This window comes from Cherax quadricarinatus, chromosome 12 (genome assembly GCF_038502225.1).
Source record: "Cherax quadricarinatus isolate ZL_2023a chromosome 12, ASM3850222v1, whole genome shotgun sequence".
Taxonomy (NCBI): domain Eukaryota; kingdom Metazoa; phylum Arthropoda; class Malacostraca; order Decapoda; family Parastacidae; genus Cherax; species Cherax quadricarinatus.
The window spans coordinates 54,667,691-54,811,869 of NC_091303.1; the positions used below are offsets into that span (position 1 = coordinate 54,667,691).

At 44.4% G+C, this 144,179-nt stretch overlaps 2 protein-coding genes across 8 annotated transcripts in view; both read right to left on the bottom strand.

Annotated features, from left to right (window-relative positions):
- Nucleotides 1-29,488: 29,488 nt before the first annotated feature.
- LOC128686547 (sodium/mannose cotransporter SLC5A10) lies at nt 29,489-88,388 on the bottom strand. Of its 6 annotated transcripts, XM_070084349.1 has the most exons (10): nt 88,258-88,388; nt 79,843-79,914; nt 75,737-75,841; nt 67,667-67,726; nt 47,629-47,733; nt 36,438-36,624; nt 35,961-36,166; nt 34,785-35,561; nt 33,418-33,532; nt 29,489-31,580 (listed from the first exon to the last, which is right to left on the bottom strand). In XM_070084349.1, exons 1-10 carry the CDS (start codon nt 88,345-88,347, stop codon nt 30,925-30,927), a joined length of 2,373 nt encoding a protein of 790 aa, XP_069940450.1. In that variant the 5' UTR covers nt 88,348-88,388; the 3' UTR covers nt 29,489-30,924. The 6 variants fall into 6 exon arrangements, with proteins under 6 accessions (XP_069940450.1, XP_069940451.1, XP_069940453.1 ...); XM_070084350.1 differs by lacking the exon at nt 75,737-75,841; XM_070084352.1 differs by lacking the exons at nt 75,737-75,841; nt 79,843-79,914.
- A 10,911-nt stretch (nt 88,389-99,299) lies between these two features.
- The window catches only part of LOC128686688 (potassium channel subfamily K member 18), a 239,535-nt gene continuing 194,655 nt past the window's right edge, over nt 99,300-144,179 (bottom strand). Inside the window, exons 4-7 of one of the 2 annotated variants that reach the window (XM_070084356.1) lie at nt 110,740-110,890; nt 106,717-106,864; nt 102,999-103,325; nt 99,300-99,768 (exon numbers count right to left, since the gene is read on the bottom strand). In XM_070084356.1, the coding sequence (XP_069940457.1) occupies nt 99,538-99,768; nt 102,999-103,325; nt 106,717-106,864; nt 110,740-110,890 (857 nt within the window). In that variant the 3' untranslated portion in view covers nt 99,300-99,537. Of the gene's footprint in view, nt 99,769-102,998; nt 103,329-106,716; nt 106,865-110,739; nt 110,891-144,179 lie in introns of both variants that reach the window. The other variant, XM_053773719.2, reaches the window with a different exon arrangement.

Below are 144,179 nucleotides of genomic sequence, written 5' to 3' on the forward strand. Positions count from 1 at the left end.
TAGGGAGGCAAAAACTAGGTGTACTAGAGAATGGAAAAGGTATAGAAGACAGAGAACTCAGGAAAATAAAGAGATTAGCCGAAGAGCCAGAAACGAATATGCACAGATAAGAAGGGAGGCTCAGCGACAATTCGAAAATGACATAGCATCGAAAGTCAAGACTGACCCGAAGCTGTTGTACAGCCACATCAGGAGGAAAACAACAGTCAAGGACTAGGTAATCAGACTGAGGAAGGGTGATGGGGAATTCACAAGAAACGACCGGGAGGTATGTCAGGAGCTCAACACAAGATTTAAAGAAGTATTTACAGTGGAAACCAGTAGGACTCCAGGAAATCAGAGCAGGGGGGTGCACCAGCAAGTGCTGGATGAGGTACATATAACCAAGGAGGAGGTGAAGAAGCTGCTATGCGAACTTGACACCTCAAAGGCGGTGGGACCAGACAACATCTCTCCGTGGGTCCTTAAAGAGGGAGCAGAGACATTGTGTGTGCCATTAAAAAAGATCTTCAACACATCATTTGAAACTGGGCAACTCCCTGAGGTATGGAAGATGGCAAATGTAGTCCCAATTTTTAAAAAGGGAGACAGACACGAGGCACTAAACTACAGACCTGTATCACTAATGTGTATAGTATGCAAGGTCATGGAGAAGATCATCAGGAGGAGAGTGGTGGAGCACCTGGAAAGAAACAAGTGTATAATTGACAACCTGCATGGTTTCAGGGAGGGAAAATCCTGTGTCACAAACCTACTAGAGTTTTATGACAAGGTGACAGAAGTAAGACAAGAGAGAGAGGGGTGGATCGACTGCATTTTTTTGGATTGCAAGAAGGCCTTCGACACAGTTCCTCACAAGAGGTTACTGCAAAAGCTAGAGGATCAGGCACACATAACAGGAAAGGCACTGCAATGGATCAGAGAATACCTGACAGGGAGGCAACAACGAATCATGGTACGTGACGAGGTGTCAGAGTGGGCGCCTGTGACAAGCGGGGTTCCACAGGGGTCAGTCCAAGGACCTGTGCTGTTCTTGGTATAAATGAATGACATAACGGAAGGGATAGACTCAGAAGTGCCCTTGTTTGCGGATGATGTGAAGTTAATGAGAAGAATCAAATCGGATGAGGATCAGGCAGGACTACAAAGAGACCTGGACAGGCTACAAGCCTGGTCCAGCAACTGGCTCCTTGAGTTTAACCTTGCTAAATGCAAAGTCATGAAGATTGGGGAAGGGCAAAGAAAACCGCAGACACAATATAGTTTAGATGGCCAAAGTCTGCTAACCTCACTTAAGGAAAAAGATCTGGGGTGAGTATAACACCGAGCATATCTCCTGAGGCGCATGTCAATCAGATAACTGCTGCAGCATACTGGCGCCTGGCAAACCTACGGATAGCGTTCCGATACCTCAGTAAGGATTCGTTCAAGACTCTGTATACCATTTACGTCAGGCCCATACTGGAGTATGCAGCACCAGTTTGGAATCCACACCTAGTCAAGCACGTCAAGAAATTAGAGAAAGTGCAAAGGTTTGCAACAAGACTAGTCCCAGAGCTACGGGGATTGTCCTACGAAGAAAGGTTGAGGGAAATCGGCCTGACGACACTGGAGGCCAGGAGGGTCAGGGGAGACATGATAACGACATATAAAATACTGCGCGGAATAGACGAGGTGGACAAAGAAGGGATGTTCCAGAGATGGGACACAGACACAAGAGGTCACAATTGGAAGTTGAAGACTCAGATGAATCAAAGGGATGTTAGGAAGTTTTTCTTCAGTCATAGAGTAGTCAAGTCGTGGAATAGCCTAGAAAGTGAAGTAGTGGAGGCGGGAACCATACATAGTTTTAAGGCGAGGTATGATAAAGCTCATGGAGCAGGGAGAGAGAGGACCTAGTAGCAATCAGTGAAGAGGCGGGACCAGGAGCTATGACTCGACCCCTGCAACCACAAATAGGTGAGTACAAATAGGTGAGTACACACAACAGGCCTCCAAGAAATGTCGAGGAACTAAAGTAGCATGCTGTTGCAGCGAGGAACAGCAGTAAGTGAAGGGGCTGTAGTTAAAGAATGTGACAGGCCTCCTGTAGAGGTGTGACCAGGCCACCGGGAGATCCAGGAAATGTTGAGGGAAGAAGCAATACCTAGGTTTAAATGGTACCCAGAGATCCTGAGGAAAAAACAATGGGATGAGGAGAGGAAGAGGTTAGATTTTATTCATGGGCTTCAGGAGACCGAAGGGAGCACATATGAAGAAAGACGACAAGAAGAGAAAAACGATATAGAAAATATCATCAAACAAACAGGAGAGAAGAACATGACCAAGTTTTGATTTTGAAGACAGAATCGGTGCAAAACAGGATTCTGCAGCAGACATCATGGCTATACAAAACAACAAAATACCAGCACATGTACCTAAACTGTGAGAGAACGATGACATAACGACAGAAACTTGGAGGATACAAAGATGAAAGGAGCAAGAGAGACAAGGCTAGAGTCAGGAGGGGACAACCAGAGTCGCGAGGAGCAGCAAACACAACCACCCACAGAGCCACCCACAGAACCCTGCCACTAAACATATTAACTGAAAACAAATGACACTCCATATTCACAGCCCCACCAGCACAGGATCAACTTTGTCATCCTCCTTTGTACATTTTCCAGAGAATTTATATCCATTCTGTAATAAGGTGACCAAAACTGTGCAGCATAATCTAAATGAGGCCTAACCAAGGATGTATAGAGTTGAAGAACAACCTGAGGACTCCTATTATTTATGCTTCTTGATATGAAGCCAAGGATTCTATTAGCTTTATTGCGAACACTTATGCACTGTTGTCTTGGTTTCAGATTACTGCTAACCAGAACTCCTAAATCTTTTTCGCAATCCGTAATATTAAGATCTACATTATTTAGTTTATATGTGGCATGGTTATTGTCCTGTCCAACATTTAGAACTTTGCATTTGTCTATATTAAACTGCATCTGCCACTTCTCCGACCACTGCATCAGTCTATTCAAATCTTCCTGGAGTGCTCGAATGTCCTCGTCAGAATGAATTCGACGGCCTATTTTGGTGTCATCGGCAAACTTGCCGATGTCGCTCTTTATGCCCTCATCTATGTCGTTTATGTAGATTGTGAACAGCAGGGGGCCCAACACTGACCCCTGTGGAACACCGCTCGTGACACTTCCCCACTCTGATTTCTCCCCATTTATGCAAACTCTCTGCTGCCTATTTGTCAACCATGCCTCTATCCAGGAAAAAATTTCTCCTCCTATTCCATGTGCTTTAATTTTCCTCAATAGTCTCTGATGTGGGACCCTGTCAAAAGCCTTACTGAAGTCCATATACACAATATCATATTCATTACCATGATCTACCTCCTCAAATACCTTAGTGAAAAAAGTTAATAAATTCGTAAGGCAGGAACGCCCCTTTGTAAAACCATGCTGAGATTCGTTGATTAATTTATGCTTTTCAAGGTGGCTACGAACTGCCTCGGCAATTATTGATTCCATAAATTTTCCCACTATGGAGGTTAGGCTTATTGGTCTATAGTTCGAAGCTAAGGACCTGTCACCTGTTTTGAAAATAGGTATCACATTTGCCATTTTCCACTTATCTGGCACCATGCCAGTTTGTAGTGATATGTTGAAAAGATTAGCCAAAGGTGTGCTAAGCTCCTCTTTACATTCCTTTAGAACCCTTGCATACAGTTCATCAGGGCCTGGGGATTTGTTAGGTTTTAATTTATCTATTTGCCTAAGGACCATGTCACTTGTGACCCTAATAGTACACAGTTTATTATCGTCCTGTTCTACATAATTTATCATTACTGGAATATCGCTGGTATCCTCCTGTGTAAAAACTGAGAGGAAGTATGTGTTAAAAATTCTACACATTTCCTTATCACTGTCAGTGAGCTGACCCGAGGAACTTTTGAGTGGGCCTATCTTGTCCCTGATCTTACTTCTGTATACCTGAAAGAATCCTTTTGGGTTAGTCTTCGATTCTCTTGCAACTTTAACCTCATAATCTCTTTTTGCTTTTCTAATTCCCTTTTTTATTTCTCTCTTTAACTGAATATATCGATTTCTCAATTGCCCCTCTCCTCTTTTGATTTGCCTATATATGCCTCTCTTTTGACCAATCAGATATTTTAATCTATTGTTCATCCATTTAGGATCATTTTTGTTTGATCTGATTTCCCTATTTGGAACATAATTTGACTGAGCAGCTAGAACTATGCCCTGGAAAGCATCATATCGGCAACCATCACCACCTACCTGACCCTTAGTCAGGTCATTCCAGTTCAGCCCACCTAAGTAATTTTTCAGTCCTATGAAATCAGCCAAGCGAAAGTCAGGGACGGAGACTTGATTGCCATTATTAGGGGAATTCCATGATATATTAAAACTGAGTGATTTGTGATCACTTTCCCCAAGCTCATCATTAACCTCAAGATTATTAATTAGTGTTTCCCTACTGGCAAGAACCAAGTCAAGGAGGTTATTTCCCCTAGTTGGCTCTGTCACAAACTGTTTTAAAAAACAATCCTGGATCGTATCAAGAAAGTCACCTGACTCTAAATTTCCTGTCAAATTGCTCCAGTCAATCTGTCTATAGTTGAAATCTCCCATTAGCACAACATTTTCGTATGTAGATGCCTTACGAATTTCGTCCCATAGAAGTTTACTGCACTCCCTATCAAGATTTGGGGCCCTGTAAATCACACCCAAAATTAGTTTTTCTCGGCCCTCGAGAAGCTGTAACCAAACAGATTCAGTGGCTGACGCTTCTAATTTAATATCTTGTCTAACACAACAATTTAAATTGTCTCTGACATACATCGCTACTCCACCACCTTTCCTGTTGACCCTGTCAGTGTGGAATAATTTATAGCCTTGTATGTGACATTCAGAGGGCATCTCTCTATCTTTCAGATTGAGCCAGGTCTCTGTTATAGCAATAATATCTATGTCTCCTGCACTTGCAATTAATCTTAGCTCATCTATCTTATTTCTTACACTCCTGCTATTAGTATAGTAAACCTTAAGGGAGCTAGTCCCTTGCTGCCCTCTGCTGTCCCCCTTTGTTTGCTGACCTGATCTATTGTCTTTATTTATAACTTCATGCTGAATGCCTTTTATACATTTACTGTTTCCAACCCAAGTGTTGCAACCTGCTTGTTTCCCACACACACCCATACCTCTATCTTCCATCAGTTTAAAATCATAGGCATTTCACCAATGGCCTTCTCAATCGAGTCTGCAAGTGCTACCACCCCAGCCCCAGAGAGATGTACCCCATCCCTTGCATACATATCATGTTTGCCATAAAAGTTGTTCCAGTTGTCAATGAATGGGATTGCAAGTTCCTTGCAGTATCTGTCTAGCCAGCAATTTACACCAATTGCCCTAGACAACCATTCATTTCCTACTCCCCTTCTAGGCAAGATGCTACATATGATTGGGATCCCTCCCTTAGACTTAATGAAATCTATAGCTGACCTGTACTTATCTAGCAGCTCTTCTCTCCTACCCTTCCCAATATCATTTCCACCAGCACTGAGACAGATAATGGGCTTGCTCCCATTACCTGACATGATATTATCCAGCCTGTTGACAATGTCCCCAACACCAGCTCCAGGGAAGCACACTCTATCTCTCATCTTCTTATTCCTATTACAAAAAGCACGGTCAATGTATCTTACCTGAGAGTCACCAACCACAAGAATGCGCTTACCTCCATTAGCAGGGGCAGTAGTACCCTTACCTTCACTGGCCACTGAAGTACATTCATCCTGAAGAACAGAGAAGCGATTTCCTACCTTCAGATCTTCACTCTTAACTTTCCTTACTCTGATGCGCCTTCCATTACTGTGAACTACTCGCCACTTGTAGCAGGTGCTGGGCTGCACCTCACTGCTGGTAGCCGTTGCTGCCTCCCCAACTACAGCCTCCTCACAGCGAGAGACAGACTGCACCTCGCTGCTAGAAGCCTCATTCCCCACAACTCCAGCCACCTCACACTCTCTCCCAGACCCATTGAGGTGGACCTTCAGCCTCCTAATCTCCTCCTGGAGAAGCAAGACCTCCTCCTTCAACTCTCCAACCTCAATTTTTAAAACACTGCAGAAGCAAGCCATGCTTTGTAACCGTCCACACTAATCCCCAAGGCAGCTCAGGGTCTGTGACCTCACGTGACGACTGACCACTGAGTACTATTATACACAACCGAGGAGAAGGTGAAGAGGCTGCTAAGTGTGCTAGATAGCTCAAAGGTGGAGGGACCGGACATCTCTCCGTGGGTCCTGAGAGAGGGAGCAGAGGCACTCTCTGTGTAATTAACAACAATCTTCGACACATCCATTGAAACTGGGCAACTACCTGAGGTGTGGAAGATAGGTAATGTTGTCCCAGTGTTAAAGAAAGGGGGCCAGATAGACAGCATTAAACTACAGACCAGTATCACTGATCTGTAGTTTAATGCTGAGTCAGGGAGATCATCAGGAGATGAATGGTGGAGCACCTAGAAAGGAATGAGATGATACACGACAGCCAGCACAGTATCAGAGAAGGGAAATTCTGTATCACAAACCTACTGGAGCTTTTCGACAAGGTGGCAGAAGACAAGAGAGAGAGAGGACTTCAAAGAGACCTGGACAGGCTGGACACGTGGTCCAGCAACTGGCTTCTCGAATTCAACCCTGCCAAGTGCAAAGTCATGAAGATTGGAGAAGGGCAAATAAGACCGCAGACAAAGTATAAGCTAGGTGGCCAAAGACTATAAACCTCGCTCAAGGAGAAAGATCTTGGCGTGAGTATAACACCGAGCACGTCTTCGGAAGCACACATCAACCAGACAACTGCTGCAGCATATGGGCGCCTGGCAAACCTGAGATTAGCATTCCGATACTTAAATATTTCAAGACACTGTACACCGGGTACGTCAGGCCCATGCTGGAGTATGCAGCACCAGTTTGGAACCCGCACCGGGTCAAGCACGTTAAGAAATTAGAGAAAGTGCAAAGGCTTGCTACAAGCTTAGTTCCAGAGCTAAGGGGAATGTCCTACGAAGACAGCTTAAGGGAAATCGGCCTGACGACACTGGAGGACAGGAGGATTAGGGGAGAAATGATAAAGATATACAAAATACTGCGTGAATTAGACAAGGTGGACATAGACAAAACGTTCCAGATAGGGACACAGATACGAAGGGTCACCCTTGGAAGTTGAAGACTCAGATGAGTCACAGGGATATTAGGAAGTATTTCTTCAGTCATAGAGTGGTCAGGAAGTGGAACAGTCTGGCGAATGTTGAAGTGGAGGCAGGAACCATACATAGCTTTAAACCGAGGTATGATAAAGCTCAGGGAGCAGGGAGAGAGAGGACCTAGTAGCCTTTTGTGAAGAGGCGGGGCCAGGAGCTGAGTCTCGACCCCTGCAGCCAAAATTAGGTAAGTACAATTAGGTGAGTACACACACACACACACACACACACACACACACACACACACACACACACACACACACACACACATGCACACACACACATACACACACACACACATACATACACGCACACACACACGTACACACACACATGCACATACTAGCGAATTAGATATATTTCAGCAAGATATATTGTAAGTTAGAAAACGTGATGGGTTATTGTGAATAGCAACATGCAGGATATGTTTGTTTAGGGACAAGAGAAGCGAGATGTTGCCTGGTACACTCGCTGCATTCATCAATACCCACGTGGGCTGTTGTACACGTGCAGTCTGATCTAAACACACTTCTGTTGTTTGTTTAGCAAGGCATTCAGGAGACTAGTTGACGAATAGGAGACAGTCAATAATAAGATGAGGGTTGTGATAGTGATACCAGAAGTGGAGGTAACCTGAAGTAAAACCACTGGCACACACGCAGCTCTGTGAGTGGTAGCAGAGTAACACAGGTGGCCAAGATAGCACTAATTTAGTAGAGGAAGTTGTAACCCACGTCTTTCATCTACATCCATTAGAAGAAGTAGGTAGTTCTCAGCATATAGGCACGGTACGGACGTCCAAATACTGTGCTGTCTGTCTTTCCCATGTAAAAGCATGTTCTCTCTCTCTCTCTCTCTCTCTCTCTCTGTCTCTCTGTCTGTCTCTCTCTCTCTCTCTCTCTCTCTCTCTCTCTCTCTCTCTCTCTCTCTCTCTCTCTCTCTCTCTCTCTCTCTCTCTCTCTCTCTCTCTCTCTCTCTCTCTCTCTCTCTCTCTCTCTCTCTCTCTCTCTCTCTCTCTCTCTCTCTCTCTCTCTCTGTCTCTCTCTCTCTGTCTCTCTCTCTGTCTGTCTCTCTCTCTCTCTCTCTCTCTCTCTCTCTCTCTCTCTCTCTCTCTCTCTCTCTCTCTCTCTCTCTCTCTCTCTCTCTCTGTCTCTCTCTCTCTCTCTCTCTCTCTCTCTCTCTCTCTCTCTCTCTCTCTCTCTCTCTCTCTCTCTCTCTCTCTCTCTCTCTCTCTCACTCTCTCTCTCTCTCTCTCTCTCTCTCTCTCTCTCTCTCTCTCTCTCTCTCTCTCTCTCTCTCTCTCTCTCTCTCTCTCTCTCTCTCTCTCTCTCTCTCTCTCTCTCTCTCTCTCTCTCTCTCTCTCTCTCTCTCTCTCTCTCTCTCTCTCTCTCTCTCTCTCTCTCTCTCTCTCTTCCTCTGTCTCTCTCTGTCTGTCTCTCTCTCTCTCTCTCTCTCTCTCTCTCTCTCTCTCTCTCTCTCTCTCTCTGTCTCTCTCTCTGTCTCTCTCTCTCTCTCTCTCTCTCTCTCTCTGTCTGTCTGTCTGTCTGTCTCTCTCTCTCTCTCTCTCTCTCTCTCTCTCTCTCTCTCTCTCTGTCTGTCTGTCTGTCTGTCTCTCTCTCTCTCTCTCTCTCTCTCTCTCTCTCTCTCTCTCGACCTGCTTTCCATAAGCTTCGTGGAGAATCGTAACCAGGAATTAATTTCTATGTAGACGTGAAGGAATGTTGATCTCCTGCCCACCACATTCTCGCCTCGCGTATGAGCACCGTGTCTGTCGTCTTAATAAACAAAATTTCATTCCTTGTTTTTTTTTCTCTCTCTTCTCCCTCCTTTTCTTCTTCGCCACTGGTCCACTCTGTTATATTTATTCTTAGTCAGGTTTCAGCTTACCTTTGAAGGGGCATTATCCAAATCCAAATCCGAATTCTTTTCCACTTTCTTCTTCCTATTTTCTCCTCATCATCCATCTACCTCTCCCTCCCTTCTCTTCTTCCACAGGTAAAAGCTGCTGGATACTACGCCTCACCTAGGCTGTTCACCTCCTTTGAAATGCTAAGCAGGAGCTTCCAGTTATGTGGCCAGGTAGGTTACTTAATGCGTAGTAGACTGAGATATATATATATATATATATATATATATATATATATATATATATATATATATATATATATATATATAGATATTTGGGAGTGGACGTGTCAGCGGATGGGTCTATGAAAGATGAGGTGAATCATAGAATTGATAAGGGGAAAAGGGTGAGTGGTGCACTTAGGAGTCTGTGGAGACAAAGAACTTTGTCCTTGGAGGCAAGGAGGGGAATGTATGAGAGTATAGTTTTACCAACGCTATTATATGGGTGTGAGGCATGGGTGATGAATGTTGCAGTGAGGAGAAGGCTGGAGGCAGTGGAGATGTCATGTCTGAGGGCAATGTGTGGTGTGAATATAATGCAGAGAATTCGTAGTTTGGAAGTTAGGAGGAGGTGTGGGATTACCAAAACTGTTGTCCAGAGGGCTGAGGAAGGGTTGTTGAGGTGGTTCGGACATGTAGAGAGAATGCGAAACAGAATGACTTCAAGAGTGTATCAGTCTGTAGTCGAAGGAAGGCGGGGTAGGGGTCGGCCTAGGAAAGGTTGGAGGAGGGAGGGGGTAAAGGAGGTTTTGTGGCGAGGGGCTTGGACTTCCAGCAGGCATGCGTGAGCGTGTTTGATAGGATGAATGGAGACAAATGGTTTTTAATACTTGACGTGCTGTTGGAGTGTGAGCAAAGTAACATTTATGAAGGGATTCAGGGGAAACCGGCAGGCCGGACTTGAGTCCTGGAGATGGGAAGTACAGTGCCTGCACTCTGAAGGAGGGGTGTTAATGTTGCAGTTTAAAAACTGTAGTGTAAAGCACCCTTCTGACAAGACAGTGATGGAGTGAATGATGGTGAAAGTTTTTCTTTTGGGCCACCCTCTTGGTGAGCCACCCTGCCTTGGTGGGCCACCCTGCCTTGGTGGGCCACCCTGCCTTGGTGGGACACCCTGCCTTGGTGGGCCACCCTGCCTTGGTGGGAATCGGCCAGTGTGATAATAAAAATAATAATACTAATATATTTTATATATATACATATATATATATATATATATGTATATATATATATATATATATATATATACATATATATATATATATATATATATATATATATATATATATATATATATATATATATATATATATATATATATATATATATATATATATATATATATATATATATATGTATATATATATATATATATATATATATATATATATATATATATATATATATATATATATATATATATATATATGTATATATATATATGTATATATATATATATATATATATATATATATATATATATATATATATATATATATATATATATATATATATATATATATATATATATATATATATGTCGTGCCGAATAGGTAAAACAGGTCAGTTAGCAAGAACTCATTTCAAATTAAGTGCTTTTTAAAATTTTCTTTTATGTATTTATAGATTTTTTTAATTTATGTTAATATAAAAATTAATGATTTTTTGTACCAAAAGAGTCTTAGGAAACTTACCTAACTTTATTATAACATAACTTAATAATATAATTTAATAATAAACAAACGCAATGAAATATATTTTTTCGTTAGATTCAGAATGATTTTTGTGAAATTATTGCATATTAAAATTTTCGCTTGCCTTATTTGGCAAGAAGTGCGTTGCTATTTAAACCAAAATCGGCACGACATTGTGTGTGTGTGTGTGTGTGTGTGTGTGTGTGTGTGTGTGTGTGTGTGTGTGTGTGTGTGTGTGTGTGTGTGTGTGTGTGTGTGTGTGTACTCACCTACTTGTGGTTGAAGCGGTCGATTCACAGCTCCTGGCCCCGCCTCTTCACTAGTCTCTACTAGGTCACCCTTCCTGCTCCATGAGCTTTATCATACCTCTGCTTAAAGCTATGTATGGATCCTGCCTCCTCTACATCACTTCCCAATCTATTCCACTTCCTGACTACTCTGTGACTATGACTGAAGAAATACTTCCTAACATCCCTGTGATACATCTGAGTCTTCAACTTCCAACTGTGTCCCCTTGTTACTGTGTCCCATCTCTGCAACATCCTGTCCCTGTCCACCTTGTCGATTTCTCTCAGTATTTTATATGTCGTTATCATAACCCCCCTATCTCTCCTGTCCTCAAGTGCCGTCAAGTCGATTTCCCTTAACATCTCCTCATAGCTCCGGGACTAGTCATGCTGGAAACCTTTGCACTTTCTCTATTTTCCCTACGTGCTTGGCTAGGTATTTGTTTCCAAACTGGTGCTGCATACTCCAATATAGGCCTAACGTATAAGGTGTACAGGGTCCTTATTAAGATGTCGGAATGTTGTTTTTAAGTTTGCTAGGCGCCCATATGCTGCAGTAGTTACTTGGTTGATGTGCGCCTCAGGAGATGTGCCTGGTGTTATACTCACCCCAAGATCCTTTTCCGTGAGTGAAGTTTGCAGTCTCTGGCCCCCTTAGACTGTACTCCTTCTGCAGTCTTCTTTGCCCTTCCCCAATCTTCATAACTTTGCATTTGGTGGGGTTTAACTCAAGGAGCCAGTTGCTGGATCAGGTCTGCAGCCTGTCCAGATCCCTTTGTAGTCCTGCCTGGTCCTTGTCCGATTGAATTCTTCTAATCAACTTCACATCATCTGCAAACAGGGACACTTCTGAGTCTATTCCTTCCGTCATGTCATTCACAAATACCAGAAACAGCACAGGTCCTAGGACTGACCCCTGTGGAACCCTGCTGGTCACAGGTGCCCACTTTGACACCTCTCCACGTACCATGACTCGCTACTGTCTTCCCGACAGGTATTCCCTGATCCATTGTAGTGCCTTCCCTGTTATTCCTGCTTGGTCCTCCAGCATTTACACTAATCTCTTGTGTGAAACTGTGTCAAACGCCTTCTTACAATCCAAGAAAATGCAATCCACCCATCCCTCTCTCACTTATCTTACTGCTGTCACCCTGTCATAGAACTCCAGTAGGTTTATGATGCAGGATTTCCCGTCCCTGAAACCATGTTGACTGCTGTTGATGATAAGCTCATGTGTGTGTGTGTGTGTGTGTGTGTGTGTGTGTGTGTGTGTGTGTGTGTGTGTACTCACCTAGTTGTACTCACCTAGTTGAGGTTGCAGGGGTCGAGCCCGAGCTCCTGGCCCCGCCTCTTCACTGATCGCTACTAGGTCACTCTCCCTGAACAGTGAGCTTTATCATACCTCTGCTTAAAGCTATGTATGATTCCTACCTCAACTACATCGCTTCCTAAACTATTCCACTTGCTGACTACTCTGTGGCTGAAGAAATACTTCCTAACATCCCTGTGATTCATCTGTTTACCTGGAGTTTACCTGGAGAGAGTTTCGGGGGTCAACGCCCCCGCGGCCCGGTCTGTGACCAGGCCTCCTGGTGGATCAGCGCCTGATCAACCAAGCTGTTGCTGCTGGCTGCACGCAAACCAACGTACGAGCCACAGCCCGGCTGATCAGGAACTGACTTTAGGTGCTTGTCCAGTGCCAGCTTGAAGACTGCCAGGGGTCTGTTGGTAATCCCCCTTATGTGTGCTGGGAGGCAGTTGAACAGTCTCGGGCCCCTGACACTTATTGTATGGTCTCTTAACGTGCTAGTGACACCCCTGCTTTTCATTGGGGGCATGGTGCATCGTCTGCCAAGTCTTTTGCTTTCGTAGTGAGTGATTTTCGTGTGCAAGTTCGGTACTAGTCCCTCTAGGATTTTCCAGGTGTATATAATCATGTATCTCTCCCTCCTGCGTTCCAGGGAATACAGGTTTAGAAACCTCAAGCGCTCCCAGTAATTGAGGTGTTTTATCTCCGTTATGCGCGCCGTGAAAGTTCTCTGTACATTTTCTAGGTCGGCAATTTCACCTGCCTTGAAAGGTGCTGTTAGAGTGCAGCAATATTCCAGCCTAGATAGAACAAGTGACCTGAAGAGTGTCATCATGGGCTTGGCCTCCCTAGTTTTGAAGGTTCTCATTATCCATCCTGTCATTTTTCTAGCAGATGCGATTGATACAATGTTATGGTCCTTGAAGGTGAGATCCTCCGACATAATCACTCCCAGGTCTTTGACGTTGGTGTTTCGCTCTATTTTGTGGCCAGAATTTGTTTTGTACTCTGATGAAGATTTAATTTCCTCGTGTTTACCATATCTGAGTAATTGAAATTTCTCATCGTTGAACTTCATATTGTTTTCTGCAGCCCACTGAAAGATTTGGTTGATGTCCGCTGTGTCTTCAACTTCCACCTGTGTCCCCTTGTTGCTGTGTCCCATCTCTGGAACATCCTGTCTTTGTCCACCTTGTCAATTCCTCTCAGTATTTTGTAAGTAGTTATCATGTCCCCCTATCTCTCCTGTCCTCCAGTGTCGTCAGGTTGATTTCCCTTAACCTCTCCTCGTAGGACATACCTCTTAGATCTGGGACTAGTCTTGTTGCAAACCTGTGCACTTTCTATAGTTTCTTTACGTGCTTGGCTAGGTGTGGGTTCCAAACTGGTGCCGCATACTCCAATATGGGCCTAACGTACACGGTGTACAGGGTCCTGAACGATTCCTTATTAAGATGTCGGAATGCTGTTCTGAGGTTTGCCAGGCGCCCATATGCTGCAGCAGTTATTTGGTTGATGTGCGCTTCAGGAGATGTGCCTGGTGTTATACTCACCCCAAGATCTTATGTGTGTGTGTGTGTGTGTGTGTGTGTGTGTGTGTGTGTGTGTGTGTGTGTGTGTGTGTGTGTGTGTGTGTGTGTGTGTGTGTGTGTGTCTGTGTGTGTGTATGTGTGTGTGTGTGTGTGTGTGTGTGTGTGTGTGTGTGTGTGTGTGTGTGTGTGTGTGTCTGTGTGTGTCTGTCTGTGTCTGTGTGTTGTGGGTGCAGGGTCGAGTCACAGCTCCTGGTCCTTCCTCTTAACTGGTCGCTACCAGGCCTTCTTGCTTGGATCACATCTGAATGCCTCTCATTCCACAGGCGCTACAGGCCATACGAGTTTAGCGCTTTTTCTGATTAGAGTATGACAACTGCGAACAGCATCAGTCATTAATGGTTGATACATTTCATGAAATGGTCGAAACGGTTCGATTACTGTTTCCCGTAGCTCCATTGCTAGGTGCAGTCAACTAATATACGAGGGTTCGACCACCGGTACGTATGTAAACATTAGGACGTGTTTTCTTACGATACCTGCTGTCCATGTTCACCTGTAAGTAAAATAGGTACCTGGATGTTAGTCGATTGGTGTGGGTCGCATCCTGGGAACAAAGTTAAACTAATTTGCGGGAAATGCTCAGCATAACAAGCGGCTTTCTATACAGTAGTATGTTATTAATGTCAGCTAGGCCTGTATACCTTGTACATGTACGTGTAGAAATAAATATTATTATTATATTTTATTATTATTATTATTATTAGTATTACATAGGTATTACATAGTAATACATAGTATTACATAGGTGGCTCGTGGCCTGGTAGGCAAAGCTCTCACTTCACACGGTAAGGGTCCGGATTCGATTCCCGGCAAGGGTAGAAACATTGGACGTGTTTCCTTACACCGGTTGGGTATGTTCTCCCATCAGTAAAATAGGTACCTGAGTGTTAGTCGACTGGTGTGGGTCGCATCCTGGGACGAAATTGATATAATTTGCGGGAAATGCTCAGCATAACAATGGATTTTCTATATAGACTTGTTGAAAATGACCTTGATGATAATGTTAATTGTGGTTCGCATATTATGAAATAATTACAAAGACCACTAGCAGGTCTAGGCATTTCTGGAGACACACTTGAGTAGCTTTACTAGGTAAGTTTATTTAGATACATGTACACATAAGTACAGGTATCATACATGGTAACATATGTGTAAATTACCTAGGATAACCTAAACTAAAACTGTCAGACTGTCTTATTGCCACTGTGTCTTTAATCTTCCTTTCTCCACTTCCTTAATATTTAGTATTTATAAAAACCATTGAGAGCAAGACGTGATGGAGGTTCGATCCTCCGTCTGCTGAAGCTACACAAACGCACTTCCTAACTCTACTCACCTATCTTCCCTCTAACTAACTAAATAACTTACCTAAATAGTTGCGTTAGTGTATCATCAGTTAATAAACAGAAGACGTAAACAGGTAAAATATATCAAAGAAAACGTAAACTGAGGTACAACTTGAGTAATAATCACTGAACTAAGAAAACAATTATAACGTATTGCATTTTTAAAGACTAATTTTTTACAGGCAGATGAATGGTAATTCAGGGGCAGATTATTACTGTGTTTCATTGTGCATGCAAATTAGTATAGGTAATTAAGAAACAGAAACAGAGTCAACATTACCACAGTGTCTATCAGTGAGTCAGTTTATTCAAGTAAAAGGACACATAAATTATTATACATAGCAACATATGTGTAAATTACCCAAGATAACCCAAAAAAGTCAGACAAAGTGACTTATTTCCATTGAGGGCCTTGTTGTTATCTTATTATTTAAACCTTAAAACTTAAAACAGATAAGTAACTCAAAAAATATGAAAATTATTTACAATAAAAAGAGATACACTAGGAAGAAGGTAAACTGAGTTATCTACATTAACATTAAACAGAGGATCAGATCACAGTAATAGGTACATGAATGTTAACTGTACCAGAGATCACTCTCCTCCCTTTCTGTAGGCACATTATTTATGTACCTTTTGGCTCTCTTCCTGAAGTGGGTCATGCCATGAGAGGCTTTGACATGTGCAGACAGTCCGTTCCACTCCTTTATTGCTGTACATTATAGGTGTTGGAAGCCTGATCACCTACTGTGGGTGATTTATAGTCTATCTTTCATTTTTTTGTTTGTGTTAGGGAAAAGTACCATGAATAGCACAAGTAATCTATATGGCATTGTATAAGAGCTAGACGTAGGGTCCTGCCAGCCTCAGTAGGTAGACACCTGAACACATGTGTTCAGATGTCATTTGTGATCACGGGATGTCATTTGTGTTCACAAGATGTCATCTTGGGGACTCTGGTACTGAGCCGCGGTATTCTATGAACCGAATGAAAGGCGAGTGTGGAAGTACAGAGTGTTTCATAATTATTGATATGTGTTGTGAGACTGTAGATCAGTTGGGGTTATACAGTAATACGAGGCTTCCCTGTAGAGTACAATGAGTTGTAGTGAATATGATCTGTGTGCAATTGTTGATGCTACTGATCCCAGTTTTGATGGATTTCATTGGGATCTTAATCATGTGTCTCAGATGGACAGTACATATTTCTTTGTTCCTCAGTAGACAGTGAATGGCGCCATTCCAAGACATTTCAGTACAAATTATTAAAAAATATATTTAACGCCAGTATATTATGGAAATATAAACACAAAAGCTGTATGTTGGTTTTATGTTTAAAGCCAATATATTTTTTAATTGTTTTAAGCTGCTTGGCTCCTTAATATCAAAACAACTTTATTCCTGTATATAAGGATTCAGGTAACTTCTCACTGTATATACTCTGAGGATACCCAGGGATGTACTGCAAACAGAAATTACTAATATAGTTTACGGGGGTCTTTGAACCTACCTTCAAACTCCACCTTCCTTCCCTCGTCCACTTACAGGCATCACACTCAAATAAGCACGGAAGACAAGACCCAGTCACAGTTGTGACTGGATATTGTAATTGTGACTGTGTATTGTGATTGTCTTTAAGAGACTTCATGCTCTTAGTCACCCAAAATAACGCCGGATGTCCGTGAGATGCACATGTTTGTTGTGAAGGGAGAACTGCGAACCAATGACTCCTCCTCTGTTATATTCAATTAACATTATTTTTTATTAAGATCGATTCTAATATATCCACTTAAATTTTATCCCAGAGTTCATAGATGAGGAAATATTGAAAGTTTATGATATAACACATCATGTAAAATATCCAAAAAGTTTCTATGACAAATCTTGTAAAATTACGAGAAATACTTTTTACAATCCTATAAAAGACTGAGAACCAAACTCCAGCAAGACTATGTTGGTTCTGCCTTATTAAGAAAACTTTCTCAACGTGTCTTTTCTGCTTAAGAACTTCAAAATCAAGTGGAATTTAAATATCTTGATACTTTCTAACACACTGGCAGTATCCCACCGAGGTAGGGTGGCCCAGAAAAGAAGATACACTTTCAGCATCACTCACTCCATCAATGTCTTGTCAGTGGGGTGCTGATTCTACACCTCAAAATTAAACTTCAATGTTTCATATATATCTCACTTGATGTATCAGATTTGTTCATCTACAGTTTTTATACAGAAGTACATTTAAAATTACTAACAATGTGTATTTCAAACAAATATATACTCCTCAAAGTATTTTTTATAAAAACCTTATAACTGTGTATTTCAGCATTACTGGTAAAGTCCGCCAGGTGTTGTATACCCGCTGGTTGTATACAGTTTACTAATGTTAACCCTGGCTGACCCCTAACACACCTCAACACTCCAGAACACTAACATTGTACACTTGTCCTCGGTCACTAATGTTAACCCTGGCTGACCCCTAACACACCTCAACACTCCAGAACACTAACATTGTACACTTGTCCTCGGTCACTAATGTTAACCCTGGCTGACCCCTAACACACCTCAACACTCCAGGACACTAACATTGTGCACTTGTCCTCGGTCAACACATTGTTGCTGTCCGCACATGTCCAGTGTCACATGTTAAGTTCCAGGAAATGTTTGTTGGTCTGGTTTTTTTAATTATACAGACTTACAGGAAGAGGATGACAGAGTTTCTCTAACGTGAAGATTAATCAATACAACATTAAAAGTTGAGAGGTTGTTGGTACCTCGGGTAACACTTACATGTATATGATTGTTCAGCGTCTTTATTTAATTTGTTCAAGAGCTTAACTGCAGTAAATGATTATAAAATAACTTGTTTAGACGTCACAGCTCTCCGGTTCTTCTTTTATACTGGATCAGTGTCTTGTGAAATATGCTAAAATCATTTATTTGAAAGTCATTCAACAGATCACTACTATTGAAAACAACGATCAACAACTTGCAGTGACTAATGCTAACATTCTGACAGAGACTGAACAAGGATATACAAAGTTCTACATGACGAAGCTTTAACAAAGTGGTTTGTCCTTGTACTGCGAGATGAGTGATACACTTCAGTACCTGTTCATTCTAACTCACGTAGCGTGCCTAATGCTGTTATTTGGGTAATCTTCACTCATTTAGTACACTCATCTCATGATCTTTTCTTTCTGACGGCTTCCCAAATTTTCCAGCAATTGAAATCAAAACAACGAATAATTTTCAAAGTCAGTGCGCAGCGTAGTTAGTCATGAGAGTGATTTTCCGTCTCCTAATATCGCGTTTATTTTTCCCCTATAATCTACCTTGTACATAATTACTATCACATTTGCTTTGTCTGCTTCGTAAGGTGAAGTCCAGGATCTTTCCTTAATTCCTGGCGAAGCTCACACCTCTGTAACACAATTGTCATCAAAGATTTGTTAAGTTATACCATGAATTAACGAAGATCCTGGACTTCACCTTACGAAGCAGACAAAGCAAATGTGATAGTAATTATGTACAAGGTAGATTATAGTGGAAAAATATATTATTAGAAGACAAGGGAACTGACGTGCTCCTTAATTAATGAAACTTATAAGAGGTCAGATCTCTCTCTTCTGTGACATCATTATATACGTCAACATTTCATGCAAATAACGTCGTATCATTATAATAATGATTCATAATAACTGCATGTGCATCAGTTTTCTTCGTGACTGAGGGACTGACCACCTCGGATTTACTTTCCCACTGCTCCTGCTCTCTCACATATCTAGATCGTCTCTGTATTCAACTGAAGAAGTCAGCTGAGTATGTAAAATATTTCGATAGTGAAAATATCTACGTGATAAACATGGGTTTTACTAATCTCAAATAACTATTCCTTACGTCTTCTAGACCAAAAAAATTAGATTACACTCTATTGAATGCTTTTATATCAAATGGTAATTCTTCCATAAGTAATGTTGATGGTGTGCCTCACAAAAATATCCTCGTCCGAAAAATAAAGATTTACTGTTTTTTTTTATTGACATATAGTTTTATCTGCGAAAACTTTATCTGAATTTTTAACATTCAAAATCTTACTAAGACACCATTATAGCAGGAGCTGTATGTACATAAATTGATTCCTTCGTTATGAGATGTGGAGCAAGTCTAAAATATATTGCAAGAAGGATTGATATATATGTATCGTTACTAGTTTGGTGCTGGTGTAGCTTGTTAAGCTTGTGATTCTGAGTTATAACACCACAACACCGGTTGGTACCAGTGGTGTGACCTGTAAGCCTCACCAGAGTAATGAACCAGTGGTGTGACCTTTATGCCTCACCAGAGTAATGCACCAGTGGTGTGACCTTGTAAGCTGTGGCATGCAAAGAGTACGTAACCTTTATTCGGCGCATGTACACACCCTCATTTACAGGCTATCTCCCCCAACCAGCGAACCACGGAACTGAGGGTTGACGATGGGGCCCCGTCGTTTAACCAGTACCCAGGTTCTAGCCAATAAGAAGATGGTTTTGGCAATCGCAGAGGTGATGTGGGTACCACTCTCCTGTCTGCCCTTGTCATTCCCATTCTAGAGCTGGTTGAAGCACGGTCTGCTCTCTAGTGGCTTCTATTCTGCCTTGCTTACCGTGGAGTGCACTAATACCTATTGCTGTACATAGTGTATATAGTGTACATACTTCTGTTCTAAATTGGTGAAGGATAATATAAGGCAAAAGTTTTTCTGCTGTGTTTATTTTGCTCTCTTTACACCCAGGATAACAGGTCTTTGGGACTCCTGGGTTGTAATATAAGCCTTACCATAGTAATGCACCAGTGGTGTGACCTGTAAGCCTCACCATAGTAATGCACCAGTGGTGTGACCTTGTAAGCCTCACCAGAGTAATGCACAAGTGGTGTGACCTGTAAGCCTCACCAGAGTAATGCACCAGTGGTGTGACCTGTAAGCCTCACCAGAGTAATGCACAAGTGGTGTGACCTGTAAGCCTCACCAGAGTAATGCACCAGTGGTGTGACCTGTAAGCCTCACCAGAGTAATGCACAAGTGGTGTGACCTGTAAGCCTCACCAGAGTAATGCACCAGTGGTGTGACCTGTAAGCCTCACCAGAGAAATGCACCAGTGGTGTGACCTTGTAAGCCTCACCAGAGTAATGCACCAGTGGTGTGACCTGTAAGCCTCACCAGAGTAATGCACAAGTGGTGTGACCTGTAAGCCTCACCAGAGAAATGCACCAGTGGTGTGACCTTGTAAGCCTCACCAGAGTAATGCACCAGTGGTGTGACCTTGTAAGCCATACCAGAGTAATGCACCAGTGGTGACCTGTAAGCCTCACCAGAGTAATGCACCAGTGGTGTGACCTTGTAAGCCTCAACAGAATAATGCACCAGTGGTGTGACCTGTAAGCCTCACCATAGTAATGCACCAGTGGTGTGACCTTGTAAGCCTTACCAGAGTAATGCACCAGTGGTGACCTGTAAGCCTCACCAGAGTAATGCACCAGTGGTGTGACCTGTAAGCCTCACCAGAGTAAAGCACCAGTGGTGTGACCTGTAAGCCTCACCAGAGTAACGTGTCACCAAGATATGCAACAGCAATGTGACCTGTGTCAACAAAATTTGAATCAGCAGTGTGACCTGTGTCACCAAGGTATGCACCGGCTGTGACCTGTGTCGCCAAATTATGCACCAACAATGTAGCCTGTGTCACCAAGGTATGCACCAGCAGTGTGACCTGTGTCACCAAGATATGCACCAGCAGTGTGACCTGTGTCACCAAGATATGCACCAGCAGTGTGACCTGTGTCACCAAGATATGCACCAGCAGTGTGACCTGTGTCACCAAGATGTGTACCAGCAGTGTGACACAGGTCACACTGCTGGTACATAGTTACGTGCATGGAAAATAAGGAATAAAAATTATATTTGAAAACAGTATGCTGAATAATGTAACATGGAGGATGTTAGTAGCAACATGGAGGATGTTAGTAGCAACATGGAGGATGTTAGTAGCAACATGGAGGATGTTAGTAGCAACATGGAGGATGTTAGTAGCAACATGGAGGATGTTAGTAGCAACATGGAGGATGTTAGTAGCAACATGGAGGATGTTAGTAGCAACATGGAGGATGTTAGTAGTAACATGGAGGATGTTAGTAGTAGTAGTAGGATATTCAGGCCTAATAAAAATACTAATGATGCTATTATACACATGCTATAACATATATACACTGCAATAGAGAAAAAAGAAGTCCCACTGGGGAACTTCATTGACTTACGTAAAGCTTTTGATACAGTTGACCATGACTTGCTCCACGTAAAATTGTCACACTATGGTGTAAGAGGGCACTCCCTCAACTACCTTAAGTCTTACCTCAGCAACAGAAGCCAATATGTGTACGCAAATGGGGCAAACTCTTCCGCACAACCAATTACAGTTGGTGTCCCACAGGGAAGTGTCCTTGGCCCTCTTCTCTTTCTCCTATACATAAATGACCTACCAAATGCTTCGCAATTACTCAAACCCACACTTTTTGCAGATGACACTACATACGTCTTCTCTCACCCGAGCCCAGTCACGCTAGCCAATACTGTAAATACCGAATTACAGAAAATATCTACCTGGATGAGGACTAACAAACTTACACTAAACATTGACAAAACCTACTTCATTCAGTTTGGTAACAGAGCTGCAGATGTGTCTCTTAACATAATGATTAACGGATCACCTATCACAAAGCTAACAGAGGGAAAATTCTTAGGAATCCACCTCGATAATAGACTCAAATTTCATACACATATACAACAAATTTCTAAGAAAATCTCCAAGACTGTAGGCATACTATCGAAGATACGGTACTATGTTCCACAGTCAGCCCTCCTGGCCCTATATCACTCTCTTATTTACCCCTATCTCACCTATGGAATTTGTGCATGGGGCTCAACAACAATTAACCATCTCAGACCACTAATTACCCAACAAAAGGCTGCAGTTAGAATGATAACAAATTCTCACTACAGGCAGCACACTCCACCAATATTCAAAACACTAAACCTACTCACCATACAAAACATCCATACTTATTACTGCACCTATTACATACATAGAACACTTAACTCTGATATAAACCCTCCCCTCAAACATCTCCTTGCCAACCTCAACAGAACACATGACCATAATACAAGGCACAGATCACTCTTTGATGTTCCTCGTGTCCATCTCACACTATGCAAAAACTCAATGCACATAAAAGGCCCTAAAATCTGGAATTCATTACCTGTAAATATAAAAGAAACACTACCTGTTTATAAATTCAAGTCTCTTCTCAAAGATCACTTACTCACTCAAAACCAAATAAATACTGAATAACTGAGCCTAATAAATTGTATATCCTAAATGTTACTCACAATTATATCACACAAATGTTAAACCTAGGACCCAATCTAACTTTGTTATTTTTTTAAATACACTACCTAACAGAATACTCCATTCTACTGAATGTACAACAATGCAAGCAACCATATGACCTGTCTTTGTAATACTCATTTGTATTTTATAGTTATCTGTTTACAATAATGTTTTATCACTGATTTCATCATTGCTTAGTTAATCTTAAGTTAATTTTAAGCCAGCCCGTAATGCTATGCACAGTATAAGTGGCTTTGGCATGCTGCTCTTATCTGTATTTTTTGTACCTCTGTTTGTATGCTAAAATTTCTAAATAAATAAATAAATAAATAAATAAACATGGAGGATGTTAGTAGTAACATGGAGGATGTTAGTAGTAACATGGAGGATGTTAGTAGTAACATGGAGGATGTTAGTAGTAACATGGAGGATGTTAGTAGTAACATGGAGGATGTTAGTAGTAACATGGAGGATGTTAGTAGTAACATGGAGGATGTTAGTAGTAACATGGAGGATGTTAGTGGGTTACAATACATGGAGAAGACTGAAATTAATGAACGTAACTCGAAGCTGACCTCAAGTAGGATGGTAGACAGCAACCTCCCAGGGAGGTACTACCATCCTGTGGTAGTAGGTTGGTAGACAGCAACCACCCAGGGAGGTACTACCATCCTGTTGTAGTAGGATGGTAGACAGCAACCACCCAGGGAGGTACTACCATCCTGTGGTAGTAGGTTGGTAGACAGCAACCACCCAGGGAGGTACTACCATCCTGTTGTAGTAGGTTGGTAGACAGCAACCACCCAGGGAGGTACTACCATCCTGTGGTAGTAGGTTGGTAGACAGCAATCTCCCAGGGAGGTACTACCGTCCTGTGGTAGTAGGTTGGTAGACAGCAATCTCCCAGGGAGGTACTACCGTCCTGTGGTAGTAGGTTGGTAGACAGCAACCACCCAGGGAGGTACTACCATCCTGTGGTAGTAGGTTGGTAGACAGAAACCACCCAGGGAGGTATTACCGTCCTGTGGTAGTAGGTTGGTAGACAGCAACCACCCAGGGAGGTATTACCATCCTGTGGTAGTAGGTTGGTAGACAGCAACCTCCCAGGGAGGTACTACCGTCCTGTGGTAGTAGGTTGGTAGACAGCAATCTCCCAGGGAGGTACTACCGTCCTGTGGTAGTAGGTTGGTAGACAGCAACCACCCAGGGAGGTACTACCATCCTGTGGTAGTAGGTTGGTAGACAGAAACCACCCAGGGAGGTACTACCGTCCTGTGGTAGTAGGTTGGTAGACAGCAACCACCCAGGGAGGTATTACCATCCTGTGGTAGTAGGTTGGTAGACAGCAACCTCCCAGGGAGGTACTACCGTCCTGTGGTAGTAGGTTGGTAGACAGCAACCTCCCAGGGAGGTACTACCGTCCTGTGGTAGTAGGTTGGTAGACAGCAACCACCCAGGGAGGTACTACCATCCTGCCAAGTGAGTATACAACGAAAGCCTGTAATTGTTTTACATGATGGTAGGATTGCTGGTGTTTTTTTGTCTCATAAGCATGCAAGATTTCAGGTACATCTTGCTACTTCTACTTACACTTAGGTCACACTACACTTGAGTGTACAAGCATGTATACACACACCCCTCTGGATTTTCTTCTAGTTTTCTTACTAGTTCTTGTTCTTGTTTATTTCCTCTTATCTCCATGGGGAGTGGAACAAAATTCTTCCTCCATAAGCCATTCGTGTCATTAAGAGACGACTGAATTGCCAGGAGCGAGGGATTAGTAACCCCTTCTCCTGTATACATTACTTAAGCTATAAAGAGAAACTTTTCTTTTTTTTTGGGGGGGGGGCACCCTTCTTCGGTGGGACACGGCCGATTTGTTGAAAGAAAGAAAGAACTTGAAGCTGACTTCAAGGTGAGAAATCGCTTCTCTGAACTCCAGAGAGAAAGTCCAACAGTGATCAACGAGGATCAAGGCGTCCTCGACCCCTCTGGAGTATACCTGGAGAGGATTTCGGGGGTCAACGCCCCCGCGGCCCGGTGTGTGAGCAGGCCTCATGGTGGATCAGGGCTTCATACAAGTAAGATTGTTCTAAATGTTGGAGACTAAAAGTAGACATTTGGACAGAGCCTTCTGTAGCAAGATCAGGAAGGTGAGACAGAGGCTGTGTTTTTCTGAAGCTGATGTTGGTGACATTATTAGGTGGTTATATAATTTAATGTTAAGTAGTGGAAACAATCCTCTTATTTGCCTCAGTGGTGGGGAAAACATTATTGGGAAATGTAGAAGGCAGGAGTAATTAGATTAAAGTAGATCAAATAAAGGAGCCCGATCTCATTTAGCATTTTTGCCTAGAAGAGGAGTGGGCAATTGGAGTAAAGTTTTGGCTGTACAAGGAAGGAACCTCCATTTCAATTCATTTACAACTGGAATAAATTCTATGGCAAACATGATACATATGCAATGATTATGTGCATCTCTCTGGTGCAAGATTAACAACATTGGCCAATTTTGCTGAGTGAATTGTTGCTGAGTTGTATGATACTTTAAACTGATAAAAGATAAGGGAACTGAGAGAGTGTAGGACACAGAAAAGTGGCAGCACTAGGATAGAAGGAGCAAAAATTACTAAGATATCTTAGGAAAGCGTCCAAAAATATCAGTTAACGATAAAAACAAAGAAATTTGTGTACAAATAAAGAGTGACAGTGGAGAGAGACGAGGAAAACTCAACATCTATTATACAAATTGTAGGAGCACAAGAAATAAAATAGATGAGCTAAAGCTAATTGCATCTACAGAAAATATAGATGTTATTGCAGTAACACCTACCAGCTCGATGCCACATACTGGGATATAAATTATTCCTCACTGAAGACAGTCAACAGGAAAGTGGACGAGTTGATATATATGTTAGGGGAAATTTTAATTATAGGATCATAAATTATACACTGAGATAAGGACAGAAACAAATTCTACGTGACTTCAGTTTCTTGAAGGGCGTGAAAAAACTAATTTTATGCTTGAGCTACAGGTCACAAAACCCAGACAGCGACCTATGTAAATTTCTGTGGGACGAAATTACTAAACCGTCTAGGTACGACAATATCGTGTCAAAGGTAGATTGTAACTAGTCAAATTGACTGCAATCATCTGACGGGAAATTTTAGAGTCTAACGACTTTATAGACAAAGTCCAGGATTGTTTTTCACAGCTATGGGTGCTGTATGACCCTTGTGGGTTTAGCGCTTAGTTCTGATAATAATAATTTTCATAACTATTTCTGACAGGGTTAACTAGAAGAAATAATCTCTTAGAAATGAACTTAAATGAGAAAACATCAGATTGGCGACCTGTTACCAGTAATGTCCCTCAGACTGGCGACCTGTTACCAGTAATGTCCCTCAGACTGGCGACCTGTTACCAGTAATGTCCCTCAGACTGGCGACCTGTTACCAGTAATGTCCCTTAGGAGACCCGTTACCAGTAATTTTCCACAGGAGGTCAATATTGGCCCTAAAGCTGTTCATAATATACATAAACAACATACATGAAGGAACACGTCAGAGACAGAAGGAAGTTTGACGATGACACTAACATGGGTCGTCAAATAAATTTTGATGAGGATAATAGAGCGCTCTAGGAAGCAAGGCCGGATTAAGGTATGGGATTTAGGGGTTGCAGACCAGGGGCCTACACCAGCTGGAGGGCCTCCAGCGGTTGCAGACCAGGGGCCTCCACCAGCTGGAGGGCCTCCAGGGGTTACATCCCAGGGGCCTCCGCCTGCTGGAGGGCCTCCAGCGGTTGCACCCCCTGGAGGCCTTGCAATTAATTTTTTTTTCTTTCGAAATTATCACTGAGGGCCTCACAGTACCTGTAGCTCAGGGGCCTCACAGTACCTGTAGCTCAGGGGCCTCACAGTACCTGTAGCTCAGGGGCCTCACAGTACCTGTAGCTCAACGGCCACAGAGTACCTGTAGCTCAGAGGCCTCACAGTACCTGTAGCTCAAGAGCCTCACAGTACCTGTAGCTCAGGGGCCTCACAGTACCTGTAGCTCAGGGGATTCACAGTACCTGTAGCTCAGAGGCCTCACAGTACCTGTAGCTCAGGGGCCTCACAGTACCTGTAGCTCAGAGGCCCTATAGTACCTGTAGCTCAGGGGCCTCACAGCACCTGTAGCTCACGGGCTTCACGGTATTTGTAGCTCAGGGGCCTCACAGTACCTGTAGCTCAGGGGCCTCACAGTACCTGTAGCTCAGGGACCTCACAGTGCCTGTAGCTCAGGGGGCCTCACAGTACCTGTAGCTCAGGGGCCTCAGAGTACTTGTAGCTCAGGGGCCTCACGGTACCTGTAGCTCAGGGGCCTCGCGGTACCTGTAGCTCAGGGGCCTCACAGTACCTGTTGCTCAGAGGCCTCACAGTACCTGTAGCTCAGGGGCCTCACAGTACCTGTAGCTCAGAGGCCTCACAGTACCTGTAGCTCAGAGGCGTCTCAATACCTGTAGCTCAGAGGCCTTACAGTAACTGTAGCTCAGGGGCCTCACAGTACCTGTAGCTCAGGGGCCTCACAGTACCTGTAGCTCAGAGGCCTCTCAATACCTGTAGCTCAGAGGCCTTACAGTAACTGTAGCTCAGGGGCCTCACAGTACCTGTAGCTCAGAGGCCTCACAGTACCTGTAGCTCAGAGGCCTCTCAATACCTGTAGCTCAGAGGCCTCACAGTAACTGTAGCTCAGGCGCCTCACAGTACCTGTAGCTCAGAGGCCTCACAGTACCTGTAGCTCAGGGGCCTCACAGTACCTGTAGCTCAGAGGCCTCACAGTACCTGTAGCTCAGGGGCCTCACAGTACCTGGAGCTCAGGGGCCTCTCAGTACCTATAGCTCAGGGGCCTCACAGTACCTGTAGCTCAGCGGCCTCACAGTACCTGTAGCTCAGGGGCTTCTCAGTACCTTTAGCTTGTGGGCCCCAGAGTAAGCAACTTGTGGGCCCCAGAGTAAGCAGCTTGTGGGCCCCAGAGTAAGCAACTTGTGGGCCCCAGAGTAAGCAGCTTGTGGGTCCCAGAGTAAGCAGCTTGTGGGCCCCAGAGTAAGCAACTTGTGGGCCCCAGAGTAAGCAACTTGTGGGCCCCAGAGTAAGCAGCTTGTGGGCCCCAGAGTAAGCAACTTGTGGGCCCCAGAGTAAGCAGCTTGTGAGTCCCAGAGTAAGCAACTTGTGGGTCCTTGGAGTAAGCAGCTTGTGGGTCCCAGGGTAAGCAGATTGTGGGCCCCAGAGTAAGCATTTTGTGGGCCCCAGAGTAAGCATCTTGTGGGCCCCAGAGTAAGCATCTTGTGGGCCCCAGAGTAAGCATCTTGTGGGCCCCAGAGTAAGCAACTTGTGGGCCCCAGAGTAAGTAGCTTGTGGGCCCCAGAGTAAGCAAATTGTGGGCCTTAGAGTAAGCAGCTTGTGGGTCCCAGAGTAAGCAACTTGTGGATCCTTGGAATAAGCAGCTTGTGGGCCCCAAAGTAAGCAGATTGTGGGCCCCAGAGTAAGCATCTTTTGGGCCCCAGAGTAAGCATCTTGTGGGCCCCAGAGTAAACATCTTGTGGGCCCCAGAGTAAGCATCTTATGGGCCCCAGAGTAAGCATCTTGTGGGCCCCAGAGTAAGCAGATTGTGGGCCCCAGAGTAAGCAGATTGTGGGCCCCAGAGTAAGCAGATTGTGGGCCCCAGAGTAAGCATCTTGTGGGCCCCAGAGTAAGCATCTTGTAGGCCCCAGAGTAAGCATCTTGTAGGCCCCAGAGTAAGCATCTTGTAGGCCTCAGAGTAAGCATCTTGTAGGCCCCAGAGTAAGCATCTTGTAGGCCCCAGAGTAAGCATCTTGTAGGCCCCAGAGTAAGCATCTTGTAGGCCCCAGAGTAAGCATCTTGTAGGCCCCAGAGTAAGCATCTTGTAGGCCCCAGAGTAAGCATCTTGTAGGCCCCAGAGTAAGCAGGTTGTGGAACCCAAAGTAAACAATTTTGTAGAGGCCCAAAGTTATTTGTTGGGTCCTAACATGAGTAACTTACTGAGACCTTTGTCAGTGAAAGTTTATGGTCATATTACATACTAGAAACCACACCACGGGTGGGAATTGAACTCGTGGCGAGTGAGTCTCAAATTCCAGGCCAGTGCGTAAGCCACTGGGTCTGGAGTTTTACGACTCACACGCCACGAGTTCAACCCCCACCCGTGGTGTGGTTAGCAATTGTGTCATTACGATTGCTCGAGTCATTATTTACTAACGTTATTATGTAACATATCAACCAATTGTACCTTTGTTGACATAAACTTACCAGAGAAGCTTCGTGTTTGTGCCCAGATTGAATATCGTTATTCTGCTAATAAATAAAAGTCTGTAAGCATAAAATTTTCTTAATAAACTGATAGATTATTGGATAGATGAAGGAGCACTTGTGTGGTATTGACCACTGTCTGTACATGTCTGTGCTTGTCTTGATCATACAATGTATCCAGTATACACTGTACATTGACCTTCTCACTGTAATAAATCACATAATATGTGAAAAGCTCCAGGAACCTTCAATCCAGTGTACGTGAAGATTACGTAAGTAAGGACGTTAAACCCGCACGTACGTTCATCTTCATAATTGGGTATTTGAGTTATAAGCAAATTACTACTGCGGATTTTATTTTTTAATTAAGATTCCTTTATTATTCAAACATATTTTAACATATTTAAGTGAAAAATCATTAAAAACATATTACTGAGGCATGACTTATTATGTCTGGCGTAGTTTATCCCAGTGACACAGACGTAACATTATGTCTGGCGTAGTTTATCCCAGTGACACAGACGTAACATTATGTCTGACGTAGTTTATCCCGGTGAGACAGACGTAACAATATGTCTGGCGTAGTTTATCCCGGTGAGACAGACGTAACATTATCTCTGGCGTAGTTTATCCCGGTGAGACAGACGTAACGTTATGTCTGGCGTAGTTTATCCCGGTGAGACAGACGTAACATTATCTCTGGCGTAGTTTATCCCGGTGAGACAGACGTAGCATTATCTCTGGCGTAGTTTATCCCGGTGAGACAGACGTAACGTTATGTCTGGCATAGTTTATCCCGGTGAGACAGACGTAACATTATCTCTGGCATAGTTTATCCCGGTGAGACAGACGTAACATTATCTCTGGCATAGTTTATCCCGGTGAGACAGACGTAACTTTATCTCTGGCATAGTTTATCCCGGTGAGACAGACGTAACATTATCTCTGGCATAGTTTATCCCGGTGAGACAGACGTAACATTACCTCTGGCATAGTTTATCACGGTGAGACAGACGTAACATTTTCTCTGGCATAGTTTATCCCGGTGAGACAGACGTAACTTTATCTCTGGCATAGTTTATCCCGGTGAGACAGACGTAACATTATCTCTGGCATAGTTTATCCAAGTGAGACAGACGTAACATTATGTGTGGCGTAGTTTATCCCGGTGAGACAGACGTAACATTATCTCTGGCATAGTTTATCCAAGTGAGACAGACGTAACATTATCTCTGGCGTAGTTTATCCCGGTGAGACAGACGTAACATTATGTGTGGCGTAGTTTATCCCAGTGAAACAGACGTAACATTGTGTCTGGCATAGTTTATCCCGGTGAGACAGACGTAACATTATGTGTGGCGTAGTTTATCCCGGTGAGACAGACGTAACATTATGTCTGGCGTAGTTTATCCCGGTGAGACAGACGTAACATTATCTCTGGCGTAGTTTATCCCGGTGAGACAGACGTAACATTAAGTCTGGCGTAGTTTATCCCAGTGAGACAGACGTAACATTATCTCTGGCGTAGTTTATCCCTGTGAGACAGACGTAACATTATGTCTGGCGTAGTTTATCCCAGTGAGACAGACGTAACATTATCTCTGGCGTAGTTTATCCCGGTGAGACAGACGTAACATTATGTCTGGCGTAGTTTATCCCAGTGAGACAGACGTAACATTATCTCTGGCGTAGTTTATCCCGGTGAGACAGACGTAACATTATCTCTGGCGTAGTTTATCCCGGTAAGACAGACGTAACATTATCTCTGGCGTAGTTTATCCCAGTGAGACAGACGTATAATTGCCAGTTTCAAAACCGTTAGGGAATGGATCTACTGTGAAATAGGCAAAGATGCCTATACCAACTGCCAGCACCAGCACAAGATTAATATTAAGTAGCAAATTAGTACGAGGGTTTTGTTCAAGGGGGTTATAATCTGTGTGTTCCTTCTGAGGGCTGTTGTGTGACACAGAAGACTGCACTGGAGTCTGGAGGCTGTTGTGTGACACAGAAGACTGCACTGGAGTCTGGAGGCTGTTGTGTGACACAGAAGACTGCACTGGAGTCTGGAGGCTGTTGTGTGACACAGAAGACTGCACTGGGGTCTGGAGGCTGTTGTGTGACACAGAAGACTCCACTGGGGTCTGGAGGCTGTTGTGTGACACAGAAGACTGCACTGGGGTCTGGAGGCTGTTGTGTGACACAGAAGACTGCACTGGGGTCTGGAGGCTGTTGTGTGACACAGAAGACTGCTCTGGGGTCTGGAGGCTGTTGTGTGACACAGAAGACTGCACTGGGGTCTGGAGGCTGTTGTGTGACACAGAAGACTGCACTGGGGTCTGGAGGCCACACATCCACCACAATGATTTCTTCATCCAGGTGAGGAATTTAATTTCACCTGATGCGGTCGTCACCTCCTCTTGTCCACTTTCTGTAAAAATAAGTGTAAGAATTTTAAAGATCTTCCAAGATAATGTTATATTCTTACACAGGAACAACAATTTGCCAACAAGTGTAAATGTATGTACGTGGAGTAGCAAATGGAGGTCAGTGGGATGTATCTGAAAGAAATTAAGTAGAGGTAATGTTACATGATAAACTATGGAGTCAAAAGGGAGAGTATAAAAGTTTGTGAACCTGAGGAAGAAAAGGTTGGAGGGAGAGAGAGAGAGTCTGGGAAGTGTTAACTGAATGGTAAGAGAAATTTGAACTGAGAAAATATTTGGTGAAGGTAGTCTAAAAGTGGGAGAAAGTGTCGTAGATGGCGCAGCAGGTCAACTTGGAGTGTCAGAGGTAAATTATAATTGGGTCTCTGATTGAATTATATATAGAAAAAGGTTTGATAATAGTCAATTCATATTCTAAGAAATGGAAGATAGACAAATTCACGATACATAATATATGGCGGAATAACAACAGTTTACTAGACTATGTAAATAAAATTGAAGGGAAGAGTCATGAATGTGTAAGTTATTAGAATGAGCGGCAGAAATATCACGTCATTATTTGGACTGGATATCAGACTGGAGGGAGCGAGTATGGAGGAAATAAATGTGTTCAGAAATTTGGGAGTAGACTCGTCGGCGGATGAGTCTGTGAAAGACGAGGAGAACCATAGAAAACACGAGGCAAAAAAATACCAGGCAAAACAGTGTGGGGGGCGGGGGGTCGTTGAGGAATTTAGAAAGAAAAAAAACTTTATCCATGAAGGTTAAAAAGAGAAAAGTGCATAAGTATATTGGTAGCAACGCTTTTATATATGGGAGTAAACCAGTAAACCAGTAAACCAGTAAACCAGTAAACCAGTAAACCAGTAAACCAGTAAACCAGTAAACCTGCAGCGAGGAGGAGGCTGGTGACAGTAGCAATGTTATGTTTGTAGTGTAAATATAACGCAGATAATTAACAGTTTTCAGAGAAGAAGACGATGTGGAGTTACAAAAAGAATAATTCGAAGGGATGAGAATGGGTTACTAAGAAGTGTTGAACATTTACAGGGAATTTAAGAGTGTATTTAAATCTTGAGTGGATGGAAGGACAGAGGTCGTCTCAGAAAGTGTTAGAGGGAGAAGGTATTAAAGGTTTTCAATGTTCGGTGTCTGAACATCCGATATGTTTGTGTGAGAGTGTTACATCGGATTGAGTAGAGGTAAGTAATATTTATAACTTGACTTGCTGTTGGAGTGCGAGCAAGGAAACATTTAGGAAGGAATTTAGGGAAAGCAGAGAGTCGAACTTAAGTCCTGGAAATGGGAAGAGCAATTATTGCACTCTGGACGCGGGGGAAGTAGTGTAGAGGGTTGGCTGAGCTGTATTGTTAGCACTCTTCTGGAAAGATAGCGATGGAGTGAATAACAGTTACTGTTTCCTCATTTTCAGGGGTTTTCCTTCCTTAGAAACGACCGAAGTGTAATTAAGTTGTCAGGCGGCTCCGCTGCATGTCTCATTCTGCTAATGTTCTTAATGTGCGCATCTTGTGACATCTTTACTGGTCCCATTATTGACGACATCCTTTCGAAAAATAATATTTAAATATTTTAATAAACCCACATTTTTTAAACTGCCTTTATTTCCTAACTGCTTAATCTGTTTCTTAACTCGACTCTCAGTGAGTACTGCCCATACAGTTTCTCTGAGATTCCAGGAATCTCCCAACAACTGGAATCCGCACCAAGTGTTTTCTTAACCGTTCTAAGTTAATAGTATTTACACTTCCAGAATACAGTACTAATAAATTTATGAGTGTAAGAGAGTGTAAGTTCACCCACCTTGCTGAACAATGTTCATTTCGATATTTGTGTCACCAGGAAGGTCTACGGTCGAGTGTCTCTCATTCTCTCTCTCAGCTTTGTCAAATCGAGTCATGAAAGTAGTTCCAATTAGCTGAAAGAAGGAAGTCTTAATAGCTTATTTCCAGTATTTAAGGAAAGGTTGAGGGCTTTGCTATTTTTTATTTATTTATAACGCCCCCTGATTATATTTCCTAACGTGATTTGCCAATTTTCGTAAGAAAATAAGACCATAAGAACAGAAAAACACTGCAGGAGGCCTACTGGTCTATACATGACATATTCAGATATCTAATGGCAAAATTAGTCTTTATGATCAGAAAAAATATGATAATAATATTGTGCTCAAGAATATTATCTACGATAAAAATATATCAATTACAGACAGTCTCCAAACTTTAATCATATTTGAATTTATTAACTAAATAATACTAACAATGTTACTTACCCTGTGACTCTCCTGTGGTTGTGTCATGAGGGACACTACCATGGAAACAATGTTACTTACCCTGTGACTCTCCTGTGGTTGTGTCAGAAGAACATAAGAAGGAACACTGCAACAGGCCTACTGACCCATGCGGAGCAGGTCCATGTCCCCCCCCGGATTAGCCCAATGACCCACCCAGTCTGGTCACCTCCACTCAAGGATGGAGTACGGCACCAGACCCAGCAGCACAAGCTAGTCAGGTCCAACTCACACCCACACACACCCACTCATGTATTTATCTTAACTATTTTTAAAACTACACAACGTTTTAGCCTCAATAACTGTACTCGGGAGTTTGTTCCACTCATCCACAACTCTATTACTAAACCAGTACTTTTCTATATCCTTCCTGAATCTGATTGTTTCCAAATTGAAACCATTGCTGCGAGTCCTGTCTTGGCTGGAAATTTTCAGCATGCTATTTACATCCCCTTTATGACAAGTCATCAATTACCCTCTCAATCGAATTGGCTAATGCAACTACTCAATCCCCAGAGAGATGAACCCCGTCCCTTGTATACATATCACGTTTGCCAAAGAATAGGTCCCAGATATCAATAAATGGGATTGCAAGTTCCTTGGAGTACCTTGCACTACCATGGAAACAACGTTACTTACCCTGTGACTCTCCTGTGGTTGTGTCATGAAGGATACTACCAAGGAAACAACGTTACTTACCCTGTGACTCTCCTGTGGTTGTGTCATGAAGGATACTACCAAGGAAACAACGTTACTTACCCTGTGACTCTTCTGTGTCTGTGTTATTGAGGGACACTACCATGGAAACAATGTTACTTACCCTGTGGCTCTCCTGTGGTTGTGTCATGAGGGACACTACCATGGAAGCAACGTTACTTACCCTGTGGCTCTCCTGTGGTTGTGTCATGAGGGACACTACCATGGAAACAATGGCAGTCGTCCAGAAAAGCAACGCAGCGAAGTACATAAAGTTCAGCTGTACAATGAGCGGACGGTACTCGTGTTGCCAACACGCTGGAGGTGGGAACAAGAAATCCAAAGCCATACGTGTGACACCGATCACCAGCCCCGCCATCAGACCCCAGAAGGCTCCCTGCTCGTTCATACGTTTCCACAGGATTGCCATGGTATACACACAGGCGATGGGTGGCGACAGATAGGCTCCAATCTTCTGGATGTAGATGAAAAGCTCGCCGCTCTGTACCTCCTCGATGATGGGCACCCAGGCCACCGATACAACTACCAGAAACACAATAAATAGTTTTCCCACTATTAGAAGCTCGCGTGTTTCCGCTTTGGGACGTATACGAGGCCAAAGGTCTAAAGAAAACATGGTAGACGCTGAATTGAAAATGGACGTTAGGTCACTCATCAGTGCAGCCAGCATTACAGAAAGCATGAGTCCTCTGAGTCCAGCAGGCATGATGCCTACAATCAACCGTGGGTAGGCAGAGTTGAAGCAAGAAGAACTGGAGCCACAGGAACGCATGCATTCTTCAGGCAACACACAAGCAACGTCCTCAGGAAAGAGCACACGGGATATCATACCCGGCAGGATTATCATAAAGAATGGTAAGATCTTTGCATATGCAGTAAACAGTGTTGCACCTTTAGCATGTGAGAGATTCTTCGACGCCAGTGCTCGTTGAATCATCATCTGGAAGTCATTAGTGGAAGTAAGTTATTGTTTATCGGAGTAAAGGCAACGTGCCAGGGACATCCAGTCATGAAAACAAGGCTTGTATTTTATCTTTTTTGGTTTTCTCCTCATTAAGTTGTAACGTCATGACAATACAAAATGTTCCCAATTAACAACAGATATTTTTTTCAACTCTATGAAAGTCTTAAAAATTAAAATTAACATAGTATCAAAACAGTCAGATGAAATGCATTAGAAATTACGCATAAAAGTGAGTACCGAGGCAAGATGAATGATTTCTTAATAATATAAATTAATATAACAACACATTTGAATGAGGTATCCTGTGTTTGTTGTCTTGGGATTTCCAGTTCTAGCAGTAATATTTTTTGTTAAAGAAATACGAATGGTTCATACCTGGTCAGCACACCAATACCATATAGAAGCAGGAGTTTGGCCCAACAAGAAGGCTGGCCAGGGTAGGTCAGAAGTGACGGGGTCCCGGAGCATCACCCACGAGTCTGCTCTTGGGATCCCACATGTTGAGTTCTCCGGCCTCAGCTTGGGCACCGCTCGCATGTACTTGTATTGGAGGGCCTCGTACCCACCTACTTCGTGGAAGGCTGCATAAGACAATATAGAAAACATTATTTTAGTTGCTCTTAATTTTAACCTCACATTACTTTTCAGCATCAAAGTATTTATCAATATCATATGATGCAATCAAACCTCCACAGGAAGAAAATTTAGGCACTGTTCATGAGCTCCATTAGGAGGATAAGTTTAAGTAAATTCAGCCAGGAAGATCTTACTGTCAATGTTTTTTAGGCAATTTGTCTAAAAAGTAATGAATAGCATCTCTGTTGCCTACTTATCCGAAATAAGGCATTTCACCTTTGCTCATGACGACAAGTGCACCGATGATCATGATGAAAAACTGGAGTGTGTCTGTGTAGATGACAGCAGCCAGACCTCCCGTCATGGTGAAGATGGCAGTCATCACAAGAAGTGCTAATATAGATCCAAAAATGTCCCATTTAAAAGCCTGGTTGATGAAAAGCGCTCCTGAGTATAGATCTACCTGCAAGGAAGGTTGTAATTAGTAGGAACTGCTCCCAAAATTGAATTAGATGTTCACAGAAGGGGGGATACCTACAGTGGTTACCTAAGTATTTTATACTCTTGCGTTTCGTTTTCTTGTGACAACACAAAAATGCCTCTTTGAATTATCTTCAGTATTTCAGGGATGATATACCTTTGTGAAAGGAAGGTAGGTATTGGTTTTAGGTTGCAAAACATTCTTCCGGAACGATGCTTGAAGAATGTTTTGGGACTGGGCCGCCCCACTGACGCGGTCCCAAGCTTATTTAAAAATATTTTGCACTCTTTGTTTTCATGCTTAAAAATTCATTTGAATAATGTCTTGGTATTGGTTGAGCAGGACTTTCCACGCAGATAATCACTGCATAGAGAAAAAAACACTTGCAGAGGACATTCCGGAGTGGCCAACTATTACACAGAAGCATACATTCAAGCAGTCTGTTTTTAAAGCTTTTTTTGAGGGGTAACATTTTGAATATTCTTGAACATTAGTAAATAAATGGTGCTACACTAAATTCATTACACCTTTCAATGACCACACAAAATTTATCCTACTAAAATTAAAAATGCTTCGTTTGGATTTGAAGATTGCTAGGTTTATCTGTCTCGATGGCACAGCGACCCAGCTACATCTAGCTTCTGTTGCAGCCGCTGCTACTACCAAGGAAAGTTATAAATTTTTGATTCATTGATCGAGTCTCAAGCACTGTGAGGTCGTGTCCTCTGTGAAAATAATCTTAATTTTTTCTTCAATTTATACCAACTTTTAGCATTGTTTTGGAATTTGAGGTTTGTGGTTGTCAGTCTCCTGTAAATATCTTCTAAATGTTTCTCCCGATTGATCCATAATTTTGTGTTTGACAGGTACAGTGTCACCTCTTGCCTCTCCTAAAAGTTGAGATGCAGCTCCTGGCACCGTTATTGGACAAATATATGAGTGGGAGGGGCTGGGTTTGATTGGTGTCGTGGGTGCGGGAGTAAATTCTTGGGTAGCTTTCGGAAGGGCTGGTTTTGATAAGGGCCTGCCTTGTATGGGCCAGTAGGACTTATCCATTCTTACGTTCTTATGTTCTTATATAAGATATATTCCCAACATGCTTCGATAAGAACACGATTTATTTGATTCCAGGTAATGTTCTTGTTATTAAGATTAAAATTTGGTAAAAATACTCATAACTTTGTTGGTCAGGATCCATGTGCCTGCGGGTCTTAACTTCGATTAATTTGTGATCTCGAATAATTGTCTTCGATTCTGTTCATATTTCGTACTAGATCACCATTATTTGTGAAAACCAGGTCAAGTATATTTCCTAGTCTTATTGACTCCTTTATCTCCTGACTTTGGGAAAATAGATTACCGAGATTAAACAGTTCATATGTGTGAGAATATTTGTCTGAGCTGCCTCCTGGAATTATCTCTACTACACTACTAGCCACGTTCTTCCATTTAAAGTGTTTAAACTAAAATCACCAAGTAACAAGATAGTTGGGGCTCGTGCTTAAAGAGTTTCCAGACGGTATGCAGTTTTCAACAGCTGTTTTTTGAACTATTGGGAAGTTGCACCTGGTTTTCAATCTTCAGTGGCAACTCTTCTATATAATTTATGGTGTTTAGTAACTCTGTAAATAAACAACTCTTTGATATACAAGCCAACTCCCTCCCCTTTGTTGACTGTACTTTCTGACATCACTTCTTGGTGTTTCGTCATAAAATTCTTGTAGGAGTTGAAGTATAGCTCCTGTATCTTTTGAAATATTTCTTTAAAACACTTTAATGATTTGTCTCAAATATCAAGAGTGCTTGATCCGGGTGTCCTGGCGATGTTGAGCTACATTTCATGGTCCTGAGCTTAGTATATTATTTACAGTCCTTAAGATTTGGAAGGTGTTGCAGTACAGCTGTTGGGCTTATGGTTTTGATGACAGTGAGCTACAGCTCCTGGGAATCATACAGTTGTTTAGGTATTCTTCTTGATAATTTTGAGCTATAGCTCCTGGGCTACGTGATGAGGTGAGGCTTCAGTTCCCTGGCTCTTGATGTTGTCAGGTTACAGCTCTTGGACCTCTTTAAGCTATTGAGCTACCGCTCCTTGTCCTCTAGAGTGTCTTTAGCCACAACTCTGCTGCAGTAGAGTGTCGAGTTATGTTCACGAACTGACTCGGTTTGGAAGACACTCGGGTATTATAGAAAATTAAGAAACAGACAACATGAACAAGACGTAAAGAAACTTGAGAACAAAAAACACACAGCACAACACACAATACAAATAAATAACCTTACACTAAGTTAGAACAACTTAGTTAAAACTCTCATTAACTGAGTATGTTTAATGTTTTCCTTAATAGTTCTCCGAGGTCCCTTCAGACACCACAGCAATTATAAAAAATGCAACTTAGCGAGAAAACCGAAGTCGTGAGCATATAAATAAAATGTTTTATACTTAACTGAACACCGAAAGTTACAGAAAAGTTGCAAACAGGAGACTTTATGTGAAGTGTTTGTGTGTTTGTGTGTGTGTGTGTGTTTGTGTGTGTGTGTGTGTTTGTGTGTGTCTGTGTGTTTGTGTGTGTTTGTGTGTGTTTGAGTGTGTGTGTGTTTGTGTGTGTGTTTGTGTGTGTGTTTGAGTGTGTGTGTGTTTGTGTGTGTGCGTGTGTGTGTGTGTGTTTGTGTGTGTGTGTTTGTGTGTGTGTGTGTGTGTGTGTTTGTGTGTGTGTGTGTGTGTGTATGTGTATGTGTGTGTGTACTCACCTATTTGTACTCACCTATTTGTGGTTGCAGGGGTCGAGTCCTAGCTCCTGGCCCCGCCTCTTCACCGGTTGCTACTAGGCCCTCTCTCTCCCCGCTCCATGAGCTTTATCAAACCTCGTCTTAAAACTGTGTATGGTTCCTGCCTCCACTACGTCATTTTCTAGGCTATTCCACTGCCTTACAACTCTATGACTGAAGAAATACTTCCTACTATCTCTCTGACTCATTTGTGTCTTCAACTTCCAATTGTGGCCTCTTGTTTCTGTGTCCCCTCCCTGGAACATCCTGTCTTTGTCCACCTTGTCTATTCCACGCAGTATTTTATATGTCGTTATCATGTCTCCCCTGACCCTCCTGTCCTCCAGTGTGGTCAGGCCGATTTCCCTTAATCTTTCCTCATAGGACATTCCCCTTAGCTCTGGAACTAACCTTGTCTCAAACCTTTGTACTTTCTCTAGTTTCTTGACGTGCTTTATCAAGTGCGGGTTCCAAACAGGTGCTGCATACTCCAGTATGGGCCTGACATACACGGTGTACAGTGTCTTGAATGATTCCTTACTAAGGTATCGGAATGCTGTTCTCAGGTTTGCCAGGCGCCCATATGCTGCAGCAGTTATCTGATTGATGTGTGCTTCCGGAGACATGCTCGGTGTTATACTCACCCCAAGATCTTTCTCCTTGAGTGAGGTTTGCAGTCTTTGGCCACCTAGCCTATACTCTGTCTGTGGTCTTCTGTGCCCCTCCCCCATCTTCATGACTTTGCATTTGGCAGGATTAAATTCGAGAAGCCATTTGCTGGACCAGGTGTCCAGTCTGTCCAGGTCTCTTTGAAGTCCTGCTTGGTCCTCATCAGATTTAATTCTCCTCATTAACTTCACATCATCTGCAAACAGGGACACTTCTGAGTCTAACCCTTCCGTCATGTCGTTCACATATACCAAAAATAGCACTGGTCCTAGGACCGACCCCTGTGGGACCCCGCTCGTCACAGGTGCCCACTGTGATACATCATTACGTACCATGACTCGTTGTTGCCTCCCTGTCAGGTATTCTCTGATCCATTGCAGTGCCCTTCCTGTTATATGCGCCTGATGCTCTAGCTTCTGCACTAATCTCTTGTGAGGAACTGTGTCAAAGGCCTTCTTGCAGTCCAAGAAGATGCAATCAACCCACCCCTCTCTCTCTTGTCTTACTTCTGTTATTTTATCATAAAACTCCAGAAGGTTTGTGACACAGGATTTGCCTTCCGTGAATCCGTGCTGGTTGGCATTTATACTCCTGTTCCGTTCCAGGTGCTCCACCACTCTCCTCCTGATAATCTTCTCCATAATTTTGCATACTATACACGTCAATGACACAGGTCTATAGTTTAGTGCCTCTTTTCTGTCTCCTTTTTTAAAAATGGGAACTACATTTGCCGTCTTCCATACCTCAGGTAGTTGCCCAGTTTCCAGGGATGTGTTGAAGATTGTGGTAAGTGGCACACACAACATATCTGCTCCCTCTCTAAGGACCCACGGGGAGATGTTGTCTGGTCCCATTGCCTTTGAGGTATCGATGTCCCTTAGCAGTTTCTTCACCTCCTCCTCATCTGTATGTATGTCGTCCAACACTTGTTGGTGTATTCCTTGCTGGTGTCCCCATCTGGTCTGTCCCCCCAGAGTCCTTCCTGTCTCTACTGTAAATACTTCCTTAAATCTCGTGTTGAGCTCCTCACATACCTCTTGATCGTTTCTTGTGAGTTCTCCACCTTCTTTCCTCAGCCTTATCACCTGGTCCTTGACTGTTGTCTTCCTCCTAATGTGGCTATACAGCAGTTTCGGGTCAGATTTGACTTTCGATGCTATGTCGTTTTCATACTGTCGCTGGGCCTCCCTCCTTATCTGTGCATACTCGTTTCTGGCTCTTCTCCTAATCTCCTTGTTTTCCTGGGTCCTATGCCTCCTGTACCTTTTCCATTCTCTGTTGCACTTAGTTTTTGCCTCCCTACACCTTCGGGTAAACCAAGGACTCGTTTTGGTCTTCCTATTATTTCCGTTTCCCTTGGGAACAAAACTTTCCTCTGCCTCCTTGCACTTTGTTGCCACATATTCCATCATCTCGTTTACTGATTTTCCTACCATTTCTCTGTCCCACTGAACCTCCTGCAGGAAGTTTCTCATACCTGTGTAGTCCCCCCTTTTATAGTTTGGCCTGTCCCCTTCAGTTCCTGTTACCTTCTCCACTTGTAACTCTACTATATAGTCAAAACTCAGAACCACATGATCGCGTGTATGTGTGTGTGTGTTTGTGTGTTTGTGTGTGTGTGTGTGTGTATGTGTGTGTGTGTGTGTTTGTGTGTGTGTGTTTGTGTGTGTGTGTGTGTGTTTGTGTGTGTGTGTTTGTGTGTGTGTGTGTTTGTGTGTGTGTGTTTGTGTGTGTGTGTGTGTGTATGTGTGTGTGTGTGTGTGTATGTGTGTGTGTGTTTGTGTGTTTGTGTGTGTGTGTGTGTGTATGTGTGTGTGTGTGTGTTTGTGTGTGTGTGTTTGTGTGTGTGTGTGTGTGTTTGTGTGTGTGTGTTTGTGTGTGTGTGTGTTTGTGTGTATGTTTGTGTGTGTGTGTGTTTGTGTGAGTGTGTTTGTGTGTGTGTTTGTGTGTGTGTGTGTTTGTGTGTGTGTGTTTGTGTGTGTGTTTGTGTGTGTGTGTGTGTTTGTGTGTGTGTGTGTGTGTGTGTGTGTTTGTGTGTGTGTTTGTGTGTGTGTGTTTGTGTGTGTGTGTGTTTGTGCGTGTGTGTTTGTGTGTGTGTGTGTGTTTGTGTGTGTTTGTGTGTGTTTGAGTGTGTGTGTGTTTGTGTGTGTGCGTGTGTGTGTTTGTGTGTGTGTTTGTGTGTGTGTGTGTGTGTTTGTGTGTGTGTTTGTGTGTGTGTGTTTGTGTGTGTGTATGTTTGTGTGTGTGCGTGTGTGCGTGTGTGTACGTGTGTGTGTGTGTTTGTGTGTGTTTGTGTGTGTGTGTGTGTTTTTTTTTGTGTGTGTGTGTTTGTGTGTGTGTGTGTGTGTGTGTGTGTGTGTGTGTGTGTGTGTGTGTGTGTGTACTCACCTATTTGTACTCACCTATTTGTGGTTTCAGGGGTCGAGTCATAGCTCCTGGCCCCGCCTCTTCGCTGATTGCTACTAGGTCCACTCTCTCCCTGCCCCATGAGCTTTATCATCCCTCGCCTTAAAACTATGTATGGTTCCTGCCTCCACTACATCCCTTTCTAGGCTATTCCATGGCCTGACTACTCTATGACTGAAGAAATACTTCCTAACATCCCTTTGATTCATCTGAGTCTTCAACTTCCAATTGTGACCTCTTGTGTCTGTGTCCCTTCTCTGGAACATCCTGTCTTTGTCCACCTTGTCTATTCCGCGCAGTATTTTATATGTCGTTATCATGTCTCCCCTGACCCTCCTGTCCTCCAGTGTCGTCAGGCCGATTTCCCTCAACCTTTCTTCGTAGGATAATCCCCGTAGCTCTGAGACTAGTCTTGTTGCAAACCTTTGCACTTTCTCTAATTTCTTGACATGCTTGACTAAGTGTGGATTCCAAGCTGGTGCTGCATACTCCAGTATGGGCCTGACGTAAATGGTATACAGAGTCTTGAACGACTCCTTACTGAGGTATCGGAACGCTATCCGTAGGTTTGCCAGGCGCCCGTATGCTGCAGCAGTTATCTGATTGATGTGCGCCTCGGGAGATACGCTCGGTGTTATACTCACCCCCAGATCTTTTTCCTTGAGTGAGGTTTGCAGTCTTTGGCCATCTAAACTATATTGTGTCTGCGGTCTTTTTTGCCCTTCCCCAATCATCATGACTTTGCACTTGGCAGGGTTAAACTCAAGGAGCCAGTCGCTGGACCAGGCTTGTAGCCTGTCCAGGTCTCTTTGTAGTCCTGCCTGATCCTCATCCGATTTGATTCTTCTCATTAACTTCACATCATCTGCAAACAAGGACACTTCTGAGTCTATCCCTTCCGTTATGTCGTTTACATGTACCAGGAACAGCACAGGTTCTAGGACTGACCCCTGTGCAACCCCGCTTGTCACAGGCACCCACTCTGACACCTCGTCACGTACCATGACTCGTTGTTGCCTCCCTGTCAGGTATTCTCTGATCCATTGCAGTGCCTTTCCTGTTATGTGTGCCTGATCCTCTAGCTTTTGCAGTAACCTCTTGTGAGGAACTGTGTCGAAGGCCTTCTTGCAGTCCCAAAAAAATGTAGTCGATCCACCCCTCTCTCTCTTGTCTTACTTCTGCCACCTAGTAGGTTTGTGACACAGGATTTTCCTTCCCTGAAACCGTGCTGGTTGTCAATTATACACTTGTTTCTTTCCAGGTGCTCCACCACTCTCCTCCTGATGATCTTCTCCATGACCTTGCATACTATACACGTTAGTGATACAGGTCTGTAGTTTAGTGCCTCGTGTCTGTCTCCCTTTTTAAAAATTGGGACTACATATGCCATCTTCCATACCTCAGGGAGTTGCCCAGTTTCAAATGATGTGTTGAAGATCTTTGTTAATGGCACACACAATATCTCTGCTCCCTCTTTAAGGACCCACAGAGAGATGTTGTCTGGTCCCACAGCCTTTGAGGTGTCAAGTTCGCAAGTTCTTCACCTCCTCCTTGGTTATATGTACCTCATCCAGCACTTGCTGGTGTACCCCCCTGTTCTGATTTCCTGGAGTCCTACTGGTTTCCACTGTAAATACTTCTTTAAATCTCGTGTTGAGCTCCTGACATACCTCTCGGTAGTTTCTTGTGAATTCCCCATCACCCTTCCTCAGTCTGATTACCTGGTCCTTGACTGTCGTTTTCCTCCTGATGTGGCTGTACAACAGCTTCGGGTCAGTCTTGACTTTCGATGCTATGTCATTTTCGTATTGTCGCTGAGCCTCCCTTCTTATCTGTGCATATTCGTTTCTGGCTCTTCGGCTAATCTCTTTATTTTAATGAGTTCTCTGTCTTCTGTACCTTTTCCATTCTCTAGTACACCTAGTTTTTGCCTCCCTACACCTTTGGGTGAACCAAGGACTCGTTCTGTTCTTCCCATTATTTCTGTTTCCCTTGGGAACAAACCTCTCCTCTGCCTCCTAGCATTTTGTTGCCACATAGTTCATCATTTCCTGTACTGGTTTTCCTGTCAGTTCTCTCTTCCACTGAATGTTTTGAAGGAAGTTCCTCATGCCTGAGTAGTTCCCCCTTGTGGAGAAATTTTCTCCAGGAGGGGGGTATCAGCCCCATTCAGCCCCTTTCACCCCTGAGGGGCCCAGCCCTCTCAGAAGGGGCAAGCATCTTGTTTACTGCTACAGCGAGTAATTATCCCAGATTCAGTACCAGTATGCGACGTGGTCAAGCGACCGCCTCTCCGTGCAAGACTCCAGTGTTGCAAAGTGTATTTTAATAAGAGACAGTCCATTTCTTACCTTAGCATGACAATTAAGGAAAATCCTGCTCCCACTTTATTACTATGGTAAAGATAGTGGACATTGTTGTCTATGCTTAAGACAGCAAAGAATCAAACATTCTGCTTTGCTTCATCGAGGAAGTGGCAAGGAAGCAAAAGGTACTAGGTCAACTTTTCTTTTATGTGTGAAGGGCAGTGACGGCGTGGGGCGCTGTGGCGTCTTCAGATTACTTTTGACTCTACTGAGAGTGACACTGACGCCAGGATAACCAACAAAGAACAATCTGTGCGTTAGTGTGAACAAAGTGTCTCACAAAACATGATAAACACTTAAAGAGAAGTGTGATCAACTTCTTAGTGATATTGTGTGAACAATTATTGATGAACAGTGTAACAACGAGTGTTGCGAGCCAACAGAGTGTAGTGCGACATTCTTCAAAGAACACTATTCTTCAATCAACTCAACGGATATCCGGGCGTAATTACGGGTCAGATACATATACCCAGGTAAGTGTTCTAACTCCTGAAGTACTACTATTGACTGCGCAGTTGAGTATAAAGTCGTGAGTTAGTCACTTATCATAAACCCCGGTGATATGCGGACCTTTGTGTTCACACACGTAAGTTTGTCAGCCATCAGTGAATGAAATATGCTGACATAACACCCCCTAAGGGTAATTTATTGTTTACATAATATGATGTATTCCAGCCCGTTGAGAGATGATCATGACAACAATTCAAGACCTCGTCTGCAGGGGCGGCTGTGTAGACGATTTGCTGTCTTTTATCAGCTAAGTGTTCCCTATATTTAAAATTATAAATTATATCTTAGTTGGTAATCCCATTTCTCAACACCCCTTTTGTAGTTTGTTTTTTCCCACCCTATTCCTGCTACTCTCTCCACTTGGACCTCAACTACGTAGTCGAAGCACAGAACCACATGGTCACTAGCTCCCAGGGGCCTTTCATACATAATATCCTCGATGTCCGAACTACTCAAGGTGAATACAAGGTCCAGTCTTGCTGGTTCATCCTCTCCTCTCTCTCTGGTAGTGTCTCTAACATGTTGATGCATGAGGTTTTCCAGTACCACATCCATCATCTTGGCTCTCCATGTTTCGGGACCCCCATGGGGCTCCAGGTTTTCCCAGTCAATCTCCTTGTGATTGAAATCATCCATAACTAGTAACTTTGCTCCCCCCATGTGTGCTCTCCTGGCCACCTCGGCTAGTGTGTCGACCATTGCTCTGTTGCTCTCATCGTATTCTTCTCTTGGCCTCGTGCAGTTCTGTGGTGGGTTGTATATTACTGCAATTATCATCTTATGTCCCTCAGACTGGATTGTTCCTACTAAGTAGTCCCTTTCGCCCGTGCCATCCATTCCTTCCATTTTCTCAAAACCCCACTGGTTTTTAATGAGCAGTGCAACTCCTCCTCCCCCTCTCTTCTCTCTGTCTTTCCTGAGGATTTGATATCTGGATGGAAAGATTGAATCTGTTATTATTCTGGTGAGTTTTGTTTCTGTGAGTGCTATTATGTCTGGGGATGTCTCCTTGATTCTTTCGTGCCACTCCTCATACTTATTTGTTATTCCATCTACATTTGTATACCACACCTTCAACTTCTTCTCTAAGACTGTGGTCTGGGAGGTGTATTGGGGTTGGGGAAGTTGGAGACCTGATAAGGAACTATGGGTGATTGCTGTGGGGGTGGAGTTTGTAATGCAGTGGATGGTGGCATTGGATATGGCATGGGTGTTTTGGTTTAGAGTGCTTGGTTGCACTGGGGTTGACCTGGTTGGGAGGCTTCTATAGGAAGTTGTGTGTGTGTGTGTGTGTGTGTGTGTGTGTGTGTGTGTGTGTGTGTGTGTGTGTGTGTGTGTGTGTGTGTGTGTGTGTGTGTGTGTGTGTGTGTGTGTGTGTGTGTGTGTGTGTGTGTGTGTGTGTGTGTGTGTGTGTGTGTGTGTGTGTGTGTGTGTGTGTGTGTGTGTGTGTTTGATCTTCATTCGACAAATAATCGTCTCAAAAGGGCGATTTCGGTTGAAGGAGGAGGGTGCGACACCCATGTGTAACGTATTGCCTGTCTGTAGGTTCCGGTGGGCCCTACAGACAGTCTACATCCCTGGAACTTTACTCTGCATATCCCCTATAATGTCACTGTGAGACAAAAATCTGCTAGAACAAGCTTGAGATAGCAGCATTTGCTTCACCATTTGTCCGTTTCTTTCCCGGAACACAAACAGGGCGCAAAGCACCAACAGAAGTGCGCATCCATGTACTTGGCATGTAGACTGGTTAACTACTGCTAGATGTTTTGGACTATATGATATGCAGAAGCATACTGGGACAGTGAACCAGGCTGCATCTCTCTCGGTGGCACAGTGACCTAAATGTATCTAGTGTTGAAGATTGGAACACTTATGCAACATATGGGAATCTTTATTAAGGAAACGTATCGCCACTCAGTGGCTTCATCAGTCCAATACAAAGCAGAAAGGGGTAAGGAGAGGAGGAGTTTGAGGAAATAGATGTGTTCAGTCCATTACTCTTGTCCATTACTTTCTACAAGAGTGATGGAATGAACACATCTATTCCAGGCTGAGGGACTGATTACCTCAAACTCCTCCTCTCCTTACCCTTTTCTACTTTGCATCGAACTGATGAAACCACTGTGTGGCGGAACGTTTCCTTAATAAAGATTCCCATATCTTGCATAAGTGTTCCAATCTTCAACTTGTCGGTTGTCAAAACATTTATCACATCTAGTGTGGCACAGCTTACCAAGCTGGGTCCAGGAAGCTGGATACTTACAGAGATCTTGGTGAAGATGTAGAGGACGAGGGAGAGTACGGCCAGGTACATCTGTATGCGCTGTCCTCCAAATCTCTTGGTCATGTACTCTGGCACCGTGCGGACCTGTCCATCAATTTAATTCTGGTAATACAGATACAGATATAATAATTTGTTATGTGGACTGGTTTATGAGAAGCCTAACAGGATATTGCTTCAACCTGACTCCTTATATCAGTAACTCGGATTTCAAATGATTTATTATGAGTTTTTCTTAAAATTGCTTTTATATATAAAAAAGTCTTACTGTCTTTATAAAATCCATTCATAACTAATAAATAGAAAATATTTTTTTTTGTTCTGTCAGTTACTGATTATCCTTAAAGCCGTTGTTGCTTAAACTTTCCATATTAATAAATAAATAAGCAATAAAATATTAGTCTATTATTACTGAAATAATATACTAATTAGCATGCATTTAAGATTTGCAGATTTTCTGCCATAATTCTAGCAAATATAATAATAAATTCCCCTTTGCATCTTCATTTGAAATTCATGTTGGTGTTGTCAGAGTGGTCAGTCCTCTAGTGCTTGTCCAGTTGCTGGTGTTGTCAGAGTGGTCAGTCTGCTAGTGCTTGTTCAATTGTTGGTGTTGTCAGAGTGATTAGTCCTCAAGTGCTTGTCCAGCTGTTGGTGTTGTCAGAGTGGTCAGTCCTCTAGTGCTTGTCCAGTTGTTGGTGTTGTCAAAGTCGTCAGTCTTCTAGTGCTTGTCCAGTTGTTGGTGTTGCCAGGGTGGGCAGTCCTCTAGTGCTTGTCCAGTTGTTGGTGTTGTCAGAGTGGTCAGTCCTCTAGTGCTTGTCCAGTTGTTGGTGTTGCCAGGGTGGGCAGTCCTCTAGTGCTTGTCCAGTTGTTGGTGTTTTCAGAGTGGTCAGTCCTCTAGTGCTTGTCCAGTTGTTGTTGTTGTCAGAGTGGTCAGTCCTCTAGTGCTTGTCCAGTTGTTGGTGTTGTCAGAGTGGTCAGTCCTCTAGTACTTGTCCAGTTGTTGGTGTTGTCAGAGGGGTCAGTCCCCTAGTGCTTGTCCAGCTGTTGGTATTGTCAGAGTGGTCAGTTTTCTAGTGCTTGTCCAGTTGTTGGTGTTGACAGAGTGGTCAGTCCTCTAGTGCTTGTCCAGCTGTTGGTGTTGTCAGAGTGGTCAGTTCTCTAGTGATTGTCCAGTTGTTGTTGTTGTCAGAGTGGTCAGTCCTCTAGTGCTTGTCCAGTTGTTGGAGTTGTCAGAGTGGTCAGTTCTCTAGTGCTTGTCCAGTCGTTGGTGTTGTCAGAGTGGTCAGTCCTCTAGGGCTTGTCCAGCTGTTGGTGTTGTCAGAGTGGGCAGTACTCTAGTGCTTGTCCAGTTGTTGGTGTTGTCAGATTGGGCAGTACTCTAGTGCTTGTCCAGTTGTTGGTATTGTCAGAGTGGGCAGTACTCTAGTGCTTGTCCAGTTGTTGGTGTTGTCAGAGTGGGCAGTACTCTAGTGCTTGTCCAGTTGTTGTTGTTGTCAGAGTGGGCAGTACTCTAGTGCTTGTCCAGTTGTTGTTGTTGTCAGAGTGGTCAGTACTCTAGTGCTTGTCCAGTTGTTGTTGTTGTCAGAGTGGTCAGTACTCTAGTGCTTGTCCAGTTGTTGTTGTTGTCAGAGTGGTCAGTACTCTAGTGCTTGTCCAGTTGTTGTTGTTGTCAGAGTGGTCAGTACTCTAGTGCTTGTCCAGTTGTTGGTGTTGTCAGAGTGGTCAGTACTCTAGTGCTTGTACAGTTGTTGTTGTTGTCAGAGTGGTCAGTACTCTAGTGCTTGTCCAGTTGTTGTTGTTGTCAGAGTGGTCAGTACTCTAGTGCTTGTACAGTTGTTGTTGTTGTCAGAGTGGTCAGTACTCTAGTGCTTGTCCAGTTGTTGTTGTTGTCAGAGTGGTCAGTACTCTAGTGCTTGTCCAGTTGTTGGTGTTGTCAGAGTGGGCAGTACTCTATTGCTTGTCCAGTTGTTGGTGTTGTCAGAGTGGTCAGTCCTCTAGTGCTTGTCCAGTTGTTGGTGTTGTCTGAGTGGTCAGTCCTCTAGTGCTTGTCCAGTTGTTGGTGTTGTCTGGGTGGTCAGTCCTCTAGTGCTTGTCCAGTTGTTGGTGTTGTCAGAGTGGTCAGTCCTCTAGTGCTTGTCCAGTTGTTGGTGTTGTCAGAGTGGTCAGTCCTCTAGTGCTTGTCCAGTTGTTGGTGTTGTCTGAGTGGTCAGTCCTCTAGTGCTTGTCCAGTTGTTGGTGTTGTCTGAGTGGTCAGTCCTCTAGTGCTTGTCCAGTTGTTGGTGTTGTCAGAGTGGTCAGTCCTCTAGTGCTTGTCCAGTTGTTGGTGTTGTCTGAGTGGTCAGTCCTCTAGTGCTTGTCCAGTTGTTGGTGTTGTCAGAGTGGTCAGTACTCTAGTGCTTGTCCAGTTGTTGGTGTTGTCAGAGTGGGCAGTACTCTATTGCTTGTCCAGTTGTTGGTGTTGTCAGAGTGGTCAGTCCTCTAGTGCTTGTCCAGTTGTTGGTGTTGTCTGAGTGGTCAGTCCTCTAGTGCTTGTCCAGTTGTTGGTGTTGTCTGAGTGGTCAGTCCTCTAGTGCTTGTCCAGTTGTTGGTGTTGTCAGAGTGGTCAGTCCTCTAGTGCTTGTCCAGTTGTTGGTGTTGTCAGAGTGGTCAGTCCTCTAGTGCTTGTCCAGTTGTTGGTGTTGTCTGAGTGGTCAGTCCTCTAGTGCTTGTCTAGTTGTTGGTGTTGTCAGAGTGGTCAGTCCTCTAGTGCTTGTCCAGTTGTTGGTGTTGTCTGAGTGGTCAGTCCTCTAGTGCTTGTCCAGTTGTTGGTGTTGTCAGAGTGGTCAGTCCTCTAGTGCTTGTCTAGTTGTTGGTGTTGTCAGAGTGGTCAGTCCTCTAGTGCTTGTCCAGTTGTTGGTGTTGTCTGAGTGGTCAGTCCTCTAGTGCTTGTCCAGTTGTTGGTATTGTCTGAGTGGTCAGTCCTCTAGTGCTTGTCCAGTTGTTGGTGTTGTCAGAGTGGTCAGTACTCTAGTGCTTGTCTAGTTGTTGGTGTTGTCAGAGTGGTCAGTACTCTAGTGCTTGTCCAGTTGTTGGTGTTGTCAGAGTGGTCAGTACTCTAGTGCTTGTCCAGTTGTTGGTGTTGTCAGAGTGGTCAGTCCTCTAGTGCTTGTCCAGTTGTTGGTGTTGTCAGAGTGGTCAGTACTCTAGTGCTTGTCCAGTTGTTGGTGTTGTCAGAGTGGTCAGTCCTCTAGTGCTTGTCCAGTTGTTGGTGTTGTCAGAGTGGTCAGTCCTCTAGTGCTTGTCCAGTTGTTGGTGTTGTCAGAGTGGTCAGTCCTCTAGTGCTTGTCCAGTTGTTGGTGTTGTCTGAGTGGTCAGTCCTCTAGTGCTTGTCTAGTTGTTGGTGTTGTCAGAGTGGTCAGTCCTCTAGTGCTTGTCCAGTTGTTGGTGTTGTCTGAGTGGTCAGTCCTCTAGTGCTTGTCCAGTTGTTGGTGTTGTCTGAGTGGTCAGTCCTCTAGTGCTTGTCCAGTTGTTGGTGTTGTCAGAGTGGTCAGTCCTCTAGTGCTTGTCCAGCTGTTGGTGTTTTCAGAGTGGTCAGTCCTCTAGGGCTTGTCCAGCTGTTGGTGTTTTCAGAGTGGTCAGTCCTCTAGTGCTTGTCCAGCTGTTGGTGTTTTCAGAGTGGTCAGTCCTCTAGTGCTTGTCCAGCTGTTGGTGTTGTCAGAGAGGTCAGTCCTCTAGTGCTTGTCCAGTTGTTGTTGTTGTCAGAGTGGTTAGTCCTCTACTGCTTGTCCAACTGTTGGTGTTATCAGAGTGGGCAGTCCTCTAGTGCTTGTCCAGTTGTTGGTGTTGTCAGAGTGGTCAGTCCTCAAGTGCTTGTCCAGTTGTTGGTGTTGTCAGAGTGATTAGTCCTCTATTGCTTGTCCAGTTGTTGGTGTTGTCAGAGGGGTCAGTCCTCTAGTGCTTGTCCAGTTGTTGGTGTTGTCAAAGTCGTCAGTCTTCTAGTGCTTGTCCAGTTGTTGGTGTTGTCAGAGTGGGCAGTCCTCTAGTGCTTGTCCAGTTGCTGGTGTTGTCAGAGTGGTCAGTCTGCTAGTGCTTGTTCAATTGTTGGTGTTGTCAGAGTGATTAGTCCTCAAGTGCTTGTCCAGCTGTTGGTGTTGTCAGAGTGGTCAGTCCTCTAGTGCTTGTCCAGTTGTTGGTGTTGTCAAAGTCGTCAGTCTCCTAGTGCTTGTCCAGTTGTTGGTGTTGCCAGGGTGGGCAGTCCTCTAGTGCTTGTCCAGTTGTTGGTGTTGTCAGAGTGGTCAGTCCTCTAGTGCTTGTCCAGTTGTTGGTGTTGCCAGGGTGGGCAGTCCTCTAGTGCTTGTCCAGTTGTTGGTGTTTTCAGAGTTGTCAGTCCTCTAGTGCTTGTCCAGTTGTTGTTGTTGTCAGAGTGGTCAGTCCTCTAGTGCTTGTCCAGTTGTTGGTGTTGTCAGAGTGGTCAGTCCTCTAGTACTTGTCCAGTTGTTGGTGTTGTCAGAGTGGTCAGTCCCCTAGTGCTTGTCCAGCTGTTGGTATTGTCAGAGTGGTCAGTTTTCTAGTGCTTGTCCAGTTGTTGGTGTTGACAGAGTGGTCAGTCCTCTAGTGCTTGTCCAGCTGTTGGTGTTGTCAGAGTGGTCAGTTCTCTAGTGATTGTCCAGTTGTTGTTGTTGTCAGAGTGGTCAGTCCTCTAGTGCTTGTCCAGTTGTTGGAGTTGTCAGAGTGGTCAGTTCTCTAGTGCTTGTCCAGTCGTTGGTGTTGTCAGAGTGGTCAGTCCTCTAGGGCTTGTCCAGCTGTTGGTGTTGTCAGAGTGGGCAGTACTCTAGTGCTTGTCCAGTTGTTGGTGTTGTCAGAGTGGGCAGTACTCTAGTGCTTGTCCAGTTGTTGGTGTTGTCAGAGTGGGCAGTACTCTAGTGCTTGTCCAGTTGTTGGTGTTGTCAGAGTGGGCAGTACTCTAGTGCTTGTCCAGTTGTTGTTGTTGTCAGAGTGGGCAGTACTCTAGTGCTTGTCCAGTTGTTGTTGTTGTCAGAGTGGTCAGTACTCTAGTGCTTGTCCAGTTGTTGTTGTTGTCAGAGTGGTCAGTACTCTAGTGCTTGTCCAGTTGTTGTTGTTGTCAGAGTGGTCAGTACTCTAGTGCTTGTCCAGTTGTTGTTGTTGTCAGAGTGGTCAGTACTCTAGTGCTTGTCCAGTTGTTGGTGTTGTCAGAGTGGTCAGTACTCTAGTGCTTGTACAGTTGTTGTTGTTGTCAGAGTGGTCAGTACTCTAGTGCTTGTCCAGTTGTTGTTGTTGTCAGAGTGGTCAGTACTCTAGCGCTTGTACAGTTGTTGTTGTTGTCAGAGTGGTCAGTACTCTAGTGCTTGTCCAGTTGTTGTTGTTGTCAGAGTGGTCAGTACTCTAGTGCTTGTCCAGTTGTTGGAGTTGTCAGAGTGGTCAGTTCTCTAGTGCTTGTCCAGTCGTTGGTGTTGTCAGAGTGGTCAGTCCTCTAGGGCTTGTCCAGCTGTTGGTGTTGTCAGAGTGGGCAGTACTCTAGTGCTTGTCCAGTTGTTGGTGTTGTCAGAGTGGGCAGTACTCTAGTGCTTGTCCAGTTGTTGGTATTGTCAGAGTGGGCAGTACTCTAGTGCTTGTCCAGTTGTTGGTGTTGTCAGAGTGGGCAGTACTCTAGTGCTTGTCCAGTTGTTGTTGTTGTCAGAGTGGGCAGTACTCTAGTGCTTGTCCAGTTGTTGTTGTTGTCAGAGTGGTCAGTACTCTAGTGCTTGTCCAGTTGTTGTTGTTGTCAGAGTGGTCAGTACTCTAGTGCTTGTCCAGTTGTTGTTGTTGTCAGAGTGGTCAGTACTCTAGTGCTTGTCCAGTTGTTGGTGTTGTCAGAGTGGTCAGTACTCTAGTGCTTGTACAGTTGTTGTTGTTGTCAGAGTGGTCAGTACTCTAGTGCTTGTCCAGTTGTTGTTGTTGTCAGAGTGGTCAGTACTCTAGTGCTTGTACAGTTGTTGTTGTTGTCAGAGTGGTCAGTCCTCTAGTGCTTGTCCAGTTGTTGGAGTTGTCAGAGTGGTCAGTTCTCTAGTGCTTGTCCAGTCGTTGGTGTTGTCAGAGTGGTCAGTCCTCTAGGGCTTGTCCAGCTGTTGGTGTTGTCAGAGTGGGCAGTACTCTAGTGCTTGTCCAGTTGTTGGTGTTGTCAGAGTGGGCAGTACTCTAGTGCTTGTCCAGTTGTTGGTGTTGTCAGAGTGGGCAGTACTCTAGTGCTTGTCCAGTTGTTGGTGTTGTCAGAGTGGTCAGTCCTCTAGTGCTTGTCCAGTTGTTGGAGTTGTCAGAGTGGTCAGTCCTCTAGTGCTTGTCCAGTTGTTGGAGTTGTCAGAGTGGTCAGTTCTCTAGTGCTTGTCCAGTCGTTGGTGTTGTCAGAGTGGTCAGTCCTCTAGGGCTTGTCCAGCTGTTGGTGTTGTCAGAGTGGGCAGTACTCTAGTGCTTGTCCAGTTGTTGGTGTTGTCAGAGTGGGCAGTACTCTAGTGCTTGTCCAGTTGTTGGTGTTGTCAGAGTGGGCAGTACTCTAGTGCTTGTCCAGTTGTTGGTGTTGTCAGAGTGGGCAGTACTCTAGTGCTTGTCCAGTTGTTGTTGTTGTCAGAGTGGGCAGTACTCTAGTGCTTGTCCAGTTGTTGTTGTTGTCAGAGTGGTCAGTACTCTAGTGCTTGTCCAGTTGTTGTTGTTGTCAGAGTGGTCAGTACTCTAGTGCTTGTCCAGTTGTTGTTGTTGTCAGAGTGGTCAGTACTCTAGTGCTTGTCCAGTTGTTGTTGTTGTCAGAGTGGTCAGTACTCTAGTGCTTGTCCAGTTGTTGGTGTTGTCAGAGTGGTCAGTACTCTAGTGCTTGTAGAGTTGTTGTTGTTGTCAGAGTGGTCAGTACTCTAGTGCTTGTCCAGTTGTTGTTGTTGTCAGAGTGGTCAGTACTCTAGTGCTTGTACAGTTGTTGTTGTTGTCAGAGTGGTCAGTACTCTAGTGCTTGTCCAGTTGTTGGTGTTGTCAGAGTGGTCAGTCCTCTAGTGCTTGTCCAGTTGTTGGTGTTGTCAGAGTGGTCAGTCCTCTAGTGCTTGTCCAGTTGTTGGTGTTGTCAGAGTGGTCAGTCCTCTAGTGCTTGTCCAGTTGTTGGTGTTGTCTGAGTGGTCAGTCCTCTAGTGCTTGTCTAGTTGTTGGTGTTGTCAGAGTGGTCAGTCCTCTAGTGCTTGTCCAGTTGTTGGTGTTGTCTGAGTGGTCAGTCCTCTAGTGCTTGTCCAGTTGTTGGTGTTGTCTGAGTGGTCAGTCCTCTAGTGCTTGTCCAGTTGTTGGTGTTGTCAGAGTGGTCAGTCCTCTAGTGCTTGTCCAGCTGTTGGTGTTTTCAGAGTGGTCAGTCCTCTAGGGCTTGTCCAGCTGTTGGTGTTGTCAGAGTGGTCAGTCCTCTAGTGCTTGTCCAGCTGTTGGTGTTTTCAGAGTGGTCAGTCCTCTAGTGCTTGTCCAGCTGTTGGTGTTGTCAGAGAGGTCAGTCCTCTAGTGCTTGTCCAGTTGTTGTTGTTGTCAGAGTGGTTAGTCCTCTACTGCTTGTCCAACTGTTGGTGTTATCAGAGTGGGCAGTCCTCTAGTGCTTGTCCAGTTGTTGGTGTTGTCAGAGTGGTCAGTCCTCAAGTGCTTGTCCAGTTGTTGGTGTTGTCAGAGTGATTAGTCCTCTATTGCTTGTCCAGTTGTTGGTGTTGTCAGAGGGGTCAGTCCTCTAGTGCTTGTCCAGTTGTTGGTGTTGTCAAAGTCGTCAGTCTTCTAGTGCTTGTCCAGTTGTTGGTGTTGTCAGAGTGGGCAGTCCTCTAGTGCTTGTCCAGTTGCTGGTGTTGTCAGAGTGGTCAGTCTGCTAGTGCTTGTTCAATTGTTGGTGTTGTCAGAGTGATTAGTCCTCAAGTGCTTGTCCAGCTGTTGGTGTTGTCAGAGTGGTCAGTCCTCTAGTGCTTGTCCAGTTGTTGGTGTTGTCAAAGTCGTCAGTCTTCTAGTGCTTGTCCAGTTGTTGGTGTTGCCAGGGTGGGCAGTCCTCTAGTGCTTGTCCAGTTGTTGGTGTTGTCAGAGTGGTCAGTCCTCTAGTGCTTGTCCAGTTGTTGGTGTTGCCAGGGTGGGCAGTCCTCTAGTGCTTGTCCAGTTGTTGGTGTTTTCAGAGTGGTCAGTCCTCTAGTGCTTGTCCAGTTGTTGTTGTTGTCAGAGTGGTCAGTCCTCTAGTGCTTGTCCAGTTGTTGGTGTTGTCAGAGTGGTCAGTCCTCTAGTACTTGTCCAGTTGCTGGTGTTGTCAGAGTGGTCAGTCCCCTAGTGCTTGTCCAGCTGTTGGTATTGTCAGAGTGGTCAGTTTTCTAGTGCTTGTCCAGTTGTTGGTGTTGACAGAGTGGTCAGTCCTCTAGTGCTTGTCCAGCTGTTGGTGTTGTCAGAGTGGTCAGTTCTCTAGTGATTGTCCAGTTGTTGTTGTTGTCAGAGTGGTCAGTCCTCTAGTGCTTGTCCAGTTGTTGGAGTTGTCAGAGTGGTCAGTTCTCTAGTGCTTGTCCAGTCTTTGGTGTTGTCAGAGTGGTCAGTCCTCTAGGGCTTGTCCAGCTGTTGGTGTTGTCAGAGTGGGCAGTACTCTAGTGCTTGTCCAGTTGTTGGTGTTGTCAGAGTGGGCAGTACTCTAGTGCTTGTCCAGTTGTTGGTGTTGTCAGAGTGGGCAGTACTCTAGTGCTTGTCCAGTTGTTGGTGTTGTCAGAGTGGGCAGTACTCTAGTGCTTGTCCAGTTGTTGTTGTTGTCAGAGTGGGCAGTACTCTAGTGCTTGTCCAGTTGTTGTTGTTGTCAGAGTGGTCAGTACTCTAGTGCTTGTCCAGTTGTTGTTGTTGTCAGAGTGGTCAGTACTCTAGTGCTTGTCCAGTTGTTGTTGTTGTCAGAGTGGTCAGTACTCTAGTGCTTGTCCAGTTGTTGTTGTTGTCAGAGTGGTCAGTACTCTAGTGCTTGTCCAGTTGTTGGTGTTGTCAGAGTGGTCAGTACTCTAGTGCTTGTACAGTTGTTGTTGTTGTCAGAGTGGTCAGTACTCTAGTGCTTGTCCAGTTGTTGTTGTTGTCAGAGTGGTCAGTACTCTAGTGCTTGTACAGTTGTTGTTGTTGTCAGAGTGGTCAGTACTCTAGTGCTTGTCCAGTTGTTGTTGTCAGAGTGGTCAGTACTCTAGTGCTTGTCCAGTTGTTGGAGTTGTCAGAGTGGTCAGTTCTCTAGTGCTTGTCCAGTCGTTGGTGTTGTCAGAGTGGTCAGTCCTCTAGGGCTTGTCCAGCTGTTGGTGTTGTCAGAGTGGGCAGTACTCTAGTGCTTGTCCAGTTGTTGGTGTTGTCAGAGTGGGCAGTACTCTAGTGCTTGTCCAGTTGTTGGTGTTGTCAGAGTGGGCAGTACTCTAGTGCTTGTCCAGTTGTTGGTGTTGTCAGAGTGGGCAGTACTCTAGTGCTTGTCCAGTTGTTGTTGTTGTCAGAGTGGGCAGTACTCTAGTGCTTGTCCAGTTGTTGTTGTTGTCAGAGTGGTCAGTACTCTAGTGCTTGTCCAGTTGTTGTTGTTGTCAGAGTGGTCAGTACTCTAGTGCTTGTCCAGTTGTTGTTGTTGTCAGAGTGGTCAGTACTCTAGTGCTTGTCCAGTTGTTGTTGTTGTCAGAGTGGTCAGTACTCTAGTGCTTGTCCAGTTGTTGGTGTTGTCAGAGTGGTCAGTACTCTAGTGCTTGTACAGTTGTTGTTGTTGTCAGAGTGGTCAGTACTCTAGTGCTTGTCCAGTTGTTGTTGTTGTCAGAGTGGTCAGTACTCTAGTGCTTGTCCAGTTGTTGTTGTTGTCAGAGTGGGCAGTACTCTATTGCTTGTCCAGTTGTTGGTGTTGTCAGAGTGGTCAGTCCTCTAGTGCTTGTCCAGTTGTTGGTGTTGTCTGAGTGGTCAGTCCTCTAGTGCTTGTCCAGTTGTTGGTGTTGTCTGAGTGGTCAGTCCTCTAGTGCTTGTCCAGTTGTTGGTGTTGTCAGAGTGGTCAGTCCTCTAGTGCTTGTCCAGTTGTTGGTGTTGTCAGAGTGGTCAGTCCTCTAGTGCTTGTCCAGTTGTTGGTGTTGTCTGAGTGGTCAGTCCTCTAGTGCTTGTCCAGTTGTTGGTGTTGTCTGAGTGGTCAGTCCTCTAGTGCTTGTCCAGTTGTTGGTGTTGTCAGAGTGGTCAGTCCTCTAGTGCTTGTCCAGTTGTTGGTGTTGTCTGAGTGGTCAGTCCTCTAGTGCTTGTCCAGTTGTTGGTGTTGTCAGAGTGGTCAGTACTCTAGTGCTTGTCCAGTTGTTGGTGTTGTCAGAGTGGGCAGTACTCTATTGCTTGTCCAGTTGTTGGTGTTGTCAGAGTGGTCAGTCCTCTAGTGCTTGTCCAGTTGTTGGTGTTGTCTGAGTGGTCAGTCCTCTAGTGCTTGTCCAGTTGTTGTTGTTGTCTGAGTTGTCAGTCCTCTAGTGCTTGTCCAGTTGTTGGTGTTGTCAGAGTGGTCAGTCCTCTAGTGCTTGTCCAGTTGTTGGTGTTGTCAGAGTGGTCAGTCCTCTAGTGCTTGTCCAGTTGTTGGTGTTGTCTGAGTGGTCAGTCCTCTAGTGCTTGTCTAGTTGTTGGTGTTGTCAGAGTGGTCAGTCCTCTAGTGCTTGTCCAGTTGTTGGTGTTGTCTGAGTGGTCAGTCCTCTAGTGCTTGTCCAGTTGTTGGTGTTGTTAGAGTGGTCAGTCCTCTAGTGCTTGTCTAGTTGTTGGTGTTGTCAGAGTGGTCAGTCCTCTAGTGCTTGTCCAGTTGTTGGTGTTGTCTGAGTGGTCAGTCCTCTAGTGCTTGTCCAGTTGTTGGTATTGTCTGAGTGGTCAGTCCTCTAGTGCTTGTCCAGTTGTTGGTGTTGTCAGAGTGGTCAGTACTCTAGTGCTTGTCTAGTTGTTGGTGTTGTCAGAGTGGTCAGTACTCTAGTGCTTGTCCAGTTGTTGGTGTTGTCAGAGTGGTCAGTACTCTAGTGCTTGTCCAGTTGTTGGTGTTGTCAGAGTGGTCAGTCCTCTAGTGCTTGTCCAGTTGTTGGTGTTGTCAGAGTGGTCAGTACTCTAGTGCTTGTCCAGTTGTTGGTGTTGTCACAGTGGTCAGTCCTCTAGTGCTTGTCCAGTTGTTGGTGTTGTCAGAGTGGTCAGTCCTCTAGTGCTTGTCCAGTTGTTGGTGTTGTCAGAGTGGTCAGTCCTCTAGTGCTTGTCCAGTTGTTGGTGTTGTCTGAGTGGTCAGTCCTCTAGTGCTTGTCTAGTTGTTGGTGTTGTCAGAGTGGTCAGTCCTCTAGTGCTTGTCCAGTTGTTGGTGTTGTCTGAGTGGTCAGTCCTCTAGTGCTTGTCCAGTTGTTGGTGTTGTCAGCGTGGTCAGTCCTCTAGTGCTTGTCTAGTTGTTGGTGTTGTCAGAGTGGTCAGTCCTCTAGTGCTTGTCCAGTTGTTGGTGTTGTCTGAGTGGTCAGTCCTCTAGTGCTTGTCCAGTTGTTGGTATTGTCTGAGTGGTCAGTCCTCTAGTGCTTGTCCAGTTGTTGGTGTTGTCAGAGTGGTCAGTACTCTAGTGCTTGTCTAGTTGTTGGTGTTGTCAGAGTGGTCAGTACTCTAGTGCTTGTCTAGTTGTTGGTGTTGTCAGAGTGGTCAGTCCTCTAGTGCTTGTCTAGTTGTTGGTGTTGTCAGAGTGGTCAGTCCTCTAGTGCTTGTCCAGTTGTTGGTATTGTCTGAGTGGTCAGTCCTCTAGTGCTTGTCCAGTTGTTGGTGTTGTCAGAGTGGTCAGTACTCTAGTGCTTGTCTAGTTGTTGGTGTTGTCAGAGTGGTCAGTCCTCTAGTGCTTGTCCAGTTGTTGGTGTTGTCAGAGTGGTCAGTACTCTAGTGCTTGTCTAGTTGTTGGTGTTGTCAGAGTGGTCAGTACTCTAGTGCTTGTCCAGTTGTTGGTGTTGTCAGAGTGGTCAGTCCTCTAGTGCTTGTCCAGTTGGTGTTGTCAGAGTGGTCAGTCCTCTAGTGCTTGTCTAGTTGTTGGTGTTGTCAGAGTGGTCTGTACTCTAGTGCTTGTCTAGTTGTTGGTGTTGTCTGAGTGGTCAGTCCTCTAGTGCTTGTCCAGTTGGTGTTGTCAGAGTGGTCAGTCCTCTAGTGCTTGTCTAGTTGTTGGTGTTGTCAGAGTGGTCTGTACTCTAGTGCTTGTCTAGTTGTTGGTGTTGTCAGAGTGGTCAGTCCTCTAGTGCTTGTCTAGTTGTTGGTGTTGTCAGAGTGGTCAGTCCTCTAGTGCTTGTCTAGTTGTTGGTGTTGTCAGAGTGGTCTGTACTTTAGTGGTTGTCTAGTTGTTGGTGTTGTCAGAGTGGTCAGTCCTCTAGTGCTTGTCTAGTTGTTGGTGTTGTCAGAGTGGTCAGTCCTCTAGTGCTTGTCTAGTTGTTGGTGTTGTCAGAGTGGTCAGTCCTCTAGTGCTTGTCTAGTTGTTGGTGTTGTCAGAGTGGTCAGTCCTCTAGTGCTTGTCTAGTTGTTGGTGTTGTCAGAGTGGTCAGTCCTCTAGTGCTTGTCTAGTTGTTGGTGTTGTCAGAGTGGTCAATCCTCTAGTGCTTGTCTAGTTGTTGGTGTTGTCAGAGTGGTCAGTCCTCTAGTGCTTGTCTAGTTGTTGGTGTTGTCAGTGTGGTCAGTCCTCTAGTGCTTGTCTAGTTGTTGGTGTTGTCAGAGTGGTCAGTCCTCTAGTGCTTGTCTAGTTGTTGGTGTTGTCAGAGTGGTCAGTCCTCTAGTGCTTGTCTAGTTGTTGGTGTTGTCAGAGTGGTCAGTCCTCTAGTGCTTGTCTAGTTGTTGGTGTTGTCAGAGTGGTCAGTCCTCTAGTGCTTGTCTAGTTGTTGGTGTTGTCAGAGTGGTCAGTCCTCTAGTGCTTGTCTAGTTGTTGGTGTTGTCAGAGAGGTCAGTCCTGTAGTGCTTGTCTAGTTGTTGGTGTTGTCAGTGTGGTCAGTCCTCTAGTGCTTGTCTAGTTGTTGGTGTTGTCAGAGTGGTCAGTCCTCTAGTGCTTGTCTAGTTGTTGGTGTTGTCAGAGTGGTCAGTCCTCTAGTGCTTGTCTAGTTGTTGGTGTTGTCAGAGTGGTCAGTCCTCTAGTGCTTGTCTAGTTGTTGGTGTTGTCAGAGTGGTCAGTCCTCTAGTGCTTGTCTAGTTGTTGGTGTTGTCAGAGTGGTCAGTCCTCTAGTGCTTGTCTAGTTGTTGGTGTTGTCAGAGTGGTCAGTCCTCTAGTGCTTGTCTAGTTGTTGGTGTTGTCAGAGTGGTCAGTCCTCTAGTGCTTGTCTAGTTGTTGGTGTTGTCAGAGTGGTCAGTCCTCTAGTGCTTGTCTAGTTGTTGGTGTTGTCAGAGTGGTCAGTCCTCTAGTGCTTGTCTAGTTGTTGGTGTTGTCAGAGTGGTCAGTCCTGTAGTGCTTGTCTAGTTGTTGGTGTTGTCAGAGTGGTCAGTCCTCTAGTGCTTGTCTAGTTGTTGGTGTTGTCAGAGTGGTCAGTCCTCTAGTGCTTGTCTAGTTGTTGGTGTTGTCAGAGTGGTCAGTCCTCTAGTGCTTGTCTAGTTGTTGGTGTTGTCAGAGTGGTCAGTCCTCTAGTGCTTGTCTAGTTGTTGGTGTTGTCAGAGTGGTCAGTCCTCTAGTGCTTGTCTAGTTGTTGGTGTTGTCAGAGTGGTCAGTCCTCTAGTGCTTGTCTAGTTGTTGGTGTTGTCAGAGTGGTCAGTCCTCTAGTGCTTGTCTAGTTGTTGGTGTTGTCAGAGTGGTCAGTCCTCTAGTGCTTGTCTAGTTGTTGGTGTTGTCAGAGTGGTCAGTCCTCTAGTGCTTGTCTAGTTGTTGGTGTTGTCAGAGTGGTCAGTCCTCTAGTGCTTGTCTAGTTGTTGGTGTTGTCAGAGTGGTCAGTCCTGTAGTGCTTGTCTAGTTGTTGGTGTTGTCAGAGTGGTCAGTCCTCTAGTGCTTGTCTAGTTGTTGGTGTTGTCAGAGTGGTCAGTCCTCTAGTGCTTGTCTAGTTGTTGGTGTTGTCAGAGTGGTCAGTCCTCTAGTGCTTGTCTAGTTGTTGGTGTTGTCAGAGTGGTCAGTCCTCTAGTGCTTGTCTAGTTGTTGGTGTTGTCAGAGTGGTCAGTCCTCTAGTGCTTGTCTAGTTGTTGGTGTTGTCAGAGTGGTCAGTCCTCTAGTGCTTGTCTAGTTGTTGGTGTTGTCAGAGTGGTCAGTCCTCTAGTGCTTGTCTAGTTGTTGGTGTTGTCATAGTGGTCAGTCCTCTAGTGCTTGTCTAGTTGTTGGTGTTGTCAGAGTGGTCAGTCCTCTAGTGCTTGTCTAGTTGTTGGTGTTGTCAGAGTGGTCAGTCCTCTAGTGCTTGTCTAGTTGTTGGTGTTGTCAGAGTGGTCAGTCCTCTAGTGCTTGTCCAGTTGTTGGTTTTGTCAGAGTGGTCAGTACTCTAGTGCCTCTGTAGCTTGCTCAGCTATCAAAACTTTGGAGTCCAGTCCCTGGACCAATTATGTACCTCTGTAATCTTTTGACTACCGCCCACAGGATGGGTATGGGGTGCATAATAAACATATTAAACTAACTCTAGTGCTTGTCCAGTTGTTGGTGTTGTCAGAGTGGTCAGTACTCTAGTGCTTGTCCAGTTGTTGGTGTTGTCAGAGTGGTCAGTACTCTAGTGCCTCTGTAGCTTGCTCAGCTATCAAAACTTTGGAGTCCAGTCCCTGGACCAATTATGTACCTCTGTAATCTTTTGACTACCGCCCACAGGATGGGTATGGGGTGACTACCGCCCACAGGATGGGTATGGGGTGCATAATAAACATATTAAACTAACTCTAGTGCTTGTCCAGTTGTTGGTGTTGTCAGAGTGGTCAGTACTCTAGTGCTTGTCCAGTTGTTGGTGTTGTCAGAGTGGTCAGTACTCTAGTGCTTGTCCAGTTGTTGGTGTTGTCAGAGTGGTCAGTACTCTAGTGCTTGAGCAGTTGTTGGTGTTGTCAGAGTGGTCAGTACTCTAGTGCTTGTCCAGTTGTTGGTGTTGTCAGAGTGGTCAGTACTCTAGTGCTTGAGCAGTTGTTGGTGTTGTCAGAGTGGTCAGTACTCTAGTGCTTGTCCAGTTGTTGGTGTTGTCAGAGTGGTCAGTACTCTAGTGCTTGTCCAGTTGTTGGTGTTGTCAGAGTGGTCAGTACTCTAGTGCTTGTCCAGTTGTTGGTGTTGTCAGAGTGGTCAGTACTCTAGTGCTTGTCCAGTTGTTGGTGTTGTCAGAGTGGTCAGTACTCTAGTGCTTGTCCAGTTGTTGGTGTTGTCAGAGTGGTCAGTACTCTAGTGCTTGAGCAGTTGTTGGTGTTGTCAGAGTGGTCAGTACTCTAGTGCTTGTCCAGTTGTTGGTGTTGTCAGAGTGGTCAGTACTCTAGTGCTTGTCCAGTTGTTGGTGTTGTCAGAGTGGTCAGTACTCTAGTGCTTGTCCAGTTGTTGGTGTTGTCAGAGTGGTCAGTACTCTAGTGCTTGTCCAGTTGTTTGCTTCTTTCCTCTAGATTCATAAACAATAATTTTGGAACTTCTTTCCTGATCTTCAAAATTCCAGCTTCGGTGTATTTTAATCACAATAAATCTGGCATAGTAAATGGGCTATATTAATATCACCCCTCAAGGAAGGTTCCTTGATGTTGGTGAGGGGCTCTTGATTTAGGGAATTGGATCTGTGCTCCAGTTCCCCGAATTAAGCCTGAATGCCTTCCACATCCCCCCCCCCCAGGCGCTGTATAATCCTCCGGGTTTAGCGCTTCCCCTTGATTATAATAATAATAATATATTAATATCAATTTGCCAATATTAATTAACTGTAATATTGTATTCCTTGCGCCAACTGGGGAATATCTCTTCTGATATTCTTTAAAAGTTAAAAACTTGTTTAAGTTACTTATAAGAAGGTTTTAACTTACAGGATAATGTAGGTACTAGTTTTCTAAACGTTAATATTTTCTTTTTCGTTTTTTAAGGATTGAGGAGCATTAAGAACCGAATATAACTATGGAAAGAAGACAGATAAATAGAAAAAATTTTCTTTTTATGGCGTTTTGATGTTCGATACATTGTGTTAAGTTTACTCCAGCAACCAAAAAATCTTTATTTTTGTTGTTCTATATTTCCATCCATCAATTTAGGTAATTTCCAACATTATTGTTTATTATTTGATGTGTCAGGTTCTGTTGGATCATGAAACAAGTGAAGACCTTCAACATTACAACAGTACCGAGTGTAATTGTCCTGTTTTTGTTTTTTCAATTATTTGACTGAGTTGAGGTGTTGGTCCTGTTAATTAAAGACCCAATGGTAACCAATACACAGACCCACTGGTAACCAGTACACAGACCCACTAGTAAACAATACACAGACCCACTAGTAAACAATACACAGACCCACTGGTAACCAATACACAGATCCACTGGTAAACAATACACAGATCCACTGGTAAACAGTACACAAACCCACTGGTAAACAATACATAGATGTACTGGTAAACAATACACAGATCCACTGGTAAACAATACACAGATCCACTGGTAAACAATACACAAACCCACTGGTAAACAATACTTAGATGCACTGGTAAACAATACACAGGCCCACTGGTAAACAATACACAGATCCACTGGTAAACAAAACACAGATCCACTGGTAAAAAATACATAGATCCACTGGTAAACAATACACAGATCCACTGGTAAACAATACATAGATCCACTGGTAAACAATACACAGGCGTACTGGTAAACAATACACAGACCCACTGGTAAACAATACATAGATCCACTGGTAAACAATACACAGGCGTTCTGATAAACAAAACACAGACCCACTGGTAAACAATACATAGATCCACTGGTAAACAATACACAGATCCACTGGTAAACAATACATAGATCCACTGGTAAACAATACACAGATCCACTGGTAAACAATACATAGATCCACTGGTAAACAATACACAGGCGTACTGGTAAACAATACACAGACCCACTGGTAAACAATACATAGATCCACTGGTAAACAATACACAGGCCCACTGGTAAACAAAACACAGATCCACTGGTAAACAATACACAGGCCCACTGGTAAACAATGCACAGATCCACTAGTAAACAAAACACAGATCCAATGGTAAACAAAACACAGATCCACTGGTAAACAATACACAGACCCACTGGTAAACAATATATAGATCCACTGGTAAACAAAACACAGATCCACTGGTAAAAAATACACAGATCCAATGGTAAACAATACACAGACCCACTGGTAAACAAAACACAGACCCACTGGTAAACAATACACAGGCCCACTGGTAAACAATACACAGGCACACTGGTAAACAATACACAGGCGCACTGGTAAACAATACACAGACCCACTGGTAAACAATACACAGACCCACTGGTAAACAATACACAGACCCACTGGTAAACAATACACAGACCCACTGGTAAACAATACACAGACCCACTGGTAAACAAAACACAGATCCACTGGTAAACAATACATAGATCCACTGGTAAACAATACACAGGCACACTGGTAAACAATACACAGGCGCACTGGTAAACAATACACAGACCCACTGGTAAACAATACACAGATCCACTGGTAAACAATACACAGATCCACTGGTAAACAATACACAGATCCACTGGTAAACAATACATAGATCCACTGGTAAACAATACACAGATCCACTGGTAAACAATACACAGATCCACTGGTAAACAATACACAGATCCACTGGTAAACAATACATAGATCCACTGGTAAACTATACACAGACCCACTGGTAAATAATACAGAGACCCACTAGTAAACAGTACACAGACCCACTGGTAAACAATACATAGACCCACTAGTAAACAGTACACAGATCCACTGGTAAACAATACACAGACCCACTGGTAACCAATACACAGATCCACTGGTAAACAATACACAGACCCACTGGTAACCAATACACAGATCCACTGGTAAACAATACACAGACCCACTGGTAAACAATACACAGACCCACTGGTAAACAATACACAGACCCACTGGTAAACAATACACAGATCCACTGGTAAACAATACACAGACCCACTGGTAAACAATACACAGACCCACTGGTAAACAATACAGAGACCCAATAGTAAACAGTACACAAACCCACTGGTAAACAATACACAGACCCACTAGTAAACAGTACACAGACCCACTGGTAAACAATACACAGACCCACTAGTAAACAGTACACAGACCCACTGGTAAACAATACACAGACCCACTAGTAAACAGTACACAGACCCACTAGTAAACAGTACACAGACCCACTAGTAAACAGTACACAGACCTACTAGTAAACAATACACAGACCCACTAGTAAACAGTACACAGACCCACTAGTAAACAGTACACAGACCCACTAGTAAACAGTACACAGACCCACTAGTAAACAGTACACAGACCCACTGGTAAACAATACACAGACCCACTAGTAAACAGTACACAGACCCAGTGGTAAACAATACACAGACCCACTAGTAAACAGTACACAGACCCACTAGTAAACAGTACACAGACCCACTAGTAAACAGTACACAGACCTACTAGTAAACAGTACACAGACCCACTGGTAAACAATACACAGACCCACTAGTAAACAGTACACAGACCCAGTGGTAAACAATACACAGACCCACTAGTAAACAGTACACAGACCCACTAGTAAACAGTACACAGACCCACTAGTAAACAGTACACAGACCCACTAGTAAACAGTACACAAACCCACTAGTAAACAGTACACAGACCCACTAGTAAACAGTACACAGACCCACCAGTAAACAGTACACAGACCCACTAGTAAACAGTACACAGACCCACTAGTAAACAGTACACAGACCCACTGGTAAACAATACACATACCCACTAGTAAACAGTACACAGACCCACTGGTAAACAATACACAGACCCACTAGTAAACAGTACACAGACCCACTGGTAAACAATACACAGACCCACTAGTAAACAGTACACAGACCCACTGGTAAACAATACACAGACCCACTAGTAAACAGTACACAGACCCAGTGGTAAACAATACACAGACCCACTAGTAAACAGTACACAGACCCACTGGTAAACAATACACAGACCCACTAGTAAACAGTACACAGACCCAGTGGTAAACAATACACAGACCCACTAGTAAACAGTACACAGACCCACCAGTAAACAGTACACAGACCCACTAGTAAACAGTACACAGACCCACTAGTAAACAGTACACAGACCCACTGGTAAACAATACACATACCCACTAGTAAACAGTACACAGACCCACTGGTAAACAATACACAGACCCACTAGTAAACAGTACACAGACCCACTGGTAAACAATACACAGACCCACTAGTAAACAGTACACAGACCCACTGGTAAACAATACACAGACCCACTAGTAAACAGTACACAGACCCACTGGTAAACAATACACAGACCCACTAGTAAACAGTACACAGACCCACTGGTAAACAATACACAGACCCACTAGTAAACAGTACACAGACCCACTAGTAAACAGTACACAGACCCACTAGTAAACAATACACAGACCCACTAGTAAACAGTACACAGACCCACTAGTAAACAGTACACAGACCCACTGGTACTTCATTAATAACGTTCCGCCAACGCTGTGAACTTCACCAAGTTACGTCGTCATTAAAGGATCACTTTACACAAATAACCTTCACGTGTAAGACTGATATTTAAGACTACGTTTCGGTCTTACTTTAACCACATTATACTGTATTTATGACTCTTTAACCATCAGGTTGGTGTTATACACGACACTGTGGGTTGAGTTCCTGGGACTCTTAAACTAGTTAAGTTACAGTTAGTCAGTGTCTTGAAGGAAGTGCGGGTTGTGAAAGACGGAAGAAAATATTTCTTGGATCATTCAGCGAGCTGAACATATGTAGTTTATATTGTACATATTACATAATCTGTGTGAGAGAGAGAGTTACAATGCAAGCATATAAGATCACTCACCCTGCTGGCAATGAAGACAGGCAGGAAAACCCAACTCATCAGCTGGAGCAAGATGATCGACTGTAAACACAGGATACGTCAGGTTAATGCTTTACTGTTGATCAACGCTGCTGGCTGGCTGCACACTTATAACCTGCAATGCTGCAGTAATATTGCTATGGACAAAAATAAGTATAAATTTGCAAACCCACTATTTTTTTGAGATAAAATGTAAAATTATGTATCCAGAGTGTTTGAGTACTAGATGGACATTCCATACCTAGACGAATATGAAAAAGATGGAGCCTAGAACCTGGAAAAAAAGTAAATGATTGCTTGAGATTAGTGCCAGAGGTGAGGATCGTGAGTTATGAGGAGAGACCAGAGGAGCTAAACCTGAAGACGTCAGAGAACAGAAATACCAGGAGTCACATGTTTACGATATTCAAAATGGGAATAAATGATATAAAATACCGACACAATGGAAATATAAACACATATGCAGTATAATGTGATCCTTTATTGACGAAGTTTCGCCCACACAGAGGGCTTTTTCAAGTCACAAACAGATCTACCTGGGGTGGAAGGTACGCGAGTATTCATAGTCAGGTTCAGAATGCTGAGGTCAGGTGGAGAATGCTGCATCTGATGATGTACCGAGTGGGGTTATAGAGTCTAAAATCTTGGGTAGCTTGGAAGGGAGATTGGATAAGTTTGTCAGTAGACCTTCTGCAGTGTTCTTCCATTCCTATGTTCTTATGTGGGATAGCGATGGAGAAGGTTCTTGGCAAGTGGTTCAGCTATGTTATAGAAGCCACTATTCTGGTTGAAGTTGTCGGATATATAAATAAGTGATGATTCCAGGATTCTTCAGTATTGAGTGTTGTCTTCTGTGGCGATAAGTCTTGAGTTTCTGCAGTTTATTAAGTGGTTGTGTGAATTACGGTGTTGTACACAGGCATTCCTTGTATCGTCAGACCTGCTTGCGTATTGGTGTTCTGAAATGCGTGTTTGGAAGTCCCTTGATGTTTCGCCCACATATAATTTGTTGCAGTCATTACAAGGGATTATGTATACCCCTGCAGAGGGTGGAAACTTGTCCTGTCTATCACTGGTAATGTCCTTGATGGTCGTGGTTGTGGAGGTAGATACTTGGAATGAGGTATTGGAAAAGATGTTGGAAACGTGTTTGGCAATGGAGTTGGTGGGGAGGACTATGTATCTCTTCTCGGCAGTGTCTTCTCTGGGTGTGTTGAAGATGTTTAATGCCCGCCGTCTGCAGTCTCTGATGAAGTGACGAGGATAGTGTTTAGAAAATACTTGTTCAATTATAGTGCATTCTTCCTCAAGGAACTCATTGCTGCAGATTCTGAGTGCACGCAGGAAGAAGCCTATAATTACACTACGTTTAGTTTTGGTGTCGTGGTGAGAGTAAAAGTGGAGAAGATCGTTTTTTTTTTTTGGTGGGTTTTCGATAGACTTTAAAACGAAGTTCGTGGTCAGCTTTGCAGAGAAGAACATCAAGGAAAGGAAGAGTGTTGTCGACTTCTTCAAGTGTGAACTGGATTGAAGGCTCGACCTGGTTGAGCTTGTGTTGGAGAACTTAACGTTGAAGCGTCTAGGAGTTATGAGGAGAATGTCGTCAACATAACGGAGCCAGGTGACAGACGAAGGAATAATGGTGGAGAAACGTTCGGCTTCTAGATGTTCCATGTATAGGTTCGCCAGGACGGCACTGAGTGGCGAGCCCATGGGTAGTCCAAAAGTCTGCTGAAAGAGGTGATTTTCGAAAGAGAAACACGTAAAGCCAACACATAGTTCAACAAGGTCGATGAAATCGCTGGCTGGAATAGGAAGATCAAGTGAATCGTCAATTTTCCTGCGCAAGAGATCGATGGCTTGTGTAGTAGGTACTTTGGTGAATAGGGAAGTCACGTCAAGGATGGAAAGTTTCTTGTTCCCGATGTTGATGTTGCGAATGCGATTGAGAAGATCACCCGAGTGTTTGAGATGTGCTGGACTGATAGTGCCCAAGAGTTTAGAGAGGTGTTTTGCGAGAATTCCTGAGAGTTGGTGGGAAGCACTGCCTATTCCGGCCCCATTGCCTTTGAGGTATCTAGCTCACTCAGAAGCCTCTTCACTTTTTCCTCGGTTGTGTGTACTGTGTCCAGCACTTGGTTGTGTATTCCACCTCTCCGTCTTTCTGAAGCCCCTTCTGTCTCCTCTGTGAACACTTCTTTGAATCTCTTGTTGAGTTCCTCACATACTTCACGGTCATTTCTTGTTGTCTCTCCTTCTTCCTTCCTTAGCTTGATTACCTGGTCCTTGACTATTGTTTTCCTCCTGATGTGGCTGTATAACAGCTTCGGGTCAGATTTGGCTTTCGCTGCTATGTCATTTTCATATTGTCTTTGGGCCTCCCTTCTTATCTGTGCATATTCGTTTCTGGCTCTACGACTGCTCTCCTTATTCTCCTGGGTCCTTTGCCTTCTATATTTCTTCCATTCCCTAGCACACTTGGTTTTTGCCTCCTTGCATCTTTGGGTGAACCATGGGCTCATCCTGGCTTTTTCATTATTCCTGTTTCCCTTGGGTACAAATCTCTCCTCAGCCTCCTTGGACATTGTTGCTACATATTCCATCATCTCATTAACTGGCTTCCCTGCCAGTTCTCTGTCCCACTGAACCCCGTTCAGGAAGTTCCTCATTCCTGTGTAGTCCCCTTTCTTGTAGTTTGGCTTCATTCGCCCTGGCCTTCCTGTGTGTATGTGTGTGTGTGTGTGTGTGTGTGTGTGTGTGTGTGTGTGTGTGTGTGTGTGTGTGTGTGTGTGTGTGTGTGTGTGTGTGTGTGTGTGTGTGTGTGTGTACTCACCTAGTTGTACTCACCTAGTTGAGGTTGCAGGGGTCGAGTCCAAGCTCCTGGCCCCGCCTCTTCACTGGTCGCAACTAGGTCACTCTCCCTGAACCATGAGCTTTATCGTACCTCTGCTTAAAGCTATGTATGGATCCTGACTCCACTACATCGCTTCCCAAACTATTCCACTTCCTGACTACTCTGTGGCTGAAGAAATACTTCCTAACATCCCTTTGATTCATCTGTGTCTTCAACTTCCAACTGTGTCCCCTTGTTACTGTGTCCAGTCTCTGGAACATCCTGTCTTTGTCCACCTTGTCAATTCCTCTCAGTATTTTGTAAGTCGTTATCATGTCCCCCCTATCTCTCCTGTCCTCCAGTGTCGTCAGGTTGATTTCCCTTAACCTCTCCTCATAGGACATACCTCTTAGCTCTGGGACTAGTCTTGTTGCAAACCTTTGCACTTTCTCTAGTTTCTTTACATGCTTGGCTAGGTGTGGGTTCCAAACTGGTGCCGCATACTCCAATATGGGCCTAACGTACACGGTGTATAGGGTCCTGAACGATTCCTTATTAAGATGTCGGAATGCTGTTCTGAGGTTTGCCAGGCGCCCATATGCTGCAGCAGTTATTTGGTTGATGTGCGCTTCAGGAGATGTGCCTGGTGTTATACTCACCCCAAGATCTTTTTCCTTGAGTGATGTTTGTAGTCTCTGACCCCCTAGACTGTACTCCATCTGCGGTCTTCTTTGCCCTTCCCCAATCCTCATGACTTTGCACTTGGTGGGATTGAACTCCAGGAGCCAGTTGCTGGACCAGGTCTGCAGCCTGTCCAGATCCCTTTGTATTTCTGCCTGGTCTTCGATCGAATGAACTCTTCTCATCAACTTCACGTCATCTGCAAACAGTGACACCTCGGAGTTTATTCCTTCCGTCATGTCGTTCACAAATACCAGAAACAGCACTGGTCCTAGGACTGACCCCTGTGGGACCCCACTGGTCACAGGTGCCCACTCTGACACCTCGCCTCGTACCATTACTCTCTGCTGTCTTCCTGACAAGTATTCCCTGATCCATTGCAGTGTGTGTGTGTGTGTGTGTGTGTGTGTGTACTCACCTATTTGTGGTTGCAGGGGTCGATTCTTAGCTCCTGGCCCCGCTTCTTCACTGGTTGCTACTGTGTGTGTGTGTGTGTGTGTGTGTGTGTGTGTGTGTGTGTGTGTGTGTGTGTGTGTGTGTGTGTGTGTGTGTGTGTGTGTGTGTTTGTGTGTATATGTTCGTGGTGTGTGCCTTGCGCGCGTGTGCTCCTTCGTGTGTGCGTGTGAGTGTTTTCCTGTGTTTTTTGTGTGTTTTAATACTGTAGTTTGCTGGTGTTGAGTAACAGCTCTAGGCCCCGCTGTTTTTGTCTGGTGGCATCATTTCTTTCCATAAACCCTTGTTTTTGTTATTTATTTAGTGTTGGTTCTCGATAACCTTGAGAATTTATGTCTACTTGTTCTGGCACTGATCGTGCTGAACAATGTGTTCCTGTCTACATTGTATGATAGAATTAGTACACTTGTTTGTTCACAGCTGAAGTTAGAAGCTAAGACCTGTTTACAACCTCGGTACGTTTAAAAGCTATCTATCATTATCTGTCTATGAAATAGATAGATACAGAGAGAGAGAGAAAAAGAGATAGATAGATAGATAGATACACAGATAGATAGATAGATGCAGAGAGAGAGAGAGAGAGAGAGAGAGAGAGAGAGAGAGAGAGAGAGAGAGAGAGAGAGAGAGAGAGAGAGAGAGAGAAAGAGATAGATAGATTCAAATTCAAATTCAAATTTAAAGTTTATTCTTTATAAGGATTACAATGTTGAGTTTACAGAATTTGGTTATTGTGTGGTTTACATGCAGTAAAATAATAATTACAGAGTGTACCACTAGAACACCTAGCATGGCTAGGCATTTCGGGCAGACTTAGATTAATTCTTTATTTTAAAATATTACAAATTATGAGGTAAGTTGGTATTATGGCTAAGTGACTAAATACTAGTTTGTGAGTTTAGCAATGTGAATTCTTTTGTTTTGGCACAATACATAGTTTCAGTATTGGAGTATCATAGGATTCATTATTTTAAGATTGAGATTAATATTTCTGTTTATGGTCAAATGGGTGAGTGAGTGTAAGTGTGAACCACCAGGTGGTATTCGTGTAGTTAGTTGACGGGGTGTATCAGGGAGACAAGATGTTTTCTAATGGTAGTTTTGAAGGTGATGAATGTGTCTGCAGTTCTAGAGTTTTCAGGTAGGGTGTTCCAGATTTTAGGGCCTTTGACATACATTGAATTTTTGTAAAGGTTTAGTCGGATACGGGGAATGTCGTAGAGATGTTTGTGTCTGGTGTTATGCCTGTGGGTTCTGTCACAACTATCAAGAAAGCGTTTTAGGTCAAGGTTGATATTGGAGTTTAAGGTCCTGTAGATGTAGATTGCACAGTAGTAAGTGTGGATGTACTGAACAGGGAGTAAGTTTAGATCTATGACGAGTGGAGGGGGGGGGGGTGTTGCCAGGGATGGGATTTAGTGATTATTCTTACTGCAGCTTTTTGTTGGGTTATTATTGGCTTTAGGTGTGTTGCTGCAGTTGATCCCGAAGCACAAATAGCATAGGTGAGGTATGGATAAATGAGTGGTACAGTGTGAGAAGGGCATTTTGCGGCACGTACTATCGTATCTTGGAGAGGATCCCAACCGTTTTGGATACTTTTTTGGTTATGTATTGGATATGGGTGCTGAAATTCAGGTTGCTTTCAAGGTATAGGCCTAGGAATTTGCCCTCAATATGTCTGGTAATTAGAGTGTTGTCGATCTTAATGTTAATTTGTGCATCTCCTGCTCTGCTACCAAACATAATATAGTAGGTTTTGTCAGTGTTAAGCGTAAGTTTATTGGCTGTCATCCAAGTCGATATTTTGATCAGCTCCTCGTTAACAATGGTGTTGATGGTTGCAAGATTAGAGTGAGAGATGATGTAAGTCGTGTCGTCAGCAAAGAGAATGGGTTTCAGGTGTTGGGATACGTTTGGAAGATCATTGATGTATATGAGGAAGAGCAGGGGACCAAGGACACTTCCTTGGGGAACTCCAGTATCAAGTGGCCGTGTTGTTGATGCTGTGTCTTTAATGGTGACATACTGATACCTATTAGTAAGGTAAGATTTGAAATAAGCAAGCGCATGGCCTCTTATACCGTAATGGTCAAGTTTGTGGAGTAGGATGTCGTGGTCTACTGTGTCAAAAGCTTTTCTTGGGTCAATAAAAATTCCTAGTGGATATTCCTTATTTTCCAATGCTGTGTAAAGCAGATCTAGCATTTTTATGATTGCATCATTAGTGCTTTTATTTTTCCTGAATCCAAATTGGCAGGGGTTGAGTATGTTTTGTGCTGTTATAAATGAATATAGTCTCCTGTGCACGAGTTTCTCAAAGATTTTGGATAGCAATGGTAAGTTTGATATTGGCCTATAGTTGTTTAAGTCTGTAGGGTCACCACCTTGCCATCTTGAGTAGTTTCGGGAAGGTGCTAGTTTCTAGTGACTTGTTAAAAAGTAATGAAATAGCATGCGAAAGGACATGGGCCGCTCGCTTGTACAGTAATGGTGGGACATGAGACAGATTCCCCGAGTTATTTTTAAGTGACTTTATGATCTCAATGACTTCCGTGGGCTCAGTTGGTGCAAGATAGAAGGAATTAGGGAAATTTCCATCTAGGTAGTCCCCGGCATGGGCATTGGTATGTGGGATTTTATTGGCGAGATTAGATCCTATGTTTGAGAAGAAGTCGTTTATCTTGTTAGCTGTGTCAGTGGGATGTAGTGGTGTTTCATTAGGTTTAGTTAGGACAATATTCTTGTTTTTTTTCAGTTTGTGGGTCCCTAGAATCTGAGAGAGTGTTTTCCAGGTCTTTTTTATATCTCCTCTAGTGTCAGTGAATCTACTGGAGTAGTATAGTTGTTTGGCTTTTTTTATTACTTTGGTGAGGACTGATGAATAGTATTTAAGAATATCTTTGTGTATTAAGCCCTGTCTATATTGCTTTTCATATTGGTGTTTCTTGTCAATGGATTTCAGAATGATGCTGGTTAGCCATGGGCAACCAAGCCGTTTGTTTGTGATCTGTTTCGTTTTTATAGGACAATGTTTGTTGTATAGTCTAAGTAATTTGTTAAGAAAAATGTCTGTCCAGTCATCAATACCATTGGCCTTGGAGAATTATGTAGGCCAGTCAACAGTCTCTAGGTCAGCTGTGAACTTCCTTATTGAGGCCTCGTCATGGAGTCTAAATGAGACTTTGTTGTATTCAAGTGGTGGTTTACTAATGTTTGTCAGGAGGAAGGTAGGGTAGTGGTCTGTAGTGCTATCTGTGATTATCCCTGATTTAAGGGGGGCTAGTATATTGGTCCATATGTGGTCTATTATGGTTGCACTTGTCTCAGTGAGCCTGGTTGGTTTAGTTATTGTTGGTTTGAGAAGTGTGTTGTTCATATTGTTGATGAAATCAGTTACAGGCTGATCATCTAGTAAGCCAAGGTTGATGTTGAAGTCTCCAGCTAAGAGAAGGTGGTGCTTATTCATTTGTCTGTTTGTTATTAGTGACTTTAATTTCTCACTGAAATTCGGGATGTTTGTGTGAGGTATCCGGTAAATGGCACCGATTGTTATAGGTGTCTTAAGGTTTTTTACAGTAAAATTAGCAAAAATGTATTCCCCATATTCATCACTAAAGCAAGTGGTGCTAATACAAGATAATTGGTTAGAGTAATAGATTGCAGTACCACCCCCAACTTGGTTTGGTCTGCAGTTGTGAATTGCTGTGTATCCTGGTAGAGGGTAGATATCTATTGTGTCCTGCTTAAGCCAGGTCTCAGTAAGAATAATGCAGGAGAAGGGTGTCTTTAGTGATTCAAGGAGTGCCAGGAGGTCATCATAGTGTTTGCTTAAGGACCTGATGTTGTAGTTAAGTACTGATAGACTTTTAGCAGTGTTTAGGATAGTGCTGGCGTGTGATGCTGTGTAATAAAGGCAGTTACTTTCCAATAGGTTTTGATTGGGTGTCAGATTATGGAGGTTTAGATCAGATAGATAGATAGATAGATAGATAGATAGATAGATAGATAGAGAGAGAGAGAGAGAGAGAGAGAGAGAGAGAGAGAGAGAGAGAGAGAGAGAGAGAGAGAAACTACTGTTGACTTACTATAAAGTTGAAAGCCCCGACGGCGATGCCACTAGCAGCGCCAGACCCAGCCATACCTATCAAGTGTTCTGCTCCGATGTTGCTGGCGAAGAGTGACGCTCCAACCTGCAGGAGAGACGCTTGTAAACACACACACACACACATACACACACACACACACACACACACTATTGGAAAATATAACCAGTAAGCCTCAGTTCATTAAGGCATCAGTATTTTCTGCAGCATGAGACGTGTGGAACGTGTCGTATGCTCGCTGAATCAACTCATCTGCTAGCATTAGTAGCTGGGTCTCACGCTCTCTTCTCTCCCATTGTTTTAACCCTAACTTGGGGCTCCCAACCATCGGTACTCTGTGTTAATAAAGACACACATACCAGTGTCTCTCTATTCAACTCTCAAAAGCATTACGTAAATATGCAGCAGCCTCTAGGAGCCCCTAACTCAATAATTATGTACATGGGTTGTAAACTTGCTAAGGTTAGCAACCAGACTAGTCCTCAAGCAAAGTTACTTGTATTATTAGAAAACACTGAAGGAATGATGATCCATCGTAAAGGAGAATTATGGAAGACAGATACATACACACAGGTGGATGAAGTGCATCTCTCTCTCTCTCACACACACACACTCTCTCTCTCTCTCACACACACTCTCTCTCTCTCTCTCACTCACTCTCTCCCTGTCAATAAGTTGTTTAAGACTCTCACCGTCATGATCCTCGTCCATTGTCAATTATCTCAGAAGGAAACTTTCAAGTGGTTGTAATTTTTTCTTCTAAAATTATATTTTCATATCCATCGAAACCGGAAAACGCCGCGTTCATTTGGCATCAAATTTTCTCTACTGGCACACTGTAATTTGAGCTAAATTCATGAATCTTTTTGCATGTGCACGAACCCTATGACCAACAAGGTACAACATGTAGAGGAATGGTTCAGAGAACCGACATGTTGTTGAATTAGACACATGTGCAACTCTTGGGTATCTTTATTGAGGAAACGTTTCGCCACACAGTGGCTTCATCAGTCCATACAAATGAGAATCTTGAAGAATAGGAGGAGAATGAGGTAATCAGTCCCTCAGCCTTGAGTCGATGTGTTCAGTCCATCAATCTTGAATAGAATACGGCATATGAGCGGAGAAGCAGCTTATAAACCGTAGACAGGTGAGGTGCAGCAGTCGTAGGTGGTGTCACATTTGTCCAATGTGGAAGTAAAGACACCCAAGAGTTGCACATGTGTCTAATTCAACAAGGTACAACATATTGCTAAATTCCTGGAATATATCAACTAATCTTGAAAAGCCTCTGTTGCCTGGCTTCAAACATTTAATAATAAATGTCTCCAACTTTGTTATGACAAAGAATGAAACTAAAGTACAGAGGTTCACAGTTGTCAGTTTTATATATAAAATATAGCTTTCTTATTCCTGTAAATACATTAAATGTTTGTGGATACACCTCTTTAGCTCTGCTTTAGTATTTAATGAATCGTACATCTTATGGACAGAATATTTTTCATTAGGTTAATTGTTTGTGGACAAATTTATCAATATACAAACATGTTAAAAACTTGGAATCGATGGAATCCGTTCAATAACTGGAGAATATCTCTTCAGATCGGCTTCACACTTTTAGCGAGAGATTCGTTTCAGTATTGGTTGCACTGATCTCACTTTATAATTTCATTAAACAAATTGCAATATTGATATTCATAAAATAAGCAAACTGTGCCTCTTCTGACAGGCTTTTAAATACCATCGCTGAGGCCGTCAAAAAGATGGTAGATGCACTACAAGTTTAATCTGTCTAAGTGAAAATTTTACAACTGACTCGTTGGAAACCCAGCAATTACTGCAGAACGTCTCTTCTGACTGGCTTCAAACTTTCATTGTTGGGCTCTTATTACACAAAGGAAATTTTTGACATTCACTTTGAGCCAGGTACATTTAAATTTTCCAGTTTTATTAAATAAATTTTTCTCTGTGTAATAACTAGAAAAAACTCTACCGATCGGCTTCAAACGCTGAGTAATGCCGGTCCTTAACTGTACGTATTTTTGTCTTGATTCTGGGCTGTGTACGTGATAATACCTTTGATAAATACCGAGAGTCTTTCTACTCCCAGAACCCGGCCATAGGCTAGGCTCCTCTGGTGCTAGCCTGGTCAACCAGGCTGTTGGTCCTGGAGGCCAGCTCCCCCACAAATCCGTTACAGCCTGGCTGATCCGTCACCCGGTGAAGATACTTGTCCAATTTTCTTTTGAAGACTTTTACAAATGTTCCAATATCTTGTAGTAAGATGTTGAATAGTGTGGGGCCATGAATGTTGATACAATGTTCTCTTATTGTGCCCACTACACCCCTGCTTTTCAGTGGATTATTTTGTTCTTTCTCCGATATCTCTTGGTTATTATGTTGTTATGGCAGTGTGATTATCTCAAATCTGCCTTTAAACACCTTCTAGGTGTTTAAAGGCCTTGTCCCAAACATCTTAAATATGTACTCACTCCAGTGAGTACATATATAAGCTTACAAGGTTTTCCCAGTAATTGAAATGATTTACTGGTTCTATACGGGTCGTAAACGGTCTCTGTACTTGTTCCAACTCTGATATTTCTCCAGCCCTGAACGGGGCCGTCAACACCGAGCAATATTCCATATGGGGGAGCACGAGCGAATTGAAAAATGTCACCACTGGCAGTACTTCCCTTGTTTTGATGGGTCTCATTACCTACCCTGTCAATTAGGTACAAGCTTCAAGCTGCTGCTACACAAGCTTCTGCCTGTGATGTACCTGTGACCTGTTTTGGGAATAGGTCTTCCTGCTTATTGCATGAACATCCAGGCTGTTGCAGTTACTGGCACACCACAATTTCTTCTTGAATATTTCTACACTTGTTCCAGCAGTATTTCTGATATCTACTGGTAGCAGGTTGATAGTCTTGGACCACGGATGTTGATACAGTGTTCTTTAGTTGTGTCTATGATGCCCCTGTTTTTCACTTCGCTGAGAATATTTTGCACTTGAATCAGTACATTGTTAGAATAGTGTGTGCACCTAAATATATATATATATACATATATATATATATATATATATATATATATATATATATATATATATATATATATATATATATATATATATATATATATATATATATATATATTTACACATGAGCATATAAACACATATGGGCAAGTATACAGGAACACATTGAAACGGACTCAAGTATAAAGATGCACACTTAAATAAATGCACATGTATACACATTCATACGTATATTAATGCACAGGAATACATGTATACATGTATACACATGCTCTAAAATACATAAACGCATGTATAAAAATATACACATACATTCAAGTATAAACATACACACACATTCTTACACATGAAACACTACATATATAGTTGCAAACAGAAGCACACACAAACATGTGAACATACATATACATACATGTGAACATACATATACATACATGTGAACATACATATACATACATGTGAACATACATATACATACATGTGAACATACATATACATACATGTAAACATACATATACATACATGTGAACATACATATACATACATGTAAACATACATATACATACATGTGAACATACATATACATACATGTGAACATACATATACATACATGTGAACATACATATACATACATGTGAACATACATATACATACATGTGAACATACATATACATACATGTGAACATACATATACATACATGTGAACATACATATACATACATGTAAACATACATATACATACATGTAAACATACATATACATACATGTAAACATACATATACATACATGTGAACATACATATACATACAAACGTATACACTCAAATGAAAATGAATATTTTTTATGTATTAATTTCTTAGAATTTCATCACCATCCTGCACTACTTCTTGTTCTTGCGTTGAGGTAGAGGTGGCTGGGCTTGACGAACAAGGGGATCTCTTTCTTGTGTCACGTCTAGTTTATATTATGTTCAGGTTACCATCAAAGAGAAGACCAAAGGCTGAGCAAGCAGACTGTTGGCACTTGCTCGTGGCCAGCAACTGGCACTCACCGGCAGCCACCACATGTAGCGACCAGCCAGGAAGTAGCCGGAGATGGTGTGACGGTTGGGGCGGCACAGTGCCTGTCACGGAGGAAGAACAAGCCTCGCTGAGTGCCATTTGCTTAGTGCCAGGGAATACACACTGCACATTGTAATGTTTAGTCCAGTGTTTTGTGTAAGTGGGTCACTCTCCAGTGGGTTATGGTGTCACTCTCCAGTGGGTTATGGTGTCACTCTCCAGTGGGTTATGGTGTCACTCTCCAGTGGGTTATGGTGTCACTCTCCAGTGGATTATGGTGTCACTCTCCAGTGGGTTATGGTGTCACTCTCCAGTGGGTTATGGTGTCACTCTCCGGTGGGTTATGGTGTCACTCTAAAGTGTGTTATGGTGTCACTCTCCAGTGGGTTATGGTGTCACTCTCCAGTGGGTTATGGTGTCACTCTCCGGTGGGTTATGGTGTCACTCTCCAGTGGGTTATGGTGTCACTCTCAATGGGTTATGGTGTTACTATCCAGTGGGTTATAGTGTTACTCTCCAGTGGGTTATGGTGTCACTTTCCAGTGGGTTATGGTGTCACTCTCCAGTGGGTTATAGTGTCACTCTAAAGTGTGTTATGGTGTCACTCCAGTGGGTTATGGTGTCACTCTAATGTGTGTTATGGCGTCACTCTCCAGTGGGTTATGGTGTCACTCTCCAATGGGTTATGGTGTCACTGTCCAGTGGGTTATGGTGTCACCCTCCGGTGGGTTATGGTGTTACTCTCCAGTGGGTTAATGTGTTACTCTCCAGTGGGTTATGGTGTCACTCTCCAGTGGGTTATGGTGTCACTCTCCAGTGGGTTATGATGTCACTCTCCAGTGGGTTATGGTGTCACTCTCCAGTGGGTTATGGTGTCACTCTCCAGTGGGTTATGGTGTCACTTTCCAGTGGGTTATGGTGTCACTCTCCAGTGGGTTATAGTGTCACTCTAAAGTGTGTTATGGTGTCACTCTCCAGTGGGTTATGGTGTCACTCTAAAGTGTGTTATGGCGTCACTCTCCAGTGGGTTATGGTGTCACTCTCCAATGGGTTATGGTGTCACTGTCCAGTGGGTTATGGTGTCACCCTCCGGTGGGTTATGGTGTTACTCTCCAGTGGGTTATGGTGTCACTCTCCAGTGGGTTATGGTGTTACTCTCCAGTGGGTTATGGTGTCACTGTCCAGTGGGTTATGGTGTCACCCTCCGGTGGGTTATGGTGTTACTCTCCAGTGGGTTAATGTGTCACTCTCCAGTGGGTTATGGTGTTACTCTCCAGTGGGTTATGGTGTCACTCTCCAGTGGGTTATGGTGTCACTTTCCAGTGGGTTATGGTGTCACTCACCAGTGGGTTATGGTGTCACTCTCCAGTGGGTTATGGTGTCACTCAACAGTGGGTTATGGTGTCACTCACCAGTGGGTTATGGTGTTACTCTCCAGTGGGTTATGGTGTCACTCACCAGTGGGTTATGGTGTCACTCACCAGTGGGTTATGGTGTCACTCTCCAGTGGGTTATGGTGTCACTCTCCAGTGGGTTATGGTGTCACTCACCAGTGGGTTATGGTGTCACTCTCCAGTGGGTTATGGTGTCACTCTCCAGTGGGTTATGGTGTCACTCTCCAGTGGGTTATGGTGTCACTCTCCAGTGGGTTATGGTGTCACTCTCCAGTGGGTTATGGTGTCACTCTCCAGTGGGTTATGGTGTCACTCTCCGGTGGGTTATGGTGTCACTCTCCAGTGGGTTATGGTGTCACTCTCAATGGGTTATGGTGTTACTATCCAGTGCGTTATAGTGTTACTCTCCAGTGGGTTATGGTGTCACTTTCCAGTGGGTTATGGTGTCACTCTCCAGTGGGTTATAGTGTCACTCTAAAGTGTGTTATGGTGTCACTCTCCAGTGGGTTATGGTGTCACTCTAAAGTGTGTTATGGTGTCACTCTCCAGTGGGTTATAGTGTCACTATCCAGTGGGTTATGGTGTCACTCTCCAATGGGTTATTGTGTCACTGTCCAGTGGGTTATGGTGTCACCCTCCGGTGGGTTATGGTGTTACTCTCCAGTGGGTTAATGTGTCACTCTCCAGTGGGTTATGGTGTTACTCTCCAGTGGGTTATGGTGTCACTCTCCAGTGGGTTATGGTGTCACTCTCCAGTGGGTTATGGTGTCACTGTCCAGTGGGTTATGGTGTCACTCTCCAGTGGGTTATGGTGTCACTCTCCAGTGGGTTATGGTGTCACTCTCCAGTGGGTTATGGTGTCACTCTCCAGTGGGTTATGGTGTCACTCTCCAGTGGGTTATGGTGTCACTCTCCAGTGGGTTATGGTGTCACCCTCCGGTGGGTTATGGTGTTACTCTCCAGTGGGTTAATGTGTTACTCTCCAGTGGGTTATGGTGTTACTCTCCAGTGGGTTATGGTGTCACTCTCCAGTGGGTTATGGTGTCACTCTCCAGTGGGTTATGATGTCACTCTCCAGTGGGTTATGGTGTCACTCTCCAGTGGGTTATGGTGTCACTGTCCAGTGGGTTATGGTCTCACTCTCCACTGGGTTATGGTGTCACTCTCCAGTGGGTTATGGTGTCACTCACCAGTGGGTTATGGTGTCACTCACCAGTGGGTTATGGTGTCACTCTCCAGTGGGTTATGGTGTCACTCTCCAGTGGGTTATGGTGTCACTCACCAGTGGGTTATGGTGTCACTCTCCAGTGGGTTATGGTGTCACTCTCCAGTGGGTTATGGTGTCACTCTCCAGTGGGTTATGGTGTCACTCTCCAGTGGGTTATGGTGTCACTCTCCAGTGGGTTATGGTGTCACTCTCCAGTGGTGTCACTTTATGTTATGGTGTCACTCTCGAGTGGGTTATGGTGTCACTCTCCAGTGGGTTATGATGTCACTCTCCAGTGGGTTATGGTGTCACTCTCCAGTGGGTTATGGTGTCACTCTCCAGTGGGTTATGGTGTCACTGTCTAGTGGGTTTTGGTGTCACTATCCAGTGGGTTATAGTGTCACTCTAAAGTGTGTTATTGTGTCACTCTCCAGTGGGTCACTTATGTGTTATGGCGTCACTCTCCAGTGGGTTATGGTGTCACTCTCCAGTGGGTTATGGTGTCACTGTTACTCTCCAGTGGGTTATGGTGTCACTCTCCAGTGGGTTATGGTGTCACTCCAGTGGGTTATGGTGTTACTGTCCAGTGGGTTCATGGTGTTACTCACTCTCCAGTGGGTTATGGTGTCACTCTCCAGTGGGTTATGGTGTCACTCTCACCAGTGGGTTATGGTGTCACTCATCAGTGGGTTATGGTGTTACTCTCCAGTGGGTTATGGTGTCACTCACTCCAGTGGGTTATGGTGTCACTCTCCAGTGGGTTATGGTGTCACTCTCCAGTGGGTTATGGTGTCACCAGTGGGTTATGGTGTCACTCACCAGTGGGTTATGGTGTCACTCTCCAGTGGGTTATGGTGTCACTCTCCAGTGGGTTATGGTGTCACTCACCAGTGGGTTATGGTGTCACTCTCCAGTGGGTTATGGTGTCACTCTCCAGTGGGTTATGGTGTCACTCTCCAGTGGGTTATGGTGTCACTCTCCAGTGGGTTATGGTGTCACTCTCCAGTGGGTTATGGTGTCACTCTCCAGTGGGTTATGGTGTCACAGTGGGTTATGGTGTCACTCTCCAGTGGGTTATGGTGTCACTCTCCAGTGGGTTATGGTGTCACAATGGGTTATGGTGTTACTCCAGTGGGTTATGGTGTCACTCTCCAGTGGCTTCCAGTGGGTTATGGTGTCACTCTAAAGTGTGTTATGGTGTCACTCACCAGTGGGTTATGGTGTCACTCTCCAATGGGTTATGGTGTCACTGTCCAGTGGGTTATGGTGTCACCCTCCGGTGGGTTATGGTGTTACTCTCCAGTGGGTTATGGTGTTACTCTCCAGTGGGTTATGGTGTCACTCTCCAGTGGGTTATGGTGTCACTCTCCAGTGGGTTATGGTGTCACTCTCCAGTGGGTTATGGTGTCACTCTCCAGTGGGTTATGGTGTCACTCTCCAGTGGGTTATGGTGTCACTCTCCAGTGGGTTATGGTGTCACTCTCCAGTGGGTTATGGTGTCACTCTCCAGTGGGTTATGGTGTCACTCACCAGTGGGTTATGGTGTCACTCTCCAGTGGGTTATGGTGTCACTCACCAGTGGGTTATGGTGTCACTCACCAGTGGGTTATGGTGTCACTCACCAGTGGGTTATGGTGTCACTCTCCAGTGGGTTATGGTGTCACTCTCCAGTGGGTTATGGTGTCACTGTCCCAGTGGGTTATGGTGTCACTCAGTGGGTTATGGTGTTACTCTCCAGTGGGTTATGCTGTCACTCTCCAGTGGGTTATGGTGTCACTCTCCAGTGGGTTATGGTGTCACTCTCCAGTGGGTTATGGTGTCACTCTCCAGTGGGTTATGGTGTCACTCTCCAGTGGGTTATGGTGTCACTCTCCAGTGGGTTATGGTGTCACTCTCCAGTGGGTTATGGTGTCACTCTCCAGTGGGTTATGGTGTCACTCTCCAGTGGGTTATGGTGTCACTCACCAGTGGGTTATGGTGTCACTCTCCAGTGGGTTATGGTGTCACTGTCCAGTGGGTTATGGTGTCACTCTCCAATGGGTTATGGTGTCACTCTCCAGTGGGTTATGGTGTCACTCACCAGTGGGTTATGGTGTCACTCACCAGTGGGTTATGGTGTCACTCTCCAGTGGGTTATGGTGTCACTCTCCAGTGGGTTATGGTGTCACTCTCCAGTGGGTTATGGTGTCACTCTCCAGTGGGTTATGGTGTCACTCTCCAGTGGGTTATGGTGTCACTCACCAGTGGGTTATGGTGTCACTCTCCAGTGGGTTATGGTGTCACTCTCCAGTGGGTTATGGTGTCACTCTCCAGTGGGTTATGGTGTCACTCTCCAGTGGGTTATGGTGTCACTCACCAGTGGGTTATGGTGTCACTCTCCAGTGAGTTATGGTGTCACTCTCCAGTGGGTTATGGTGTCACTCACCAGTGGGTTATGGTGTCACTCTCCAGTGGGTTATGGTGTCACTCACCAGTGGGTTATGGTGTCACTCTCCAGTGGGTTATGGTGTCACTCACCAGTGGGTTATGGTGTCACTCTCCAGTGGGTTATGGTGTCACTCTCCAGTGGGTTATGGTGTCACTCTCCAGTGGGTTATGATGTCACTCTCCAGTGGGTTATGGTGTCACTCACCAGTCAGTCGTATGTACGTCATCAAAATATAACCCGCTAGTTTAGAGACAACGTTTTTCAAGTGTATAAAGAGTACACAGGAGAGTACATGTTTACCATGCACATAGAGAGTACATATTTACCATGTACTCTTTACGAACCTGAAAAACTTGGGCTGCGAGCCAAACAGTGTCTGAAAGTGTCCAGTTATTTGTGGAAATAAGTAAAAATTATAGTTGGCAGCGGTTGTGTGTACACAACAGAAGCCAAATACTTTTCTAACGAACTTTCTGCAGCAGTCGCTCTGTCATAGCTAACAATCGTAATTCCATAGTATTTGGTGTGGTGGGGTTAGAAAAAAAATCTAGAAAAAGTTAAATGCAGTGATATATAGAAACCCAAAATCTTAGGAGATGAAAGAGGTACCAGCACACTTTCTGAAACAATATTTTACGTAAGTTGGTGTAACTGTGAGACTTGTCAAGTGTACCACGAGTAAAGATTGATGTATGGAAAACTGAAACTGCCTGAGCTTGCTACCACCTGCAGCTCACAAGACTGCCATCCCCACGAGCCCCTTTGGGGCGGGGCAGATGGCAGACCAGAGGCCTAGCTTCTCCCTACGAGCCCCGTGAGGGCGGGGAATGTGGCTAGGCCTGGGGACACTTGGTCCCAAAGATGAGGAGGTACTTGTACCTCCTCCCATGGGAGACTTAAGTCTCGAGACACTCCCCAGATAGGGAGCCAAGGCCGGGTCACCACTACTTGGAAAACACCCGGGCCGGGAGAATACCGGAGAAGAAAAAAAAAAAAAAAAACTGAAACTGTAAATTATCTAAAAATGTGTAATCTGCAGCAATAATAATAAGCCATGTCTCACTTGGGTTGCCCGCGATCTCTGTGAAAAAATGGACCATGGGACATATGTAAATTTTCAGCAGCCTGCCATAAATGATATTAAATCCTGAAAATATTTTTGGGTCTGGCCAAGCGAGAGACACCTGCGACAGAAAGTTATCTTTATACTAAAGGACATGAACACCAATTAAAAAATATCCATCGTAAAAATCTTGACAGTCTTGAATAACAGTTGAGAAAATAAAAGGAGACAGATGGGGCTGTCAGCCCTGGTGCTAGTGCTGTCAGACCTGGTGCTGGTGCTGTCAGCCCTGGTGCTGGTGCTGTCAGCCCTGTTGCTGTTAGCCCTGGTGCTGTCAGCCCTGGTGCTGGTGCTGTCAGCCCTGGTGCTGGTGCTGTCAGCCCTGGTGCTGGTGCTGTCAGCCCTGGTGCTGGTGCTGTCAGCCCTGGTGCTGGTGCTGTCAGCCCTGGTGCTGGTGCTGCCAGCCCTGGTGCTGGTGCTGTCAGCCCTGGTGCTGGTGCTGTCAGCCCTGGTGCTGGTGCTGTCAGCCCTGGTGCTGGTGCTGTCAGCCCTGTTGCTGTTAGCCCTGGTGCTGTCAGCCCTGGTGCTGGTGCTGTCAGCCCTGGTGCTGGTGCTGTCAGCCCTGGTGCTGGTGCTGTCAGCCCTGGTGCTGGTGCTGTCAGCCCTGGTGCTGGTGCTGTCAGCCCTGGTGCTGTTAGCCCTGGTGCTGGTGCTGTCAGCTCTGGTGCTGGTGCTGTCAGCCCTGGTGCTGGTGCTGTCAGCCCTGGTGCTGGTGCTGTCAGCCCTGGTGCTGGTGCTGTCAGCCCTGGTGCTGGTGCTGTCAGCTCTGGTGCTGGTGCTGTCAGCCCTGGTGCTGGTGCTGTCAGCCCTGGTGCTGGTGCTGCCAGCCCTGGTGCTGTCAGCCCTGGTGCTGCTGCTGTCAGCCCTGGTGCTGGTGCTGTCAGCCCTGGTGCTGCTGCTGTCAGCCCTGGTGCTGGTGCTGTCTTGGTGGACAGTACTTGTAAGAGTGCAGATATAAAAGACAGTGCACCAGACAGAGATACTGGTCCTGGTGATGAAACAGGTAAAGACAAAGTTACAAAGTAACTATACTGCTGTTGATGGAAAACTGATAGGATGGAAAATGAGAACCTTTAAAACTAGGGACGCCAAACCCATGATAATTCCCTTTAAATTGTTTTATCTCTCTAGGATGGAATATTGTTGTACATTAACGGCCCCTTTCAAGGCAGGAGAAACTGCAGACCTAGAGAATGTACAGAAAACTTTCATGGCACGTATAAGTACGATAAAGCACCTAAATTGCTGGGAACGGTTGAAGTCCCTTGATTTGTATTCCCGATAATGCAGGCGAGAAAGTTACATGGTAAAATATTCACTTGGAAAATCCTAGAGGGACTAGTCCCAAATCTGCACAAGGAAATCACTCCGTACGAAAGTAAAAGACTTGGCAGGATTTGCAACATTCCCCCAATGAAAACCAAGGGTGCCATGAGTATGCTAAGAGACAACACAATAAGTGTTAAGGGCCCAAGACTGTTCAACTGCTTCTCAGCATACATAAGGGAGATTTCCAATAGATCCCTAGCTGTTTTCAAGAAGGTGCTGGATAGGCACCCACCTGACTACCTAGGCTGTAGTTCTTACGTCAGTTTGCGTGCTGTAAGCAGTAACAGCCTGGTTCATCAGGCTCTGAACCCCAGCGAGGCCTGGTCACAGACCTGGCCGCGGGGGCGTTGACCCCGAAAACCTTTCTAAGTATACTCCAAGTATGTGCCTTTGTTTTAAACCTAATTAATTACTGGGAACCAATTGTATATTCACAGTCGCCTCTTCAGAGGTGTGCGGCTAATGGGTAATTTTAGCAGTAATGTGCTTGAGACTTGGAGGAAATTAATAATATTCACAAACTGTCTAACACACAGTTACTGCACGGAAACTTTCAAGAAAGACAAGACTGACTACCACTTCAGGTTGGTACCTGAGGAATGGGAGGCAGTTATGCTCGATCCAAGGAAGGGGAAGCCAAGTTTAATTTCCTGCATTACCAGCATCAGGGAATCTGCCTCGTGTTATCTGCATGTGTGTTATCTAACAATTATCAACATTTGTGTTATCTAACGTACTGTCATTTGTGTTATCTAACGTACTATCATTTTTATTATATATATTATCTAAAGTACTATCAACATTTGTGTTATCTAACTTAATATCAACATTTGTATTATCTAACGTACTTTCAACATTATCTCTCAACATCTACGATATCTGGCGTGTTATCAATATTAGTGCCGCCGTAACTAAGGTACTTACATAGGCTCCTACAGCCATATTCAGCAAGAAATATAAACCAATGCAACAGTAGTCCCATATTAATAGTTGGCTATGTTGCGAGGTGCTCATTGTGGTAGACCCGCGGACCTGCTTCCTCGACACCTTGTAAACAAACTGGGACAGTGTACAGAGTAGCCAGGGGGCGGAGGCTGCGCTGCTGCTGCTGCTGCTGCTGCTGCTGCTGCTGCTGCTGCTGCTGCTGCTGCTGCTACTGCTGCTGCTGCTGCTGCTGCTCACCATGAGGCGGGCCAAAAGCATGCTAGTCCAGTGTTGTTATTTATATATAATATATAATATATTATATATATATATATATATATATATATATATATATATATATATATATATATATATATATATATATATATATATATATATATATATATATATCGTGCCGAATAGGTAAAACTTGCAATTTTGGCTTAAATAGCAACGCTCTTCTTGCCGAATAAGGTAAGTAAAAATTTGTGAACATTGTTTGTTTATTATTAAATTATTGTAAACTTACGTAAAATATATTTAATTGGATTAGGCTAAATTAAATTGTGCTTGTTATAATAAGTTAGGTAAGTTTTCTAAGGTTCTTTTGGTACAAAATTATTATTTTTAACATTAACAAAAATGAACAAAATATATCTTTAAACGTAATTAGAGAAAATTTTATAAAGGACTAATTTTAACTGAGTTCTTGCTAATTGACCAGTTTTACCTATTCGCCACGACATATATATATTTAGGAAAGGCATTAGTATCGGAAAAACATTGTCATCGTCCCATCTCTTTTATATTTTCCTTCACTTTACCATTGTTAAAACAGATAATATGGAATATAAAACAAATTATTTGTTAATATTAACAAGGAGAGTCTGTAAGTTAAGTTAAAAATAAGCTGAAGTATTTTTCAGTATGTTTTCTCTCTTGTCACGAAGATAATTCTATTAACCGTCAGCTGTCTATTACACTTCTATTAAAAATACACCAGGAAGAGGAAAGATACATTGGAGAGGTGAGCAGAAATATTTTGTACATCCAGGATCCAATGTTCACAAGATCCTCCACTGTCACAAGATCCTCCACTGTCACAAGATCCTCCACTGTCACAAGATCCTCCACTGTCACAAGATCCTCCACTGTCACAAGATCCTCCACTGTCACAAGATCCTCCACTGTCATAAGATCCTCCACTGTCACAAGATCCTCCACTGTCACAAGATCCTCCACTGTCACAAGATCCTCCACTGTCACAAGAGCCTCCACTGTCACAAGATCCTCCACTGTCACAAGAGCCTCCACTGTCACAAGAGCCTCCACTGTCACAAGATCCTCCACTGTCACAAGATCCTCCACTGTCACAAGATCCTTCACTGTCACAAGATCCTCCACTATCACAAGATCCTCCACTGTCACAAAAGCCTCCACTGTCACAAGATCCTCCACTGTCACAAGATCCTCCACTGTCACAAGATCCTCCACTATCACAAGATCCTCCACTGTCACAAAAGCCTCCACTGTCACAAGATCCTCCACTGTCACAAGATCCTCCACTGTCACAAGATCCTCCACTGTCATAAGATCCTCCACTATCACAAGATCCTCCACTGTCACAAGATCCTCCACTGTCACAAGATCCTCCACTGTCAGACCTGGTCGTAATGGGAATGTGCAACAAACAATACTCACCATTAGATTATAATGTATATTTGCTTTCATCAGATGATATATACAAGTATGTACACTATGTACAATATGTACAGATAGAATAATAAGTGTACACCACGGTGACAGATGGGAAAGCAGAAAGCCAGAGTGCACTGTACTCAACCAGCAGGTTGGCAAGTCTGCCAATGCTTACCACAAGTGAACTATGTTGTTTCAGCTTTGGCAGGCTTGCCTGTGATTGACCATTAATTAAACCGAGGTACTAATTTAACGACGGGTACCCTATTGATCGTTAAACCCGGTTCAATGTTTGGGAGGCAGCCTATGTGGATGTGTGACATATACTGAATAAAATGTAATATGCTGTTTGCATGTCACAGTCATTATAAGGGAAAATGTCCAGGGTACTGTTGTTTGGAATAGTAATTTGCCAAAGTTGGGGGAAGGTCACCGCCTGCAACGCCATCTGGATAACTTGCTTAGGTTGTGAATTGGTGATGGTTAAGTCCATACGTACGGGTGACACAATTAATATTCTGCTATTGTTATAGCCCTCAGCCGTTGTTGCCTCATGTACGTATTTTCTATTTTCTGTTCGTATTCCTCAGGCCTGTCACATTTGCCTGATCAGTTTTTACAGTGCCTGAGCGGGAAGTGCCGAGTAATTCGGTTCATACTGGAGGAGTCACCACTAATCTACCCCTCTCTGTCACCCAGCTGCTACTGCTGCTGTTGCTGCTGCTGCTGCTGCTGCTGCTGCTGCTGCTGCTGCTGCTGCTGCTGCTGCTGCTGCTGCTGCTACTATTACTAGTTTACAATACTCGTGACTCCATTGCCATTCTACAACACCAGTATAATTACTTAGCTATATTAGCCCTTCAGTCTTAAGAATAAGTACTATCCTAATTATTACAATCAATGAGCAGGCTGACTGTGCTGCATGGTCAGCTGTACATGACCTGGTCAGCTGTACATGACCTCCACGTTTCAAATAGGGACATTCCATTCTCAGACGGCTGTATTCTCTAACAACCTTCGCAACCGTTGGCAACATCGCTGGTCTGAGTTTATTCATAGCAAATTATAATTTATCAAGCTGTGTTTAGTTTTCTGGTTTTATTGTGGAGAAATTTTCTCCAGGAGGGGGGTATCAGCCCCCTTCAGCCCCCTTCATCCCCTTTCAGCCCTGAGGGGCCCAGCCCTCTCAGAAGGGGCAAGCATCTTGTTTACTGCTACAGCGAGTAATTGATCCCAGATGCAGTACCAGTATGTGATGTGGCTCGACGCTCCATGCGGTCCAGTGTTGCAAAGTGTAGTTTAATAAGAGACAGTCCATCTCTTACCTTAGCAGGACAATTAAGGAAAATCCTGCTCCCATTTTAGTACCATGGTAAAGATAGTGTACATTGTTGTCTATGCTTAAGACAGCAAGAATCAAACATTCTGCTTTGCTTCATGGAGGAAGTGGCAAGGAAGCAAAAGTACTAGGTCAGCTTTTCCTTTATGTGCTAGGGGTAGTGACGGTGTAGGGCTGTGAGGTAGATTACTTTTGACTCTACTGAGAGTCACACTGACGCCAGGATAACCAACAAAGAACACTGATCTGTGCATTAGTGTGAACAAAGTGTCTCACAAAACACAATAAACACTTAAGAGAAGTGTGATCAGCTTCTTTAGTGATAAGATTGTGAACAATAAAGACAAATATTGTGGAACATAGTGTACCAGTGTGCGTATTCCTAGACTATGGAAGACGTGGACATTCAAGGACACTTCAGCTTCTATCAAGTCACCGATATCTGTCGAAGGTGTGAAGAACACCATAGCTCACGCTACAAGAGCAAGGCAGGTTACGAATTTCTGGTAGTATGGGGGACTGCGCAGTTCTTGAGTCACAAGGAGTTTGTAATCAACCTATAGTCAGCAGTGAGGTGCGGACTTTTGAGTCCACACAAGTACGTAAGTCAGCCATCAGTGAATGAAATATGCTGACATAACACCCCCTAGGGGTAATTTATTGTTTACATAATATAATTCATTTCAGCCCATTGAAAAATGATCAAGACAGCTACTCAAGACCTCATCTGCAGGGGCGGCTGTGTGGATGAGAGCTGTCTTTCTAAGCTAAGTTTCCTTATATTTAAACTTTAAACTTTGCTGTTGTAATAATGTTGATAGAATTACCGACAATATGTAAAGTAAAAGGACACAAGTGCAACTAATGTGACATTTTATTTGTCAAGCCGGCTTGACAAAGCTCCTGGAGAGCGAAACGTTGCCACAATAAAATGTCACATTAGTTGCACTTGTGTCCTTTTACTTCACAAACTTAGCTGTTAAACCATTTCTCAACATTTTGGTCCTTCAAACCAGATTTTCTCCCAACATTCAATCACTTTATTAAGGTGTTTGAATTTACGTCTGAGTTGCTCAGGTTCGAAATAGGTAGGATCCTCTATGATTTCTTTATCATTCATGGGAGGAACAAGTTCGAGCCTTCTGCCATGGAGTAAATGAGATGGACTTAACACTTCTAAATTGTCCAGATCATCGGTAACATAAGTTAGAGGACTGTTGTTGACTCTATTTTCTATTTTATTCACTGATGGCTGACTTACGTACTTGTGTGGACTCAAAAGTCTGCACCTCACTGCTGACTATAGGTTGATTACAAACTCCTTGCGACTAAAGAACTGCACAGTCCCCCGTACTACAAGAAATCTATAACCCAATTTGCTCTTGTAGCGTGAGCTATGGTGTTCTTCACACCTTCGACAGGTATTGGTGACTTGATAGAAGCTGAAGTGTCCTTGGATGTCCACGTCTTCCATAGTCTAGGAATACGCACACTGGTACACTATGTTCCACAAGATTTGTCTTTATTGTTCACAATCTTATCACTAAAGAAGCTGATAACACTTCTCTGTAAGTGTTTATTGTGTTTTGTGAGACTGTTCACACTAACACACAGATCAATGTTCTTTGTTGGTTATCCTGGCATCAGTGTGACTCTCAGTAGAGTCAAAAGTAATCTGCCTCACAGCCCTACACCGTCACTACCCCTAGCACATGAAGGAAAAGCTGACCTAGTACTTTTGCTTCCTTGCCACTTCCTCCATGAAGCAAAACAGAATGTTTGATTCTTGCTGTCTTAAGCATAGGCAACAAAGTACACTATCTTTACCATGGTAATAAAGTGGGAGCAGGATTTTCCTTAATTGTCCTGCTAAGGTAAGAGATGGACTGTCTCTTATTAAACTACACTTTGCAACACTGGACTTTGCAAGTAGTGTCGGTCGCTTGACCACGTCGCATACTGGTCCTGCATCTGGAATCAATTACTTGCTGTAGCAGTAAACAAGATGCTTGCCCCTTCTGAGAGGGCTGGGCCCCTCAGGGCTGAAAGGGGCTGAAGGGGGCTGATACCCCCCTCCTGGAGAAAATTTCTCCACATTTATCATCGACATCGTGTTTGGGAGACTATACTCTCCCATCTTAGCATCGGGCACACCCGGCTCACTCATGGGTATCTCATGGAGAGGCGCCCAATACCACTTTGAGAACTGTCAAGTTCCAATTTCAGTTTGCCATATTCTGTTAGACTGTCCTGTCTACCAGCTGGCACCCACCACTCTAACACCCTTACTTTCTTCTCTTCTCGCTGACGGCAACTTTACACTTCCTTTAGCTCCTCACGGCCCTTACTAACTCTATCTCTTATACTCTTCACCTTCCCGAGTCTCTGATCCAACATATTATACCTTTAGCACACCCTTCTCTGCAGATTTGAAGGATCCTTATGGGTTTAGCATTAGTTATGATAATTATAATCTATTGTGGGAGGTGTGCTAGTGGGAACTAGAGGATCCTACTAAGTTCACTATACTACAAGTAAATTGATATTTTGCATGATGTATCATTTAACTGTTCCGACGATCATCGTCTCCGCTTACCGGTCTCAGACCAGATCTCCTAAATAGGAAAGGAAATATTACAGTAATACGAACCAATAAGAAACATTTAGGAATATAATGTTAAGTGTATTCTGAATGTATTTTTTAATATAAGATATACCTGCTATCTTGCATGTTCATGCGCCAGGAAGAACACAGAAATCTTGCCAGAGCGCAAAACATTTCCGACAATCTTCAGATTCACACTCGTATGAGTGGATGGTAATATCTCCTTGGGTAGTTGCTGCAGATCAACCTACTATCTAGTTAAGTTGAGGCAGATATTTGCTAGGAGGTAATTATAAAGTGAAACTAGTAAACATCGATTACTCTCCCCGATGACTTTATAAACACCGGATCAAAAATGTAAACACTTTGGTAAACTCTGATCGCGTTATAAACCCAGGAACCTGACCAGGTAACTCTCATTACCACTCATTCACTTTCTGGCTTGTTCACTCATTCACTCGCTCGTTCTCTCTCTCGCTTGTTCACTCATTCACTCGCTCGTTCTCTCTCTCGCTTGTTCACTCATTCTTACATGTATATACGATTGATAAAAACACTCGGATAAATATAATGAGAAAATGTAAGATATACGAATTGCTAATTATATATCAAAATAACCAATGTATAAAGGGGCGGAGCCGTAACTCGCTAGTCGCATACCACTCGTGTGCTCATTCAGTGTCTCAATGATACATAATGGGTTGTAACTCGTCATGATTGTGACAAAACCTACCTGGAGTTCATTACCTTTGTAAATTGTGAGTTCATTACCTTTGTAAATTGTGAGTTCATTACCTTTGTAACTTGCTCAGCTATCAAAACTTTGGAGTCCAGTCCCTGGACCAATTATGTACCTCTGTAATCTTTTGACTACTGCCCACAGGATGGGTATGGGGTGACTACCGCCCACAGGATGGGTATGGGGTGACTACCGCCCACAGGATGGGTATGGGGTGCATAATAAACATATTAAACTAACTCAATGATACAGCATCCAGAGTATTGTAACCCTAGTTTTTCAAGCAACATTTAACGAGCAAACCCGCCACAAGAAGGTCCCGACCATTGTCAGGTTCCGTCTGCTACTTACATCGTCAACGAAGGACTCTGTTTCCATTATCCACTGTTTCATTAACACTGAGATAATGATTCGATGTTAATCTAGATTTATTTCATAAAGCATTTAAGAATATATTCAAAGGAAACAGCTTAACACGAACCACTGATATTGTTCTGGAGGAATATAGGTAATCCGAGGAAGAAGAGCGTAGCTCCACTTTCTTGGATCAAGAGAACTTCAACTTCAAGACACCCAGGTAAAGGGTAGAAAGTCACTTAAAACTCTGAAAGTCAATCATATATCCTAATATTGGCCTTATTAAATTAATGAGTGACTAAACACAAGCCTCTCTAGGGAGGGTCCTTGATGCTGGACGCATGCCTCTAGGGAGGGTCCTTGATGCTGAACGCATGCCTCTAGGGAGGGTCCTTGATGCTGAACGCATGCCTCTAGGGAAGGTCCTTGATGCTGAACGCATGCCTCTAGGGAGGGTCCTTGATGCTGAACGCATGCCTCTAGGGAGGGTCCTTGATGCTGAACGCATGCCTCTAGGGAGGGTCCTTGATGCTGAACGCATGCCTCTAGGGAGGGTCCTTGATGCTGAACGCATGCCTCTAGGGAGGGTCCTTGATGCTGAACGCATGCCTCTAGGGAGGGTCCTTGATGCTGAACGCATGCCTCTAGGGAGGGTCCTTGATGCTGAACGCATGCCTCTAGGGAGGGTCCTTGATGCTGAACGCATGCCTCTAGAGAGGGTCCTTGATGCCGAACGCATGCCTCTAGGTAGGGTCCTTGATGCTGAACGCATGCCTCTAGGGAGAGTCCTTGATGCTGAACGCATGCCTCTAGGGAGGGTCCTTGATGCTGAACGCATGCCTCTAGGGAGGGTCCTTGATGTTGAACGCATGCCTCTAGGGAGGGTCCTTGATGCTGGACGCATGCCTCTAGGGAGGGTCCTTGATGCTGAACACATGCATCTAGGGAGAGTCCTTGATGCTGGACGCATGCCTCTAGGGAGGGTCCTTGATGCTGGACGCATGCCTCTAGGGAGGATCCTTGATGCTGGACGCATGCCTCTAGGGAGGGCCCTTGATGCTGAACGCATGCCTCTAGGGAGGGTCCTTGATACTGAACGCATGCCTCTAGGGAGGGTCCTTGATGCTGAACGCATGCCTCTAGGGAGGGTCCTTGATGCTGAACGCATGCCTCTAGGGAGGGTCCTTGATGCTGAACGCATGCCTCTAGGGAGGGTCCTTGATGTTGAACGCATACCTCTAGGGAGGGTCCTTGATGCTGAACGCATGCCTCTAGGGAGGGTCCTTGATGCTGGACGCATGCCTCTAGGGAGGGCCCTTGATGCTGAACGCATGCCTCTAGGGAGGGTCCTTGATGCTGAACGCATGCCTCTAGGGAAGGGTCCTTGATGCTGGTGAGGGGAATTTTAAGCTATGGAACTGAACCTGTGATCCGGTTCCTTAAATTGAGCCTGTCCTCCATTCCATAGGTGCTTTTTGACCCCAACAGGTTTAGCGCTTCCTCATGAATGCAGTAATTCTAAACCCGTGTGGGTCATTAAACCCAAGGAGCGGTCAGGACTCGAAACTTTGTTTCACATTTTAGAAAGGATATATACACCTGATGAAAATTAAAACAAACAAATGTATATAGTCTTAAGTTTTTATCTTCCAATAAACTTTGGCTTGTTATGACTCACTATTATCAGGGATAATTTATGTGTCTTCGCACGCTACATAAATATTTTATTTGCATAGGAATGGTATACAGTACCGATATAATGATGTGGGTATCTGTACTTTGTAGACGCATCGACATCCAGAGGCTTTATCAATACCAATGCACTGGGATACTCTGAAGACTGTAGAAATGTATACAAAAGACTAGGAAATTAGTCTGTCATCCTGGTAGTAGGTGATGATCACCGTAGTCTTGAAGAATGTGAAGGACAGGCACGAAGATTAGCGCTTATATACTGGTCCATCCCTCGGGTATGACCTGCTTCCACTGGGAAATCCCACCTACCAGTGACAATGCTGCACCTCATCTGACGCCAGTATATAAGCTCCAGTCTTCCTCTTTGTGCTTCAGATTCTTCAGGACTACGGTGTTCATCACCTTCTCCTAGGCTGTGAGGGACTAATTACCTCATCTTTTGTATATTTCCATAGTCTTCACATTAGGTCCGTGTAGTGTGTTGATAAAGCCACTGGATGTTGATACCCAGATGTTGCACATGCATCTAATTCTTCACTTTTTTCTGGTCCTAAATATCGTTTCCTGAAACATCCTACCATCCAGCTGTGTGGAAAATGTTGAATGTCTTGTGTTCCAGACACAAGAAATCCTACATTTTCCATACTGGCCTAGAGTAGGATTTTGTTACAAACAGCATTCAGGAAAAAAAAGAAATCCTTTACATATAGTCTAACAAAAACAAGTGCTGCAACTGCACTTAACCTCGTATGTACAAATGTATCTTCGCATATATTTATAATTACCTGGTATGTGTCTGCACATGTTATCAGTTACCTTATTTATATACTGTACAGTATATAAATAAGGTAACAAGCGCATCGACCGCTTTTCTTTTGTCTTCCTGCTACTCCTTATCTCATACCTTTTTTTTCAATCTTTCTATTCTTTTCGAATCTTTTTCCTCTTTCCCTCCCTCTCTTTGTCATATCCTATGCTCATTAATCTTGTATCCTTATATCCTACACCTGTCCTCTGTTACACCGCATCCTACACACTCCATACTCACGAAATACATCGGGTTGTTGACTGAGGCTCGTGTCGGGCCTCTGTCTTGACTAACCTAACATCAACACATTCACCTACCCACACTTCTCTACACACACACACACACACACACACACACACACACACACACACACACACACACACACACACACACACACACACACACACACACACACACACACACATACACACACACACACACACACAAATGCAAAATTTGCAACACGATCAGTCCCGGAACTGAGGGGTATGTCTTATGAGGAGAGGTTAAGGGAACTCAGCCTGATGACACTAAAGGATAAGAGGGATAGCAGGGACATGGTAACAACGTATAAAATACTAAGAGGCATTGACAAGGTGGACAAGGATAGAATGTTTCAGAGATGGGACACAGAAACAAGGGGACACAATATTAACTGAAAACCCAGATGAGTCATAGGGATGTTAGGAACTGGAACAATCTGGAGAGCGAAGTGGAAGCAAGTTCCATAAATAGCCTTAAGAAGAGGTATGACAAATATCATGGAGCAGGGAGAGAGAGAATTAGTATCGACCAGTGAAGAGGCGGGGCCAGGACCTATAACTCGACCCCTGCAACCACATATACGTGAGTACATATAGGTTAGTACACACACACACACTCCCCTACAATCACCCCACACAGTCACCCACATACTTTCTACACTTTATCTCCCACACAATTTTTCACATACTCTTCTTTCCCCACACTACACTCATACACTCATCTTACCCATCCACATACTTCCCTTCACCCGAACTGTTCTCCAGCCACACAATACTTCCCTTCACCCGAACTGTTCTCCAGCCACACAATACTTCCCTTCACCCAAACTGTTCTCCAGCCACACAATCTCCTCTCACACTCTTCTCATACATATTTCTAACTCACTATATTCCTTCCACTTTTTCATTTTTCTTTTCCATTTATCCATCTCATATTCACCATATGTGTTTATATGTGTTAATAGACATATTGCCATTCCAGCGTCTGCTGGTCAACATAAGTGCTTGTCTCAACTCACTATGTTTAATTACGTCCCTGAGACTTCAGTGAAAGTGAACGAATTGTCCAGTTTGTTTCCCACATGGCTTCGAATAGTGTACTGTCAACAACAGTGAATAAACAGGTGTTTCAGAAGCTTTCGTTAAGACAACGTTTCGGTCAATTTGTTCTAGAGTGTGTTCTGCAACTTTCCTGCTTACTGGGCGAGAATTAATAGTTTTCGCCCTTGTTATTACTGCCTCAAAATATACTATTTATCTATCTTCATCCCTTGTAACAAACCACAACTTATATACTTATAATAATATACGTGGACCGAAGTGAGATTCCATGATGGGGTTACGTAGGTAACCTTAGAACACTTCTTACGGTTAAAAAAATTGTTGAAGGAGATAAGGGCTTCATATTACATTCATTTTTTTTAAATTTTGAGACATTGAACAATGATAATGGGCAGTTTAAGAAGGTGGTGCCACTCTATTGATCATTCGTCACTTCGTACCAGTGAGACAGAACAAAGGTTAAAAACCAGCATAACTCTTGAAATCAGTATTATATATGAAACAAGTAACAAGTATTCTTAGTTGTGATGGACAGAATAAATCCCAGACGTAATTAGAAGACTTAGAAGGACTCTTGAGTACTTGCTAATTAATACTCACTAAACTTCCAGTTTTAGACTCTGCTTCAAAATCGCCTCTTTTTTCTCTCTCTCTCTCTTCGTAGTTACGGAACGCGTCAAACACCATCAGTGGCTTGTTTTTTTTTTTTTTTCATCAACCCCCAGTTCTTGATAAGCGTATTATTACCTCCCGTTGGCTTTCCTTCTTCCTCATGCAGCCCAGGTTTCTCCAGAATGTCTTCAGGTTTTCTATGGTTTCTTCCTGCATTAGGTTGAAGCACATAGCAACGAGGGCGCTGCCCACCAGCAGGTACACTGTACATATAATTTGCTGAGACTCTACCTCCTCGTCCTCGTTCTGACCAGCCACCGTCCGCCCAGGAACCTGAAGGAAGAAATAGTTAGCCTGGAAAAAGTACTATTTCAAATATTTATTAACTTTTATATCTATATTTATGTGTAATTCTGCCTACCCACTATTAATGAGCTATTTCGTAAGTGATCCAATAGTGGCCTTAAGGAAATGCAAATTGGGTAATTACCCAGAAGCCCATACTGCAAGATTGTAGATGAATGGTTCAAAGAACTGACATGTTAAATTAGACACATGTGCAACTCTTGGGTATCTTTATTGAGGAAACGTTTCGCCACACAGTGGCTTCATCAGTCCGTACATAGGAGAAACTTGAAGAACAGGAGGAGAATGAGGTAATGAGTCCCTCAGCCTTGAGTCGATGTGGTCAGTCCATCAGTCCAGAATTCCCAAGTATTAAGATCCCAAGAAGTTGCAGTGTCTGACACTGCAACTTCTTGGGATCTTAATACTTAATACTTGGGAATTCTTCGCTTGCCTAACCCTTGGGCACGACCTTGGGCACGACCTTGGGCACGACCTTGGGCACGACCTACTTCCACATTGAACAAATGTTACACCACCTATAACTGCTGCACCTTTCCTGCCATGCGGTTTATAAGCTCCTTCTCAGCACGTATGCCGTATTCTATTCAAGATTGATGAACTGACAACATCGACTCAAAGTTGAGGGACTGATTACCTCATTCTCCTCCTGTTCTTCAAGTTTCTCTTATGTATGGACTGATGAAGCCACTGTGTGGCGAAACGTTTCCTCAATAAAGATACCCAAGAGTTGCACATGTGTCTAATTTAACACAATACTGCAAGGGGTGAAACATTTACAAATATTATGATGCATAAAAAATATATTGATTTTTTTAATTACAGCCTAACTAAAACTATAATAAAAAAATGTTTTATACAAGTAAAGTGGAAAGTTTTTCACTTAGGATCAACTTTTGGTCTTCATATAAAGGGTTATGTTATATTATGTCTGAACTAGTATGAATTCTTATCCTCTTGCTACTAAGAGACATTGTCTACAAGACACTAGTCTACCTGTAGACAATACTGTAGTCGTCGCAGGAGCAAGTAAGGTAAGAACTTTTCTATTAAATATCTTTTCTAATTCGTTAAAAATTTTATCACTATTAAAATTAGAAATGCCAGTTATGCCAAATTGCTGATAAGTAATCAGATTAAAATTTTTATATGGTCCCCAATGATGGTTTTGTCCTTGGCCACATCCTTGTTAAGTCATACATAATTTCTTTATATATTGCCATATTTACGTACCTAGGCACATCCATTACCTGTATGCCCAGATGGGCTCATATTCTGTGCCACGCTGGTGCTGCCACCTATAGGCCTACCAAGCTCAGCCCATACCATTTTACCTCTGCCTCACTCTGGCAGCTAATGTGACTTAGATAACAACTATACTCCGTCACTCTCGCGGGCCTGAGCTGCCACAACACACTGCCTAAGTAGAAGACCCCAAATAAAGTAATGTTGTCTCCGAAGATATCATTTATTCCTGCTACCAAAGATCTACACATAATCCTTTACGATACTGGTTGCAAGCGGCAGTCACAGCTGTTTGCTCAGAGAGAGGAAGGAAGCCGACGATGTTGTCTCTACTTTATCGCCTCATACAAGAAGTATCTGTTTCTCTACGAGTTGTCCTGAACTTGTGTCTGCATGTTTCATCAGTCAGACACAGGAGCAGCAGGATCCAGGCCGACATTTGCTGAATTTCCTCGAGAAATCTTCATGGCATCACCTGGGTATTAACAGCATTTGAGTAGACCCAGTCTGGGGATGCTTAGATTAACTTCTGTTCAGACTCCCACTCTGTCGAGAGGATGACATCGTCAAGCCGCAGGCAACTGACTGACTCATGCCACGGCTTCAGTGAGCAGCCTGCACAAAAGATGATGTTACTTTGCTAGTCCGCTCACTCCATTTATGGTGTAAGCTGCTACGACTCCCAGATGTTTCTCCTGAGTCGTCCCTGCTACGATTCAATCCCCTCTCGCCAGCAGTGACAGCCCCAGTGACAGTACCAGTCGAGAATTATCCTGAGTCGCTTGCCACAAGAAGTCCTGCCCAGTTGCTGAGTACTGACGATGCTTCACTCAAGGGCACCAATAGGTTGTGCCCCAGGTTGAGTGAATCCTGCGGTGACTACTTCAGGATGACTGCTTCACCATTCCAGAAGGGATTGTACCCCATTATGTTACAGCTCAGCCGTAGCAATGTCTCCAGTGTTGCAGTATCTGATGGACGATGTTGTTTAACTCGCCCCTCGTTTTTTCTTCCCTCCCTGTGGGAAATTTTTTTTGTCCATGTCCACATGTATATATGTGCATTTACTTTGTGTTCTGCGCCCTATTCCTCAGTTATTCATGGTCGACGACGACCATGGATAATGTATACCCAGTTGGGTTCATATAGGCCTACCAAGCTCAGTCCGTACCATGCAACCTCTGCCTTACTCTGGCAGCCGACGTCACTCAGAAAACTCTACTCCATCACTCTCGTGGGCATGGCCCTCTAGGCCTGGCCCGCAACAACACACTGCTTGTGTAGAAGATCCCAAATAAAGTAAAGTAACGTTGACTCGGAAGAGTATCATTCATTGCTACTTCCAGAGATCCATATACCCTGCTGCCACTGTCAATCTTATATTTTCTGTGTTGCAGAGCAGTATAAAATTATATAAACGAACATAACAGATCAGTCAATATAGACTGCATTATACTTCATGTAAAGCGACATATACTTGTGTGGGCATCGACACCATGCCTAACCCTTCTAGGGTAGGGTAGGTGCCTGAGCCCGAGCCTTTAGCTCATAAGACTGTCATTCCCATTTGCCCCCTTGTGGCGGGGATGGCAGACCAGAGAGGCCTAGCTTGTGGCTAGGCCTGGGGACAGTTGGTCCCAAAGATGAGGAGGTACTTGTGCCTCCTCCCATGGGAGACTTAGGTCTCAGACACTCCCTAAAGAGGGAGCCACGGCCGGGCCACCACTTGGACAAGGCCCGGGCCGGGAGAATACCGGCTAATCTTTACCTAACCCTAACTTGTGTGGGTGAGTGATGGAAGTTCCACCCATCCGCTAACTGCGAGACAAACATTGTTACGTTACTGTACTTACTTATTCCTAATATTGTTGGTAATTTTAAGAAGTAACAATTTATACATGAACATTAGACAATATTTAACAGAAAAAAAAATGTCCGTTCGCTTTCCTCACCAGGTCACCAAAGCCAATAGTGCTAAGTGAAATGTACGAGAAGTAGCAGGCGTCGAGCAGTGTCCAGCGTTCCCACTGTGAGAATATTAACCCACCACACAGCACGTAGAGGGCGATCACTAACAGGCAGTAGAAGATGGGAATGGTACGTCGACCATGCTTCCTTCCCTTCTTCTTCTGGTACTGCAGCTGGTGCTGTTGTTGCTGCTGCTGCTGCTGTTGTTGTTGTTGTTGTCCATGCTGCAGCTGGTGCTGTTGTTGCTGCTGCTGCTGCTGTTGTTGTTGTTGTTGTCCATGCTGCAGCTGGTGCTGTTGCTGTTGCTGCTGCTGCTGTGATAAAAGTGGAAATTACATTGTGATTAAGATGTTTGCTTTTTGGGATTAAAAAAAACGATGAAGATATTCTGTCTAGAATTAAGTACAGCAACAAATTATAATAAGGTAAGATAGTATTATAAAGATATTATATCTGAATAAATAAAGCAACAGACAGATAATTTGTATCCAGATATGTAAGTTTCTTATTAAAATTCACCAGAGCGTATTAATGTACCTGTTAAAATTATGGATATTTTCTAGTTTAAGTGATTTATTGTTCTTGTTTATTGGGAAAATTTACCTAAGCGGAACAGTTCCTCAAACTGTCTCTCTTCCATCAAGTATAATCCATTAATTTAGGTTATAAACCAAATATAGAAGTGATATAACTTTTCACGTATAGAAAACTGAGGTTGTAAACTATACTGTCCCTCAGCTCGATCGGTAGCGCATTCAGCTCACACATTGAGGTCCGGAGTTCGAATCCCCGGTACGGCTGGAAAACATTAGGGACGTGTTTCCATAAGACACCTGCTGTCCATGTTCACCCATCAGTATAAAATGGGTACCTGGGTGTTAGTCGTCTGGTGTGGGTCGCATCCTGGGACAAAACTGACCTAATTTCCCCGGCTTTCTATATAGTAGTATGTCACTGATGTCAGCTACGACTGTATACCTTGTACATGTACTTGTAGAAATAAAGATGATATTATTATTATTATTATTATTATTATTATTATTATTATTATTACTATTATTATTATTATTACTATTATTATTATTACTATTATTATTATTATTACTATTATTATTATTATTATTATTATTATTATTATTATTATTATTACTATTATTATTATTATTACTATTATTATTATTACTATTATTATTATTATTATTATTATTATTATTATTACTATTATTATTATTATTATTATTATTATTATTATTATTATTATTATTACTATTATTATTATTATTACTATTATTATTATTACTATTATTATTATTATTACTATTATTATTATTATTATTATTATTATTATTATTATTACTATTATTATTATTATTACTATTATTATTATTACTATTATTATTATTATTATTATTATTATTATTATTATTATTATTATTATTATTATTATTATTATTATTATTATTATTATTAAGGCTGCATTTCATTTTTTTAAAATGTGGAGACAAAGAAAACAGTTTAATAATCCCTTTTATGATCTTGAAGATCATAAAACAAACTGAATAGGAGAAAAGTAACAGGAAAAATACATGATAGTGAGTTAGTGAGTTTGTCAACACCATCAGCTAATACGTTATTAATTTCATATTATCTGAGAAAGCTGATAATTAATCACCAAGTCAATACAGTTTAGTAGCATAATATATGTTTACTCTTCCTATAAAAATTATATATATATATATATATATATATATATATATATATATATATATATATATATATATATATATATATATATATATATATATATATATATATATATATATATATATATATATATATATATATATATATATATATATATATATATATATAGAAAGGTTATGTGGGCCTGTCTTATTTTCTCAAGGAATTTTGCGTAAGTGAAATATTTGAACACAAAACAATAACTTTTGCAGTATCATTCTTGAGCGTTGTAGACTTCTAGTTCCTAGTTCTAGTTCTTTAGGGTTTTAGTTCTTTAATGTTCTTGTTCATTAGGAGAGGAATGAGAAATTAAAATCTCATTTGTATAAGAAGGATGGCAAAAACATTGTGAGGTGATTAGCAGAAAGGAAGGTAAACATGTTTGATGTGATGAATAGAAAGTGGTTTCAGGAAGGGGGAGGAAGATGGTATTGACGAAGGTTGAATCAGAGTTAGAGAAAAGAAATCACTTTATTGTTCTTCAGGATGACTGTACAGTTGTGGATAAGGAAATAGAACAAATGCCTCAGCATATAAGAAAAAGGATATTTATGTTGTTGCTGGAGGTTCTTAGACTCGATATGTGGATCAGGTTTTCTGTAATATAGATAAGGAGGTAAGACAGTGTGTTTCCCTGGTACAGGTGTGGCTGATGTAGTTTACATGTTAGGGAATGATGAGGACAACCCAGTTATCTACCTCAGTGCTGAAGGTAACAATGTTAGGAAAGGCAAGCGTGAAGAGTTGCTGGCCAATTACAAGGCAGCTGTTGGTCTAATTAGGTCAAAGGGAGGGATCCCTATCTTATGAAGGATTTTACCTAGGAAGGGTGTGAATGGATGTCTAGACTGTTGGGGTAAACTGGTGGCTAGACAAGTATTGCAATGAACCTGAACTTCCATTCACTGACTATTGTGATAACTTCTATAGTAAACATGATGTGCATGTAGTGAATACGTGCGCATCTCTCTGGCACAGGGTGACAACACGGGCCATTGCATTCGAGGTTGTTAAATTGTGTAAGACGTTCAACTTACAGAGGACAGAAGTAAAGATGTGTGTGGGGAAACAAAGGAGTTCCAGTTCTAGAGGAAGAGAGTCAAATTGTTATATGTTAGCAAACGTTCTGAAAACAGGATAACTCATAAAATAATTCCTGATGAAAATAAAAAAAATGGCTTACAAACAATACGAGACAGGAGAAAAACAAGACAAATAATTCCTTACTATCTATTATGCAAACATCACGATATAAAATAGAAGAACTAATTGCTTAAACAAGAAACAGATATTATTGCAATAACCGAAATCAGGTTCAGTCTGAAAAAAATAGACAAGCCTTCTTAATTCCACATACAAGGGTAAAAAATTATTCCACAGTGAGAGGGTTTCATACTTCCATTCAATCCTAAAGGTAATTGATTTGTGATCGCTTGTGCCGAGTTCCTCTGCAATTTCTAAATTATTAACAAGGGTTTCCTTGTTTGCCATAACCAAGTCAAGCAGGTACGTTAGGAATATCTTTAAACTGTTTTATCAGAAGCGATATATATCTATTTGGTTGTAATTTCTCAAAGAGCAGAAAAAGCAAATCTTTGACGTTATTTACAGACCTCTAAACTTAGATAATGACTGTGTTAAACTTCTCTGGAATAGAACTGCTCAAACATCTAGAAAAGAAAATGTAGTTTTAGTGGAGATTTTAACTTTAGCCAAATTAATTAAAGCATGACTCACGAAATCGTAATAACACAACTGAAAACAAACTAAACTACGGGCGGAGATAAAACCCGCGATCAAAGATTCATGAAACTCCAGACCGATGCGTTAGCCACTGGGCCAGCTGGCTACGATAAGATTTGCCATTCACTATCACTTCACTTCTACACAGAGGATTGCATGGTCAACATCCCTGGCAGGAACTTACTGAAGATGAGGTACTCGTGTCAAGGTATTTACCTTGCCCTCACTTGAAGACTCTGCAGTGTCTGGTAGGAGAGTGTCACTGTCTGGTAGGAGAGTGCCACTGTCTGGTAGAAGAGTGTGACTGATGGGTCTGAGAGTGCCACTGTCTGAACGGTAGTAGCCCAGGGAGCCGATATCACACCTGAGGAGCACAACAAGAAAATAAAAACAAATACATTCCTTTTTGGTAGATGAATGGTTCAGAGAACCGACACGTTGATAATTTAGACACATGTGCAGCTCTTGGGTATCTTTATTGAGGAAACGTTTCGCCACACAGTGGCTTCATCAGTCCATACAAAGGAGAAACGTGAAAAACAGGAGGAGAACGAGGTAATCAGTTCCTCAACCTTGAGTCGATGTGGTCAGTCCATCAGTCTTGAATAGAATGCGGCATATGTGTGAAGAAGTCGCTTATATACCATAGGCAGGAGAGGTGCAGCAGTCGTAGGTGGTGTCACATTTATTCAATGTGGAAGTAGGTCGTGCCTAATGGTTAGGCGGGATTCCCCAGTGGAAGTAGGTCCTACCCAAAGGGATGGGTTAGTTGTAGCAGCCGTGAAGAAGGACTTGTAGATGTCCTCTGAACCAAGATTCCATGATGTTGCAGTGTCTGACAAGTTGTGCAAGAAAGGTATAAAATACCGACAGTATGTAAATTAAGACATGTGAAACATCTGGATATCTTTATTGTAGACGTTTCGCCATCCAGTGGCTTTATCAATACAAATTCTGGGACATAATGTTCCACTGTCTTCTATTATGTCCTAGAATCTGTATTGATAAAGCCACTGGATGGCGAAACGTCTACAATAAAGATACCCAGATGTTTCACATGTGTCTTAACTCTCATTACTTTTATTGTTCCTTGATAATGTGAGAAGTCACGAAAGCGCTTGGAATTTTTCTATTCTTTCACAGTGGTTGTTTTGCGTATTTTGAAATCACCTGTTTACTGTGATCTTATTGCATATATATATATATATATATATATATATATATATATATATATATATATATATATATATATATATATATATGCAATATGATCGCAGTAAACAGGTACAGATGATATCAAAATATGCAAAGCAACCACTGTGAAAGAATAGTGAAATTCCAAGTGCTTTCGTGACTTCTCACATTATCAAGGAACTATAAATACAATACATCAAAGGAAGGGATATAAATGATCGAGACCACACCTCACCATCACATCCCACAACAAAGCAACACTTGACGTGCAACGATACCCAACTCATAAGAAAGGAGCACTGCACCAGGCCTACTGGCCCCAGCTAGTCAGGTCCTTCACGACATACCACTAACAAAATATTTGCCCAACTCAAGTACTTTACCCAAGAATTAAGATTTATTATTTCTCCAATGTATTATTAAATTCTTCCCAAATTCTATTAATTATAAATGGATCTAATTTATATAAACCAAAGGAAATATTCATATTATTGTCAAAACTGCTTTTTATGAAACAAGATTCAATTATATTCCTGTCGACCATGGACTTGCTTGATACTACTTTCTCAACTTTTTGAAAATCAATTGGATGGTTAAAATCTCTCACATGAATAAATAGAGCATTGGAATCTTGTCCAGTTCTAATGCTATATTTATGTTGTTTTAATCTTAGTTCGAGATTTTTACCAGTTTGACCGTAATAAATTTTATCGCAAATTTTACAAGGAATCTTATAGACACATCCATCAGCATTTTGGGGGGAATTCTTTATCAAAAGTTTCTTTTACTGTATCAAGATTTTTGAATACAACTTTAATATTAAAAGTCTTAAGAAGAGAAGGCATATCAACCAAGTTTTCATGGTAAGGGAGAACCAACATATTTTTAGTTGAATAAGGCTGGTTGTCCCTTTTTGGATTGTAAAAAGTATTTCTAGCAACTTTAAAACATTTATCAATTACATTTCTTGGGCATTTCAAATCATTACCTATTTCATAAATTTTGGATATTTCTTCATCTATGAACTCTGGACTACAAATTCGTAAAGCTCTCAAAAACATTGATGAGAAAACAGACAGTTTGACTCTATCTTGATGTGAGGAATAATAGTGGACATAGGAACAGTTATTTGTAGATTTTCTGTAAATTTTAAATTTGAATTCATTATTAACTTTAATAATTATAACATCTAGAAGAGGCAATGAGTTATTTTCTTCAAACTCAACAGTAAAGTTTATAGAATGGGCTAAGCTATTTAATTTACCAAGGAAATGGTGTATATCTACATTCTTGGGCATCAGACACAAAATATCATCAACATATCTGAACCATTTAGCTCTATTAGGGAGGATTGTGTTAAGCAGCCTTGTTTCAAAAAAATCCATGTATAGGTTACTAAGAACAGGTGAAAGAGGATTTCCCATTGCCATACCAAACTTCTGAGTGTAAAACTTATCATTAAATACAAATTTTGCATCAACAATGCAAAGTTTAATAAGTTTAATGATAGTAGGAACTGGCAATTTTTAATCGTAATTAACAAGTTCTTCAGATAAGAAACTTAATAAATCATCAACTGAAACTTCTGTAAACAAGGAAGTAACATCAAAACTAACCATGTTAAAATCATTTAGATAATGTATATGAAACTGAACCTATGGAGCTAATAATTGGTCTAAGTAAATATATATATATATATATATATATATATATATATATATATATATATATATATATATATATATATATATATATATATATATATATATATATATATGCAAAACAACCACTTTGAAAGAATAGAGAAATTCCAAGCGCTTTCGTGACTACTCACATTATCAAGGAACTATGAAAGTGAAGCATGCAAGGAAGCTATATAAGGGGTCTGGCCAGCACCTCACTATCAGATCCCACAACGGTTAAACACGTGACGCGCGCCGACCCAACTTGGATAGGTCCTTTGCACAACTCACCCCCAAGCTATTCTACCCAAGAAAATTTAAAAATTATTTGTCCAGTGTATTATTAAATTCTTCCCAAATTCTATTAATTATAAATGGATCTAATTTATATAAACCAAAGGATCCATTTATAATTAATAGAATTTGGGAAGAATTTAATAATACACTGGACAAATAAATAGCTTGGGGGTGATTTGTGCAAAGGACCTATCCAAGTTGGCTCGCCGCGCGTCACGTGTTTAACCGTTGTGGGATCTAATAGTGAGGTGCTGGCCGGACCCCTTGTATAGCTTCCTTGGATGCTTCACTTTCATAGTTCCTTGATAATGTGAGTAGTCACGAAAGCGCTTGGAATTTCTCTATTCTTTCAAAGTGGTTGTTTTGCATATTTTGAAATCACCTGTTTACTGTGATCTTATTGCATATATATTTATATATATATATATATATATATATATATATATATATATATATATATATATATATATATATATATATATATATATATATATATATATATATATATATATATATATATATAATATATATATATATATATATATATATATATATATATATATATATATATATATATATATATATATATATATATATATATATATATATATATATATATATATATATATATATATATATATATATATATATATATATATATATATATATATATATATATATATATATATATATATATATATATATATATATATATATATATATATATATCGACAATGGTTCACTCACAGAGTTATTATATCATTCTTCCTCAATTCTGAATTTATATCACTTCTCTTCTTTACCCAATTCTTCCATCTACCTCCATCCTCTCCTTCCTCCCACCCTCTCCTTCCTCCCACCCTCTCCTTCCTCCCATACTTTCCTTCCTCCCATACAATTCTTCCTTCTATTTTCTTCTATCTCCACCTTGTTCTCCTACTCAGTTCTTTCTTTCCTCCCCAACCTTGTCTAATCCACTCGCCCTCTCCCTTCTCTGCTCCAACTAGCCTCTACTTCACCTCACCTCATCTCACTTCACGTCACCTCACCTCTCCCTCTGTCTTACCTGCAGGCTCTGAAGTACATAAACTTGAACAAGTGTGCCAGTATCTCACCAACATTAGACATGTACAGCAGCATCAGTGGCATCCCTATGATAGCGTACATGAGTGTTGCTATCTTGCCCCACTCTGTCCTCGGTGTCAGATTACCGTAACCTGTAACACCAGGGTAGTGTTAGTACCTGTAACACCAGGGTAGTGTTAGTACCTGTAACACCAGGGTAGTGTTAGTACCTGTAATACCAGGGTAGTGTTAGTACCTGTAACACCAGGGTAGTGTTAGTACCTGTAACACCAGGGTAGTGTTAGTACCTGTAACACCAGGGTAGTGTTAGTACCTGTAACACCAGGGTAGTGTTAGTACCTGTAACACCAGGGTAGTGTTAGTACCTGTAACACCAGGGTGGTGTTAGTACCTGTAACACCAGGGTACTGTTAGTACCTGTAACACCAGGGTAGTGTTAGTACCTGTAACACCAGGGTAGTGTTAGTACATACAACACCAGGGTAGTGTTAGTACCTGTAACACCAGGGTAGTGTTAGTACCTGTAACACCAGGGTAGTGTTAGTACCTGTAACACCAGGGTAGTGTTAGTACCTGTGACACCAGGGTAGTGTTAGTACCTGTAACACCAGGGTAGTGTTAGTACCTGTAACACCAGGGTGGTGTTAGTACCTGTAACACCAGGGTAGTGTTAGTACCTGTAACACCAGGGTAGTGTTAGTACATACAACACCAGGGTAGTGTTAGTACCTGTAACACCAGGGTAGTGTTAGTACCTGTAACACCAGGGTAGTGTTAGTACCTGTAACACCAGGGTAGTGTTAGTACCTGTAACACCAGGGTAGTGTTAGTACCTGTGACACCAGGGTAGTGTTAGTACCTGTAACACCAGGGTAGTGTTAGTACCTGTAACACCAGGGTAGTGTTAGTACCTGTAAAACCAGGGTAGTGTTAGTACCTGTAACACCAGGGTAGTGTTAGTACCTGTAACATCAGGGTTGTGTTAGTACATACAACACCGGGGTAGTGTTAGTACCTGTAACACCAGGGTAGTGTTAGTACCTGTAACACCAGGGTAGTGTTAGTACATACAACACCAGGGTAGTGTTAGTACCTGTAACACCAGGGTAGTGTTAGTACATGTAACACCAGGGTAGTGTTAGTACCTGTAACACCAGGGTAGTGTTAGTACCTGTAACACCAGGGTAGTGTTAGTACCTGTAACATCAGGGTAGTGTTAGTACATACAACACCGGGGTAGTGTTAGTACCTGTAACACCAGGGTAGTGTTAGTACCTGTAACACCAGGGTAGTGTTAGTACATACAACACCGGGGTAGTGTTAGTACCTGTAACACCAGGGTAGTGTTAGTACCTGTAACACCAGGGTAGTGTTAGTACCTGTAACACCAGGGTAGTGTTAGTACCTGTAACACCAGGGTAGTGTTAGTACCTGTGACACCAGGGTAGTGTTAGTACCTGTAACACCAGGGTAGTGTTAGTACCTGTAACACCAGGGTAGTGTTAGTACCTGTAACACCAGGGTAGTGTTAGTACCTGTAACACCAGGGTAGTGTTAGTACCTGTAACATCAGGGTAGTGTTAGTACATACAACACCGGGGTAGTGTTAGTACCTGTAACACCAGGGTAGTGTTAGTACCTGTAACACCAGGGTATTGTTAGTACATACAACACCGGGGTAGTGTTAGTACCTGTAACACCAGGGTAGTGTTAGTACCTGTAACACCAGGGTAGTGTTAGTACATACAACACCGGGGTAGTGTTAGTACCTGTAACACCAGGGTAGTGTTGGTACATACAACACCGGGGTAGTGTTAGTACCTGTAGCACCAGGGAAGTGTTAGTACCTGTAACACCAGGGTAGTGTTAGTACATACAACACCGGGGTAGTGTTAGTACCTGTAACACCAGGGTAGTGTTAGTACATACAACACCGGGGTAGTGTTAGTACCTGTAACACCAGGGTAGTGTTAGTACCTGTAACACCAGGGTAGTGTTAGTACCTGTAACACCAGGGTAGTGTTAGTACCTGTAACACCAGGGTAGTGTTAGTACCTGTAACACCAGGGTAGTGTTAGTACCTGTGACACCAGGGTAGTGTTAGTACCTGTAACACCAGGGTAGTTTTAGTACCTGTAACACCAGGGTAGTGTTAGTACCTGTAACACCAGGGTAGTGTTAGTACCTGTAACACCAGGGTAGTGTTAGTACCTGTAACATCAGGGTAGTGTTAGTACATACAACACCGGGGTAATGTTAGTACCTGTAACACCAGGGCAGTGTTAGTACCTGTAACACCAGGGTAGTGTTAGTACATACAACACCAGGGTAGTGTTAGTACCTGTAACACCAGGGTAGTGTTAGTACATACAACACCAGGGTAGTGTTAGTACCTGTAACACCAGGGTAGTGGTAGTACATACAACACCAGGGTAGTGTTAGTATCTGTAACAACAGGGTAGTGTTAGTACCTGTAACACCAGGGTAGTATTAGTACCTGTAACACCAGGGTAGTGTTAGTACATGTAACGCCAGTGTAGAGTTAATGCATGTAACACCAGGGTAGTGCTAGTACCTGTAACACCAGGGTAGTGCTAGTATCTGTAACGACAGGATAGTGTTAGTACCTGTAACACCAAGGTAGTGTTAGTACCTGTAACACCAGGGAAGTTTTAGCACCTGTAACACCAGGTTAATGTTAGTACCTGTAGCACCAGGGTAGAGTTAGTACTTGTAACTCGAGGGTAGTGCTAGTATCTGTAACACCAGGATAGTGTTAGTACTTGTAACACCAGGGTTGTGTAAGTACTTGTAACACCAGGGTAGTGTTAGTATATGAAACACCAGGGTAGTGTTAGTATCTGGAACACCAGGGTAGTGTTAGTACCTGTAACACCAGGGTAGTGCTAGTACCAGTAACACTAGGGTAGGGTTAGTACCTGTAACACCAGGGTAGTGCTAGTACCTGAAACAACAGGGTAGTCTTTTTACCTGTAAAACCAGGGTAGTGTTAGTACTTGTAACACCAGGGTAGTGTTAGTACCTGTAACACCAGGTTAGTGTTAGTACCTGTAACACCAGGGTAGTGTTAGTACTTGTAACACCAGGTTAGTGCTAGTACCTGTAACACTAGGGTAGGGTTAGTACCTGTAACACTAGGGTAGGGTTAGTACCTGTAACACCAGGGTAGTGTTAGTACCTGCAACACCAGGGTAATGCTAGTACCTGTAACACCAGGGTAGTGTTAGTACCTGTAACACCAGGGAAGTGTTAGTATATGAAACACCAGGGTAGTGTTAGTACCTGGAACACCAGGGTAGTGTTAGTACCTGCAACACCAGCGTAGTATTAGTGCTTGTAACACCAGGGTAGTGCCAGTACCTGTAACACCAGGGTAGTGCTAGTACCTGAAACAACAGGGTAGTCTTTGTACCTGTAACACCAGGGTAGTGTTAGTACCTGTAACACCAGGATAGTGCTAGTACCTGTAACACTAGGGTAGTGTTAGTACCTGTAACACCAGGGTAGTGTTAGTACTTGTAACACCAGGGTAGTGATAGTACCTGTAACACCAGGGTAGTGTTAGTACCTGTAACACTAGGATAGTGTTAGTACATGTAACACCAGGGTAGTGTTAGTACCTGTAACACCAGGGTAGTGTTAGTACCTGTAACACCAGGGTAGTGCTAGTACCTGTAACACTAGGGTAGTGTTAGTACCTGTAACACCAGGGTAGTGTTAGTACCTGTAACACCAGGGTAATGTTAGTACCTGTAACACCAGGGTAGTGTTAGTATTTGTAACACCAGGTTAGTGCTAGTACCTGTAACACCAGGGAAGTGTTAGTACCTGTAGTACCTGTAGTACCAGGGTAGTGTTAGTATCTGTAACACCAGTGAAGTTTTAGTACCTGTAACACCAGAGGAGTGTTAGTGTCTGTAACACCACTGTAGTGTTAGTACCTGTAACACCAGGGCAGAGTTAGTACCTTAACACCAGGATAGTGTTAGTATCTGTAACACCAGGATAGTGTTAGTACCTTAACAACAGGGTAGTGTTAGTACCTGTAACACCAGGGCAGAGTTAGTACCTTAACACCAGGGTAGTGTTATTACCTGTTACACCAGGGTAGTGTTTGTACCTGTAACAGCAGGGTAGTGCTAGTACCTGTAACACCAAGGTACTGTTAGTACATGTGTGGCATGCAAAGAGTACGTAACCTTCATTCAGCACATGTACACACCCTCATTTACCAGCGAACCAGGTGCTAAGGGTTAGCGATGGGGCCCCGTCGTTCAACCAGTACCCAGGTTCCAGCCAATGAGAAGATGGTTTTTGCAATCGTAGAGGTGTTGTGGTTACTACACACCTGTCTGCCCTTGTCATTCCCATTCTAGAGCTGGTTGAAGCACGGTCTGTTCTCTAGTGGCTTCTATTCTGCCTTGCTTACCTTTGAGTGCACTAATACCTATCACTGTACATAGTGTACATAGTGTACATACTTCTGTTCTAAATTGGTGAAGGATAATGTGAGTCAAACGTTTTCTGCTGTGTTTATTTTGCTCCCTTTACACCCAGGATAACAGACCTTTGAATTCCTGGGTTGTATTAATATGTAACATCAGGTTAGTGTTAGTACCTGTGACACAAGGGTAGTGTTAGTACTTGTTACACCAGGGTAGAGTTAGTACCTGTAGCACCAGGGTAGTGTTAGTACCTGTAACACCAGGGTGGTGTTAGTACCTGTAGCACCAGGGTAGTGTTAGTACCTGTAGCACCAGGGTAGTGTTAGTACCTGTAACACCAGGGTAGTGTTAGTACCTTTGACACCAGGGTAGTGTAAGTACCTGTGACACCAGGGCAGTGTTAGTACCTGTAACACCAGGGTAGTATTAGTACCTGTGACACCAGGGTAGTGTTAGTCCCTGTAACACCAGGGTAGTGTTAGTACTTGTTACACAACGGTAGTGTTAGTACCTGTGACACCAGGGTAGTGTTAGTACCTGTGACACCAGGGTAGTGTTAGTACTTGTAACACCAGGGTAGTGTTAGTACCTGTGACACCAGGGTAGTGTTAGTACCTGTGACACAAGGGTAGTGTTAGTACCTGTAACACCAGGGTAGTGTTAGTACCTGTAACACCAGGGTAATGTTAGTACCTGTAACACCAGGGTAGTGTTAGTACCTGTGACACCAAGGTAGTGTTAGTACCTGTAACACCAGGGTAGTGTTAGTACTTGTTACACAAGGGTAGTGTTAGTACCTGTAGCACCAGGGTAGTGCTAGTACCTGTAACACCAGGGTAGTGTTAGTACCTGTGACACCAGGGTAATGTTAGTACCTGTGACACCAGGGTAGTGTTTGTACCTTTAACACCAGGGTAGTGTTAGTACCTGTAACACCAGGGTAGTGTTAGTACCTGTAACACCAGGGTAGTGTTAGTACCTGTAACACCAGGGTAGTGTTAGTAACTGTGACACCAGGGTAGTGTTAGTACCTGTGACACCAGGGTAGTGTTAGTACTTGTTACACAACGGTAGTGTTAGTACCTGTAACACCAGGGTAGTGTTAGTACCTGTAACACCAGGGTAGTGTTAGTACCTGTAACACCAGGATAGTGTTAGTACCTGTGACACCAGGGTAGTGTTAGTACTTGTTACACAAGGGTAGTGTTAGTACCTGTAACACCAGGGCAGTGTTAGTACCTGTAACACCAGGGTAATGCCAGTACCTGTAACACCAGGGTAGTGTTAGTACCTGTAACACCAGGGTAGTGTTAGTACCTGTAACACCAGATTAGTGTTAGTACCTGTAACACCAGGGTAGTGTTAGTACCTATAACACCAGGGTAGTGCCAGTACCTGTAACACCAGGGTAATGTTAGTACCTGTAACACCAGGGTAGTGCCAGTACCTGTAACACCAGGGTAGTGTTAGTACCTGTAACACCAGGGTAGTGCCAGTACCTGTAACACCAGGGTAGTGTTAGTACCTGTAACACCAGGGTAGTGCCAGTACCTGTAACACCAGGGTAGTGTTAGTACCTGTAACACCAGGATAGTGCCAGTACCTGTAATACCAGGGTAGTGCCAGTACCTGTAACAACAGGGTAGTGTTAGTACCTGTAACACCAGGGTAATGTTAGTACTTGTAACAACAGGGTAGTGTTAGTACCTGTAACACCAGGGTAGTGTTAGTACCTGTAACACCAGGGTAGTGCCAGTACCTGTAACACCAGGGTAATGTTAGTACATGTAACACCAGGGTAGTGTTAGTACCTGTAACACAAGGGTAGTGTTAGTACCTGTAACACCAGGGTAGTGCCAGTACCTTTAACACCAGGGTAGTGTTAGTACCTGTAACACCAGGGTAGTGTTAGTACCTGTAACACCAGGGTAGTGTTAGTACCTGTAACACCAGGGTAGTGTTAGTACCTGTAACACCAGGGTAGTGTTAGTATCTGTAACACCAGGGTAGTGTTAGTACCTGTAACACCAGGGTGGTGTTAGTACCTCTAACACCAGGGTAGTGTTAGTACCTGTAACACCAGGGTAGTGTTAGTACCTGTAACACCAGGGTAGTGTTAGTACCTGTAACACCAGGGTAGTGTTAGTACCTGTAACACCAGGGTAGTGTTAGTACCTGTAACACCAGGGTAGTGTTAGTACCTGTAACACCAGGGTAGTGTTAGTACCTGTAACACCAGGGTGGTGTTAGTACCTCTAACACCACTGTAGTGTTAGTACCTGTAACACCAGGGTAGTGTTAGTACCTGTAACACCAGGGTAGTGTTAGTACCTGTAACACCAGGGTAGTGTTAGTACCTGTAACACCAGGGTAGTGTTAGTACCTGTAACACCAGTGTAGTGTTAGTACCTGTAACACCAGGGTAGTGTTAGTACCTGTAACACCAGGGTAGTGTTAGTACCTGTAACACCAGGGTAGTGTTAGTACCTGTAACACCAGGGTAGTGTTAGTACCTGTAACACCAGGGTAGTGTTAGTACCTGTAACACCAGGGTGGTGTTAGTACCTGTAACACCAGGGTAGTGTTAGTACCTGTAACACCAGGGTAGTGTTAGTACCTGTAACACCAGGGTAGTGTTAGTACCTGTAACACCAGGGTAGTGTTAGTACCTGTAACACCAGGGTAGTGTTAGTACCTGTAACACCAGGGTAGTGTTAGTACCTGTGACACCAGGGTAGTGTTAGTACCTGTAACACCAGGGTACTGTTAGTACCTGTAACACCAGGGTAGTGTTAGTACTTGTAACACCAGGGTAGTGTTAGTACCTGTAACACCAGGGTGGTGTTAGTACCTGTAACACCAGGGTAGTGTTAGTACCTGTAACACCAGGGTAGTGTTAGTACCTGTAACACCAGGGTAGTGTTAGTACCTGTAACACCAGGGTAGTGTTAGTACCTGTAACACCAGGGTAGTGTTAGTACCTGTAACATCAGGGTAGTGTTAGTACATACAACACCGGGGTAGTGTTAGTACCTGTAACACCAGGGTAGTGTTAGTACCTGTAACACCAGGGTAGTGTTAGTACCTGTAACACCAGGGTAGTGTTAGTACCTGTAACACCAGGGTAGTGTTAGTACCTGTAACACCAGGGTAGTGTTAGTACCTGTAACACCAGGGTAGTGTTAGTACCTGTAACACCAGGGTAGTGTTAGTACCTGTAACACCAGGGTAGTGTTAGTACCTGTAACACCAGGGTGGTGTTAGTACCTGTAACACCAGGGTAGTGTTAGTACCTGTAACACCAGGGTAGTGTTAGTACCTGTAACACCAGGGTAGTGTTAGTACCTGTAACACCAGGGTAGTGTTAGTACCTGTAACACCAGGGTAGTGTTAGTACCTGTAACACCAGGGTAGTGTTAGTACCTGTAACACCAGGGTAGTGTTAGTACCTGTAACACCAGGGTAGTGTTAGTACCTGTAACACCAGGGTAGTGTTAGTACCTGTAACACCAGGGTAGTGTTAGTACCTGTAACACCAGGGTAGTGTTAGTACCTGTAACACCAGGGTAGTGTTAGTACCTGTAACACCAGGGTAGTGTTAGTACCTGTAACACCAGGGTAGTGTTAGTACCTGTAACACCAGGGTAGTGTTAGTACCTGTAACACCAGGGTAGTGTTAGTACCTGTAACACCAGGGTAGTGTTAGTACCTGTAACACCAGGGTAGTGTTAGTACCTGTAACACCAGGGTAGTGTTAGTACCTGTAACACCAGGGTAGTGTTAGTACCTGTAACACCAGGGTAGTGTTAGTACCTGTAACACCAGGGTAGTGTTAGTACCTGTAACACCAGGGTAGTGTTAGTACCTGTAACACCAGGGTAGTGTTAGTACCTGTGACACCAGGGTAGTGTTAGTACCTGTAACACCAGGGTAGTGTTAGTACCTGTAACACCAGGGTAGTGTTAGTACCTGTAACACCAGGGTAGTGTTAGTACCTGTAACACCAGGGTAGTGTTAGTACCTGTAACACCAGGGTAGTGTTAGTACCTGTAACACCAGGGTAGTGTTAGTACCTGTAACACCAGGGTAGTGTTAGTACCTGTAACACCAGGGTAGTGTTAGTACCTGTAACACCAGGGTAGTGTTAGTACCTGTAACACCAGGGTAGTGTTAGTACCTGTAACACCAGGGTAGTGTTAGTACCTGTAACACCAGGGTAGTGTTAGTACCTGTAACACCAGGGTAGTGTTAGTACCTGTAACACCAGGGTAGTGTTAGTACCTGTAACACCAGGGTAGTGTTAGTACCTGTAACACCAGGGTAGTGTTAGTACCTGTAACACCAGGGTAGTGTTAGTACCTGTAACACCAGGGTAGTGTTAGTACCTGTAACACCAGGGTAGTGTTAGTACCTGTAACACCAGGGTAGTGTTAGTACCTGTAACACCAGGGTAGTGTTAGTACCTGTAACACCAGGGTAGTGTTAGTACCTGTAACACCAGGGTAGTGTTAGTACCTGTAACACCAGGGTAGTGTTAGTACCTGTAACACCAGGGTAGTGTTAGTACCTGTAACACCAGGGTAGTGTTAGTACCTGTAACACCAGGGTAGTGTTAGTACCTGTAACACCAGGGTAGTGTTAGTACCTGTAACACCAGGGTAGTGTTAGTACCTGTAACACCAGGGTAGTGTTAGTACCTGTAACACCAGGGTGTTAGTACCTGTAACACCAGGGTAGTGTTAGTACCTGTAACATCAGGGTAGTGTAGTACATACAACACCGGGGTAGTGTTAGTACCTGTAACACCAGGGTAGTGTTAGTACCTGTAACACCAGGGTAGTGTTAGTACCTGTAACACCAGGGTAGTGTTAGTACCTGTAACACCAGGGTAGTGTTAGTACCTGTAACACCAGGGTAGTGTTAGTACCTGTAACACCAGGGTAGTGTTAGTACCTGTAACACCAGGGTAGTGTTAGTACCTGTAACACCAGGGTAGTGTTAGTACCTGTAACACCAGGGTAGTGTTAGAACCTGTAACACCAGGGTAGTGTTAGTACCTGTAACACCAGGGTAGTGTTAGTACCTGTAACACCAGGGTAGTGTTAGTACCAGGGTAGTGTTAGTGTAACACCAGGGTAGTGTTAGTACCTGTAACACCAGGGTAGTGTTAGTACCTGTAACACCAGGGTAGTGTTAGTACCTGTAACACCAGGGTAGTGTTAGTACCTGTAACACCAGGGTAGTGTTAGTACCTGTAACACCAGGGTAGTGTTAGTACCTGTAACACCAGGGTAGTGTTAGTACCTGTAACACCAGGGTAGTGTTAGTACCTGTAACACCAGGGTAGTGTTAGTACCTGTAACACCAGGGTAGTGTTAGTACCTGTAACACCAGGGTAGTGTTAGTACCTGTAACACCAGGGTAGTGTTAGTACCTGTAACACCAGGGTAGTGTTAGTACCTGTAACACCAGGGTAGTGTTAGTACCTGTAACACCAGGGTCGTGTTAGTACCTGTAACACCAGGGTAGTGTTAGTACCTGTAACACCAGGGTAGTGTTAGTACCTGTAACACCAGGGTAGTGTTAGTACCTGTAACACCAGGGTAGTGTTAGTACCTGTAACACCAGGGTAGTGTTAGTACCTGTAACACCAGGGTAGTGTTAGTACCTGTAACACCAGGGTAGTGTTAGTACCTGTAACACCAGGGTAGTGTTAGTACCTGTAACACCAGGGTAGTGTTAGTACCTGTAACACCAGGGTAGTGTTAGTACCTGTAACACCAGGGTAGTGTTAGTACCTGTATCACCAGGGTTGTGTTAGTACCTGTAACACCAGGGTAGTGTTAGTACCTGTAACACCAGGGTAGTGTTAGTACCTGTAACACCAGGGTAGTGTTAGTACCTGTAACACCAGGGTAGTGTTAGTACCTGTAACACCAGGGTAGTGTTAGTACCTGTAACACCAGGGTAGTGTTAGTACCTGTAACACCAGGGTAGTGTTAGTACCTGTAACACCAGGGTAGTGTTAGTACCTGTAACACCAGGGTAGTGTTAGTACCTGTAACACCAGGGTAGTGTTAGTACCTGTAACACCAGGGTAGTGTTAGTACCTGTAACACCAGGGTAGTGTTAGTACCTGTAACACCAGGGTAGTGTTAGTACCTGTAACACCAGGGTAGTGTTAGTAGGGTAGTGTTAGTACCTGTAACACCAGGGTAGTGTTAGTACCTGTAAAACCAGGGTAGTGTTAGTACCTGTAACACCAGGGTAGTGTTAGTACCTGTAACACCAGGGTAGTGTTAGTACCTGTAACACCAGGGTAGTGTTAGTACCTGTAACACCAGGGTAGTGTTAGTACCTGTAACACCAGGGTAGTGTTAGTACCTGTAACACCAGGGTAGTGTTAGTACCTGTAACACCAGGGTAGTGTTAGTACCTGTAACACCAGGGTAGTGTTAGTACCTGTAACACCAGGGTAGTGTTAGTACCTGTAACACCAGGGTAGTGTTAGTACCTGTAACACCCAGGGTAGTGTTAGTACCTATAACACCAGGGTAGTGCCAGTACCTGTGTGTTAGTACCTGTAACACCAGGGTAGTGTTAGTACCTGTAACACCAGGGTAGTGTTAGTACCTGTAACACCAGGGTAGTGTTAGTACCTGTAACACCAGGGTAGTGTTAGTACCTGTAACACCAGGGTAGTGTTAGTACCTGTAACACCAGGGTAGTGTTAGTACCTGTAACACCAGTGTAGTGTTAGTACCTGTAACACCAGGGTAGTGTTAGTACCTGTAACACCAGGGTAGTGTTAGTACCTGTAACACCAGGGTAGTGTTAGTACCTGTAACACCAGGGTAGTGTTAGTACCTGTAACACCAGGGTAGTGTTAGTACCTGTAACACCAGGGTAGTGTTAGTACCTGTAACACCAGGGTAGTGTTAGTACCTGTAACACCAGGGTAGTGTTAGTACCTGTAACACCAGGGTAGTGTTAGTACCTGTAACACCAGGGTAGTGTTAGTACCTGTAACACCAGGGTGGTGTTAGTACCTGTAACACCAGGGTAGTGTTAGTACCTGTAACACCAGGGTAGTGTTAGTACCTGTAACACCAGGGTGGTGTTAGTACCAGTAACACCAGGGTAGTGTTAGTACCTGTAACACCAGGGTAGTGTTAGTACCTGTAACACCAGGGTAGTGTTAGTACCTGTAACACCAGGGTAGTGTTAGTACCTGTAACACCAGGATAGTGTTAGTACCTGTAACACCAGGGTAGTGTTAGTACCTGTAACACCAGGGTAGTGTTAGTACCTGTAACACCAGGGTAGTGTTAGTACCTGTAACACCAGGGTAGTGTTAGTACCTGTAACACCAGGGTAGTGTTAGTACCTGTAACACCAGGGTAGTGTTAGTACCTGTAACACCAGGGTAGTGTTAGTACCTGTAACACCAGGGTAGTGTTAGTACCTGTAACACCAGGGTAGTGTTAGTACCTGTAACACCAGGGTAGTGTTAGTACCTGTAACACCAGGGTAGTGTTAGTACCTGTAACACCAGGGTAGTGTTAGTACCTGTAACACCAGGGTAGTGTTAGTACCTGTAACACCAGGGTAGTGTTAGTACCAGGGTAGTGTTAGTACCTGTAACACCAGGGTAGTGTTAGTACCTGTAACACCAGGTACCTGTAACACCAGGGTAGTGTTAGTACCTGTAACACCAGGGTAGTGTTAGTACCAGGGTAGTGTTAGTACCTGTAACACCAGGGTAGTGTTAGTACCTGTAACACCAGTGTTAGTACCTGTAACACCAGGGTAGTGTTAGTACCTGTAACACCAGGGTAGTGTTAGTACCTGTAACACCAGGGTAGTGTAGTAGTACCTGTAACACCAGGGTAGTGTTAGTACCTGTAACACCAGGGTAGTGTTAGTACCTGTAACACCAGGGTAGTGTTAGTACCTGTAACACCAGGGTAGTGTTAGTACCTGTAACACCAGGGTAGTGTTAGTACCTGTAACACCAGGGTAGTGTTAGTACCTGTAACACCAGGGTAGTGTTAGTACCTGTAACACCAGGGTAGTGTTAGTACCTGTAACACCAGGGTAGTGTTAGTACCTGTAACACCAGGGTAGTGTTAGTACCTGTAACACCAGGGTAGTGTTAGTACCTGTAACACCAGGGTAGTGTTAGTACCTGTAACACCAGGGTAGTGTTAGTACCTGTAACACCAGGGTAACACCAGGGTAGTGTTAGTACCTGTAACACCAGGGTAGTGTTAGTACCTGTAACACCAGGGTAGTGTTAGTACCTGTAACACCAGGGTAGTGTTAGTACCTGTAACACCAGGGTAGTGTTAGTACCTGTAACACCAGGGTAGTGTTAGTACCTGTAACACCAGGGTAGTGTTAGTACCTGTAACACCAGGGTAGTGTTAGTACCTGTAACACCAGGGTAGTGTTAGTACCTGTAACACCAGGGTAGTGTTAGTACCTGTAACACCAGGGTAGTGTTAGTACCTGTAACACCAGGGTAGTGTAGTACCTGTACCAGGGTAGTGTTAGTGTAACACCAGGGTAGTGTTAGTACCTGTAACACCAGGGTAGTGTTAGTACCTGTAACACCAGGGTAGTGTTAGTACCTGTAACACCAGGGTAGTGTTAGTACCTGTAACACCAGGGTAGTGTTAGTACCTGTAACACCAGGGTAGTGTTAGTACCTGTAACACCAGGGTAGTGTTAGTACCTGTAACACCAGGGTAGTGTTAGTACCTGTAACACCAGGGTAGTGTTAGTACCTGTAACACCAGGGTAGTGTTAGTACCTGTAACACCAGGGTAGTGTTAGTACCTGTAACACCAGGGTAGTGTTAGTACCTGTAACACCAGGGTAGTGTTAGTACCTGTAACACCAGGGTAGTGTTAGTACCTGTAACACCAGGGTAGTGTTAGTACCTGTAACACCAGGGTAGTGTTAGTACCTGTAACACCAGGGTAGTGTTAGTACCTGTAACACCAGGGTAGTGTTAGTACCTGTAACACCAGGGTAGTGTTAGTACCTGTAACACCAGGGTAGTGTTAGTACCTGTAACACCAGGGTAGTGTTAGTACCTGTAACACCAGGGTAGTGTTAGTACCTGTAACACCAGGGTAGTGTTAGTACCTGTAACACCAGGGTAGTGTTAGTACCTGTAACACAAGGGTAGTGTAGTACCTGTAACACCAGGGTAGTGTTAGTACCTGTAACACCAGGGTAGTGTTAGTACCTGTAACACCAGGGTAGTGTTAGTACCTGTAACACCAGGGTAGTGTTAGTACCTGTAACACCAGGGTAGTGTTAGTACCTGTAACACCAGGGTAGTGTTAGTACCTGTAACACCAGGGTAGTGTTAGTACCTGTAACACCAGGGTAGTGTTAGTACCTGTAACACCAGGGTAGTGTTAGTAGTACCTGTAACCTAGTACCTGTAACACCAGGGTAGTGTTAGTACCTGTAACACCAGGGTAGTGTTAGTACCTGTAACACCAGGGTAGTGTTAGTACCTGTAACACCAGGGTAGTGTTAGTACCTGTAACACCAGGGTAGTGTTAGTACCTGTAACACCAGGGTAGTGTTAGTACCTGTAACACCAGGGTAGTGTTAGTACCTGTAACACCAGGGTAGTGTTAGTACCTGTAACACCAGGGTAGTGTTAGTACCTGTAACACCAGGGTAGTGTTAGTACCTGTAACACCAGGGTAGTGTTAGTACCTGTAACACCAGGGTAGTGTTAGTACCTGTAACACCAGGGTAGTGTTAGAACCTGTAACACCAGGGTAGTGTTAGGTAACACCAGGGTAGTGTTAGTACCTGTAACACCAGGGTAGTGTTAGTACCTGTAACACCAGGGTAGTGTTAGTACCTGTAACACCAGGGTAGTGTTAGTACCTGTAACACCAGGGTAGGGTGTTAGTACCTGTAACACCAGGGTAGTGTTAGTACCTGTAACACCAGGGTAGTGTTAGTACCTGTAACACCAGGGTGGTGTTAGTACCTGTAACACCAGGGTAGTGTTAGTACCTGTAACACCAGGGTAGTGTTAGTACCTGTAACACCAGGGTAGTGTTAGTACCTGTAACACCAGGGTAGTGTTAGTACCTGTAACACCAGGGTAGTGTTAGTACCTGTAACACCAGGGTAGTGTTAGTAACACCAGGGTAGTGTTAGTACCTGTAACACCAGGGTGTGTTTACCTGTACCTGTAACACCAGGGTAGTGTTAGTACCTGTAACACCAGGGTAGTGTTAGTACCTGTAACACCAGGGTAGTGTTAGTACCTGTAACACCAGGGTAGTGTTAGTACCTGTAACACCAGGGTAGTGTTAGTACCTGTAACACCAGGGTAGTGTTAGTACCTGTAACACCAGGGTAGTGTTAGTACACCAGGGTAGTGTTAGTACCTGTAACACCAGGGTAGTGTTAGTACCTGTAACACCAGGGTAGTGTTAGTACCTGTAACACCAGGGTAGTGTTAGTACCTGTAACACCAGGGTAGTGTTAGTACCTGTAACACCAGGGTAGTGTTAGTACCTGTAACACCAGGGTAGTGTTAGTACCTGTAACACCAGGGTAGTGTTAGTACCTGTAACACCAGGGTAGTGTTAGTACCTGTAACACCAGGGTAGTGTTAGTACCTGTAACACCAGGGTAGTGTTAGTACCTGTAACACCAGGGTAGTGTTAGTACCTGTAACACCAGGGTAGTGTTAGTACCTGTAACACCAGGGTAGTGTTAGTACCTGTAACACCAGGGTAGTGTTAGTACCTGTAACACCAGGGTAGTGTTAGTACCTGTAACACCAGGGTAGTGTTAGTACCTGTAACACCAGGGTAGTGTTAGTACCTGTAACACCAGGGTAGTGTTAGTACCTGTAACACCAGGGTAGTGTTAGTACCTGTAACACCAGTGTTAGTACCTGTAGTGTTAGTACCTGTAACACCAGGGTAGTGTTAGTACCTGTAACACCAGGGTAGTGTTAGTACCTGTAACACCAGGGTAGTGTTAGTACCTGTAACACCAGGGTAGTGTTAGTACCTGTAACACCAGGTTAGTGTTAGTACCTGTAACACCAGGGTAGTGTTAGTACCTGTAACACCAGGGTAGTGTTATTTCCTGTAACACCAGGGTAGTGTTAGTACCTGTAACACCAGGGTAGTGTTAGTAACACCAGGGTAGTGTTAGTACCTGTAACACCAGGGTAGTGTTAGTACCTGTAACACCAGGGTAGTGTAGTACCTGTAACACCAGGGTAGTGTTAGTAACACCAGGGTAGTGTTAGTACCTGTAACACCAGGGTAGTGTTAGTACCTGTAACACCAGTGGGTAGTGTTAGTACCTGTAACACCAGGGTAGTGTTAGTACCTGTAACACCAGGGTAGTGTTAGTACCTGTAACACCAGGGTAGTGTTAGTACCTGTAACACCAGGGTAGTGTTAGTACCTGTAACACCAGGGTAGTGTTAGTACCTGTAACACCAGGGTAGTGTTAGTACCTGTAACACCAGGGTAGTGTTAGTACCTGTAACACCAGGGTAGTGTTAGTACCTGTAACACCAGGGTAGTGTTAGTACCTGTAACACCAGGGTAGTGTTAGTACCTGTAACACCAGGGTAGTGTTTAGTACCTGTAACACCAGGGTAGTGTTAGTACCTGTAACACCAGGGTAGTGTTAGTACCTGTAACACCAGGGTAGTGTTAGTACCTGTAACACCAGGGTAGTGTTAGTACCTGTAACACCAGGGTAGGGTGTTAGTACCTGTAACACCAGGGTAGTGTTAGTACCTGTAACACCAGGGTAGTGTTAGTACCTGTAACACCAGGGTAGTGTTAGTACCTGTAACACCAGGGTAGTGTTAGTACCTGTAACACCAGGGTAGTGTTAGTACCTGTAACACCAGGGTAGTGTTAGTACCTGTAACACCAGGGTAGTGTTAGTACCTGTAACACCAGGGTAGTGTTAGTACCTGTAACACCAGGGTAGTGTTAGTACCTGTAACACCAGGGTAGTGTTAGTACCTGTAACACCAGGGTAGTGTTAGTACCTGTAACCAGGGTAGTGTTAGTACCTGTAACACCAGGGTAGTGTAGTACCTGTAACCAGGGTAGTGTTAGTACCTGTAACAGGGTAGTGTTAGTACCTGTAACACCAGGGTAGTGTTAGTACCTGTAACACCAGGGTAGTGTTAGTACCTGTAACACCAGGGTAGTGTTAGTACCTGTAACACCAGGGTAGTGTTAGTACCTGTAACACCAGGGTAGTGTTAGTACCTGTAACACCAGGGTAGTGTTAGTACCTGTAACACCAGGGTAGTGTTAGTACCTGTAACACCAGGGTAGTGTTAGTACCTGTAACACCAGGGTGGTGTTAGTACCTGTAACACCAGGGTAGTGTTAGTACCTGTAACACCAGGGTAGTGTTAGTACCTGTAACACCAGGGTAGTGTTAGTACCTGTAACACCAGGGTAGTGTTAGTACCTGTAACACCAGGGTAGTGTTAGTACCTGTAACACCAGGGTAGTGTTAGTACCTGTAACACCAGGGTAGTGTTAGTACCTGTAACACCAGGGTAGTGTTAGTACCTGTAACACCAGGGTAGTGTTAGTACCTGTAACACCAGGGTAGTGTTAGTACCTGTAACACCAGGGTAGTGGTAGTGTTAGTACCTGTAACACCAGGGTCGTGTTAGTACCTGTAACACCAGGGTAGTGTTAGTACCTGTAACACCAGGGTAGTGTTAGTACCTGTAACACCAGGGTAGTGTTAGTACCTGTAACACCAGGGTAGTGTTAGTACCTGTAACACCAGGGTAGTGTTAGTACCTGTAACACCAGGGTAGTGTTAGTACCTGTAACACCAGGGTAGTGTTAGTACCTGTAACACCAGGGTAGTGTTAGTACCTGTAACACCAGGGTAGTGTTAGTACCTGTAACACCAGGGTAGTGTTAGTACCTGTAACACCAGGGTAGTGTTAGTACCTGTAACACCAGGGTAGTGTTAGTACCTGTAACACCAGGGTAGTGTTAGTACCTGTAACACCAGGGTAGTGTTAGTACCTGTAACACCAGGGTAGTGTTAGTACCTGTAACACCAGGGTAGTGTTAGTACCTGTAACACCAGTGTTAGTACCTGTAACACCAGGGTAGTGTTAGTACCTGTAACACCAGGGTAGTGTTAGTACCTGTAACACCAGGGTAGTGTTAGTACCTGTAACACCAGGGTAGTGTTAGTACCTGTAACACCAGGGTAGTGTTAGTACCTGTAACACCAGGGTAGTGTTAGTACCTGTAACACCAGGGTAGTGTTAGTACCTGTAACACCAGGGTAGTGTTAGTACCTGTCACACCAGGGTAGTGTTAGTACCTGTAACACCAGGGTAGTGTTAGTACCTGTAACACCAGGGTAGTGTTAGTACCACCAGTGTTAGTACCTGTAGTGTTAGTACCTGTAACACCAGGGTAGTGTTAGTACCTGTAACACCAGGGTAGTGTTAGTACCTGTAACACCAGGGTAGTGTTAGTACCTGTAACACCAGGGTAGTGTTAGTACCTGTAACACCAGGGTAGTGTTAGTACCTGTAACACCAGGGTAGTGTTAGTACCTGTAACACCAGGGTAGTGTTAGTACCTGTAACACCAGGGTAGTGTTAGTACCTGTAACACCAGGGTAGTGTTAGTACCTGTAACACCAGGGTAGTGTTAGTACCTGTAACACCAGGGTAGTGTTAGTACCTGTAACACCAGGGTAGTGTTAGTACCTGTAACACCAGGGTAGTGTTAGTACCTGTAACACCAGGGTAGTGTTAGTACCTGTAACACCAGGGTAGTGTTAGTACCTGTAACACCAGGGTAGTGTTAGTACCTGTAACACCAGGGTAGTGTTAGTACCTGTAACACCAGGGTAGTGTTAGTACCTGTAACACCAGGGTAGTGTTAGTACCTGTAACACCAGGGTAGTGTTAGTACCTGTAACACCAGGGTAGTGTTAGTACCTGTAACACCAGGGTAGTGTTAGTACCTGTAACACCAGGGTAGTGTTAGTACCTGTAACACCAGGGTAGTGTTAGTACCTGTACCTGTAACACCAGGGTAGTGTTAGTACCTGTAACACCAGGGTAGTGTTAGTACCTGTAACACCAGGGTAGTGTTAGTACCTGTAACACCAGGGTAGTGTTAGTACCTGTAACACCTGGGTAGTGTTAGTACCTGTAACACCAGGGTAGTGTTAGTACCTGTAACACCAGGGTAGTGTTAGTACCTGTAACACCAGGGTAGTGTTAGTACCTGTAACACCAGGGTAGTGTTAGTACCTGTAACACCAGGGTAGTGTTAGTACCTGTAACACCAGGGTAGTGTTAGTACCGGTAGCACCAGGGTAGTGTTAGTACCAGGGTAGTGTTGTAACACCAGGGTAGTGTTAGTACCTGTAACACCAGGGTAGTGTTAGTACCTGTAACACCAGGGTAGTGTTAGTACCTGTAACACCCTGTTAGTACCTGTAACCAGGGTAGTGTTAGTACCTGTAACACCAGGGTGGTGTTAGTACCAGTAACACCAGGGTAGTGTTAGTACCTGTAACACCAGGGTAGTGTTAGTACCTGTAACACCTGTTAGTACCACCAGGGTAGTGTTAGTACCTGTAACACCAGGGTAGTGTTAGTACCTGTAACACCAGGGTAGTGTTACCTGTACCAGGGTAGTGTAACACCAGGGTGGTGTTAGTACCAGTAACACCAGGGTAGTGTTAGTACCTGTAACACCAGGGTAGTGTTAGTGCCTGTAACACCAGGGTCGTGGTAGTCCCTGTCACACCAGGGTAACACCAGGGTAGTGTTAGTACCTGTAACACCAGGGTAGTGTTAGTACCTGTAACACCAGGGTAGTGTTAGTACCTGTAACACCAGGGTAGTGTTAGTACCTGTAACACCAGGGTAGTGTTAGTACCTGTAACACCAGGGTAGTGTTAGTACCTGTAACACCAGGGTAGTGTTAGTACCTGTAACACCAGGGTAGTGTTAGTACCTGTAACACCAGGGTAGTGTTAGTACCTGTAACACCAGGGTAGTGTTAGTACCTGTAACACCAGGGTAGTGTTAGTACCTGTAACACCAGGGTAGTGTTAGTACCTGTAACACCAGGGTAGTGTTAGTACCTGTAACACCAGGGTAGTGTTAGTACCTGTAACACCAGGGTAGTGTTAGTACCTGTAACACCAGGATAGTGTTAGTACCTGTAACACCAGGGTAGTGTTAGTACCTGTAACACCAGGGTAGTGTTATTACCTGTAACACCAGGGTAGTGTTAGTACCTGTAACACCAGGGTAGTGTTAGTACCTGTAACACCAGGGTAGTGTTAGTACCTGTAACACCAGGGTGGTGTTAGTACCAGTAACACCAGGGTAGTGTTAGTACCTGTAACACCAGGGTAGTGTTAGTACCTGTAACACCAGGGTAGTGTTAGTACCTGTAACACCAGGGTAGTGTTAGTACCTGTAACACCAGGGTAGTGTTAGTACCTGTAACACCAGGGTAGTGTTAGTACCTGTAACACCAGGGTAGTGTTAGTACCTGTAACACCAGGGTAGTGTTAGTACCTGTAACACCAGGGTAGTGTTAGTACCTGTAACACCAGGGTAGTGTTAGTACCTGTAACACCAGGGTAGTGTTAGTACCTGTAACACCAGGGTAGTGTTAGTACCTGTAACACCAGGGTAGTGTTAGTACCTGTAACACCAGGGTAGTGTTAGTACCTGTAACACCAGGGTAGTGTTAGTACCTGTAACACCAGGGTAGTGTTAGTACCTGTAACACCAGGGTAGTGTTAGTACCTGTAACACCAGGGTAGTGTTAGTACCTGTAACACCAGGGTAGTGTTAGTACCTGTAACACCAGGGTAGTGTTAGTACCTGTAACACCAGGGTAGTGTTAGTACCTGTAACACCAGGGTAGTGTTAGTACCTGTAACACCAGGGTAGTGTTAGTACCTGTAACACCAGGGTAGTGTTAGTACCTGTAACACCAGGGTAGTGTTAGTACCTGTAACACCAGGGTAGTGTTAGTACCTGTAACACCAGGGTAGTGTTAGTACCTGTAACACCAGGGTAGTGTTAGTACCTGTAACACCAGGGTAGTGTTAGTACCTGTAACACCAGGGTAGTGTTAGTACCTGTAACACCAGGGTAGTGTTAGTACCTGTAACACCAGGGTAGTGTTAGTACCTGTAACACCAGGGTAGTGTTAGTACCTGTAACACCAGGGTAGTGTTAGTACCTGTAACACCAGGGTAGTGTTAGTACCTGTAACACCAGGGTAGTGTTAGTACCTGTAACACCAGGGTAGTGTTAGTACCTGTAACACCAGGGTAGTGTTAGTACCTGTAACACCAGGGTAGTGTTAGTACCTGTAACACCAGGGTAGTGTTAGTACCTGTAACACCAGGGTAGTGTTAGTACCTGTAACACCAGGGTAGTGTTAGTACCTGTAACACCAGGGTAGTGTTAGTACCTGTAACACCAGGGTAGTGTTAGTACCTGTAACACCAGGGTAGTGTTAGTACCTGTAACACCAGGGTAGTGTTAGTACCTGTAACATCAGGGTAGTGTTAGTACCTGTAACACCAGGGTAGTGTTAGTACCTGTAACACCAGGGTAGTGTTAGTACCTGTAACACCAGGGTAGTGTTAGTACCTGTAACACCAGGGTAGTGTTAGTACCTGTAACACCAGGGTAGTGTTAGTACCTGTAACACCAGGGTAGTGTTAGTACCTGTAACACCAGGGTAGTGTTAGTACCTGTAACACCAGGGTAGTGTTAGTACCTGTAACACCAGGGTAGTGTTAGTACCTGTAACACGGAAGAGTGATTGCAATAAAATAAATTAATATGCGGTTTCCTTTACTGTAAGCAGTATTTAATATTTAAGATAAACAGAAGTTAAGATATTTAAATAATTACAGGTTCGTAGCTTGTAAGACTATCAATAAGTTCTAACTTCATTCATCTTATACCTTATAATTCTCTGTGTGTAGACACTCTTAATGAGTTATAGCAGCTTGACGACCTTAATGTTGTTCTACCAACACCTGATATATACACGTTATTGTAGTAGATTAACACAGAGTAAGACTGTCCACTTAAGTGGACAGTCTTACTCTGTGTTAAGTGGACAGTCTTACTCTGTGTTAAGTGGACAGTCTTACTCTGTGTTAAGTGGACAGTCTTACTCTGTTAAGTGGACATTCTTACTCTGTGTTGAGTGGACAGTCTTACTCTGTGTTAAGTGGACAGTCTTACTCTGTGTTAAGTGGACAGTCTTACTCTGTTAAGTGGACATTCTTACTCTGTGTTGAGTGGACAGTCTTACTCTGTGTTAAGTGGACAGTCTTACTCTGTGTTAAGTGGACAGTCTTACTCTGTTAAGTGGACATTCTTACTCTGTGTTGAGTGGACAGTCTTACTCTGTGTTAAGTGGACAGTCTTACTCTGTGTTAAGTGGGCAGTCTTACTCTGTGTTAAGTGGACAGTCTTACTCTGTGTTAAGTGGACAGTCTTACTCTGTTAAGTGGACATTCTTACTCTGTGTTGAGTGGACAGTCTTACTCTGTGTTAAGTGGACAGTCTTACTCTGTGTTAAGTGGACAGTCTTACTCTGTTAAGTGGACATTCTTACTCTGTGTTGAGTGGACAGTCTTACTCTGTGTTAAGTGGACAGTCTTACTCTGTGTTAAGTGGGCAGTCTTACTCTGTGTTAAGTGGACAGTCTTACTCTGTGTTAAGTGGACAGTCTTACTCTGTTAAGTGGACATTCTTACTCTGTGTTGAGTGGACAGTCTTACTCTGTGTTAAGTGGGCAGTCTTACTCTGTGTTAAGTGGACAGTCTTACTCTGTGTTAAGTGGACAGTCTTACTCTGTGTTAAGTGGGCAGTCTTACTCTGTGTTAAGTGGACAGTCTTACTCTGTGTTAAGTGGGCAGTCTTACTCTGTGTTAAGTGGACAGTCTTACTCTGTGTTAAGTGGGCAGTCTTACTCTGTGTTAAGTGGACAGTCTTACTCTGTGTTAAGTGGACAGTCTTACTCTGTGTTAAGTGGACAGTCTTACTCTGTGTTAAGTGGACAGTCTTACTCTGTGTTAAGTGGACAGTCTTACTCTGTGTTAAGTGGACAGTCTTACTCTGTGTTAAGTGGACAGTCTTACTCTGTTAAGTGGACAGTCTTACTCTGTGTTGAGTGGACAGTCTTACTCTGTGTTAAGTGGACAGTCTTACTCTGTGTTAAGTGGACAGTCTTACTCTGTGTTAAGTGGACAGTCTTACTCTGTGTTAAGTGGACAGTCTTACTCTGTGTTAAGTGGACAGTCTTACTCTGTTAAGTGGACAGTCTTACTCTGTGTTAAGTGGACAGTCTTACTCTGTGTTAAGTGGACAGTCTTACTCTGTGTTAAGTGGACAGTCTTACTCTGTGTTAAGTGGACAGTCTTACTCTGTGTTAAGTGGACAGTCTTACTCTGTGTTAAGTGGACAGTCTTACTCTGTTAAGTGGACAGTCTTACTCTGTGTTAAGTGGACAGTCTTACTCTGTGTTAAGTGGACAGTCTTACTCTGTGTTAAGTGGACAGTCTTACTCTGTGTTAAGTGGACAGTCTTACTCTGTGTTAAGTGGACAGTCTTACTCTGTGTTAAGTGGACAGTCTTACTCTGTTAAGTGGACAGTCTTACTCTGTGTTAAGTGGAGATCAACAGTAATACTGAAGTGAGTTTAAGATTAAGTAACTCTGTTAAGGAGCCTCCAGTAAGCCATTCTTCATCACATAAACAAAAACAAACAAACACGAAAAGCGTAAATTCAGGGGAACAGTTTGCTTGAGATATCGCTACTAATGCATTATTTAATGTTGACTCTGAAGTCAGAACTGTAACATACAACAGAGTAAACAAAGGAATTAAAATTAAATGAATGTTTTCATTGGACTCCAGTAAAGTTACTCTTTAATTAACAAAGGACAATAATGGTTAGCAAGATAACGAATATTTAAGGGCACTTAGCTGCCCTAAAATAATTAAAAACTCTAGTGTAGATACGAACACAATCCCTTACACACATTACTGAGTTTACATTAAGAGACTTGCAGCAGGGGAGTAATAGCAAAGTTAAATGGTAAAAGCAAGTTGTTGCACCTAACTACAAATTAGAGAGAAAATACAAACACGAATACAGTCAAACACACACACAAACACCTAGCAGGACTCGAACGCACGTAGGCAGCTGGCCATGACTGGCTTAGCTCCCAACCTGACGCCTTAAAGCACTCATCTGCAGGTATATTACTTGGTAGTAAACTTCTGGTAGCACCGGGCACACCACTGATCCTCAGACACGGTCTCCAGGTAGCACCGGGCACACCACTGATCCTCAGACACGGTCTCCAGGTAGCACCGGGCACACCACTGATCCTCAGACACGGTCTCCAGGTAGCACCGGGCACACCACTGATCCTCAGACACGGTCTCCAGGTAGCACCGGGCACACCACTGATCCTCAGACACGGTCTCCAGGTAGCACCGGGCACACCACTGATCCTCAGACACGGTCTCCAGGTAGCACCGGGCACACCACTGATCCTCAGACACGGTCTCCAGGTAGCACCGGGCACACCACTGATCCTCAGACACGGTCTCCAGGTAGCACCGGGCACACCACTGATCCTCAGACACGGTCTCCAGGTAGCACCGGGCACACCACTGATCCTCAGACACGGTCTCCAGGTAGCACCGGGCACACCACTGATCCTCAGACACGGTCTCCAGGTAGCACCGGGCACACCACTGATCCTCAGACACGGTCTCCAGGTAGCACCGGACACACCACTGATCCTCAGACACGGTCTCCAGGTGGCACCGGGCACACCACTGATCCTCAGACACGGTCTCCAGGTAGCACCGGGCACACCACTGATCCTCAGACACGGTCTCCAGGTAGCACCGGGCACACCACTGATCCTCAGACACGGTCTCCAGGTAGCACCGGACACACCACTGATCCTCAGACACGGTCTCCAGGTGGCACCGGGCACACCACTGATCCTAAAGACACGGTCTCCAGGTAGCACCGGGCACACCACTGATCCTCAGACACGGTCTCCAGGTAGCACCGGACACACCACTGATCCTCAGACACGGTCTCCAGGTGGCACCGGGCACACCACTGATCCTCAGACACGGTCTCCAGGTAGCACCGGGCACACCACTGATCCTCAGACACGGTCTCCAGGTAGCACCGGGCACACCACTGATCCTCAGACACGGTCTCCAGGTAGCACCGGGCACACCACTGATCCTCAGACACGGTCTCCAGGTAGCACCGGGCACACCACTGATCCTCAGACACGGTCTCCAGGCAGCACTGGGCACACCACTGATCCTCAGACACGGTCTCCAGGTAGCACCGGGCACACCACTGATCCTCAGACACGGTCTCCAGGTAGCACCGGGCATACCACTGATCCTCAGACACGGTCTCCAGGTAGCACCGGGCACACCACTGATCCTTAGACACGGTCTCCAGGCAGCACTGGGCACACCACTGATCCTCAGACACGGTCTCCAGGTAGCACCGGGCACACCACTGATCCTTAGACACGGTCCCCAGGTAGCACCGGGCACACCACTGATCCTCAGACACGGTCTCCAGGTAGCACCGGGCACACCACTGATCCTCAGACACGGTCTCCAAGTGGCACCGGGCACACCACTGATCCTCAGACACGGTCTCCAGGTAGCACCGGGCACACCACTGATCCTCAGACACGGTCTCCAGGTAGCACCGGGCACACCACTGATCCATAGACACGGTCCCCAGGTAGCACCGGGCACACCACTGATCCTCAGACACGGTCTCCAGGTAGCACCGGGCAGACCACTGATCCTCAGACACGGTCTCCAAGTGGCACCGGGCACACCACTGATCCTCAGACACGGTCTCCAGGTAGCACCGGGCACACCACTGATCCTCAGACACGGTCTCCAGGTAGCACCGGGCACACCACTGATCCTCAGACACGGTCTCCAAGTGGCACCGGGCACACCACTGATCCTCAGACACGGTCTCCAGGTAGCACCGGGCACACCACTGATCCTCAGACACGGTCTCCAGGTAGCACCGGGCACACCACTGATCCTCAGACACGGTCTCCAGGTAGCACCGGGCACACCACTGATCCTCAGACACGGTCTCCAAGTAGCACAGGGCACACCACTGATCCTCAGACACGGTCTCCAGGTAGCACTGGGCACACCACTGATCCTCAGACACGGTCTCCAGGTGGCACCGGGCACACCACTGATCCTCAGACACGGTCTCCAGGTAGCACCGGGCACACCACTGATCCTCAGACACGGTCTCCAGGTAGCACCGGGCACACCACTGATCCTCAGACACGGTCTCCAGGTAGCACCGGGCACACCACTGATCCTCAGACACGGTCTCCAGGTAGAACCGGGCACACCACTGATCCTCAGACACTTTCTCCAGGTAGCACCGGGCACACCACTGATCCTCAGACACGGTCTCCAGGTAGCACCGGGCACAGCACTGATCCTCAGACACGGTCTCCAGGTAGCACCGGGCACACCACTGATCCTAAGACACGGTCTCCAGGTAGCACCGGGCACACCACTGATCCTCAGACACGGTCTCCAGGTGGCACCGGGAACACCAGTGATCCTCAGACACGGTCTCCAGGTAGCACCGGGCACACCACTGATCCTCAGACACGGTCTCCAGGTAGCACCGGGCACACCACTGATCCTCAGACACGGTCTCCAGGTAGCACTGGGCACACCACTGATCCTCAGACACGGTCTACAGGTAGCACTGGGCACACCACTGATCCTCAGACACGGTCTCCAGGTAGCACCGGGCACACCACTGATCCTCAGACACGGTCTCCAGGTAGCACCGGGCACACCACTGATCCTCAGACACGGTCTCCAGGTAGCACCGGGCACAACACTGATCCTCAGACACGGTCTCCAGGTAGCACTGGGCACACCACTGATCCTCAGACACGGTCTCCAGGTAGCACCGGGCACACCACTGATCCTCAGACACGGTCTCGAGGTAGCACCGGGCACACCACTGATCCTCAGACACGGTCTCCAGGTAGCACCGGGCACACCATTGATCCTCAGACACGGTCTCCAGGTAGCACCGGGCACACCACTGATCCTCAGACACGGTCTCCAGGTAGAACCGGGCACACCACTGATCCTCAGACACTTTCTCCAGGTAGCACCGGGCACACCACTGATCCTCAGACACGGTCTCCAGGTAGCACCGGGCACAGCACTGATCCTCAGACACGGTCTCCAGGTAGCACCGGGCACACCACTGATCCTCAGACACGGTCTCCAGGTAGCACCGGGCACACCACTGATCCTCAGACACAGTCTCCAGGTGGCACCGGGCACACCACTGATCCTCAGACACGGTCTCCAGGTAGCACCGGGCACACCACTGATCCTCAGACACGGTCTCCAGGTAGCACCGGGCACACCACTGATCCTCAGACACGGTCTCCAGGTAGCACTGGGCACACCACTGATCCTCAGACACGGTCTCCAGGTAGCACTGGGCACACCACTGATCCTCAGACACGGTCTCCAGGTAGCACCGGGCACACCACTGATCCTCAGACACGGTCTCCAGGTAGCACCGGGCACACCACTGATCCTCAGACACGGTCTCCAGGTAGCACCGGGCACACCACTGATCCTCAGACACGGTCTCCAGGTAGCACTGGGCACACCACTGATCCTCAGACACGGTCTCCAGGTAGCACCGGGCACACCACTGATCCTCAGACACGGTCTCGAGGTAGCACCGGGCACACCACTGATCCTCAGACACGGTCTCCAGGTAGCACCGGGCACACCATTGATCCTCAGACACGGTCTCCAGGTAGCACCGGGCACACCACTGATCCTCGGACACGGTCTCCGGGTAGCACCGGGCACACCACTGATCCTCATACACGGTCTCCAGGTAGCACCGGGCACACCACTGATCCTCAGACACGGTCTCCAGGTAGCACTGGGCACACCACTGATCATCAGACACGGTCTCCAGGTAGCACCGGGCACACCACTGATCCTCAGACACGGTCTCCAGGTAGCACCGGGCACACCACTGATCCTCAGACACGGTCTCCAGGTAGCACCGGGCACACCACTGATCCTCAGACACGGTCTCCAGGTAGCACTGGGCACACCACTGATCCTCAGACACGGTCTCCAGGTAGCACTGGGCACACCACTGATCCTCAGACACGGTCTCCAGGTAGCACCGGGCACACCACTGATCCTCAGACACGGTCTCCAGGTAGCACCGGGCACACCACTGATCCTCAGACACGGTCTCCAGGTAGCACCGGGCACACCACTGATCCTCAGACACGGTCTCCAGGTAGCACTGGGCACACCACTGATCCTCAGACACGGTCTCCAGGTAGCACCGGGCACACCACTGATCCTCAGACACGGTCTCGAGGTAGCACCGGGCACACCACTGATCCTCAGACACGGTCTCCAGGTAGCACCGGGCACACCATTGATCCTCAGACACGGTCTCCAGGTAGCACCGGGCACACCACTGATCCTCGGACACGGTCTCCGGGTAGCACCGGGCACACCACTGATCCTCATACACGGTCTCCAGGTAGCACCGGGCACACCACTGATCCTCAGACACGGTCTCCAGGTAGCACTGGGCACACCACTGATCATCAGACACGGTCTCCAGGTAGCACCGGGCACACCACTGATCCTCAGACACGGTCTCCAGGTAGCACCGGGCACACCACTGATCCTCAGACACGGTCTCCAGGTAGCACCGGGCACACCACTGATCCTCAGACACGGTCTCCAGGTAGCACCGGGCACACCACTGATCCTCAGACACGGTCTCCAGGTAGCACTGGGCACACCACTGATCCTCAGACACGGTGTCCAGGTAGCACTGGGCACACCACTGATCCTCAGACACGGTCTTCAGGTAGCACCGGGCATACCACTGATCCTCAGACACGGTCTCCAGGTAGCACCGGGCATACCACTGATCCTCAGACACGGTCTCCAGGTAGCACCGGGCATACCACTGATCCTCAGACACGGTCTCCAGGTAGCACTGGGCACACCACTGATCCTCAGACACGGTCTCCAGGCAGCACCGGGCACACCACTGATCCTCAGACACGGTCTCCAGGTAGCACCGGGCATACCACTGATCCTCAGATACAGTCTCCAGGTAGCACCGGGCATACCACTGATCCTCAGACACGGTCTCCAGGTAGCACTGGGCACACCACTGATCCTCAGACACGGTCTCCAGGTAGCACCGGGCACACCACTGATCCTCAGACACGGTCTCCAGGTAGCACCGGGCATACCACTGATCCTCAGACACGGTCTCCAGGTAGCACCGGGCACACCACTGATCCTCCGACACCGTCTCCAGGTAGCACCGGGCACACCACTGATCCTCAGACACGGTCTCCAAGTAGCACCGGACACACCACTGATCCTCAGACACGGTCTCCAGGTAGCACCGGGCACACCACTGATCCTCAGACACGGTCTCCAGGTAGCACCGGGCACACCACTGATCCTCAGACACGGTCTCCAGGTAGCACCGGGCACACCACTGATCCTCAGACACGGTCTCCAGGTAGCACCGGGCATACCACTGATCCTCAGACACGGTCTCCAGGTAGCATCGGGCACACCACTGATCCTCAGACACGGTCTCCAGGTAGCACTGGGCACACCACTGATCCTCAGACACGGTCTCCAGGTAGCACTGGGCACACTACTAATCCTCAGACACGGTCTCCAGGTAGCACCGGGCACACCACTGATCCTCAGACACGGTCTCCAGGTAGCACCGGGCACACCACTGATCCTCAGACACGGTCTCCAGGTAGCATCGGGCACACCACTGATCCTCAGACACGGTCTCCAGGTAGCGTTGGACACACCACTGATCCTCAGACACGGTCTCCAGGTAGCACCGGGCACACCACTGATCCTCAGACACGGTCTCCAGGTAGCACCGGGCACACCACTGATCCTCAGACACGGTCTCCAGGTAGCACTGGGCACACCACTGATCCTCAGACACGGTCTCCAGGTAGCACCGGGCACACCACTGATCCTCAGACACGGTCTCCAGGTAGCACCGGGCACACCACTGATCCTCAGACACGGTCTCCAGGTAGCACTGGGCACACCACTGATCCTCAGACACGGTCTCCAGGTAGCACCGGGCACACCACTGATCCTCAGACACGGTCTCCAGGTAGCACCGGGCATACCACTGATCCTCAGACACGGTCTCCAGGTAGCACCGGGCATACCACTGATCCTCAGACACGGTCTCCAGGTAGCACTGGGCACACCACTGATCCTCAGACACGGTCTCCAGGTAGCACCGGGCACACCACTGATCCTCAGACACGGTCTCCAGGTAGCACCGGGCATACCACTGATCCTCAGACACGGTCTCCAGGTAGCACCGGGCACACCACTGATCCTCAGACACGGTCTCCAGGTAGCACCGGGCACACCACTGATCCTCAGACACTGTCTCCAGGTAGCACCGGGCACACCACTGATCCTCAGACACGGTCTCCAGGTAGCACTGGGCACACCACTGATCCTCAGACACGGTCTCCAGGTAGCACCGGGCATACCACTGATCCTCAGACACGGTCTCCAGGTAGCACCGGGCACACCACTGATCCTCAGACACGGTCTCCAGGTAGCACCGGGCACACCACTGATCCTCAGACACGGTCTCCAGGCAGCACCGGGCACACCACTGATCCTCAGACACGGTCTCCAGGTAGCACCGGGCACACCACTGATCCTCAGACACGGTCTCCAGGCAGCACTGGGCACACCACTGATCCTCAGACACTGTCTCCAGGTAGCACCGGGCACACCACTGATCCTCAGACACGGTCTCCAGGTAGCACCGGGCACACCACTGATCCTCAGACACGGTCTCCAGGTAGCACCGGGCACACCACTGATCCTCAGACACGGTCTCCAGGTAGCACCGGGCATACCACTGATCCTCAGACACGGTCTCCAGGTAGCACCGGGCATACCACTGATCCTCAGACACGGTCTCCAGGTAGCACTGGGCACACCACTGATCCTCAGACACGGTCTCCAGGTAGCACCGGGCACACCACTGATCCTCAGACACGGTCTCCAGGTAGCACCGGGCATACCACTGATCCTCAGACACGGTCTCCAGGTAGCACCGGGCACACCACTGATCCTCAGACACGGTCTCCAGGTAGCACCGGGCACACCACTGATCCTCAGACACTGTCTCTAGGTAGCACCGGGCACACCACTGATCCTCAGACACGGTCTCCAGGTAGCACTGGGCACACCACTGATCCTCAGACACGGTCTCCAGGTAGCACCGGGCATACCACTGATCCTCAGACACGGTCTCCAGGTAGCACCGGGCACACCACTGATCCTCAGACACGGTCTCCAGGTAGCACCGGGCACACCACTGATCCTCAGACACGGTCTCCAGGTAGCACCGGGCACACCACTGATCCTCAGACACGGTCTCCAGGTAGCACCGGGCACACCACTGATCCTCAGACACGGTCTCCAGGTAGCACCGGGCACACCACTGATCCTCAGACACGGTCTCCAGGTAGCACCGGGCACACCACTGATCCTCAGACACGGTCTCCAGGTAGCACCGGGCACACCACTGATCCTCAGACACGGTCTCCAGGTAGCACCGGGCACACCACTGATCCTCAGACAGTCTCCAGGTATTTGCTTGTCCTCCTGTTTGTTCTGGTGGTTTAAGACGTCACAGTGTGGGTGCGTCTGTCTGTGTAGTCATTAACTAACAGTAAAGTCCACTAAGGTTCACATTCCTACTCAACATTTACTCGCATTTCCTAACAACTTACTTTACTGACTTTACTCTATATGTTCACGTGCAAAATGGGGAGAAGTCAAGCGATTATATATATATTTTTTTTAAATTTCAGGACGAGAAGCGTAATTTTTAGGTTAAATTAGGAAAAAATGGAACTTATTTTCAACGGTAAGGAAATATATTTTTATATATAGAGAAAAACAATATTTATTTTTATTTTTAATCAAATATGCGAGATGGAATATTATTAATAGATAACAAGGTATTTTTTGAGTAAATAGTTAAGGGAAGTTTTTTTTCTGGAGTTACAAATACCAGAGAAAATGAATGTGGGCAGCCATTACTGGGAGAGACGGATGAGGTAAACAAGGAAGCTGGCGCTGGGTTATAAATACTCTCGTGTATACCACCAAGAATCATCTAGTTTAGGATGATCATATCGGCGAGGAGAAAGAATTGCAAGAAGACGAGACAAAGGAATAAAAGAGATAATGGGAGGATAAGAACAAGCGCAATATTTACAAACACTAATCTCTGGTTGAAAAAACTCGAACCTACTAACCCTGGTACAAGGTAAACAGTGCTCTAACCACCGTACCACACTGGACCAATACCTTAGTGCCCAGCCAATGCTAAGCGTTTTGATCCAAGGCAGCCAGCTAATAATACCTGCCTGAATGCTGGCTGCCTTGGATCACAAATGTCTAGCATTGACTGGGCACCAAGGTATTGGTCTAGTGTGGTACGGTGGATAGAGAACTGCGTACCTTGTGTCAAGGTTCGTAGGTTCGAGTCTCCTTCAACCAGAGATTAGTGTTTGTGAATATTTAGGCGGTTTGAGAATTCTAAACACACACACACACACACATACACACACACACACACACACACACACACACACACACACACACACACACACACACACACACACACACTCCAGCAGAGCAAAGTTGCTGGTTATGGGGGATTTCAACCACAGGGAGATTGACTGGGAAAACCTGGAGCCACATGGGGGTCCCGAAACATGGAGAGCCAGGATGTTGGACGTGGTGCTGGAAAACCTCATGCACCAACATGTTAAGGACACTACCAGAGTGAGAGGGGAGGATGAACCAGCAAGATTGGACCTTGTGTTCACCCTGGGCAGCTCAGACATTGAGGACATCAAGTATGAGAGTCCCCTAGGAGCTAGCGACCACGTGGTTCTGTGCTTTGAATACATAGTAGAGCTGCAAGTGGAGAGAATAACAGGAGTAGAATGGGAAAAGCCTGACTATAAAAGAGGGGACTACATAGGGTTGAAGAACTTCCTGCGGGAGGTCCAGTGGGACAGAGAACTGGCAGGAAAGCCAGTAAATGAAATGATGGAATATGTAGCAACAAAATGCAAGGAGGCAGTGGAAAGGTTCATTCCCAAGGGCAACAGTAACAACGGGAAGACCAGAACGAGCCCCTGGTTCACCCGACGGTGTAAGGAGGCAAAAACAAAGTGCAATAGAGAATGGAAAAAGTACAGAAGGCAGAGAACACACGAAAATAGGGAGATCAGTCGCAGAGCCAGGAATGAGTACGCACAGGTAAGGAGGGAGGCCCAGCGACAGTATGAAAATGACATAGCATCGAGAATCAAGACAGACCCGAAACTGTTGTATAGCCACATCAGGAGGAAGACAACAGTCAAAGACCAGGTGATCAGATTAAGGACAGAAGGTGGAGAACTCACAAGAAATGATCAGGAGGTATGTGACGAGCTGAACAGGAGATTTAAGGAAGTTTTTACAGTAGAGACAGGAAGGGCTGTGGGAAGACAGAACAGAAGGGAACATCAAGAGGGAATATACCAACAAGTGTTGGATGACATACGAACAACTGAGGAGGAGGTGAAGAAGCTCTTAAGTGACCTTGACACCTCAAAGGCGATGGGACCGGACAACATCTCCCCATGGGTCCTTAGAGAA

Bases quoted from the DNA above. Each gene is read 5' to 3' on its own strand.
- LOC128686547 (XM_070084349.1), bottom strand. From the start codon at position 88,347: ATGAGCACCTCGCAACATAGCCAACTATTAATATGGGACTACTGTTGC. The intron at 67,727-75,736 runs GTAAGTCAACAG...CTGTGTTTACAG, and splicing joins TCGGGGCTTTCAACTTTATA to TCGATCATCTTGCTCCAGCT. The intron at 36,625-47,628 runs GTAAGTATCCAG...CCTTCCTTGCAG, and splicing joins ACATCTTCACCAAGATCTCT to GTAGATCTATACTCAGGAGC.